Source organism: Nerophis lumbriciformis, linkage group LG10 (genome assembly GCF_033978685.3).
Source record: "Nerophis lumbriciformis linkage group LG10, RoL_Nlum_v2.1, whole genome shotgun sequence".
In the NCBI taxonomy this organism is placed as follows: domain Eukaryota; kingdom Metazoa; phylum Chordata; class Actinopteri; order Syngnathiformes; family Syngnathidae; genus Nerophis; species Nerophis lumbriciformis.
In genome coordinates, this window is record NC_084557.2 from 43,244,681 (window position 1) to 43,388,859 (window position 144,179).

Here is a 144,179-nt window from a genome sequence, read left to right on the forward strand (position 1 = left end):
CCTCTTTGGTCCGGAGGACACGACGTCCACAGTTTCCAAAAACAATTTGAAATGTGGACTCGTCAGACCACAGAACACTTTTCCACTTTGTATCAGTCCATCTTAGATGAGCTCAGGCCCAGCAAAGCCGACGGCGTTTCTGGGTGTTGTTGATAAACGGTTTTCGCCTTGCATAGGAGAGTTTTAACTTGCACTTACAGATGTAGCGACCAACTGTAGTTACTGACAGTGGGTTTCTGAAGTGTTCCTGAGCCCATGTGGTGATATCCTTTCCACACTGATGTTGCTTATTGATGCAGTACAGCCTGAGGGATCGAAGGTCACGGGCTTAGCTGCTTACGTGCAGTGATTTCTCCAGATTCTCTGAACCCTTTGATGATATTACGGACCGTAGATGGTGAAATCCCTAAATTCCTTGCAATAGCTGGTTGAGAAAGGCTTTTCTTAAACTGTTCAACAATTTGCTCACGCATTTGTTGACAAAGTGGTGACCCTCGCCCCATCCTTGTTTGTGAATGACTGAGCATTTCATGGAATCTATTTTTATACCCAATCATGGCACCCACCTGTTCCCAATTTGCCTGTTCACCAATTAAGTGTTTGATGAGCATTCCTCAACTTTATCATTATTTATTGCCACCTTTCCCAACTTCTTTGTCACGTGTTGCTGGCATCAAATTCTAAAGTTAATGACTATTTGCAAAAAAAATAAATGTTTATCAGTTTGAACATCAAATATGTTGTCTTAGTAGCATATTCAACTGAATATGGGTTGAAAACGATTCGCAAATCATTTTATTCCGTTTATATTTACATCTAACACAATTTCCCAACTCATATGGAAACGGGGTTTGTATAAAAACGAGATGAAAATGCTGACAGAAACAAAATCCAATCATATTTAATTTAGTCTTATTGATTAGGTGGGACAAGTACGGAATATATCCAATCACAGCTATATAGCTGCTACTTAAGAGGGGTGTGGGTTAGTTGTAAAGGACAGCCACTCAAATGATTTTCATTTTGAGATGAGGAAGTCGCGGCCAAAACCAGAACCAAAATATGTCGCTTTAACATGTTTCACATCCTAACAAGTGTACAACTTGGAGAAAATAAAGAGGACACATATTTAATTTTTACTGCAATGACGCCATCAGCAGGCGAGTCATCGATCGTGACATCTACACCACGGAAAAGGCTGTCCGTGCCCTCTTCAAATGAGGATGTTGTTGTTCTGGATAAGCTTGCCAGTTGTGTGGAATAGAGAGTTATTGTTAATCAGTTTGAAGTGCACAAATGCAGCGTGAAGAGGTTGGTGCATGCTTTCTTTTTTGCCTAATATACTTGCTTCTCTTCCATCTCATTTGTATTTGTTCGGGTCCCAATAAAGATGGCTTTCTAAATAAATGTATTTTTTTCCTCCCATTGATACACTACAAAATGTTCCGTTGTTTTACTTTGTGTAGCAAATAAACAGTCTCCTCTTCATTCTAGTTGTTGCTATATTTTTAGCAAACGGGATATGTTTCCGGGTTATATCCCGCGCGTTGAGACACGAAGGGTCCCTTGCGGCGGCACACACTCACTTGAGTGATCTGGTTTTCAATCGCATAATTTAGGTGTTTTAGTCCGTCTTTTCAAAAGCCAAACACGATCAGATTAAGGTGTTTCAATGGCTTGAAGGATGCTTCTTTTGAGCTGAAAAATCAGACTGATTTAATGCGTAGAAACGTAGCGTGACAAACGTACTTCTGAGGGCATTGTAGTAAGTGCTCTCAGCCATACTAGACCACAAGAAAGTGTGTTGAAAGTAGATTAAAATCATCATAAATTCAAGATGATTTTATTGATTTAGTATAACCTTGACTATTTTGATCAACAACTTTTATGGTTTATTCATTCTAAAATAAACATCAGTCAACACTATATACCAGTATTACACCATTTTATTAAAGGGGAACATTATCACAATTTCAGAAGGGTTAAAACCATTAAAAATCAGTTCCCAGTGGCTTATTTTATTTTTCGAAGTTTTTTTCAAAATTTTACCCATCACGCAATATCCCTAAAAAAAGCTTCAAAGTGCCTGATTTTAACCATCGTTATATACACCCGTCCATTTTCCTGTGACGTCACATAGTGATGCCAATACAAACAAACATGGCGCATAGAACAGCAAGCTATAGCGACATTAGCTCAGATTCAGACTCAGATTTCAGCGGTTTAAGCGATTCAACAGATTAGGCATGTATTGAAACGGATGGTTGTAGTGTGGAGGCAGGTAGCCAAAACGAAATTGAAGAAGAAACTGAAGCTATTGAGCCATATCGGTTTGAACCGTATGCAAGCGAAACCGACGAAAACGACACGACAGCCAGCGACACGGGAGAAAGCGGCGATCGCCTTCTAACCAACGATTGGTATGTGTTTGTTTGGCATTAAAGGAAACTAACAACTATGAACTAGGTTCTAGGTTTACAGCATATGAAATACATTTGGCAACAACATGCACTTTGAGAGTGCAGACAGCCCAATTTTCATCAATTAATATATTCTGTAGACATACCCTCATCTGCGCTCTTTTCCTGAAAGCTGATCTGTCCAGTTTTGGAGTTGATGTCAGCAGGCCAGGGAAGCTAGGGTCGATATTCTTCTCTTGATCATCTTCGGTGGCATAAGGGACGGTGTGAGCCAAGACATCCAGGGGGTTTAGCTCGCTCGTCTGCGGGAACAAACTGCCGCCATTGCTTGCCGTGCTACCGAGGTCCTTTGTCCCTGAATTGCTCACACACTCCGGCAGATTCAATGGGGGTCTGGCGGCAGATTTTTTTGACTTTATCGTTGGAAATGCATCTGCTTTGAGTGTCACAGGATATCCACACATTCTTGCCATCTCTGTCGTAGCATAGCTTTCGTCGGTAAAGTGTGCGGAACAAATGTCCAATTTCTTGCCACTTTCGCATCTTTGGGCCACTGGTGCAACTTGAATCCGTCCCTGTTCGTGTTGTTACACCCTCCGACAACACACCGAGGAGGCACGATGTCTCCAAGGTACGGAAAACAGTCGAAAAAACGGAAAATAACAGAGCTGATTTGACTCGGTGTTTGAGAAAATGGCGGATTGCTTCCCGATGTGACGCCACGTTGTGACGTCATCGCTCCGAGAGCGAATATTAGAAAGACGTTTATTTCGCCAAAATTCACCCATTTAGAGTTCGGAAATCGGTTAAAAAAATATATGGTCTTTTTTCTGCAACATCAAGGTATATATTGACGCTTACATAGGTCTGGTGATAATGTTCCCCTTTAATATGATCAAAATGAATAATACTCACAATTCATATTATGTCTTTGCAAATGTCTGAGATATATTGTTCATTAGAATGTTCTAGATTTTGCTTGTTAGCATTCTTTAGAATGGTGTAAAGGATTGCTTCATCTTGCTTTGTTCATCAAACTCACAGAATAAACAAAATAATAAAAGTTAAAGTTAAAGTACCACTGATAGTCACACACTCTTTACTAAAATTACTCTCTGCATATGACCCATCACCTTGTTCTACCCCCTGGGAGGTGAGGGGAACAGTGAGCAGCAGCGGTGTCCACACTCGGGAATCATTTTGGTGATTTAACGCCCAATTCCAACCCTTGGTGCTGAGATAATGGGTCCGATTTTTATAGTCTGTGGCAGTGCTTTTCAACCATTTTTCAGTGATGTACCCCCTGTTTAATTTTTTTTTATTCAAGTATCCCCTAATCTGAGCAAAGCATTTTTGGTTGAAAAAAAGAGATAAAGAAGTAAAATACAGCACTATGTCATCAGTTTCTGATTTATTAAATTGTATAACAGTGCAAAATATTGCTCATTTGTAGTGGTCTTTCTTGAACTATTTGGAAAAAAAGATAGGTTTTTATTTATATTTATAAAGGATTTTTTAATTGTTGCTATTTTTAGAATATTTAAAAAAAATCTCACGTACCCCTTAGCATACCTTCAAGTACCCCCAGGGGTACGCGTACCCCCATTTGAGAACCACTGATCCATGGTATGACAGGGTGTGGTATGAAATCACGACCTACCGATCTCAGGGCGGACACCCTAACCACAAGGCCACTGAGCAGGCTTTAATAATATAATAATATAATAATCAAACAGAATAATAAAACAAGCAATAGTGACTTTTTCCTCTTATATTTTTAACACATTTTTCTCTACTTCTCCCGCTAAACTATACCCATGTAGCGAATGAACATCCACTTAAACTCAAAATTTGGCCAGGACGTTAATAATTGTATATATCATATTTAGGCCTGTCAAAATTAATGAGTTAGCTCATGTGATTCGTCACAAATATATATTGCATTAATCATGTACATACAAATCATCATGCAATTTATTTTGACTGAACACACTTTTTTTTACGTTAAACACGATACTGTTTAGTGATCAGATCAATGCATGCATACATCAGTACGTCAGCCTGAAAGAACTTTAGAGAAAACTGTTACCAAATTACTGCTACCCAGTTTGAAATAAAATGTTTAAAAAACGTTCCTGCATGGCATTCTGACAATACAATTGCATTTGTGTACACATATTGGGGTATTTCCTTAAGATAATTTTAATTATGCATGTGAGTAATCACCTGTGATTAATCATGATTAATCCAAATTCCGAAATATGGTTACCGTATTTTTCGGACTATAAGTCGCAGTTTTTTTCATAGTTTGGCCGGGGCTGCGACTTATACTCAGGAGCGACTTATGTGTGAAATTATTAACACATTACCGTAAAATATCAAATATTATTATTTAGCTCATTCACGTAAGAGACTAGACGTATAAGATTTCATGGGATTTAGTGATTAGGAGTGACAGATTGTTTGGTAAACCTATAGCATGTTCTATATATTATAGTTATTTGAATGACTCTTACCATAATATGTTACGTTAACATACCAGGCACGTTCTCAGTTGGTTATTTATGGCTCATATAACGTACACTTATTCAGCCTGTTGTTCACTATTCTTTATTTATTTTAAATTGCCTTTCAAATGTCTATTCTTGGTGTTGGGTTTTATCAAATACATTTCCCCCCAAAATGCGACTTATATATGTTTTTTCCCTTCTTTATTATGCATTTTCGGCAGGTGCGACTTATACTCCGGTGCGACTTATACTCCGAAAAATACGGTAATCTGATTTTAAAAATAGCCCTAATTGTATTATATTTTTCAGGCAGGTTAATTGACAGGTGGGACACTTTGTGATTGGTTAGAACAGGTTAAAAAATGTTTTTGTTTTTGTTTTAGAGTCTATCTTGCTGCTGTCAAGACAAATTATGTACAGCAACTCTCAGTTGTTGCCACAGGAGATCCTCACTTGTTCGCCTGAAATATTAATGCATCCAGACGCAGGAAGCTTAATCAATATTAGCCAGGGCTCACACATGCATGCACAGATGCACACACTCTGACTGGATAAACCCTCGTTAATAATTCACGTGAGTTCAAACTCTGAACGTGTCAGCTTGAATACAAATGCTGTTGGCTTGAAAAATTACCTTGCTTAAAGGGGAACATTATCACAATTTCAGAAGGGTTAAAACCATTAAAAATCAGTTCCCAGTGGCTTATTTTATTTTTCGAAGTTCTTTTCAAAATTTTACCCATCACGCAATATCCCTAAAAAAAGCTTCAAAGTGCCTGATTTTAACCATCGTTATATACACCCGTCCATTTTCCTGTGACGTCACATAGTGATGCCAATACAAACAAACGTGGCGGATAGAACAGCAAGGTATAGCGACATTAGCTCGGATTCAGACTCGGATTTCAGCGACTTAAGCGAGTCAACAGATTACGCATGTATTGAAACGGATGGTTGTAGTGTGGAGGCAGGTAGCGAAAACGAAATTGAAGAAGAAACTGAAGCTATTGAGCCATATCGGTTTGAAACGTATGCAAGCGAAACCGACGAAAACGACACGACAGCCAGCGACACGGGAGAAAGCGAGGGCGAATTCGGCGATCGCCTTCTAACCAACGATTGGTATGTGTTTGTTTGGCATTAAAGGAAACTAACAACTATGAACTAGGTTTACAGCATATGAAATACATTTGGCAACAACATGCACTTTGAGAGTGCAGACAGCCCATTTCAGAACATATATTTTTCCACGATTTCAGCACTCAGGTTAACCATACCTAAATAGACACAAAATACTGCATTACACAAGACTACCCGAATGTACTCGAATGATTGAAAAAAATTAATGTTTTTATGCAAAATTATTGGTAAACACAGTTTATGTATAATAATGTATGTAAAACCACGAGTAATGAATAAAGTTTTCATCAATTAATATATTCTGTAGACATACCCTCATCCGCTCTCTTTTCCTGAAAGCTGATCTGTCCAGTTTTGGAGTTGATGTCAGCAGGCCAGGGAAGCGTTGTCCCTGAATAGCTCACACACTCCGGCAGATTCAATGGGGGTCTGGCGGCAGATTTCTTTGACTTTATCGTTGGAAATGCATCTGCTCTGAGTGTCGCAGGATATCCACACATTCTTGCCATCTCTGTCGTAGCATAGCTTTCGTCGGTAAAGTGTGCGGAACCAACGACTGACCATTTCGTCGGCTTTCCCCACACCCTCGTATTTTGAACAAATTTCGTCCAATTTCTTGCCACTTTCGCATCTTTGGGCCACTGGTGCAACTTGAATCCGTCCCTGTTCGTGTTGCTACACCCTCTGACAACACACCGACGAAAGTGAGTAAATGGCTTCCCGATGTGACGTCACGTTCCGAGAGCGAATAATAGAAAGGCGTTTAATTCGCCAAAATTCACCCATTTAGAGTTCGGAAATCGGTTAAAAAAATATATGGTCTTTTTTCTGCAACATCAAGGTATATATTGACGCTTACATAGGTCTGGTGATAATGTTCCCCTTTAAAAATTAGTTATTCGTCTTTCGTCGGCCTTGATTACTTCACTGATGTTCAGTGCTTTACATTTGTTGTTGCAATGACAGTGAAAAGTTGTAACACTGGGCTGGCTAAAAAAGCAACTAAAACGAGTGACAGCCAGGCAGTTTGTCAGTCTTGACAATAATTCACTCTGTAAGGTAACGCCTAATTGCTGATGCAAACATATGCAGCAAGGGGCTTAAATGGAATCCAGGGGCACAAACTGTCTCTTGAAATGATGGTGTCCAACCAGCTGAAGTACAGGTTTTTGGAGGTAAGTATAGTAGGGTGACGATAACTAACTAGACCTTGTTTTGCGGAAATTAGCCCACTTCAACCCATTTTCCCCCTTCTATCCTTGCCCTCATCACTCACAGTTGCCCTTTCACCTTCCTCTCGCTGCTCTCTCCATCATTCTTTCTCTACCCCTCCCCTGAGCAGGGTGCATGGATCATTGCCATAGAAACAGACAGCCATCACAGGTGGAGATAACAGGTAGTGCAGCGATGCATGACCCCCTTCGGACGTGCTGAATGCCAACGTTGTAGAATGAGAACTAGCAGAGCGTGCTCCCTCCTACAAAGTGGACCAGCACAGAGCAATTACGCTTAATGGGCTTCTCACAATAGCGTAACACCATACTAAACACAGAGCAAGGCATCGTTGAGTTATTGTGTCACTGGCTCCCCAGAATGTGGTTACTGTCTACATTTCTTGTGCATTTCTATTTAATTGCCCTCTATGGTCAGATCTGAAGCAGGTCAGGCCAGTCCGGTTCTTGTTAATACAAATACACACTGCAGGAACATTTTCTATGATGCAAAACTGCATTGACCACATTTCACTGCACTTTACTCACACACATAAAAAGCACGTACGGCCACATATCTCAATTGCAGACACTCCGTTTAATGCCGGTCTCTGAGGGATTCTGCAGCACCACGCTGCATTGCCACGTGGAGTGCTGAGACAAAAGCTTGACTTTATATGAGTCTGATGTCAAAGTGGCACATTTCTTTAAGTCAGAGGGAAGTTATTGGAATATCTTCCTGATGAATAGTAATGGGGAAATGCACAAGCTGATGAGAAGGAGGAAAGCGTAGTATAAAAGCAGCAATAATACGGAATTCTGGAGACTCACCATGAGCAAACACACAGCCGATTCAGGCACGAGCTGGACAGCCATGACCCAATTCTTCTGGTTAATTTCCTTAACGAGAACCCTCTTGCGTTCTTCTTTCTGTTCTGAATCTCCGCTCTCAGTCTAGATGAAGGGACTGGTGTCACCTCCTCCTCCTCTTCGTCCTCAGTCTGTCAGTAACTGAGTGCCGCAGACAGCCTGTGGTCTCCGGTTGTAACACCAGTCTCTGGAGAGTCTGTGGCTCTCCGTTGTCACTGCGACTCCTCAGGCTGATTGGAAGTGATTCCTCCTCCTTACAGCGCTTTGATGTGAGAGGAGGGCTGTATTTGCCCTCCCACATCCAAACACCTCCTTTTCACTTTTTAAAAGCACTCTCTGTAGACCCCCACCTCCTTTAGCTGACTGTAGATCTTCAAAACTCTCCCTTCCCTCCTAATGCTGCCTTCTGTCTCTTCACAACACAAAGCACACCAGAAAACGCACGTGGGCTTGCAGTCTCGCTTCTCTCTGATAGGATGTGCTATTCAGCTCGCTAGGCATTTTTTTTCACTCATGGATCTACTAGAAGAACGCTTGTGACAGAGGATAAATGATGGTGAACTGAGAAGGAGAGAGAGAAAGAGAGACAGCAGACCGCGCCTATCAAACCAGCTGCAAGGGAAGAAGATAGGTATATACGCTTCAGCTTGAGGACAGGTGAACACGTGACAGGGATGTGTAGTTGGTGTCACATCCACCAGCACCTGTGCGTGATTCGATTTTTCAGGGGAGATCAAGATGTGAATAATTTAAATAACTGTCAGTCTGGCTTTTGTGTCGCGTGAGCGCCAAGGCACAAGACAGATTGGGTGACAGCGTGATAAACGAATGTAATCATGCCACTGATGGCTGTTTGTACAATATTTTGCGTGCATGTCTAAATACAGTACAGAAATATAAAAGCTCACAAAAAGAAAAAGCATGTCCTAAATTCAGCAGTAGCTATACGTGTGGTTCAGTGGGCATGCCTAACCAAGACAGACCCAAGAATGATCAATGAATTGTGTACATGTAACAAATAATAAACCACATAACAGATTATTCAGAGCGCTTCACACTGAGCTTAATTAGGAATTGGAACCAAAAGTTAAGGCATACTTGCCAACTCTCCCGGATTTTCCGGGAGACTCCCGAAATTCAGCGCCTCTCCCGAAAACCTCCCGGGACAAATTTTCTCCCGAAAATCTCCCGAAATTCAGGCGGACCTGGAGGCCGCGCCCCCTCCAGCTCCATGCGGACCCTCCAGGTCCGCATGGAGCAATGTTGTTGTAATATATTGAGTTGGAGGCAATAAACAGGCGAGGTGATGAAGTACGTCTCTTTACTGTAGACTTCAGAACAGACTCACACACTTGACGTCAGGTGCGCAACACCACGTAAATCGTTGGCCAACCAAAAAGTAACCCCAGTACGCTATAGCCAACATTCACCAGGAGATGGCAACAGACAAACATAGACCACCCAAACAACCCAACCAAAAAATGCAGAAGCTCAATTAAAAACTGTACTTAAGCCCCATTCTTTTTTTATTTTTAGTACTGAACTCTTAACCCTCATTTGTAAACAATAACATGCTTATTATACAAACAGTATTTGTACATCTTTAACACAGATTTTTATACTGTCTTCAGAGATTCAGTTTTTTTGGTGGTACTCGAAACCTTTCTGGGTAACTGCGGATCACTGGTGGGGTTTTTTGTTGTGGGTGATCTGGGTTCTGATGATGGCAACTCAGCAGCCCTTGAATCTGGTTCAATGATGAGACTAGTTTGTGTCTGACTCACTGATGGTCCTGGTGATGGAACTGAAACAGCACTGTCCAGTTGTACTGATGAAACATTTTCTGCAACTGGTGGAGACTAGATAACTGGCAGTCTCTCCATGTTTTCTCGCCATGGTAACATGTGATCCACATGCACTGTGCGCTGTCCCTCTTTATATATATATACACAGGTAAAAGCCAGTAAATTAGAATATTTTGAAAAACTTGATTTATTTCAGTAATTGCATTCAAAAGGTGTAACTTGTACATTATATTTATTCATTGCACACAGACTGATGCATTCAAATGTTTATTTCATTTAATTTTGATGATTTGAAGTGGCAACAAATGAAAATCCAAAATTCCGTGTGTCACAAAATTAGAATATTACTTAAGGCTAATACAAAAAAGGGATTTTTAGAAATGTTGGCCAACTGAAAAGTATGAAAATGAAAAATATGAGCATGTACAATACTCAATACTTGGTTGGAGCTCCTTTTGCCTCAATTACTGCGTTAATGCGGCGTGGCATGGAGTCGATGAGTTTCTGGCACTGCTCAGGTGTTATGAGAGCCCAGGTTGCTCTGATAGTGGCCTTCAACTCTTCTGCGTTTTTGGGTCTGGCATTCTGCATCTTCCTTTTCACAATACCCCACAGATTTTCTATGGGGCTAAGGTCAGGGGAGTTGGCGGGCCAATTTAGAACAGAAATACCATGGCACGGGTAGATTTTGCGCTGTGTGCAGGCGCCAAGTCCTGTTGGAACTTGAAATCTCCATCTCCATAGAGCAGGTCAGCAGCAGGAAGCATGAAGTGCTCTAAAACTTGCTGGTAGACGGCTGCGTTGACCCTGGATCTCAGGAAACAGAGTGGACCGACACCAGCAGATGACATGGCACCTCAAACCATCACTGATGGTGGAAACTTTACACTAGACTTCAGGCAACGTGGATCCTGTGCCTCTCCTGTCTTCCTCCAGACTCTGGGACCTCGATTTCCAAAGAAAATGCAAAATTTGCATGGTTGGGTGATGGTTTGGGGTGCCATGTCATCTGCTGGTGTCGGTCCACTCTGTTTCCTGAGATCCAGGGTCAACGCAGCCGTCTACCAGCAAGTTTTAGAGCACTCCATGCTTCCTGCTGCTGACCTGCTCTATGGAGATGGAGATTTCAAGTTCCAACAGGACTTGGCGCCTGCACACAGCGCAAAATCTACCCGTGCCTGGTTTACGGACCATGGTATTTCTGTTCTAAATTGGCCCGCCAACTCCCCTGACCTTAGCCCCATAGCAAATCTGTGGGGTATTGTGAAAAGGAAGATGCAGAATGCCAGACCCAAAAACGCAGAAGAGTTGAAGGCCACTATCAGAGCAACCTGGGCTCTCATAACACCTGAGCAGTGCCAGAAACTCATCGACTCCATGCCACGCCGCATTAACGCAGTAATTGAGGCAAAAGGAGCTCCAACCTAGTATTGAGTATTGTACATGCTCATATTTTTCATTTTCATACTTTTCAGTTGGCCAACATTTCTAAAAATCCCTTTTTTGTATTAGCCTTAAGTAATATTCTAATTTTGTGACACACGGAATTTTGGATTTTCATTTGTTGCCACTTCAAATCATCAAAATTAAATGAAATAAACATTTGAATGCATCAGTCTGTGTGCAATGAATAAATATAATGTACAAGTTACACCTTTTGAATGCAATTACTGAAATAAATCAAGTTTTTCAAAATATTCTAATTTACTGGCTTTTACCTGTGTGTATATATATATATATATATATATATATATATATATATATATATATATATATATATATATATATATATATATATAAGAAAATACTTCACTTTCAGTGAATTCTAGCTATATATATATATATATATATATATATATATATATATATATATATATATATATATATATATATATATATATATATATATATATATATATGTGTATATATATATATATATATATATATATATATATATATATATATATATATATATATATATTTATTTATTTTATTATATATATATATACATATATATATATACAGTATATGCATGTATATATATATATATATATATATATATATATATGAAATACTTGACTTGGTGAATTCTAGCTGTAAATATACTCCTCCCCTCTTAGCCACGCCCCCGCCCCACCACCGCCAACGCCCCCCACCTCCCGAAATCGGAGGTCTCAAGGTTGGCAAGTATGAGTTAAGGTTGCGTGAGTTGCTAATTTTCACGGTAAAATGTGACAAACTATATTTTTGTTTGCCAAACAGGTGCCGCATTTTCCCGACTATAAGGCTTACTTAAAAAATGTTCTCAAAACCCGACAGTGCGCCTTATAACCCGGTGCGCCTAATGTAAGGAATACGTTTGGATGAAAGTACCCACCTCGAAGCAATTTTATTTGGTACATGGTGTAATGATAATTGTGACCAGTAGATGGCAGTCAAACATAAGCAATAAGGTAGGCTGCACCGTGTGATGTGCTTCAACATACGAATATTATTATGGTGCGTGCATAAGGTAAGACATTAACTTTTTCAAACCTTCTGGTACCTGCTGATCTGAATTTAGGATCTGCATAAATGCTGAAAAATTGTGCGCTTCCACCTTTGTAGTCCGTGGCGACGCCGTAGTCGATATCTTTTTCTCTCAATTAGGGCTGAAACGACGCGTCGACGTAGTCGACGTCATCGGTTACGTAAATACGTCGACGCCGTTTTTGTGCTTCGACGCGTCGCATATTTACGTCACACTACCGTCATGGCGGAGCGCAAAGCAGACGATGCGAGCGGTGCGAGCGAGGGGAAAAAAGCACGCCAAAAGTCGTCAAAAGTGTGGGAGTATTTCAATAAACGGCCTAAGAAGAAACGCTACTTTTACTCCGCTACTTTTATCTACATTCAGCTCGCTACTCGCTACTAATTTTTATCGATCTGTTAATGCACACTTTGTTTGTTTTGGTCTGTCAGACAGACCTTCAAAGTGCCTGCCTTACTGGTGACGTGTCACTCCGTTCCACCAATCAGATGCAGTCACTGGTGACGTTGGACCAATCAAACAGAGCCAGGCGGTCACATGACCTGACTTAAACAAGTTGAAAAACGTATTGGGGTGTTGCCATTTAGTGGTCAATTGTACGGAATATGTACTGTATTGTGTAATCTACTAATAAAAGTTTCAATCAATCAATCAAAAGTGTGAAGGAAAAAAGACTACTTTTTAACCAACCGTACATCCCGTCAAAAGCCTAAAGACTGACTGCACAGTTCCTGTCTTCACAATAAAAGTGCCGCTCCATCGCGCCGCGCTTTCAAAATAAGAGTCTCCGAAAGCCAGCGCAAACAAGCTAGCAAGCTACGGAGTTTGCCGCCAATTTATTTCTTGTAAAGTGTATAAAAACGAATATGGAAGATGGACAAATAAGATACCAAAAACCAACCACTTTCATGTGGTATTAGACAGAAAGGAGGAACTTTTTTTCTCCTCCATTTGAAAACGTGGACATTATAAGCAATACTGTCTGTTTACAATCAATGCAAGTCATCAGAATCAGGTAATACACCAACTTATATTCTTGTCTTCATGAAAGAAAGGAATCTATATGTGTTAAACATGCATGTATATTCATTAAAACACCTTTAACATGTAAACAAAAACGGCAAAATAAATAAATATAAATTATATACTGTATATATCAATGTATGTATATATATGTGTATATATATATATATATATATATATATATATATATATATATATATATATATATATATATGTATATATATGTGTGTGTGTGTGTGTGTGTGTGTGTATATGTATATATATATATATATATATATATATATATATATATATATATATATATATATATATATATATATATATATGTGTGTGTATGTTACTCATCAGTTACTCAGTACTTGAGTAGTTTTTTTCACAATATACTTTTTACTTTTACTCAAGTAAATATTTGGGTGACTACTCCTTACTTTTACTTGAGTAATAAATCAAATCTCTAAAGTAACAGTACTCTTACTTGAGTACAATTTCTGGCTACTCTACCCACCTCTGCTAATAATGTTGTTGTATGCACAACGGCTATAAACGAACATTTGAAAAGAAAACACCCGACAGCGTTCTTGCCATCACCATCAACTAGTCAATCGTCCGCGTGAGTATACGTTGTCATCATTACACAAAAACATGAATGTGTCATTTGTATCTGCGTTGTAAATTCATAAACTAAAACACTGTTTCGCTCTGAGAGGCGCGTTTGGCGTGCCTGTTCAGTGTTTACAAAGATGCGCTCCTCTTTAACGCTAACGTTAATTAGTTGTGCAAATACCTTTTACAACATTAACAGTTACATATACTATGTACAAACCAACAATCAACTTTCACTTTAATCATACTATCATTGTTGTGTTATTAAGCAAAATAAGCAATACTTTTACTTTTGTTGAAATGTTTACACTGTTACAGAATATTTCGTTTTGCACTTTTTTGTATTGGATGTTTATCTTTATTTTTGCACATTTTAGCAAATAAGCAATATTTTTACTTTTGAAATGCTTATACTATTGCAGAATATTAAGATTGCACTGGATGTTTACTTTTATATTTGCACATTAAAAAGCAAATAAGCTACTTTTAATTTTGTTAAATGTTAAAAGTTTTAAATGTTTACATTGTTACAGAATATTTTGTCATGTTGTTGTCAATGTTGACTGAGTGGCCATACTTTTTTTTTTTGTAAATAAAAGCCATGCCTTTTGAAAAAACTGGCCTACATTTATTTTTTCATCTTCATTTTAAATAAAAAAATAATCGGTAAAAGGAAAAATAATCTATAGATTAATCGAAAAAAATAATCTATAGATTAACCGATTAATCGAAAAAAATAATCTATAGATTAATCGATAGAAAAATAATCGTTAGCTGCAGCCTTACTCTCAATCTTCTTGTTATGTGGCATCCATCCTGCGCTGTTGCCATTTCTAATATAAAGTAGTGTAAAGTTCTTACTTATATCTGTCAGTAAATTCGCCATGAAAGCGCTAAAACATACCGGTGTAGTGAGTTTACATTATTCACCCAAGGAACTTTAATTATTAGAGTTCCGGTCGGATCGTTTGTCACGGGACACATTTCCGGTGTTGTTGTTTCCGGATGAGGCGATGCTGCTCCGTTATTGATTGAGGTAAAGTCTGAATGTCATTAGAACAGTTGGCTCCATCTTTTGATACTTCTTCCACTCCCATCCTTGCACGCTACACCGCTACAACAAAGATGACGGGGAGAAGACGCTGCCGAAGGTGAGCCACGTAAATAAGACCGCCCACAAAACGGCGCATCCTGAAATCCTGAAGCGACTGTCAGAAAGCGGTCTGCAGATGATGTGTAAAACATAATCTATACAACATTTTGACCAAAGAACCACCATTACATGGGATGTAGACCACAAAGAAGCGTTTTACATTTAGAAAAAAATAATAATAATATGACTACTTCAATGCGCCCTATAATTCGGTGCGCCTTATATATGAAAAAAGATCAGAAATAGACCTTTCATTGGCAGTGCGCCTTATAATCCGGTGGCCCCTAGGGTCCGGAAAATACGGTACACATATTCTTCACATGCAGTAACAGCAAAAGCCTTATAGGGCAAGGAACCACATTTGGTATCAATATTCATATATATGTATATGAATATCCATCCATCCATTTTCTACCGCTTATTCCCTTTGGGGTCGCGGGGGGCGCTGGAGCCTATCTCAGCTACAATCGGGCGGAAGGCAGGGTACACCCTGGACAAGTCGCCACCTCATCGCAGGGCCAACACAGATATACATATATATATATATATATATACCGGTATATATATAATGTATGTATATTCATATACATATATATGAATATTGATACCAAATGTGGTTCCTTGCCCTATATGTATATGTATATTCATATATGTTTATTTATTTTTTTAATTTTATTTCAGATGAGCAAAATTGCTTAGATTTCCACATTTTTATAGTGCAGGATATTTGCATACATAACATTCAAATGCTAAATTTGCATATTCATGCTTACAGTTAATTTGAGCCTAAAAACAAATCGGTCACGCTGTTTTTGTGTGAGGTTTCCCACAGCAAATCCCGCTTATGCTAAACTCTATATCAACTTTTCAGTTTTTCTAGGCCAAGCTATTTCCTGAATAAACTCTTCAAATGCCTGTGGGAGGAACTTATTGTATTCATGTTTTACTGACTGTGACTGCAGTGGCAAGAGTGACAGTAGATTTAAAGTTCATGTATGGTGTGTCTTAGGGATGTAATGATGAAAGGTAATAATAAATTAAATAAATAAATAAATTAAAATGATCAAAAAGCCATGATTGATAACTGCACCTTGATTAACTCAGACTTGCCGGCGCCAGCTCGCTAGCTTAAATGCTAACATGAAAACAAGAGACATTAACGTATTTCCCTGTTAAGAAACAACACACCAATCTAAACGTATACAAACACATTACTGTCTGAGCATTTAAGATAGTCAAATGTGTACATTGAATCTACAAACTGTGCCCTCTTACTGTTTCTCTATGAGATTGTTCTTTACTCAGAGGAAAATAGACAAAAGGTGTTTTTAAAGTACCATTAGAGTGGAAAAACAAGTTGACTTTACATGTTTCATTCTATCCATTAAACAATATCCAATTGTTTTTACAATCCGCAAAGTATGTGAAAATATTGTCTCAAAATCACAAAATACCACAAATTCAGTCAGCCATTTGGAATATTCCGCGCCGAACGTCTTCAGTGATTTCCGTAGATTGACGTCACTGGAGTAACACATCTGCACCATATTATCATACACTGGCAATACGCAAAAATTATAGAGATGTGTTGTTTATCATTCACAACCCTTGTATATGACATGAACACCTTTCTTTTTTTTTGATACATTCTAAATCGTAAATAAATAAATATATAAAAAGTCAGCTAACAATGAAGTCAATGGAGGCTCTCTATTTCGCTCACAAAACTCACTAAATAACCATCCAAAACCCACCAACAATACTCCTTATACATATTGTGACTACAGAGGTCTGGTAATATCGGACTGCCGATATTATCGGCCGATAAATGCTTTAAAATGTAATATCGGATATTATCGGTATCGGTTTCAAAAAGTAAAATGTATGACTTTTTAAAACGCCGCTGTACCGAGTGGTACACGGACGTAGGGAGAAGTACGGAGCGCCAATAAACCTTAAAGGCACTGCCTTTGTGTGCCGGTCCAATCACATAATATCTACGGCTTTTCACACACACACAAGTGAATGCAAGCATACTTGGTCAACAGCCATACAGGTCACGCTGAGGGTGGCCGTATAAACAACTTTAACACTGTTACAAATATGCGCCACACTGTGAACCCACACCGAACCAGAATGACAAACACATTTCGGGAGAACATCCGCACCGTAACACAACATAAACACAATAGAACAAATACCCAGAACACCTTGCAGCACTAACTCTTCCGGGACGCTACAATATACACCCCCCGCTATAGAAATGTAGTTTGTCTCTTTTATCCGATTATTAATTGAAGTACTAATCGACAGATTAATCGATTATCAAATTAATCGTTAGTTACAGCCCTAGTTCCTACCTCTACGTCAAGCGAGGACGTGTCTGGCAAGCTCATTATCTCTCAAAATGGCTCAGGAATCTCTGTGAGATTGATACCATTTTTAATCATATCTATTTACTGGCAAACTTTGGAAGTCTTTCAGTGTCATACATCAGATATATATTTGATATAAGCTGCAATATTGAGGCAACTTGTTTTTCCACTCTACTGGTACTTTAAGAACAGCCAGAAATAATAAATAATAATAATCAATTTTATTTGTTAGAGGCGGCGACTTGTCCAGGGATGTACCCCGCCTTCCGCCCGAATGCAGCTGAGATAGGCTCCAGCGACCCCGAAAGGGACAAGCGGTAGAAAATGGATGGATGAACACGGTTTTCATTTAAATAAATCTTCAAACTGCTCGCGCTGGCCGCGTCACGCCCACATGCCGGCAAGGCTGTGGGCGATCAGCAATCTGCACACTTGGAGCTGATGATCAGACCTGGCTGGCTTCATAAGCCTGCACAACCTGCCATCCCTCGCCGGAGTATAACCTTCTGTTGATGTCCCGTAAGCGATCATCGTACTTTATGCAATCTTGCTCTCTCTCTCTGTCTTTTTCTTCCCCGTCATTTTTGATTGTCTCGTGTCCTCTCTGTCGATCCAACTGCAGACCTCCGTTCCCGCGTTGACGTTGCTGTGTGTCTCGTCATTACTTGCCCCCCCGTTTCCCTGACTGCCTCTTGGATCTCGACCCCCTCTCGCATAGACATGGACCTCCTACGCCTCGCCATTCGGTCATCGGACTGCCTTCATGTCTTGTTCCTCCTCTTGAGTCAACACTTCTGGTAAACACTCAGCAATTAATTCCTACACATAGTCTTACACCATACACACTCTTGGATTTTGTCACACACCATTCTCTAGTTAATTTATTAGTATTGTTCATTATTTATTATATTGTCTATATATACATATAATAAATACATAGAGCAATATTGCCCCCTTGTGGTTCTGTGCTGTCACAACTCCCTCCTCCAACCATAACAGCCAGCCTTTAAATAGACCCCCCTTTTAGACCAGTTAATCTGCCGCCTGTTTTCTGGTTCAGGTTATTAGGTGAGCACAGATGACTCGCTAGCTGTTCAAAGTCGGGACCCAGGGTGGACCACTCATCTGTGCATCAGTTGGGGACGTCTCTGCGCTGCTGACCTGTCTCCACTCAAGATGATCTCCTGCTGGCCCCACTATGGACTGGACTCTCACACTATTAAACTAGATCCATTCGACGTCCCCACATCTGTGGTCCCCTCCAAGGTCTCTCAATGTGTCCCATTGGGTTGAGTTTTTTCTTGCCCTTATGTGGGATCTGAGCCGAGGATGATGTCGTGGCTTGTGCAGCCCTTTGTGATACTTGTGATTAAGGGCTGTATAAATAAACTTTGATTGATTGATTTACTGAATTACAAAACATGCAAAATAGTAGGTTTTTTTAACAGTGTCTATTTCTTCTAGTTATTTAAAAAAAAAATTGTCAAACAATTTCATTGTTTGTATAAGTACTTTTTGAGCATATTCATCAATACCGCGATAATAATAACCGTGATCATTTTGGTCACAATAACCGTGATATATAAATGTTAATTTGTTACATCCCCAGTGTGTCTACACATCTAAAGTCAGAATGCCTTTACAAAACATACAGGAACCTGAACGCCATAAAGAGTTGGCCAAAAAAGAAATGTTGCAGCATATGTTGCTATTGCAAATGACCCATATTATGCAAGGTGCCTCACCTTGCCACCAGGTGGCTTAACCATAAGACATTCAAAAACGAAGTAATACAATAAAATACGTTTTAATATTTCTCTTTTGGTCAATGCTTTCTATGTGATTTTGGTGCGATAATTTTCATGGTCAAAATCGCGGAAATTCCGTGTTTCCCGATCAAAATAACGCGGCAGACGAGAAGTGAGGCAGACAGAGGTAGTGCCTCCTGAGGCAGACACAGGTAGTGCCTCCTGAGGCAGACAGAGGTAGTTCCTCCTGAGGCAGTCACAGGTAGTGCCTCCTGAGGCAGACACAGGTAGTGCCTCCTGAGGCAGACAGAGGTAGTGCCTCCTGAGGCAGACAGAGGTAGTGCCTCCTGAGGCAGTCACAGGTAGTGCCTCCTGAGGCAGACACAGGTGGTAGTGCCTTCACGGCTACACACACAGTGTATTGAGCGTGTGCGTGCGAGGGGGCGGGGTGCTTATTGCCACGGGAAAAGGCAGGGCATGAGGCAGCAAATACCACTGCCTCAAATTAGGGGGTGATATATTGTCAACTTGCAGTTCAATGCCTCAGCAGTACTCTGACTCGCCACATGGGGAGAAGTGGGGGCTCTCAAGATAGCAGACACATGTCTCTCCAGCAAAAGCCAGCCTTTTTTCTTTTTTTTTTTAAACTGTATTTATGACAAACATGGCATTTCTATTACAGCAAGCCAGCGTTTGTGGGTGTTTTTTTGTCGGATGCAAAAATATTGTTTTTTTGCTTGTAATGAAATTGAATAATAATTCATATTGGCAGACACGTTCATTTAATTCAATTAAATGAACGTGTCTGCCAATATGGAGGATTATATACTGGATTTTTATACAAAATGAATGTGATCATACAAAGTACGTTTTCACAGAGGATACCTATTGCTCTGTTTATTGCAGTTGTGAGTGTTGCTGGGTCGGGTTTGGTTTTGGAATTGGATTGCATTGTTATGGTATTGCTGTGTATTGTTTTGTTGGATTAATTAATTTAAAAAAAAAAAAAAAAATTAAAAAAAATAAAAATAAAATAAAAATAATCGATTTTTTAAAAATGAGAATCAATTTTGAATCGCACAACGTGAAATTCGCGATTCGAATTCAAATCGATTTTCTCCCACACACCTACTCACAATACTTGATTTATTTTGTTAAAAAAAAACAACTTCATCAAATTCTTTTTGGACCCATTTATCATATCATCCAAAGACATGCACCTGGGGATAGGTTGATTGGCAACACTAAATTGGCCCTAGTGTGTGGATGTGAGTGTGAATGTTGTCTGTCTATCTGTGTTGGCCCTGCGATGAGATGGCGACTTGTCCAGGGTGTACTCCGCCTTCCGCCCGATTGTAGCTGAGATAGGCTCCAGCGCCCCCCGCGACCCCAAAAGGGAATAAGCGGTAGAAAATGGATGGATGGATGGATTATCATATCATAATATCATTATGATAAAGTTTTTATGAAAGCAAATAACTCCCTTCTTTTTCCTGTTACTCTAATGTGCAACGTAAATCAACAATGATTAAAGCCATACTTGCCAACCCTCCCGAATTTTCCGGGAGACTCCCGAAATTCAGCGCCTCTCCCGAAAATCTCCCGGGACAAATATTCTCCCGAAAATCTCCCGATTTTCAGCCGGAGCTGGAAGCCACGCCCCCTCCAGCTCCATGCGGACTTGAGTGAGGACAGCCTTTTTTCATGACGGGAGGACAACAGGGTGACAAGAACTAAATCATCCAGACTAGAGATAAATTGTATTTTTATGTTTATCTTACCTAAAAAATATATTTATTCATTTAAAAAAAAAAAAACTAAATACATTTTTACTATATTTTGCTAAAAACATCAAAATTAATTGTATTTTTATTTGTATTTTTTCGTGACTCCTTATTACATCCAGCCATAGAATTATACATTAAAATAAACATATTTGAAATAATTGATTTTAAATTATCATAATAATTCATTTAAAATTACCATATTTAATTATTAAAATAATTGCTTGTTTATCAACAACTTTAGCATTTTATTCATTACATTTTGAAACTATCAGAACCCAAGTTATGTTATATTCCTTAATATTTATTTATGCAAGTTTGAAGTATCAATTATCTAAACACAGTTTGTTTGCATATTTTCAGGATGTAGATATCTTATATATATATATATATATATATATATATATATATATATATATATATATATATATATATATATATACATACCTGCCAACTTTTGAAATCAGAAAAACCTAGTAGCCAGGGTCCAGGGACAGCAGGCCCCGGTAGGTCCAGGACAAAGTCCTGGTGGGGGGTTCAGGCTTCGCCCCCCGACGCAAAATGATTATTAGCATTCAGACAGGTTAAAATGTTGCTAAAACCATCACTTTTCTATCAGTCACAGTGACTTTTCAAAACAAAAATATTACAGCAAAAATCATATGGGTTGATTGACATGTTTATTCTGTAAGCTAACTTCAATAGTTTGAAATTATTTTGACAGTTAATGCCAGTTATCCTGTCAACCTTTCACAAGACTTCAATTTGTTAATTGAAAGTATAAACACTTTTTACAGTAAACAAATGGTAAAACAGTACTTAACAATTCCATTAAAAAAAAAATTGGTGTCATTATTAACTTTCTGTCCAAGCTTGTATAATCTACTGCCTTGTTCAATTGTATAAAATATTCTGTGCCTAAAATTCACATTTCTATCACAATTATCATACTGTAAACATGGTAAGCTAACTTCATTAAAATTAATAGTCCTGTCAATAGCATGGAATTACAATTCAAATGTAGTTTTTTTGTAAGCCTTTCAAAAGAATTCAAAATATGAAAAATTAATGAAAATTAATTTAAGCCATCAGACACTTGAAAAGTGGCACATCACATCTCTAATGTAATCATTTTAACTTTTCAACAGAAATAGCACTGCAAAAATATTAAGGACATACTTCTGTATTTTGGTAGTTATGCTGTCAACATTTAACAAGATTTCTTCAACTTGGACTTGAAAGCATAAATAGTATAAACACTTTTAACAGTATAACAGTACTAAACAATTCCAATAGATAACATTGGTGTCATTACCTTTTTGTGGCTAAAATCCAAATGTATTCTATCAGATTGATCATACTGCAAAAATGATATGGTAACTTTATAAGTTTACTTGAAGTGGCATAAAACACTGAAAGTGATTGTTCCTATAACCCCTTTGTTTCAAATGTTTTATGCCACTTCAAGTTGTCAAAGACGTGCTGTGAAATACAGCCGACAGGATTGCGCACCAAACACGAAGCAAGGCCAAAGTGCATGCATGGTGCAGGAGAACAAAGGACTTCTTTCATTTAAGGTTTGTGATAAACCATCAAACTCATTCGTTAAAAGGACTCTATAGTAATATAAAGCGAGTTTTTCTGGACATTATCATGCAAGAAAAGTTTATTTTTGGGACCGCGATCACCGCGTAATGATTTTTAAAGGTTGCATTACAAACATTTAACTGTCCCATGTGATCAGCCAGTGCGATTGGAAGTCCATGCTCAATTATTGCCTCCGTAAATAAAACTTCGGCATTTATCACATCCAAAGAATTTGTTTGGGCGACGAAAAACGTTGAAAGTTTTCCACTTGTATCGCTAGCAACGGCATTAAACTTGTGTTTTTTTGTCCCAACATGGTCTTTTACATCGCTAATTCCTCCGTGTCCGATCGAAAAATCTTGTCTGCACAAGGTGCAATTCTCGTAGTTTTCACCCTTTTTTTTTTTTTAATTAATGAAAAACCGTATTTTTTATCACTGCAACCGTAACCCGGAATAGGTTGATGAAAACCGTACGAATTACGGGAAAACCGGAGTAGTTGGCAGGTATGCCTCACTAATGCCTTGCATCGTCTATATTAGATATATAACAACGGGCGGGTGCGGGTGGATGGCGGGCGGGTGCAGGTCTGATCAAATGTTACATCGGGTGGATGGCGGATGGTTGACGACTTTCTGATGCGGTTGCGGATGAAATAATTGCCTATCCGCGCATCTCTAATATATATATATATATATATATGAAATACTTGACTTGGTGAATTCTAGCTGTCAATATACTCCTCCCCTCTTAACCACGCCCCCAACCACGCCCCGCCCCACCCCCCGACCACGCCCCCACGCCCCACCTCCCGAAATCGGAGGTCTCAAGGTTGGCAAGTATGATTAAAGCTGCACATATGAATTTAAGAAAGAAAAAAATAAGAGGGAAAAAAAACTCCAAAAGTATCTATGTCTCACCTTGTGTTTAGTTCACCGCACGTCACTGTAACTCTAGACCCAAAACAGGTCATTGGTCAGTTTTCATTAGGTTGATAGTTAACACTAAGCTATAATAAAGAGACACACACTTTCTGACTTTACCTGACTTCACCAGCAGATGGCACTGCAGTGCAGAGCACCAACACTTCGGCTGTTCCATTGAAGAGTTTGTTGTCCGTCGGTCCATTGCGATCCTAAAGTATCACAGAGTAAAGATGCATGTTTTATTTTAAACTTACTGAGATACATATGAATAATTATATGAGAAATAAGTGTGTAATTGTAGAATGTTTGTCACTCAGTGATCCAGCAAGGCAGCGGTGAGCGAGCAATTTTCCGCTTCTGTTTTTAATGTTTGTTAAACATGACAGAGTTGAACGCTACACAGTCATCAAACATGAGAGCATGACGATTTAAAATGAAATGACTGGTAAATATTTTACACGTATTTTGTCGTCATCATTACGATAATGATTCAATTTGATGGTTTTTGTCTTACCTGTAATGCAACGCAAAGTTACTCTTTTTCCTTGAAAGACCCCAAAGCTGCCCCCAGTGCCTGTGCAAAATGTATGTTGCGTTCATCTTCTACAGCATATTCTGTCAAAAACGAATATAAATATGATGTACTGTATACTTATGAATATAAATCGAGTATTTCAATAATGACTTTATATACCGAAGACTGCTAATGTAAGTCACATCAGGCACATGCACCAAAGCCTTGAACTTAGTTGAAGTGGCGTGTTTCCTTACAACAAACGATGTTTTTCAACCTTTTTTTGAAGCAAGGCACATTTTTTTCATTAAGAAATCCGGTGGAACACCACCAGCAGAAAATGTTAAAAAATGAAACTCCACCGGGTCGTTGTGCCTTATTTTGAGTTTGTTAGTGTGTGTAGTGCTTTAGTTCTTGTCTTGCGCTGTCATTTTGGTGGCTTTTCCTGTTTTGTTGGTGTTTTCCCATAGCAGTTTCATGTCTTCCTGTGACTGCTTTGTGTTAGCAAGCAAGGCTATTTACGTTGTTGCGATCCTTCTTTGTGTAGTCATTGTCGATTGTCATGTCATGTACGGATGTACTTTGTGGACGCCGTAAGTTTTTGCTGTCGTCCAGCATTTTGTTTCTGTTTAGAACTGCCAGTTCAGTTTTAGCCATTGTCTTTTCCTTTCCCTTTCCCTTTTGTTAATTTTTGGTTTAAACATTACATACCTTTTTACACTGCCTCCCGCTGTGGTCTGCATATTGGGATCAAAACAAACCATCCTCCTCTCACCCGACACACTTCGACTTTTACAAAGCAATTAACTACCTGCTGCCACCTACTGACATGGATGGAGTATTACGTGGTTACCCTGCCGAGTTTTACACAGCACAGACACTAAGCAACGGCACATTATTTGCAGATTATAATTATTGATTTGCAAAAAAATATTTTTGGGACCAATTAGGTGTAGTTGCATAATTTCCCATAATTTCAACCTTTTTTGAGCCAAAGCACAATTTTTTTTATTGAAAAAATCCGGAGGCACACCACCAGCAGAAAACACAGTAGTCGATATTGACGGTAAAAAGTAGTTCTCGCAATTGTTGGATATGAATTCAAACCATAACCAACTGTGCATCACAATAGCTCTTGTCTCAAAGTAGGTGTACTGTCATGACCTGTCACTTCACGCCGTGACTTATTTTAAGTTTGTTAGTCTTTTAGTTCTTGTCTTGCGCTCCTATTTTAGTTGCTTTTTCCTGTTTTGTTGGTGTTTTCCTGTGGTAGTTTCACGTCTTCCTTTGAGCGCTATTTCCCGCACCTGCTTTGTTTCAGCAATCAAGAATATCTAAATTGTGCGGACGCTATCCGTCTTTGTGGGGACATTGTTAATTGTCATGTCATGTTTGAATGTACATTGTGGACGCCGTCTTTGCTCCACAGTAAGTCTTTGCTGTCGTCCAGCATTCTGTTTTTGGTTACTTTGTGGTTTTAGTTTTGTTCTGCATAGCCTTCCCTAAGCTTCATTGTCTTTTCTTAGGGGCACTCACCTTTTGTTTATTTTTGGTTTAAACATTAGACACCTTTTTACCTGCACGCTGCCTCCCGCTGTTTCCGACATCTACAAACCCCGTTTCCATATGAGTTGGGAAATTGTGTTAGATGTAAATATAAACGGAATACAATGATTTGCAAATCATTTTCAACCCATATTCATGCACTACAAAGACAAGATATTTGATGTTCAAACTCATAAACTTTATTTTTTTTTGCAAATAATAATTAACTTAGAATTTCATGGCTGCAACACGTGCCAAAGTAGTTGGGAAAGGGCATGGTCACCACTGTGTTACATCACCTTTTCTTTTAACAATACTCAATAAACGAGTGGGAACTGAGGAAACTAATTGTTGAAGCTTTGAAGTGGAATTCTTTCCCATTCTTGTTTTATGTAGAGCTTCAGTCATTCAACTACGCTGTCGTATTTTACGCTTCATAATGCGCCACACATTTTCGATGGGCCAGGAAAGTACCTGCACTCTTTTTTTACGAAGCCACGCTGTTGTAACACGTGTTGAATGTGGCTTGGCATTGTCTTGCCTAAATAAGCAGGGGCCTCCATGAAAAAGACGGCGCTTAGATGGCAGCATATGTTGTTCCAAAACCTGTATGTACCTTTCAGCATTAATGGTGCCTTCTAAGTTACCCATGCCTTGGGCACTAATGCACCCCCATACCATCACAGATGCTGGCTTTTCAACTTTGCGTCGATAACAGTCTGGATGGTTCGCTTCCCCTTTGGTCCGGATGACACAATGTCGAATATTTCCAAAAATAATTTGAAATGTGGACTCGTCAGACCACAGAACACTTTTCCACTTTGCATGAGTCCATCTTAGATGATCTCGGGCCCAGAGAAGCCGGCGACGTTTCTGGATGTTGTTGATAAATGGCTTTCGCTTTGCATAGTAGAGCTTTAACTTGCACTTACAGATGTAGCGACCAACTGTATTTAGTGACAGTGGTTTTCTGAAGTGTTCCTGAGCCCATGTGGTGATATCCTTTAGAGATTGATGTCGGTTTTTGATACAGTGCCGTCTGAGGAATCGAAGGTCACGGTCATTCAATGTTGGTTTCCGGCCATGCCGCTTGCGTGGAGTGATTTCTCCAGATTCTCTGAACCTTTTGATGATATTATGGACCGTAGATGTTGAAATCCCTAAATTTCTTGCAATTGTACTTTGAGAAACGTTGTTCTTAAACTGTTTGACTATTTGCTCACGCAGTTGTGGACAAAGGGGTGTACCTCGCCCCATCTTTTCTTGTGAAAGACTGAGCATTTTTTGGGAAGCTGTTTTTATACCCAATCATGGCACCCACCTGTTCCCAATTAGCCTGCACACCTGTGGGATGTTCCAAATAAGTGTTTGATGAGCATTCCTCAACTTTATCAGTATTTATTGCCACCTTTCCCAACTTCTTTGTCACGTGTTGCTGGCATCAAATTCTAAAGTTAATGATTATTTGCAAAAAAAAAAAAAAAGTTTATCAGTTTGAACATCAAATATGTTGTCTTTGTAGCATATTCAACTGAATATGGGTTGAAAATGATTTGCAAATCATTGTATTCCGTTTATATTTACATCTAACACAATTTCCCAACTCATGGAAACGGGGTTTGTACAAAGCAATTAGTTACTGGTTGCCACCTACTGATATGGAAGAGTATTACACGGTTACTCTGCCGAGCTCTTGACAGCACAGACACTCAACAACGGCACATTATTTGCGGATTATAACTACTGGTTTGCAAAAAAATACTTTTAACCCAGCTAGGTGAAATTACATAATCTCCCAAGGCTCACCAGACTGTATTTCACAGCACACTGCACTAAGCTATATTGATGATGTTAGGTTGCTGTTTAGAATGTACAAACTATAATCTAACTTTAATACTGAACTCGTAAATTTTTATTTCAATAATCTGACGCACACATGGTGGAGTGAAATGATAATGTTATTATCATAAAGAGAGGGACGCCCGGCTTGTTTCTGTCAGTCACCAGGGGAGAGTGAGAGAGACTGGGTAAGAGGCTTTTCTGGTTCAGTCCCTGGGTAACTGTCACAAGCAGTCAGTCAGTCACCTGCAGATGATAGTATCAAGGGCACGCCGGGTAACATACGCGGTATGTATGCTCCTGCTTCTGTTATTGTTGACACACCATAGAGCAGGGGTGTCAAACTCATTTTAGATGGGCCACATGGAGAAAAATCTGGACTGGTAAAATCATGGCACAGTGATTTAAAAATAAAGATTAAGATTGTTTTCTTTGTTTAAAGTTCAAACAAGCACATTCTAAATTTGTACAAATCAGAATGTTTTTTTTACAATTAATCCATCCATCCATTTTCTACCGCTTATTCCCTTCGGGGTCGCGGGGGGCGCTGGAGCCTATCTCAGCTACAATCGGGCGGAAGGCGGGGTACACCCTGGACAAGTCGCCTAATAAATACTTTATTTGTCGTTATTTATATTTTTTTAATACATTATGTGATTATGTTGGAGTATAACTGTCATACTCAATATGACAGTTATTTAAACATAACTCCTAAACAAAACATGTCTAATAATGCCTTAAATCAGTGGTTCTTAACCTGGGTTCGATTGAACCCTCGGGGTTCGGTGAGTCGGCCTCAGGGGTTCGGCGGAGGTCAAAACACACCCGACTTATCGTGTAAATACAAACTTGTCCCTATCGGCGTATTACGGATACGGCAACAGCTGACTGATTTGCAGGTGTGTAATTTGTTGTGCGTTTATGCACTGTGTTGGTTTTGTTGTTTGAACAAAGTGATGTTCATGCACGGTTCATTTTATGCACCGAACATATTCACCATTAATTAGTTGCTTATTAACATGCAAATTAGTAACATATTGGCTCTTAACTAGTCATTATTAAGTACTTATTAATGCCTTATTCGGCATGGCCTTATTATAACCCTAACCCTCTAACCCTAACCAAATAGCTCTAAATTAAGTCTTTATTACTTAGAATATGTTCCCCTAGTGTCCAAATAACTCTAAATTAAGTCTTTGTTACCAACAACATATAACTTTGTCTTGAATTTGAAAAAAAAAAACATTTTATTTTTCACTAAAGAAGGGTTCGGTGAATGCGCATATGAAACTGGTGGGGTTCGGTACCTCCAACAAGGTTAAGAACCACTGCCTTAAATAATGTATCTTTGTGAGTTTTACTAGAAACATATGCTTTTGTAAGGTTTGCAAACACAAAAATGTGTTTGTTTTTTTACTCAATAAGACACTAATGTTCTTAGAATCCTGAGATTAATTTTCAATCCATCACATACTTGCCAACCCTCCCGGATTTTCCGGGAGACTCCCGAAATTCAGCGCCTTTCCCGAAAACCTCCCGGGACAAATTTTCTCCCGAAAATCTCCCGAAATTCAGGCGGACTCAGGTCCTCATGGACCTGAGTCCGCCTGAATAACCCACAACATAAAAAGCATACCTGCCCAATAACGTTATAACTGTAGAATGATGGAGGGCGAGTTCTTGGTTTCTTATGTGGGTTTATTGTTAGGCAGTTTCATTAACGTCCTTCCAGCGCGGCAACAACACACAACAACAGCAGTCACGTTTTTGTATACCGTAAAGCAGTTCATCTGCCGTAAACAGCAATGTTGTGACACTCTTAAACAGGACAATACTGCCATTTAGTGCATTTGATGAAAGCACTTTTGTGCGTGCCACACAGAATGCATCATCAGAGAGGGTGTTCAGCATGGTTAGAAAAATAGTGACAGAGAATAGAACAAGGATGGACAATTCAACCCTAAACTCAACAATGAGTAGATGAGTGTTATGTGTGTGTAAATGTGTGAATAAATGAACACTGAAATTCAAGTATTTATTTTATATATATATATATATATATATATATTTTGACGGAGCAGAAACGTGTGAACTCGTTGGGAGTTTCCTCCTCTCCCAGCTCGCCAGCCTCAATCTGAACCTTGGTATTTACCGTGATGACGGACTGGCAGTGTGTCGCGCCTCGCCAAGGAGCAGCGAGAATACCAAGAAGCGCATATGCCAAATTTTCAAAGAGAACGGCCTACGGATCACGATTGAAGCCAACAAGCAAACCGTCAACTTCCTTGACGTCACTTTCAACCTGAGAAATAACAGCTACCAACCATTCACGAAACCCAACACAACACTCCAATACGTGCACCATGACAGCAACCACCCACCCACCACCACGAAAAGAATACCTACCGGAATTAATAAAAGGCTATCGATGCTGTCATCTAGCAAAGCTGAATTTGACCAAGCAACCCCCCCGTACCAAAAAGCCCTTGATGAAAGCGGATACAATTTCACCCTCACCTATGAACCCACGCCAGGAAACCAACCGAAAAAGAACAGAAAACGAAACGACATCATCTGGTACAACCCCCATACAGCAAAAACGTCTGAACTAACATTAGACACAAATTCCTCAATCTGATTGACAAACACTTTCCCAAAGACAACACCCTAAGAAAAGTATTCAACAAGAACAACATTAAATTGAGCTACAGCTGTATGAACAATATACGACAAATCATCTCAAACCACAACAAAACAATTCCAAATGAGCCGTCGGCCCCCGGACAGAGCGACTCCAAAACCAACAAAGGTTGCAACTGTCGAAAGAAACCTGATTGCCCTCTCAACGGGGGGTGCTTACAAACATCAGTTGTCTACCAATCTAAGGTAACACGCAAGGACATTAACACATCCGACACATATGTAGGATTAACTGAGGGAGAGTTCAAAACCAGATGGAACAATCACAAGGCTTCTTTCAGGAACCAAAACCTGCGGAATACCACAGAACTCAGCAAACACATTTGGGACCTCAAAGACAATAATGTTGAATATTCAATAACATGGCAAATTCTTGCATCCAGCACACCTTACAATAGTGGTAATAAAAGATGCAACCTATGCTTGAAAGAAAAACTGTTTATTATTTACCGTCCAGACCTGTCATCCCTCAACAAGCGCAGCGAAATTGTAACAGCATGCCGCCACAGACGGAAACACCTCCTAGGTAACACATGAGCCAATCACCACGCCCCTACACCAGCCTGTACCCACCCACTCTGTGCCCTATATAATCCATGGTATGTGAATGCTCCCATTAAAATCTCCTGATGATTGAGGGAACCCCCCCTCATGAAACAGGCCTGTAGAGATGAAATAGTCTTGTGATTTTTTTCCCACACATACATATATTGCGCTCTACTACGGTATCGAGCACTATTTTTTGGATAACCTTATTAAGACATACATATATATATATATATATATATATATATATATAATAAAATACATATATATACGTGTATATATATATATATATATATATATATATATATATATATATATATATATAGCTAGAATTCACTGAACGTCAAGTATTTCTTATATATATATATATATATATAGCTAGAATTCACTGAACGTCAAGTATTTCTTATATATATATATATATATATATCTATGAAATACTTGACTTGGTGAATTCTAGCTGTAAATATACCCCTCCCCTTTTAGCCACGACCCCGTCTCACCCCGACCACGCCCACCCCCACCCACCTCCCGAAATCGGAGGTCTCAAGGTTGGCAAGTATGATCTATCAAGATAAAAAAATTATATCAAAATCCAATTACAGTATGTTATTTATGTAGTTTGATCATTTTCCTCGACTGATGTACGAACATCATGTGGTTTATTTTGTAAAGATACAAAGAATTGGTTTCGCGACATCCAGTGGACACATTTAGAACAGATGAAATTCAGGTTAATTTTTATACTTAGCAAACTCATTCCGCAGGCCAGATAAAACCTGATCCGGCCCTCGGGCCGTACATTTGACACCCCTGCCATAGAGGATAGATATATTTGGTAAGTTAAAGCAGAGGATTGTCAAACCACCCTGATTAACTTTTCCTTCAACTTTTGTCATACTTGCCAACCGTCCCGGATTTTCCGGGAGACTCCCGAAATTCAGCGCCTCTCCCGAAAACCTCCCGGGACAAATTTTATCCCGAAAATCTCCCGAAATTCAGGCGGAGCTGGAAGCCACGCCCCCTCCAGCTCCATGCGGACCTGAGTGACGTCAGGTGCGCAACATCACGTAAATCGTTGGCCAACCAAAAAGTAACCCCAGTACGCTATAGCCAACATTCACCAGGAGATGGCAACAGACAAACATAGGTCACTATTACGTTCCTCCCCTTTTAGAAATGTATAGAAGTTAATCAAAATAAATAAACAACCCAACCAAAAGATGCAGCAGCTCGATTAAAAAACTGTACTTAAGCCACATTCTTTTCTTTTTTTTTTTTAGTACTGAACTCTTAACCCTCATTTGTAAAAAAATAACATGCTTATTATACAAACAGTATTTGTACACCTTTAACACAGATTTGTATACTGTCTTCAGAGATTCAGTTTTTTTGGTGGTACTCGAAACCTTTCTGGGTACCTGCGAAAGGGTGTTCAGCATGGTTAGGACAATTCAACCCTTAACTCAACAATGAGTAGATGAGTGTTATGTGTGTGTATATGTGTAAATAAATGAACACTGAAATTCAAGTATTTCTTTTATTTATATATATATATATATATATATATATATATATATATATATATATATATATATATATATATATATATATATATATATATATATATATATATAAATAAAAATAAATATATATATAGCTAGAATTCACTGAAAGTCAAGTATTTCTTATATATATATATATATATATATATATATATATATATATATAAAATAAAATATATATATATATATATATATATAGCTAGAATTCACTGAAAGTCAAGTATTTCTTATATATATATATATATATATATATATATATATATATATATATATATATGAAATACTTGACTTGGTGAATTCTAGCTGTAAATATACTCCTCCCCTCTTAACCACGCCCCCGCCCCACCCCGACCACGTCCCCCACCTCCCGAAATCGGAGGTCTCAAGGTTGGCAAGTATGACTTTTGTGTTTGGGTATTTCGAAAAAAAAATATGTTAAAACATACTTTACTCACTTACAAAAAACAGGTCTGGCTTCTCCCTTCTTTCTACCTTCAAAGGGTCAAAACCTCCTACCAGCAGCTTTGTGGGACTTGACCTAGGTCTCATTCACAGATCCGTCTCCTTGAGCTTGGCAAAAACACGCACATTCACACCATGCTAATCCTCCGAGAGGTTCGAGTGTCTTCTTGACCCATCCTTCTCCCTCTCTCTCTCTCAGCCTCACTCCGCCCTACACACCCACCTCACTCCACCCCATCCTGTATTAACATTTCCAATCCTCTTTGAGGCAGAGTGACGTCTGCTACTGTCAGAAACAGAGTTAAGCTGCAGTAGAGACAGTGGTGAGAACCTTTGGCAGGAATAACCTATCGGAACAGTGCTGGTTTCCAGGGAGCCTCCAGGGAGGAGTGGTCTCTCTCACTTAAGAATTGACTCCCATCCCCAGCTGAAGCTCATACCGTAGGGACCGTAAGGTGAATAACATAACAAACTAAAAGTCTCCCCAACTGCTAGAAGCAATACAAGAATGACTGCTGAGAGACTGATGTGCTAGATTAGTGCTATGCTGCTTCTTGTGTTTGAAAATAATTTAATTGCCAATATTCTTCACTTTTGTAAGGATATTCCAGAGTAACTAAGAAATCAAGACTTGTTGAGTGGCATCTCCTTTTTGTTTGGGACAAGCTACAGAAACAGATGACAGGACAATATCAGCCAATGTCAGGTGTGTCTGAAAGGTTAGTGTGAACATGCACTCTAAGGGCTGGCATGGTTCTAATGGGCTTTTATCTCAACAGCAAACGTGGTGTGTGTATGTCTGTTGGGTGGTGCTGGGATCCACTTAGTGTGACAGTGCGACTCGCTGTGGGAGTGTGGAGTGTCAAGGCCCCTGCTGACCGTAAGCTGTAGCCCTGGATTTCCTGGAGATGGAAGGTCATAATTATGACCGCTTTGGGGAAGGGGAAAGGGAGAACTACCAGATTGACTACAGGAGGATCGTAGGGGACATGGAACCAGCAAGTCCCCATATGCCCAACAAGGATGGGGACCACCTTTATAGCACATATGTCCAACCAACGACGCATGGTCATGGGCATGAGACGGCTGCGCAACGGTATAGTGCGACACGTATCCAAGCTGGGTATGAACCAGAGAGGTTAGTGTCACTCACAGCATACATGTAAGGTTACAGTAGAACCAGAAAATCACTCCACAACTTGTTCAAATCAAAACACTTCACTACCAAGTCCAAGGTGTTTTCACTTTCTTACAAACCCCGTTTCCATATAAGTAAATATAAACGGAATACAATGATTTGCAAATCATTTTCAACCCATATTCAGTTGAATATGCTAAAAAGACAACATATTTGATGTTCAAACTGATAAACATTTTTTTTTTTTGCAAATAATCATTGACTTTAGAATTTGATGCCAGCAACACGTGACAAAGAAGTTGGGAAAGGTGGCAATAAATACTGATAAAGTTGAGGAATGCTCATCAAACACTTATTTGGAACATCCCACAGGTGTGCAGGCTAATTGGGAACAGGTGGGTGCCATGATTGGGTATAAAAACAGCTTCCCAAAAAATGCTCAGTCTTTCACAAGAAAGGATGGGGCGAGGTACACCCCTTTGTCCACAACTGCGTGAGCAAATAGTCAAACAGTTTAAGAACAACGTTTCTCAAAGTGCAATTGCAAGAAATTTAGGGATTCCAACATCTACGGTCCATAATATCATCAAAAGGTTCAGAGAATCTGGAGAAATCACTCCACGTAAGCGGCATGGCCGGAAACCAACATTGAATGACCGTGACCTTCGATCCCTCAGACGGCACGGTATCAAAAACCGACATCAATCTCTAAAGGATATCACCACAAGGGCTCAGGAACACTTCAGAAAACCACTGTCACTAAATACAGTTGGTCGCTACATCTGTAAGTGCAAGTTAAAGCTCTACTATGCAAAGCGAAAGCCATTTATCAACAACATCCAGAAACGTCGCCGGCTTCTCTGGGCCCGAGATCATCTAAGATGGACTCATGCAAACTGGAAAAGTGTTCTGTGGTCTGACGAGTCCACATTCCAAATTGTTTTTGGAAATATTCGACATTGTGTCATCCGGACCAAAGGGGAAGCGAACCATCGAGACTGTTATCGACGCAAAGTTCAAAAGCCAGCATCTGTGATGGTATGGGGGTGCATTAGTGCCCAAGACATAGGTAACTTACACATCTGTGAAGGCACCATTAATGCTGAAAGGTACATACAGGTTTTGGAACAACATATGCTGCCATCTAAGCGCCGTCTTTTTCATGGACGCCCCTGCTTATTTCAGCAAGACAATGAGCCACATTCAGCACGTGTTACAACAGCGTGGCTTCGTAAAAAAAGAGTGCAGGTACTTTCCTGGCCAGCCTGCAGTCCAGACCTGTCTCCCATCGAAAATGTGTGGCGCATTATGAAGCGTAAAATACGACAGCGGAGACCCCGGACTGTTGAACGACCGAAGCTCTACATAAAACAAGAATGGGAAAGAATTCCACTTTCAAAGCTTCAACAATTAGTTTCCTCAGTTCCCAATCGTATATTGAGTGTTGTTAAAAGAAAAGGTGATGTAACACAGTGGTGAACATACCCTTTCCCAACTACTTTGGCACGTGTTGCAGCCATGAAATTCTAAGTTAATTTGCAAAAAGAAAATAAAGTTTATGAGTTTGAACATCAAATATGTTGTCTTTGTAGTGCATTCAATTGAATATGGGTTGAAAAGGATTTGCAAATCGTTGTATTCCGTTTATATTTACATCTAACACAATTTCCCAACTCACATGGAAACGGGGTTTGTAGTTTCCCGTGCACATTTTCAAGTCCATTTATCACGTATTTAGACTTCCGCCCAAATCCTCTTAGTGACTGAGCTTGCTGTCTTAAAAGTGTAGACAGGGTTTTCCCTGACAAGGACGGATTCTTTTTGTCCGCACTTCCTGTGATGACACTGTCGTTTGCAGTGGGTCTGGCAAGAGCATGTGTGCAAGACAAAGGGCTTTTGTTTTCCTTCCCTAGAATGGCACTAAGTAGAGTGTATAGCTCTGCCAAGATGGAAACATTTCTAAAGACAGCTACTGCTTAGGGTGTCCTAATTTTCTCGAAGGACTGTAAATGACATATGTGGTACCCATGGCCGCCTTTATGGACGGGCTCGCCTGGGGTTTGAGGTTCTGGGGACCCCCAGAACATCCTCGGCCCCTTAAGTTAATGTGGCCCAGGTGGTACCCCTTATGGATTGTGGTAAGAATGCTTTGCATGCATGTAATACATACAGTCGTGGTCAACGGTTTACATACACTTGTAAAGAACATAATGTCAGGCTGTCTTGAGTTTCCAATCATTTCTACAACTCTTATTTTTGTGTTAGAGTGATTGGAGCACATACTTGTTGGTCACAAAAAACCTCCATGAATTTTGGTTCTTTTATGAATTTATTTTGGGTCTACTGAAAATGTGAGCAAATGTGCTGGGTCAAAAGTATACATACAGCAATGTTAATATTTGCTTACATGTCCCTTGGCAAGTTTCACTGCAATAAGGTGCTTTTGGTAGCCATCCACAAGCTTCTGGCAAACTTCTGGTTGAGTTTTTGACCATTCCTCTTGACCAAATTGGTGCAGTTCAGCTAAATGTGTTGGTTTTCTGACATGAACTTGTCTCTTCAGCATTGTCCACATGTTTAAGTCAGGACTTTGGGAAGGCCATTCCAAAACCTTAATTCTAGCCTGATTTAGCTATTCATTTACCACTTTAGACGTGTGTTTGGGGTCATTGTCCTGTTGGAACACCCAACTGCGCCCAAGACCCAACCTCCGAGCTGATGATTTTAGCTTGTCCTGAAGAATTTGGAGGTAATCCTCCTTTTTCATTGTCCCATTTACTCTCTGTAAAACACCAGTTCCATTGGCAGCAAAAAAGGCCCAGAGCATAATACTACCACCACCATGCTTGACGGTAGGGATGGTGATTAAAGGCCTCACCTTTTCTCTTCCTAACATATTGCTGGGTATTGTGGCCAAACAGCTCCATTTTTGTTTCATCTGACCACAGAACTTTCCTCCAGAAGGTCTGATCTTTGTCCATGTTACGCCAGAAAGCTCAGCACTCTAGACCAGTGTTTTTCAACCACTGTGCCGCGGCACACTAGTGTGCCGTGAGATACAGTCTGGTGTGCCGTGGGAGATTATCTAATTTCACCTATTTGGGTTAAAAATATTTTTTGCAAACCAGTAATTATAGTCTGCAAATGATGTGTTGTTGTTGACTGGTCAGTGCTGTCTAGAGCTCAACAGAGTAACTGTGTAATACTCTTCCATATCAGTAAGTGGCAGCAGGTAGATGTCGGAAACGGCGGGAGGCAGGGTGCAGGTAAAAAGGTATCTAATGCTTAAACCAAAACTAAACAAAAGGTGAGTGCCCCTAAGAAAAGGCATTGAAGCTTAGAGAAGGCTATGCAGAACAAAACTAAAACTGAACTGGCTACAAAGTAAACAAAAACCGAATGCTGGAGGACAGCAAAGACTTACTGTGGAGCAAAGACGGCGTCCACAATGTACATCCGAACATGACATGACAATCAATAATGTCCCTACAAAGAAGAATAAAAACAACTAAAATATTCTTGATTGCTAAAACAAAGTAGATGCGGGAAATATCGCTCAAAGGAAGACATGAAACTGCTACAGGAAAATACCAAAAAAAGAGAAAAAGTCATCAAAATAGGAGCGCAAGACAAGAAGTAAAACACTACACACAGGAAAACAGCAGAAAACTCAAAATAAGTCAGGGCGTGATGTGACAGGTGGTGACAGTACACCTACTTTGAGACAAGAGCTATATTGATGCATGCTTGGTTATGGTTTAAAGTCATATCCAACAATTGTGACAACGACCTTTTACTGTCAACTGAGTTTCGTTTTTTAATGATTTCTGCTGGTGGTGTGCCTCCGCATTTTTTCAACGCAAAAAAATGTGCCTTGGCTCAAAAAACGTTGAAAAACACTGGTCTAGACATTAACCAGAAGTAGGTCGGAGCTATGAGGGAGGACGACAGTTGTGGCGTTTGAGCAATAAATAGTTGATATACTGTTTAACGTTGCTGTTCCTGGTTCGTCTAAACCACAAAAAAAACATATGTTGTGATTAGCCAGTTGACGCGCACGTTTGAACGCCGCTCAGGGACATATTTGATTGACGAATCTGACACTGATCAGCCAAAATGTGCGGGGAAGCTGTGGGCATCGGACAAAAGCGGGGATTAGTTGACATACTTGCCAACATTGAGACCTCCGATTTCGGGAGGTGGGGGTGGAGGGTTGGGGGGGCCGTGGTCGAGGGTGGGGCTGGGGGCGTGGCTGGGGCGGGGGCGTGGTTGTGGGGCGTGGTTAAGAGGGGAGGAGTATATTTACAGCTAGAATTCACCAAGTCAAGTATTTTATATATATATATATATAAGAAATACTTGACTTTCAGTGAATTCTAGAGATATATATATATATATATATATATATATATATACATATATATATATATATATATATATATTTACATTTTCCTGAGGGAACTCTCCTGAAGGAATCAATAAAGTACTATCTATTTATATAAATAAAAGAAATACTTGAATTTCAATGTTCATTTATTTACACATTTACACACACATAACACTCATCTACTCATTGTTGAGTTAAGGGTTGAATTGTCCATCCTTGTTCTATTCTCTGTCATTATTTTTCTAACCATGCTGAACACCCTCTCTGATGATGCATTCTGCTTCGTCTCCTTGTTGTGTGCGCAGTTGTGCACTGCACTCTCTAAAAGCCTTAGATGTTATTGTCACATATGCATGTACAGTAGATGGCAGTATTGTCCTGTTTAAGAGTGTCACAACATTGCTGTTTACGGCAGACGAACTGCTTTACGGTAGAATAAAACATGACTGCTGTTGTTGTGTGTTGTTGCCGCGCTGGTAGGACGTCAATGAAACTGCCTAACCATAAACCCACATAAGAAACCAAGAACTCGCCCTCGATCATTCTACAGTATAACGTGATTGGGCAGGCATGCTGTTTATATTGTGGGAAAGCAGACGTGAAAACAGGCTGTCGACACGTCACTCAGGTCCGCATGGAGCTGGAGGGGGTGTGGCCTCCAGCTCCGGCCGAATTTCGGGAGAAAATTTGTCCCGGGAGGTTTTCGGGAGAGGCGCTGAATTTCGGGAGGGTTGGCAAGTATGTTAGTTGAGCTTGCGTGAATTGGTGCGATCATGGCGAATTCCTGAAGGGACTGAATCACCCTGAGCTAACACGTCACTTGTCACTCAACAGATGCCAACCTTTTAAAGGCACACACTCATAAAGTTACTCATATTACCGTACATGATGCACTCTGATCTCATGAAACATTTCTTCACGGTACGGCAACACATTTTATTCTCCTTGGTGAACAATTACATTTATTTAGGAGTCATTTATTTTTCGGGACAATAGCTAAGGACTGTTTGAGTGATTTGAGATGTGTGAGAGATTTCAAGTCAAGTGTGACTAATGGGGTCCAGCTTTTGGGTTAAATAGCAGTGCCGCCATGTTGTGTATTTTTCAGATAGGAAGACGAGCAACACAGTAGTGCACATTTTGACAGATGTTCACCCTATTTTGTGCAGTCCTTCAGAAATAGAAATACCGTATACACAGTCATGTGGTAGTTATCTCCTTTTCACTGTGCTCATGTATAATGTGTTTAATCTTCACTGCCTATGTTTGAGTTTCCAAGACTTGTCATTATTGAGGATAATCGCAATACTGACAGAGATTGACATGAGATACTGTAAACAATGGTAAACCCATTCCTTCATAATGGAGACCCAAATTCTCTCGTACAAAACAGTGGCCTCCGTACAGTTATATGTATCAGACATTACCTCCAGAATTTGAGAGTGGCCTTGCCAACAGTTCTAACCTCAACCCAACTGAACACTTGTTCGATTTGCTTGGACTTGCTGTTTTTACCAGAGTGAGAAGCTCAACCATGTTGGCAGACCTTTTACCTCGTGGTTGAGGAATGCATTTCAATCAACTAATCCTCATAAGTGTCAATAGAAACAGAATAATTAGCTTGTTGGACATACATTCGCGATCAAAAGTTTACATACACTTGTAAAGAGCATAATGTCATGGCTGGCTTGAGTTTCCAATCATTTCTACAACTCTTATTTAGGCCTTTAATCCCAGGAACACTATGCCCACCGTCAAGCATGGTGGTGGTAGTATTATGATCTGGGCCTGTTTTGCTGCCAATGGAACTGGTGCTTTAAATGGGACAATGAAAAAGGAGGATTACCTCTAAAATCATCAGCCCGGAGGTTGGGTCTTGGGCGCAGTTGGGTGTTCCAACAGGACAATGACCCCGAACACATGTCAAAAGTGGTAAAGGAATGGCTAAATCTGTCACGACTAGGACTGTGGCAGGGTTTGTTCTCCCGAGGTGCAAAAGATTTGGACCATACGTGGCGTGAAGGGGAGTACATGATTTATTTAAACACTATAACTACAAAAAAAAAAGGAAGCAAACAAAAGGTGCGCACAAGGATGGAAGTACAAAACTTGACTATAAACACAAAACTTGCACAAAGGCAGAAACTATGAACAATTAAACAAAACTTGCAAACTATGGCATGAATAAAGAAAACTTACTTGGACGAGAAACCGGCATGAAAAAAGAGCAGCAAGGGTCATAAGGGTGTGTGGAGAGTGTGCAGAAGCATAAATGTGAGATGTCGCCAGAAAGACAAACTGAAAACAATTAACTTAAATACTACAGACATGGGGCTTCACGGTGGCAGAGGGGTTAGTGCATCTGCCTCACAATACGAAGGTCCTGAGTAGTCTTGGGTTCAATCTCGGGCTCGGGATCTTTCTGTGTGGAGTTTGCATGTCCTCCCCGTGACTGCGTGGGTTCCCTCCGGGTACTCCGGCTTCCTCCCACTTCCAAAGACATGCACCTGGGGATAAGTTGATTGGCAACACTAAATTGGCCCTAGTGTGTGGATGTGAGTGTGAATGTTGTCTGTCTATCTGTGTTGGCCCTGCGATGAGGTGGCGACTTGTCCAGGGTGTACCCCGCCTCCCGCCCGATTGTAGCTGAGATAGGCTCCAGCGCCCCCCGCGACCCCAAAGGGAATAAGCGGTAGAAAATGGATGGATGGACTACAGACATGATTAACTAAAACAGGTGCGTGACTCAAAACGTGAAACAGGTGTGTGATGTGACAGGTGAAAACTAATGGGTTGCTATGGTGACAAACAAGAGTGCACAATGAGTCCAAACGTGGAACAGGTGAAACTAATGGGTAACCATGGAAACAAGACAAGGGAGTGAAAAGCCAGAAACTAAAGAGTCCAATAACTAAACAAAACAAAACATGACTAAAACAAAACATGATTACACAGACATGACAAAATCTGGCTACACTGCAAAAACTGAAATCTAAGTAACATTAAATATCTCAAATAAGGGTGATATTTGCTTATTTTCTGTCTGATAATATAATTCTTCTCACTAAGCAGATTTTATGTTAGTGTTTTACTTGTTTTAAGGATTTTGGTCCTAAATGATCTCAGTAAGACATTACAGCTTGTTGCTGAGATTTGATGACCTATATTGAGTAAAACATGCTTGAAACTAGAATATCAACTGTTGCAAAGCTGTGTCATCAACACTCACAAGTATAAAACTACTTTTTCAAAGTAATAATTTCTTATTTCAAGCATGAAAAAAAAATCATGACTTTGACACAATTGTGTCTCATAATTAAAACGGATGACGGCCAAATGGACTTTGCTGTTTTATATTCAATGAAACAATATAAATACGTACTCATATAGTAGTACAGTTGGCGCAGTACAGTAAACTGACAGTTAATATTTAAACATTTAACATGTGACATTTCTAACAATTTTGCACACAAATAGTTCATGCACATTCAGATAAATTCTTCAAAATTACAATAAAAATAAATAAATATATATATATTTATTTATATATATATATTTATTTATATATATATATATTTATATTCCTTGCGCACTAATTGACTGAAAGTGCGCGCACTTGGCACGATGATGTCATTTTATCGATGGGAAAATACAAGAAATGTAATGCCGAGGTCGTGCCAGCAATCGGAGGGTTGCTGGTTACTGGGGTTCAAATCCCCACCTTCTACCATCCTAGTCACGTCCGTTGTGTCCTTGGGCAAGACACTTCACCTTGCTCCTGATGGGTGCTGGTTAGCGCCTTGCATGGCAGCTCCCGCCATCAGTGTGTGAATGTGTGTGTGAATGGGTGAATGTGGAAATACTGTCAAAGCGCTTTGAGTACCTTGAAGGCAGAAAAGCGATATGCAAGTATAACCCATTTATTTATTTATTTACATCATTATGTCAAGATAATGGCACTAGCATTTACTTCATTTAAGAATATTTTTCAACATATTGAGAAAAAAAGTCTCATATTTGTTTTTTCTACCAAGAAAAGTGCACTTGTTATTAGTGAGAAAATACTTATTTTAAGGTATTTTTGGGTTCATTGTGGTCAGCTAATTTTACTTGTTTTGAAAAGTCTTGTCAAGCCAAATTTTCTTGTTCTATTGGCAGATAATTTTGCTTAGTTCAAGTAAAATGCCCCTAACTTTTTTTTTTTCTTCTTGTTTATGAACACTGACTTTTTGCAGTGTGGATTTAAGGTTTTAGAATGGCCTTCCCAAAGTCCTGACTTAAAGGTGTGGACAATGCTGAAGAAACAAGTCCATGTCAGAAAACCAACACATTTAGCTGAACTGCACCAATTTTGTCAAGAGGAGTGGTCAAAAATTCAAGCAGAAGCTTGTGGATGGCTACCAAAAGTGCCTTATTGCAGTGAAACTTGCCAAGGGACATGTAAGCAAATATTAACATTGCTGTATGTATACTTTTGACCCAGCACATTTGCTCACATTTTCAGTAGACCCATAATAAATTCATAAAAGAACCAAACTTCATGAATGTTTTTTGTGACCAACAAGTATGTGCTCCAATCACTCTATCACAAAAAAATAAGAGTTGTAGAAATGATTGGAAACTCAAGACAGCCATGACATCATGTTCTTTACAAGTGTATGTAAACTTTTGACCACGACTGAAGATAGTGAAGATTTGACACTTTGGCACTACTTACGCTGATTTTGTCACTAATTGTACAAAAGCATGCTTCTTACCATTGGCGTTGTTAAGCCTATTTTAAGGGGGGCTCAAGCCCCCCTAAAATGTTCTTAAGCCCCCCTAAATAATTTGGTGTTAAAAAAAAAAAAGAAATCTATTTTTTTATTTTATTAAATTTTTTTACAAATACATGCCGACATATTCATTATAAAGTGGCCCGAATATGAGTTTAAATAAATAATCATATAACCTGTCACTATTCACTCAGTTTCCCCTCACTTCATAGCGTAAGGTAGAGAGCCCCTTTAGTACGTCGGTATCCAATCCATTCCACTTGTTCATATAGAAAATGCCCACAGCACTCAAAATCCAGTTCGCATTTTCTCTGCGACCTTGCTCGCGGTCCTTGGACTTGTTCATATAGAAAATGCCCACATCACTCAAAATCCAGTCCGCATTTTCTCTGCGACCTTGCTTGCGGTCCTTGGACTTGTTCATATAGAAAATGCCCACATCACTCAAAATCCAGTCCACGTTTTCTCTGCGACCTTGCTTGCGGTCCTTGGACTTGTTCATATAGTGAATGCCCACATCACTCAAAATCCAGTTCGCGTTTTCTCTGCGACCTTGCTTGCGGTCCTTGGACATGTTAATATAGAAAATGCCCACATCACTCAAAATCCAGTCCGCATTTTCTCTGCGACCTTGCTTGCGGTCTTGCAATGTGTATGAAGCACATTAGCACACAGCACTGCAGACCAAGAACCTTATGTCTGCAATTGTAAATAATTTAGTTTTTAAGTTTTGTGTTTCTTGTAGAATCTATATAAAGTAATATACATTAGCCTATTGTTAAAATAATGAAAAAAACATCATTAAATATATTTGTTTTATTGTATTGTTACATTAATAGCTGTTGTATTATTATAGGATGGCTTGTTAAACATTTCATAGGATTTTCAGAGGGTGGAAAAACCAAGACATTTATTATAAAATGTAAAATGAATAAATACATAAAAAGAAAAACAATGGTTAAAAGCCATAGTCCCGGGGAGCATTTAATTTTGTCCCGTGCATTTTTTTTACCGTCCCCGGGACGACGGGACTACGTTAATCTCAAGCCCTGGAAGTTACATTTTATTGTTTGCATCATTTGTTTCAGCATTGCACTTTGAAGAAGGACCCTCAACTCTTTGACAGCTTTGGTTCTTTTTCAGATCAGCAGACGGACTCTAAGTCGTTCTTATTTACTGTATATATAAAAGTTTCTCATTTCTATTCAGACTTCCATATATATTTAATTTCCTTAACGGCTTGCCATAATATACAGGTAAAAGCCAGTAAATTAGAATATTTTGAAAAACTTGATTTATTTCAGTAATTGCATTCAAAAGGTGTAACTTGTACATTATATTTATTCATTGCACACAGACTGATGCATTCAAATGTTTATTTCATTTAATTTTGATGATTTGAAGTGGCAACAAATGAAAATCCAAAATTCCGTGTGTCACAAAATTAGAATATTACTTAAGGCTAATACAAAAAAGGGATTTTTAGAAATGTTGGCCAACTGAAAAGTATGAAAATGAAAAATATGAGCATGTACAATACTCAATACTTGGTTGGAGCTCCTTTTGCCTCAATTACTGCGTTAATGCGGCGTGGCATGGAGTCGATGAGTTTCTGGCACTGCTCAGGTGTTATGAGAGCCCAGGTTGCTCTGATAGTGGCCTTCAACTCTTCTGCGTTTTTGGGTCTGGCATTCTGCATCTTCCTTTTCACAATACCCCACAGATTTTCTATGGGGCTAAGGTCAGGGGAGGTGGCGGGCCAATTTAGAACAGAAATACCATGGTCCGTAAACCAGGCACGGGTAGATTTTGCGCTGTGTGCAGGCGCCAAGTCCTGTTGGAACTTGAAATCTCCATCTCCATAGAGCAGGTCAGCAGCAGGAAGCATGAAGTGCTCTAAAACTTGCTGGTAGACGGCTGCGTTGACCCTGGATCTCAGGAAACAGAGTGGACCGACACCAGCAGATGACATGGCACCCCAAACCATCACCCAACCATGCAAATTTTGCATTTCCTTTGGAAATCGAGGTCCCAGAGTCTGGAGGAAGACAGGAGAGGCACATGATCCACGTTGCCTGAAGTCTAGTGTAAAGTTTCCACCATCAGTGATGGTTTGGGGTGCCATGTCATCTGCTGGTGTCGGTCCACTCTGTTTCCTGAGATCCAGGGTCAACGCAGCCGTCTACCAGCAAGTTTTAGAGCACTTCATGCTTCCTGCTGCTGACCTGCTCTATGGAGATGGAGATTTCAAGTTCCAACAGGACTTGGCGCCTGCACACAGCGCAAAATCTACCCGTGCCTGGTTTACGGACCATGGTATTTCTGTTCTAAATTGGCCCGCCAACTCCCCTGACCTTAGCCCCATAGAAAATCTGTGGGGTATTGTGAAAAGGAAGATGCAGAATGCCAGACCCAAAAACGCAGAAGAGTTGAAGGCCACTATCAGAGCAACCTGGGCTCTCATAACACCTGAGCAGTGCCAGAAACTCGTCGACTCCATGCCACGCCGCATTAACGCAGTAATTGAGGCAAAAGGAGCTCCAACCAAGTATTGAGTATTGTACATGCTCATATTTTTCATTTTCATACTTTTCAGTTGGCCAACATTTCTAAAAATCCCTTTTTTGTATTAGCCTTAAGTAATATTCTAATTTTGTGACACACGGAATTTTGGATTTTCATTTGTTGCCACTTCAAATCATCAAAATTAAATGAAATAAACATTTGAATGCATCAGTCTGTGTGCAATGAATAAATATAATGTACAAGTTACACCTTTTGAATGCAATTACTGAAATAAATCAAGTTTTTCAAAATATTCTAATTTACTGGCTTTTACCTGTGTATATATATATATAAATATATTATATGCAAGCCAAATTATCCCGATCCAGATATTACTTTAATTCAAGTAATTAAGTAATATTTCCAGGGCTTGAATTTACAACGATTTTAGTCACATATGTGCCCAAAATGTAATCTGTGCAACTTCAAAATATTTGGGAACAAACAATTATTGTATTGTGAGCAAAAGTCGTGGCATTAGCCTCTATATTGTGAAGTAATAACATAGAGGCTAATGCCATGACTTTCACTGTGTTTCAGTATATCTTGAAGGATCATGCAAGTAATTGTTTCTCGTTGATGCTGTAAACAAAATGTCACTGTGCAAACCCATGTTTGTTGTTCTACTGAACACAGATTGAAAATAAACCCACTGAAATAATAATAATAACAATGAATAATTTCTAAGTCTTTGTTAGCCGTTTGGGAAGTTTTGTGCTCGTGCGCTACGTTCGCTCGCATCCTGTGCATCTCCTGGGGGCTAAGCCCCCCCTGTCCTTAAAAGCTAGTGACGCCCCTGCTTCTTACAAATGTGGCGGACTTACTTAGTCACGCATTCTGAACCCGTGTGTGTTTATACTTCAGCACGGCCGACTACCTGATCAGCGGAGGCACAGGCTACGTTCCTGAGGATGGCTTGACAGCGCAGCAGCTCTTTGCTATTGGCGATGGGCTCAGATACAAGTAAGATGCAGGTGTTGTAACCATGTACATACTAGTTATTTTACTGACTGGAGTTCTTATTAGTCACTCACTGAAGTGGAATTTCATTCACACGTGACTAAAGCGCATGTGCAGAATCTTGCACCCACTGCCCTGATTTAAATCACATGTCCCTCACATTTAATCAAATAGTATGCTAACGTTATTGACTAAATACAACTGTTGTGTCTTGGTCTTAATGAACCATGTGTCATTGCACTTATGCGTACAGTTACAGTAGCCTACTCTTTTTCTTTGGTTTTGTTGTAATTCGCTAACTACAAACCCTGTTTCCATATGAGTTGGGAAATTGTGTTAGATGTAAATATAAACGGAATACAATGATTTACAAATAATTTTCAAACCATATTCAGTTGAATATGCTACAAAGACAACATATTTGATGTTCAAACTGATAAACTTTTTTTTTTGTTGCAAATAATCATTAACTTTAGAATTTGATGCCAGCAACACGTGACAAAGAAGTTGGGAAAGGTGGCAATAAATACTGATAAAGTTGAGGAATGCTCATCAAACACTTATTTGGAACATCCCACAGGTGTGCAGGCTAATTGGGAACAGGTGGGTGCCATGATTGGGTATAAAAGTAGATTCCATGAAATGCTCAGTCATTCACAAACAAGGATGGGGCGAGGGTCACCAAATGCGTGAGCAAATTGTTGAACAGTTTAAGAAAAACCTTTCTCAACCAGCTATTGCAAGGAATTTAGGGATTTCACCATCTACAGTCCGTAATATCATCAAAGGGTTCAGAGAATCTGGAGAAATCACTGCACGTAAGCAGCTAAGCCCGTGACCTTCGATCCCTCAGGCTGTACTGCATCAACAAACGACATCAGTGTGTAAAGGATATCACCACATGGGCTCAGGAACACTTCAGAAACCCACTGTCAGTAACTACAGTTGGTCGCTACATCTGTAAGTGCAAGTTAAAACTCTCCTACACAAGGCGAAAACCGTTTATCAACAACACCCAGAAACGCCGTCGGCTTCGCTGGGCCTGAGCTCATCTAAGATGGACTGATACAAAGTGGAAAAGTGTTCTGTGGTCTGACGAGTCCATATTTCAGATTGTTTTTGGAAACTGTGGACGTCGTGTCCTCCGGACCAAAGAGGAAAAGAACCATCCGGATTGTTATAGGCGCAAAGTTGAAAAGTCAGCATCTGTGATGGTATGGGGGTGTATTAGTGCCCAAGACATGGGTAACTTACACATCTGTGAAGGCGCCATTAATGCTGAATGGTACATACAGGTTTTGGAGCAAAATATGTTGCCATCCAAGCAACGTTACCATGGACGCCCCTGCTTATTTCAGCAAGACAATGCCAAGCCACATTTTACATCAACGTGGCTTCATAGTAAAAGAGTGTGGGTACTAGACTGGCCTGCCTGTAGTCCAGACCTGTCTCCCATTGAAAATGTGTGGCGCATTATGAAGCCTAAAATACCATAACAGAGACCCCGGACTGTTGAACAACTTAAGCTGTACATCAAGCAAGAATGGGAAAGAATTCCACCTGAGAAGCTTCAAAAATGTGTCTCCTCAGTTCCCAAACGTTTACTGAGTGTTGTTAAAAGGAAAGGCCATGTAACACAGTGGTGAACATGCCCTTTCCCAACTACTTTGGCACGTGTTGCAGCCATGAAATTCTAAGTTAATTATTATTTGCAAAAAAAAATAAAGTTTATGAGTTTGAACATCAAATATCTTGTCTTTGTAGCACATTCAACTGAATATGGGTTGAAAATGATTTGCAAATCATTGTATTCCGTTTATATTTACATCTAACACAATTTCCCAAGTCATATGGAAACAGGGTTTGTAATACACAAAATGAGTTCCTATTAGGGATGTACCTATAAACAGTCTTAATGATAACCGCGGGAAAACTCCAGACGGTTAGTGATATCATTTTAAATAATAATTGTCATAAAACGTATTGACAACTGTGCGTTGATAAACTCAAAGACTGACTGGCGATAGCTCGCTAGCTTAGATGCTAACATGAAAACAAGAAACATTAACGTATTTCCCCTTTACTCCAATCTAAACTTTTATAAACACTTTGCTTCCTGAGCAACTAAACTATTTAATTGAGCACATTGAATTTAGAAGCTGTGCTTTCTTACACTGCAAAAAGTCAGTGTTCAAAAACAAGAAAAATAAAAAATGAAAAATTAGGGGTATTTTATTTGAACTAAGCAAAATTATCTGCCAATAGAACAAGAAAATTTGGCTTGTCAAGACTTTCCAAAACAAGTAAAATTAGCTAACTTCAATTAACCTAAACATACCTTAAAATAAGTATATTCTCACTTATAACAACTGTACTACTATATGAGTATGTATTTTCTATTGTTTCATTGAAAATAAAATAGCAAAGTCCATTTGGCTGTCATCTGTTTTAATTATGAGACACAATTGTGTCAAAGTCATGATTTTTTTTTACATGTTTGAAATAAGAAATTATTACTTTAAAAAAGTAGTTTTATACTTGTGAGTGTTGATGACACAGCTTTGCAACAGTTGATATTCTAGTTCCAAGCATGTTTTACTCAATATAGGTCATCAAATCTCAGCAACAAGCTGTAATATCTTACTGAGATCATTTAGGACCAAAACCCTTAAAACAAGTAAAACACTCTCACATTAAATCTGCTTAATGAGAAGAATTATCTTATCAGACAGAAAATAAGCAAATATCACCCTTATTTGAGATATTTAATCTTACTTAGATTTCAGTTTTTGCAGTGTAAAAACAGAGTGATCGTTCTTTACTCCGAGGAATACGAGACAGAGGTGTTTTTACGGAGTGTTCAAGGACCGCTGAACAGAGTCAGACGCCACAACACCGCCAGAAATGATAAATAATAAGAATAAAATGTTTTCCTTACTACTTTTCGTTTAAATACGTCTTAAAGTGCTTCAATACAAACCAATAAAAGCTTAGCCATTAAAACAGATAAAATACTCAGACTAAAACACTAACAGTGAAACACAAAATTATATACAAGTGTGTATATTTGTTTTACGTATTATTTAGTAAAAAACAGACTTTTTCCTCTGTGAAAATGTTGTGCATTTATTATATACCATACTTGCCAACCCTCCCGAATTTTCCGAGAGACTCCCGAAATTCAGTGCCTCTCCCGAAAACCTCCCGGGACAAATATTCTCCCGAAAATCTCCCGATTTTCAGCCGGACCTGAGTGAGGACAGCCTTTTTTCAGACGGGAGGACAACTGGGTGACAAGAAATAAATCATCCAGACTAGAGATAAATTGTATTATTTTGTCTATCTTACCTACAAATAAATATATTTATTAATTAAAAAAAAAAAAAAAACTAAATACATTTTTACTATATTTTGCTAAAAACATCAAAATTAATTGTATTTTTATTATATTTTTTCTGACTCCTTATTACATCCAGGCATTAGAATTATACATTAAAATAAACATATTTGAAATAATTAATTTTAAATTATCATAATAATTCATTTAAAATGACCATATTTAATTATTAAAATAATTGCTTGTTTATCAACAACTTTAGTATTTTATTCATTACATTTTGAAGCTCTCAGAAGCCAAGTTATGTTATATTCCTTAAGATTTATTTATGCAAGTTTGAAGTATCAATTATCTAAACACAGTTTTGTTTGCATATTTTCAGGATATATATATATATATATATATATATATATATATATATATATATATATATATATATATATATATATATATATATGAAATACTTGACTTGGTGAATTCTAGCTGTCAATATACTCCTCCCCTCTTAAACACGCCCTGCCCCTCCCCCGACCACGCCCCCACCCCCCAGCTCCCGAAATCGGAGGTCTCAAGGTTGGCAAGTAAGTTATATACATTCTACAAGGTGGTTGCATATTCCGATGCTTTGACAACGAGTTACTGTTTTTCAGGCGCTAATATCTCCTCCTTCCTGGTACAGCAGTAAAAGTGCCATTTATATACAAAAATGCCTGAAAAGCAAACGACTTCCAACTTGGAATCAGCTCTCTTCGTTCATTTAAAAGAGTTGTTCAAAAGACATGACTCGTTCGCAAATGTCACATCGCCAATAGGCACCGTTCCACTATAAATTGCATGATGAAGTGGGTGTGCCAGGTATTGTAAGTCAATAGTTTTGATCAGTTAGTTTTGGGGTCTATAACGTACGAAGACTTTTAATCAGAATTCCAATCACAGTTCTTTAGATCAGGCCCCGGAACCGTTGCTTTGCATGACTTTACACGACAGTTTTAGTAACAGTTGCACAATTAGTCACGTTACCCAGTTTTGTACAAACCCCGTTTCCATATGAGTTGGGAAATTGTGTTAGATGTAAATATAAACGGAATACAATGATTTAAAAATCCTTTTCAACCCATATTCAATTGAATGCACTACAACGACAAGATATTTGATGTTCAAACTCATAAACTTCATGGCTGCAACACGTGCCAAAGTAGTTGGGAAAGGGCATGTTCACCACTGTGTTACATCACCTTTCCTTTTAACAACACTCAGTAAACGTTTGGGAACTGAGGAGACACATTTTTTAAGCTTCTCAGGTGGAATTATTTCCCATTCTTGCTTGATGTACAGCTTAAGTTGTTCAACAGTCCGGGGGTCTCCGTTGTGGTATTTTAGGCTTCATAATGCGCCACACATTTTCAATGGGAGACAGGTCTGGACTACAGGCAGGCCAGTCTAGTACCCGCACTCTTTTACTATGAAGCCACGTTGATGTAACACGTGGCTTGGCATTGTCTTGCTGAAATAAGCAGGGGCGTCCATGGTAACGTTGCTTGGATGGCAACATATGTTGCTCCAAAACCTGTATGTACCTTTCAGCATTAATGGCGCCTTCAGAGATGTGTAAGTTACCCATGTCTTGGGCACTAATACACCCCCATACCATCACAGATGCTGGCCTTTACACTTTCCTATAACAATCCGGATGGTTCATTTCCTCTTTGGTCCGGAGGACAGGACGTCCACAGTTTCCAAAAACAATTTGAAATATGGACTCGTCAGACCACAGAACACTTTTCCACTTTGTATCAGTCCATCTTAGATGAGCTCAGGCCCAGCGAAGCCGACGGCGTTTCTGGGTGTTGTTGATAAACGGTTTTTGCCTTGCATAAGAGAGTTTTAACTTGCACTTAGAGATGTAGCGACCAACTGTAGTTACTGATAGTGGGTTTCTGAAGTGTTCCTGAGCCCATGTGGTGATATCCTTTACACACTGATGTCGCTTGTTGATGCAGTACAGCCTGAGGGATCGAAGGTCACGGGCTTAGCTGCTTACGTGCAGTGATTTCTCCAGATTCTCTGAACCCTTTGATGATATTACGGACCGTAGATGGTGAAATCCTTAAATTCCTTGCAATAGCTGGTTGAGAAAGGTTTTTCTTAAACTGTTCAACAATTTGTTCACGCATTTGTTGACAAAGTGGTGACCCTCGCCCCATCCTTGTTTGTGAATGACTGAGCATTTCATGGAATCTACTTTTATACCCAATCATGGCACCCACCTGTTCCCAATTTGCCTGTTCACCTGTGGGATGTTCCAAATAAGTGTTTGATGAGCATTCCTCAACTTTATCAGTATTTATTGCCACCTTTCCCAACTTCTTTGTCACGTGTTGCTGGCATCAAATTCTAAAGTTAATGATTATTTGCACAAAAACAAATGTTTTTATCAGTTTGAACATCAAATATGTTGTCTTTGTAGCATATTCAACTGAATATGGGTTGAAAATTATTTGCAAATCATTGTATTCCGTTTATATTTACATCTAACACAATTTCCCAACTCATATGGAAACGGGGTTTGTATTTCAATTTAGTTAGTTGTAGCAGTGATGAGTAAGTTAAGGAGTTAACTGAGACAAGTACGAGTATGTTTAGAATGACTCGCACATCCCTAGTAGCGTACATACTGTACATTTCACCAGAGTGGTAACATTTCCATGAACTGTTCGGGGGAAAAAAAGATCTGCATGGCTTTTATATGGAGGATTATTTCGAGTAATACTACTTTCGAGGATGACTGAGTGCAGCTATGGACATTAAAAGCTGTGTGAGTTTGCGTGAGATAATATTGTCACTGTAGTTTCCCTAATGGGGGATAAATGCAGGGTTTATCATTGCAGGAGGGATATAATTCCAAGCATTTCAGTGGCTTTAAAAATTAAATGATGATACATGTTTAGTTTAAAAATATATACGTTTTTTTTATGAAAACAAAAGCTAATATAATGACCATAATATTAGGCATATTTGCACAATCTAATAAGATCCAATACAAGTGCTTACTTAACCCAAAAAAATCAACCAATACACTGCAGAAAGAGTTGACTCTTTTTTGATTCTGAAAACAAGCAATATTCAACTTGCAATTCTTTAAATCAAGCATTTTAGGGATGTTGCAGAATCTTTAAACAAGATTTTCTCTGTGTGTAAACCAAAATATTTTATTTGAATCGTGTATATATATATATATATATATATATATATATATATATATATATATATATATATATATGTATATATATGTATATATATATATATATATCCAGCCATCCATCCATCCATGGATATATACAGTCTCGATCAAATGTTTACGTGCACTTGTAAAGAACATAATGTCATGGCTGATTACAATAATTTCTACAACTCTTATTTTTTTGTGATAGAGTGATTGGAGCACATACTTGTTGGTCACAAAAAACATTCATGTAGTTTGCTTCTTTTATGTATTTATTATGGGTCTACTGAAAATGTGAGCAAATGTGCTGGGTCAAAAGTATACATACAGCAATGTTAATATTTGCTTACATGTCCCTTGGCAAGTTTCACTGCAATAAGGCGCTTTTGGTAGCCATCCACAAGCTTCTGCTTGAATTTTTGACCACTACTCTTGACTAAATTGGTGCAGTTCAGCTAAATTTGTTGGTCTCTTCAGCATTGTCCACACGTTTAAGTCAGGACTTTGGGAAGGCCATTCTAAAACCTTAATTCTAGCCTGATTTAGCCATTCCTTTACCACTTTTGAGGTGTGTTTGGGGTCATTGTCCTGTTGGAACACCCAACTGCGCCCAAGACCCAACCTCCGGGCTGATGATTTTAGCTTGTCCTGAAGTATTTGGATGTAATCCTCGTTTTTTCCATTGTCCCATTTACTCTCTGTAAAGCACCAGTTCCATTGGCAGCAAAACAGGCCCAGAGCATAATACTACCACCACCATGCTTGACGGTAGGAATGGTGTTCCTGGGATTAAAGGCCTCATCTTTTCTCCTCCAAACATATTGCTGGGTATTGTGGCCAAACAGCTCAATTTTTGTTTCAGCTGACATCACGTGGACAAAGATAAGACCTTCTGGTGGAAAATTCTGTGGTCAGATGGAACAAAAATGTAGCTGTTTGGCCACAAAATGGGACAATAAAAAAGGAGGATTACCTCCAAATTCTTCAGGACAACCTAAAATCATCAGCCCGGAGGTTGGGTCTTGGGCGCAGTTGGGTGTTCCAACAGGATAATGACACCAAACACACGTCAAAAGTGGTAAAGGAATGGCTAAATCAGGCTAGAATGAAGGTTTTAGAATGGCCTTCCCAAAGTCCTGACTTAAACGTGTGGAGAATGCTGAAGAAACAAGTCCATGTCAGAAAACCAACACATTTAGCTGAACTGCACCAATTTTGTCAAGAGGAGTGGTCAAAAATTCAACCAGAAGCTTGTGGATGGCTACCAAAAGTGCCTTAGTGCAGTGAAACTTGCCAAGGGACATGTAAGCAAATATTAACATTGCTGTATGTATACTTTTGACCCAGCACATTTGCTCACATTTTCAGTAGACTCATAATAAATTCATAAAAGAACCAAACTTCATGAATGTTTTTTGTGACCAACAAGTATGTGCTCCAATCACTCTATCACAAAAAAATAAGAGTTGTAGAAATGATTGGAAACTCAAGACAGCCATGACATTATGTTCTTTACAAGTGTATGTAAACTTTTGATCGCGACTGTATATATATTTATATATATATATATATATATATATAAAATGTTACCATTTTTAAATGAAAATAGACAAACTATATAATGTAATGCTACAATTAAGATTATGATGTAAAGTCAACAACTAAAAATAAGTGAATAGATTTTAAAACTACAAACATTTTGGGAAATGACATTTTAAATCTTGGCAAATGGCAAATAGTTTGCGGTGTAAAGCATACTTGCCAACCCTCCCGAATTTTCCGGGAGACTCCCGAAATTCAGCGCCTCTCCCGAAAACCTCCCGGGACAAATATTCTCCCGAAAATCTCCCGATTTTCAGCCGGAGCTGGAAGCCACGCCCCCTCCAGCTCCATGCGGACCTGAGTGAGGACAGCCTTTTTTCATGACGGGAGGACAACAGGGTGACAAGAACTAAATCATACAGACTAGAGATAAATTGTATTATTATGTTTATCTTACCTAAAAATAAATATATTTATTATTAAAAAATAAAAAATAAACTAAATACATGTTTACTATATTTTGCTAAAAACATCAAAATTTATTGTATTTTTATTTGTATTTTTTCCTGACTCCTTATTACATCCAGCCATAGAATTATACATTAAAATAAACATATTTGAAATAATTGATTTTAAATTATCATAATAATTCATTTAAAATGACCATATTTAAATATTAAAATAATTGCTTTTTTATCAACAACTTTAGCATTTTATTCATTACATTTTGAAACTCTCAGAAGCCAAGTTATGTTATATTCCTTAATATTTATTTATGCAAGTTTGAAGTATCAATTATCTAAACACAGTTTTGTTTGCATATTTTCAGGATGTAGATATCTATATATATATATATATATATATATATATATATATATATATATATATATATATATATATATATATAAATGTATGAAATACTTGACTTGGTGAATTCTAGCTGTCAATATACTCCTCCCCTCTTAACCACGCCCCCAACCACGCCCCACCCCACCCCCAACCACGCCCCCACCCCCCACCTCCCGAAATCGGAGGTCCCAAGGTTGGCAAGTATGGTGTAAAGTGACAATTATTTTTGATTGACAAATAAGTATTATAAAAACAATATATTTATTAATGTGGTTTCAAAATTATTCTATCCAACTCTTGTCAAGCCAAACTGAACAATAAGACTATGAGGTGTATCAAAGTAAGTGTTCTAAAAAGCTTAAATGTGTGTCCAGTAGCTTTTATTTCCATGTGACAGAAAGTTTGTTTTCCCTTCCAGTGACTTCTTGATCCTGCCTGGGTTCATAGATTTTACTTGTGATGAAGTGGTGAGTATCATTTCACTTTTTTTTACAACTCTGTGCAAGGCTGTAGTCATTTATCCTCATCTAGTCCGGCTTTATTGCTCAGTGAGACGCTGTGTTGTTTATTTGACCCGCCTTGTTTTCATCTTTGCAAACTCTACTGGGACGTGGAATCGACTTCATGCGCAGGTCACATGGGTTCTTGCTGAGCGAGCAGGTGCTCGTAAATTGGTCACACCTGTGTCCTCCAATACTGAGCAAGAGAACTTGGCCTCTAATGATCGTGTGTTAGTGGTTAGGTTCTTTGTGTGGCCGCCTAAAAACAAAACTTGCATTTGGTTAACAAATGTGCAGCAAATGCAACACTGCAGAGATGGTGTTCTGTGGGAAAGGCTAAACGACCTAATCTACCAGCATTACACACCTTTGTTGAAATATATCACCTACTTTCACTGCAAAAAGTCAGTGTTCAAAAACAAGAAAAAAAATACAAAAATGAGGGGTATTTTACTTGAACTAAGTAAAATTATCTGCCAATAGAACAAGAAAATTTGGCTTGTCAAGACTTTCCAAAACAAGTAAAATTAGCTAACCTCAATGAACCCAAAAATACCTTAAAATAAAATAATTCTCACTAATAACAAGTGCACTTTTCTTGGTAGAAAAAAAGACACCTTTTTGCTCAATATCCATCCATCTTCTTCCGCTTATCCGAGGTCGGGTCGCGGGGGCAGCAGCCTAAGCAGGGAAGCCCAGACTTCCCTCTCCCCAGCCACTTCGTCCAGCTCCTCCCGGGGGATCCCGAGGCGTTCCCAGGCCAGCCGGGAGACATAGTCTTCCCAACGTGTCCTGGGTCTTCCCCGTGGCCTCCTACCGGTCGGACGTGCCATAAACACCTCCCGAGGGAGGCGATCGGGTGGCATCCTGACCAGATGCCCGAACCACCTCATCTGGCTCCTCTCCATGTGGAGGACCAGCGGCTTTACTTTGAGCTCCCCCCGGATGACAGAGCTTCTCACCCTATCTCTACGGGAGAGCCCCGCCACCCGGCGGAGGAAACTCATTTCGGCCGCTTGTACCCGTGATCTTGTCCTTTCGGTCATAACCCAAAGCTCATGACCATAGGTGAGGATGGGAACGTAGATCGACCGGTAAATTGAGAGCTTTGCCTTCCGGCTCAGCTCCTTCTTCACCACAACGGATCGATACAGCGTTCGCATTACTGAAGATGCCGCACCGATCCGCCTGTCGATCTCACGATCCACTCTTCCCTCACTCGTGAACAAGACTCCGAGGTACTTGAACTCCTCCACTTGGGGCAGGGTCTCCTCCCCAACCCGGAGATGGCACTCCACCCTTTTCCGGGCGAGAACCATGGACTCGGACTTGGAGGTGCTGATTGTCATCCCAGTCGCTTCACACTCGGCTGCGAACCGATCCAGCGAGAGCTGAAGATCCTGGCCAGATGAAGCCATCAGGACCACATCATCTGCAAAAAGCAGAGACCTAATCCTGCAGCCACCAAACCGGATCCCCTCAACGCCTTGACTGCGCCTAGAAATTCTGTCCATAAAAGTTATGAACAGAATCGGTGACAAAGGGCAGCTTTGGCGGAGTCCTACCCTCACTGGAAACATGTCCGACTGACTGCCGGCAATGCGGACCAAGCTCTGACACTGATCATACAGGGAGCGGACCGCCACAATAAGACAGTCCGATACCCCATACTCTCTGAGCACTCCCCACAGGACTTCCCGAGAGACACGGTCGAATGCCTTCTCCAAGTCCACAAAGCACATGTAGACTGGTTGGGCAAACTCCCATGCACCCTCAAGGACCCTGCCTTTTTACTCAATATGTAATAAATGAAGTAAATGCTAGTGCCATTATCTTGACATAATGATATGCGCTCGGCATTACATTTCTTGAAACCAGCAAACTTATACTAAAAACTAGTTTATTGTTCTTAATGGAAAGGGAACAAGGCAACCGCATGTTACTCTCGGGGTCTCCTAGCCCATACTTGCCAACCCTCCCGGATTTTCCGGGAGACTCCCGAAATTCAGCGCTTCTCCCGAAAACCTCCCGGGATTCAGGCGGACCTGAGTGACGTGTCGACAGCCTGTTTTCACGTCCGCTTTCCCACAATAAAACAGCATGCCTGCCCAATGACGTTATAACTGTAGAATGATGGAGGGCGAGTTCTTGGTTTCTTATGTGGGTTTATTGTTAGGCAGTTTCATTAACGTCCTCCCAGCGTGGCAACAACACACAACAACAGCAGTCACGTTTTCGTCTACCGTAAAGCAGTTCGTCTGCCGTAAACAGCAATGTTGTGACACTCTTAAACAGGGCAATACTGCCATCTACTGTACATGCATATGTGACAATAACATCTACGGCTTTTAGAGAGTGCAGTGCACAGCTGCGCACACAACAAGGAGACGAATCAGAATGCATCATCAGAGAGGGTGTTCAGCATGGTTAGAAAAATAGTGACAGAGAATAGAACAAGGATGGACAATTCAACCCTTAACTCAACAATGAGTAGATGAGTGTTATGTGTGTGTATATGTGTAAGTAAATGAACACTGAAATTCAAGTATTTCTCTTATTTATATATATATATATATATAATAAATATATATATTATATATATATATATATATATATATATATATATATATATATATATATATATATATATAGCTAGAATTCACTGAAAGTCAAGTATTTCTTATATATATATATATATATATATATATATATGAAATACTTGACTTGGTGAATTCTAGCTGTAAATATACTCCTCCCCTCTTAGCCACGCCCCCCAACCACGCCCCCCCCCCCATCTGTATCTGATTTTTAGGAACACTAATACAAAATCTCACAATAATGTCTGATTACAGACCGCCTTAAAAAAACGGAATGGAATTTAAGTTTTATTAATGAATGAGACACCCAGAATGTACATGAAAATAAAGAATGTGGGAGATTCACAAAATTAACTATGACCGATAAAACACTGAATATTGACAACATATGAACGTCACACCCCCTCTCCATCGACATATTTTACAATCAAGGAAAACACAACAAAAATGCAGCAAAGTATGAACGCGAAGGGTACAAAAAAAACCCACCTAAAATCTGATATACCTGATATATCACTAAGCTTTACAACTTTTCTACAAAAATCGCTCTGAAAACGCTCCCCAACCACACTGTTTGGTGCCTCATCTGAGCTGCTGTGACTACCGTATTTTCCTGACCATAGGACGCACCGGCGCACTGCCGATGAATGGTCTATTGAAAAAAAATCGTTTTTCATATATAAGGTTGTGGAGGGGGGCGTGGCCTGCGGGCCTGCAGCAAGCGGGATGTGCCAGGACCGGCCTCGAAATCAGCGACAGGTGCTTAGATGGCTCACCTGGGCCTGGTTATCTAATCACCTGTCGCTCTGTTATAAAGCAGCAGCCAGGAGGAGAGAGGTGGTGGAGTGGGAGTTGGAGCTGGAGGAGAGTTGGAGCGAGAGCGAGAGAGAAAAAGACAATTGCTGAAAAGCACTCGAGAGACTTGTTGAAAAATAAAACCGTATTGGAACCCTGAAACGGGCTATCATGTCGATGCTTGGTGGTCTGAAGAACCCACTGGGGGGGCAACCTCCACAAAGGTAAAGGCGCATCGGATTATAGGGCGCAATAAAGGAGTCATATTATATATATTTTTTTGTAAATTGAAAACACGTCCTTGTGGTCTACATAACATGTTATGGTGGTTCTTTGGTCAAAATGTTGCATAGATGACGTTTTACACATCATCTTCAAGCCGTTTTCTGACAGTCGCTTCCGGATGCGCCGTTTTGTGGGCCGTCTTCTCCCCGTCATCTTTGTTGTAGCGGTGTAGCGTGCAAGGACGGGAGTGGAAGACGTTTCAAAAGATGGAGCTAACTGTTTTAATGACAATCAGACTTTACTTCATTCAATAACGGAGCAGCATCCCCTCATCTGGAAACAACACCGTGAAAAAACGTCCGACCGGAACTCTAATAATTAAAGTTCCTTGGGTGAATAATGTAAACTCACTACACCGGTATGTTTTAGCGCTTTCATGGCGAGTTTACTGACAGATATAAGTAAGAACTTTACACTACTTTATATTAGAAATGGCAACAGCGGAGGATGAATGTCACATAACAAGAAGATAGAGAAAAAGAAGAAGCTTATCGACTACGGAGTCGCCACAGACTACAAAGACGGAAGCGCGCAATTTTTCAGGATTCATGCAGATCCCAAATACAGATCAGCAGGTACCAGAAGGTAAGAAAAGTTGCTTTTGCATAATATTGCAAAACAAAAACGCCAGATAATATGTCTTACCTTATACACACACCATAATAATACTTGCGTGTTGAAGCACATCACGCAGTGCAGCCTACACTTGTCTCTTATGTTTGACTGCCATCTACTGGTCACACTTATCATTACACCATGTACCAGATAAAATTGCTTCGAGGTGGGTAAGCTCAACCAAACCTATTCCGTACATTAGGCGCACCGTGTTTTAAGACGCACTGACTAGTTTTGAGAGAGGAAAAAAAAGGATTTTTAAGTGCGGCTTATAGTCCAGAAAATACGGTAGTATATAATGCAAAAGCGCAGATTCCAGTCATTGAAATACTTGGTATAGTTCAAGACTTACGGCCATTTGAAAACATCGCTGCACATCATAATGGCAGCTACAGTTTCCATCTTAAAGATAAAAAAAAATTCTTTGGGAATGTTCGGCGGGCCAGATTTAAAAGCTGAACGGGCCGAATGCGGCCCCCGGGCCTTAATTTGCCAAGGTCTGATCTATGTTATACTGTAATACAAACCCTGTTTCCATATGAATTGGGAAATTGTGTTAGATGTAAATATAAACGGAATGCAATGATTTGCAAATCCTTTTCAACCCATATTCAGTTAAATGCACTACAAAGACAACATATTTGATGTTCAAACTCATAAACTTTTTTTTTTTTTTACAAATAATATTTAACTTAGAATTTCATGGCTGCAACACGTGCCAAAGTAGTTGGGAAAGGGCATGTTCACCACTGTGTTACATGGCCTTTCCTTTTAACAACACTCAATAAACGTTTGGGAACTGAGGAGACACATTTTTTAAGCTTCTCAGGTGGAATTCTTTCCCATTATTGCTTGATGTACAGCTTTAGTTGTTCAACAGTCCGGGGGTCTCCGATGTGCTATTTTAGGCTTCATAATGCGCCACACATTTTCAATGGGAGACAGGTCTGGACTACAGGCAGGCCAGTCTAGTACCCGCACTCTTTTACTATGAAGCCACGTTGATGTAACACGTGGCTTGGCATTGTCTTGCTGAAATAAGCAGGGGCGTCCATGGTAACGTTGCTTGGATGGGAACATATGTTGCTCCAAAACCTGTATGTACCTTTCAGCATTAATGGCACCTTCACAGATGTGTAAGTTACCCATGTCTTGGGCACTAATACACCCTCCATACCATCACAGATGCTGGCTTTTCAACTTTGCGCCTATAACAATACGGACGGTTCTTTTCCTCTTTGGTCCGGAGGACACGACGTCCACAGTTTCCAAAAATAATTTGAAATGTGGACTCGTGAGACCACATAACACTTTTCCACTTTGTATCAGTCCATCTTAGATGAGCTCAGGCCCAGCGAAGCCGACGGCATTTCTGGGTGTTGTTGATAAACGGTTTTCGCCTTGCATAGGAGAGTTTTAACTTGCACTTACAGATGTAGTGACCAACTGTAGTTACTGACAGTGGGTTTCTGAAGTGTTCCTGAGCCCCTGTGGTGATATCCTTTACACACTGATGTCGCTTGTTGATGCAGTACAGCCTCAGGGAGCGAAGGTCACGGGCTTAGCTGCTTACATGCAGTGATTTCTCAAGATTCTCTGAACCCTTTGATGATATTACGGACCGTAGGTGGTGAAATCCCTAAATTCCTTGCAATAGTTGGTTGAGAAAGGTTTTTTTTAAACTGTTCAACAATTTGCTCACAAATTTGTTGACAAAGTGGTGACCCTCGCCCCATCCTTGTTTGTGAATGACTGAGCATTTCATGGAGTCTACTTTTATATCCAATCATGGCACCCACCTGTTCCCAATTAGCCTGCACACCTGTGGGATGTTCCAAATAAGTGTTTGATGAGCATTCCTCAACTTTATCAGTATTTATTGCCACCCTTCCCAACTTCTTTGTCACGTGTTGCTGGCATCAAATTCTAAAGTTAATGATTATTTGCAAAAAAAATTTTTTTTATCAGTTTGAACATCAAATATGTTGTCTTTGTAGTGCATTCAATTGAATATGGCTTGAAAATGATTTGCAAATCATTGTATTCCGTTTATATTTACATCTAACACAATTTCCCAACTCATATGGAAACAGGGTTTGTACATCTTTGCTAAGATGACTTGAAAATATGTTTCTACCACTGCTGTTTAAATGCTTTGCTTGCTTGCTCTTTTGTAGGATCTAACCTCTGCATTAACAAGAAAGATCACACTTAAGACACCTCTTATTTCTTCCCCCATGGATACAGTCACAGAGTCATCCATGGCCATCGCTATGGCAGTGAGTGCATCATTGGTTACCCACTTTGCCACTTGGAATCCTTTTTATCTTAAATATTATGATTTTTCTCTCCTGCCTGCGATTCAGTTGATGGGTGGGATTGGAATAATTCATCATAACTGTACTGCTGAGTTCCAGGCCAATGAGGTTCGCAAAGTCAAGGTAAGATAAGAAGTCATCGATGATAGTGAGGTGTCAAGAATGACGCTAAAAATGATGTTCACCTACACCAGGGGTCGGCAACCCGCGGCTCTGGAGCCGCATGCGGCTCTTTGATCACTCTGATGCGGCTCAGCTGCATACTTGCTGACCCCCCCATTTTCCCGGGAGATTTCCGGATTTCAGTGCCTCTCACCGGAATTAACATTCACAGATTTTCACCCTTACAACAATAATAAGGGCGTGCCATGATGGTACAGCATTTAGCGCCCCATACAATATGTATTAACACCTTGCCAGCCCAGCCTCTTGTTGTATGCATCTTCTGCTTGCACACCTAAGTAACAGCAAGGCATACTTGGTCAACAGCCACACAGGTTACACTGACGGTGGCGGTATAAAACAACTTTAACACTCTTACTAATAATGCGCCACACTTTGAACCAAAACCAAACAAGAATGACAAACACATTTCGGGAGAACATCTGCACCTTAACACAACATAAACACAACAGAACAAATACCCAGAATCCCATGCAGCCCTGACTCTTCCGGGCTACATTATACACCCCCTGCTACCACCAAACCCCGCCCCCACCCCAACCCTGCTCCCTCACACATCAACACCCCCCCCCCCCAAATTCTCCATGCGTCCCGGAAGAGTTAGGGCTGCATGGGATTCTGGGTATTTGTGCTGTTGTGTTTATGTTGTGTTACGGTGCAGATGTTCTCCCGAAATGTGTTTGTCATTCTTGTTTGGTGTGGGTTCACAGTGTGGCGCATTATTAGTAAGAGTGTTAAAGTTTTTTATACCGCCACCGTCAGTGTAACCTGTGTGGTTGTTGACCAAGTATGCCTTGCTGTCACTTACGTGTGCAAGCAGAAGTCCCTTAAAACGTATGGCCGGGCCGGCACGCTGGTTGTAATGGGCGCTAAATGCTGTACCATCACGGCACGTTCGAGAGAATAGTTGCCCTGAAATCCGTAGTCTGCCGGAAAAATCGGGAGGGTTGACTAGTATGACGCTGTCAAGCGCCATTCATATAAAACTTGCGGGCCGCACTAACATTTAATTTTCATATTAAGGTGCGGGCCGCGTGTCTGAGACCCTTAGTTTGTACATAGCACAAAGCAAAAAAAAAACTTTGAATGCAGCGTTATTACATTTTAAATTTCAAAAGATTTTTGTGGCTCCCATTGTTTTCTTTAATTTGTGAAACTGGTCAAAATGGCTCTTTGACTGGTAAAGGTTGCCGACCCCTGACCTACACAATGTTTTAAAAAAAAAAATTATTTAGGTGATCTAGACCAGTGGTTCTCAACCTTTTTTCAGTGATGTACCCCCTGTGAACATTTTTTTTAACTCAAGTACCCCCTAATCAGAGCAAAGCATTTTTGGTTGAAAAAAAGAGATAAAGAAGTAAAATACAGCACTATGTCATCAGTTTCTGATTTATTAAACTGTATAACAGTGCAAAAATATTGCTCATTTGTAGTGGTGTTTCTTGAACTATTTGGAAAAAAAGATATAAAAATAACTAAAAACTTGTTGAAAAATAAACAAGTGATTCAATTATAAATAAAGATTTCTACACGTAGAAGTAATCATCAACTTAAAGTGCCCTCTTTGGGGATTGTAATAGAGATCCATCTGGATTCATGAACTTAATTCTAAACATTTCTTCACAAAATATAAATCTTTAACATCAATATTTATGGAACATGTCCACAAAAAATCTAGCTGTCAACACTGAATATTGCATTGTTGCATTTCTTTTCACAGTTCTTTTTGACAGACATTTTAGTGAGAAACCTGAGCTTGTGCTTCACTGAGTTTATGAACTTACATTCATATTTTGTTGAAGTAATATTCAATAAATATATTTATAAAGGATTTTTGAATTGTTGCTATTTTTAGAATATTTAAAAAAAATCTCACGTACCCCTTGGCATACCTTCAAGCATATATGCCAACCCTCCCGAATTTTCCGGGAGACTCCCTGAAATTCAGCGCCTCTCCCGAAAACCTCCCAGGACAAATATTCTCCCGAAAATCTCCCGATTTTCAGCCGGAGCTGGAAGCCACGCCCCCTCCAGCTCCATGCGGACCTGAGTGAGGACAGCCTTTTTTCATGACGGGAGGACAACAGGGTGACAAGAACTAAATCATCCAGACTAGAGATAAATTGTATTATTATGTTTATTTTACCTAAAAATAAATATATTTATAAATTAAAAAGAAAAGAAAAAAACTAAATACATTTTTACTATATTTTGCTAAAAACATCAAAATTAATTGTATTTTTATTTGTATTTTTTCGTGACTCCTTATTACATCCAGCCATAGAATTATACATTAAAATAAACATATTTGAAATAATTGATTTTAAATTAGCATAATAATTCATTTAAAATGACCATATTTAATTATTAAAATAATTGCTTGTTTATCAACAACTTTAGCATTTTATTCATTACATTTTGAAACTCTCAGAAGCCAAGTTATGTTATATTCCTTAATATTTATTTATGCAAGTTTGAAGTATCAATTATCTAAACACAGTTTTGTTTGCATATTTTCAGGATGTAGATATATATATATATATATATATATATATATATATATATATATATATATATATATATATATATATGAAATACTTGACTTGGTGAATTCTAGCTGTCAATATACTCCTCCCCTCTTAACCACGCCCCGCCCCACCCCCGACCACGCCCCCACCCCCCACCTCCCGAAATCAGAGGTCTCAAGGTTGGCAAGTATGCCTTCAAGGGGTATGCGTACCCCCATTTGAGAACCACTGATCTAGACTATGAAAATAGAGGTATGAGACAAAAACATATCTGTACCTGTAGGTAAAACTTTTTAAGAATGTTCTCTCAAAAGACCTCCGCCAGGCCCTACCTACCAATTTAAAAGAAAGTCTTCAATCCAGACAGTGATCCGAATTATGACATTTCTGACATTTCCTGAAAATCCGTCCACAACTTTTTTGAGATATCGGTAGCGATTGAAGCCTCCTGTCTGCTGGCCCACTAGCATACACGCACACAGAAGCGTAAACGTAAAGTAACGTAGTAGGAATTTTCCGGATCAGGCCTGAAATATAATTACCGTATTTTTCGGACTATAAGTCGCAGTTTTTTTTCATAGTTTGGCGATTTATATATGTTTTTTTCCTTCTTTATTAAGCATTTTCGGCAGGTGCGACTTATACTCCGGTGCGACTTATACTCCGAAAAATACGGTAGTTGTTCCAGATTCAATTTTTAACTTTTCCTGAAAGTTTTATGCCGGTGCGACTTATACTCCGGTGCGACTTATACTCCGAAAAATACGGTACTAGGAAACATTTTGTTTTGTTTTTTCACTTTCAGCTTTCTCTTGTCGGGGGTTTCACAGCAAGTCCATAGCCTGAGGGCCATTCCACCAAATTTGTTTAATAAAACTCTCGTAATAAACTTAAATGTACAGAAAGTATTTCTTCAACTCTAAATCTGATAATACGCACATTGATTGAACTACTCAAAATGTGTATTGGTCTATCCCAGGCCGAAAATGCAGACCTTGTACAGTAAGTGGTGTTTCGTAATGTTTGTTGGCTCTCATAAAGTCTGCAGTGAGTATAAATCATTGATGTTGTTTAAAAAAACAAAAAGTTGTGATGCATTTTTGAAATTAACGTAAATATTGAATGTTATTTAGAATGCATCATCATGTCTTTCCTAATGATTGTAAACGATAGGCAAAATTCTAAAAAAAATAAATAAGAGCAGTTCCTCTTTAAGTACTCAGGAGGACTTGAGTATCAGCTGCCAGATCATGACATATGTTTTGGATCCACGCGCATTCGTCCACTCTCGCTTCGTCTCGTTCCTGGCACCTCTTCTCACCATCGAAACCAAATAAGATACTATGTGTGTGTATTTGCATAGTTAAAGGGGAACAGTATCACAATTTCAGCAGGGTTAAAACCATTAAAAATCAGTTCCCAGTGCCTTATTTTATTTTTCGAAGTTTTTTTTCAAAATTTCACCCATCACGCAATATCCCTAAAAAAAGCTTCAAAGTGCCTGATTTTAACCATCGTTATATACACCCGTCCATTTTCCTGTGACGTCACATAGTGATGCCAACACAAACAAACATGGCGGAAAGAACAGCAAGCTATAGCGACATTAGCTCGGATTCAGACTCGGATTTCAGCGGTTTAAGCGATTCAACAGATTACGCATGTATTGAAACGGATGGTTGTAGTGTGGAGGCAGGTAGCGAAAACGAAATTGAAGAAGAAACTGAAGCTATTGAGCCATATCGGTTTGAACCGTATGCAAGCAAAACCGACGAAAACGACACGACAGCCAGCGACACGGGAGAAAGCGAGGACGAATTCGGCGATCGCCTTCTAACCAACGATTGGTATGTGTTTGTTTGGCATTAAAGGAAACTAACAACTATGAACTAGGTTTACAGCATATGAAATACATTTGGCAACAACATGCACTTTGAGAGTGCAGACAGCCCAATTTTCATCAATTAATATATTCTGTAGACATACCTTCATCCGCGCTCTTTTCCTGAAAGCTGATCTGTCCAGTTTTGGAGTTGATGTCAGCAGGCCAGGGAATCTAGGGTCGATATTCTTCTCTTGATCATCTTTGGTGGCATAAGGGACGGTGTGAGCCAAGACATCCAGGGGGTTTAGCTCGCTCGTCTGCGGGAACAAACTGCCGCCATTGCTTGCCGTGCTACCGAGGTCCTTTGTCCCTGAATTGCTCACACACTCCGGCAGATTCAATGGGGGTCTGGCGGCAGATTTCTTCGACTTTATCGTTGGAAATGCATCTGCTTTGAGTGTCGCAGGATATCCACACATTCTTGCCATCTCTGTCGTAGCATAGCTTTCGTCGGTAAAGTGTGCGGAACAAACGTCCAATTTCTTGCCACTTTCGCATCTTTGGGCCACTGGTGCAACTTGAATCCGTCCCTGTTCGTGTTGTTACACCCTCCGACAACACACCGACGAGGCATGATGTCTCCAAGGTACGAAAAACAGTCGAAAAAACGGAAAATAACAGAGCTGATTTGACTCGGTGTTTGAGAAAATGGCGTATTGCTTCCCGATGTGACGTCACGTCGTCATCGCTCCGAGAGCGAATATTAAAAAGGCGTTTAATTCGCCAAAATTCACCCATTTAGAGTTCGGAAATCGGTTAAAAAAATATATGGTCTTTTTTCTGCAACATCAAGGTATATATTGACGCTTACATAGGTCTGGTGATAATGTTTCCCTTTAAAAACACTGGGTGTTCCTATTGTGTTTTTTTCCTTGAACATGACTCATTTAAATAACAGGACTGAAAAGTAACAGGAGTGAGTTTTAGCATAGACTTAGCAAATAAAATACATATTTCTGAGAGGATTTGAATGATTATATATAATGGTGAAGTTTAACTTGGGCAGCACGGTGGTACAGGGGTTAGTTCGGTACCTCACAATACGAAGGTCCTGGGTTCGATCCCCGGGCTCGGGGTCTTTCTGTATGGAGTTTGCATGTTCTCCCCGTGACTGCGTGGGTTCCCTCCACGTACTCCGGCTTCCTCCCACCGCCGAAGACATGCACCTGGGGATAGGTTGATTGGCAACACTAAAAATTGGCCCTAGTGTGTGAATGTGAGTGTGAATGTTGTCTGTCTATCTGTGTTGGCCCTGCGATGAGGTACGCAGCTGAGATAGGCTCCAGCGCCCCCTGTGACTCCAAAAGGGACAAACGGTAGAAAATGGATGGATAGAAGTTTAACTTTAGGAAGCAGGGACAGGCAACAGTATATACATTTTATTTCCATCCATCCATCCATCTTCTTCCGCTTATCCGAGGTCGGGTCGCGGGGGCAGCAGCCTAAGCAGGGAAGCCCAGACCTCCCTCTCCCCAGCCACTTCGTCCAGCTCCTCCCGAGGGATCCCAAGGCGTTCCCAGGCCAGCCGGGATATATACTTCCCAACGTGTCCTGGGTCTTCCCCGTGGCCTCCTACCAGTCGGACGTGCCCTAAACACCTCCCTAGGGAGGCGTTCGGGTGGCATCCTGACCAGATGCCCGAACCACCTCATCTGGCTCCTCTCAATGTGGAGGAGCAGCGGCTTTACTTTGAGCTCCCCCCGGATGACAGAGCTTCTCACCCTATCTCTAAGGGAGAGCCCCGCCACCCGGCGGAGGAAACTCATTTCGGCCGCTTGTACCCGTGATCTTGTCCTTTCGGTCATGACCCAAAGCTCATGACCATAGGTGAGGATGGGAACGTAGATCGACCGGTAAATCGAGAGCTTTGCCTTCCGGCTCAGCTCCTTCTTCACCACAACAGATCGATACAGCGTCCGCATTACTGAAGACGCCGCACCGATCCGCCTGTCGATCTCACGATCCACTCTTCCTTCACTCGTGAACAAGACTCCGAGGTACTTGAACTCCTCCACTTGGGGCAAGATCTTCTCCCCAACCCGGAGATGGCACTCCACCCTTTTCCGGGCGAGAACCATGGACTCGGACTTGGAGGTGCTGATTCCCATCCCAGTCGCTTCACACTCGGCTGCGAACCGATCCAGTGAGAGCTGAAGATCTTGGCCAGATGAAGCCATCAGGACCACATCATCTGCAAAAAGAAGAGACCTAATCCTGCAGCCACCAAACCAGTTTATTTCCTTGGGACTCAAATAACACTGATTCGGTGGATTTATCCATGAATAGTTTTGGCGTAGTTTTTACATCGGATGCCATTCCCGACACAACCAAGGCCAGGAATTGAACCCATAAAAGGCAGAACTGTGTACCAATGCACCACAATGGATAATTTATATTATTTGATGGTATAGTAACAAGTAGTTGAGTGCACCTACATGTTTCTTAACATTTCAAACAATTTTCAAGACTTTCTGAAAAGCAAACCTCATACGTTTGTGCATTTTTTTTTTGTTCATGTCAGAAATTTGAGCAGGGTTTCATCACAGACCCGGTGGTAATGAGCCCTCGGCACACGGTAGGAGACGTGTTTGAGGCTAAGATACGCCACGGTTTCTCAGGAATCCCCGTTACGGAGACTGGCAAGATGGGCAGCAAGCTTGTCGGCATTGTTACCTCCAGAGACATTGACTTCTTGTCTGAGAAGGACCATGACAGACCCCTCGAGGAGGTGTGTATGTGCAGTCAATCAAAGAAATACTCACGTGTAAGACTCCATTTGACCCTTTTCCATAGGCAATGACAAAAAGAGAGGATTTAGTGGTTGCACCTGCTGGTGTCACACTAAAAGAGGCAAATGACATTCTCCAACGTAGCAAAAAAGGTACATTTGAGGTATGGTCGAGGAACAATGATCCACACTTGAATCCAAAAATCTTCTTCTCCTTTTATAGGTAAACTTCCAATTGTCAATGACAGTGACGAGCTGGTTGCCATCATTGCCAGGACCGACTTGAAGAAGAACAGAGACTACCCTCTGGCTTCCAAAGATTCCCGCAAACAGCTGCTTTGCGGAGCTGCAATCGGCACCAGGGACGACGACAAATACAGACTGGACCTCCTCATGCAGGCTGGAGTAGATGTCGTGGTCCTGGTGGGTTTGGTTTGACAGCATTATTGTTAAGCTCAACTTTATGGACAAACACTAACTGCCTGAACAGGAAATTAAAATAAATCAGATATTTTTGTAAACAATGCTTTCAATTGCGCGCTCCAGTTATATAGAGAAAATTGGACCACTGTAAACACGTTGGCAGCTGCTTGCATTGACATTTCACCTTCCATCGATCCATCTTCAACCGCTTATCCGGAATCGGGTCGCGGGAACAACAGCTCTAGCAGAGACCCCCAGACTTCCCTCTCCAGAGCAACATTAGCAACTTCCTCCTGGGGAATCCCGAAGCGTTCCCAGGCCAGACAGGAGATGTAATCCCCCCCATCTGGTCCTTGGCCTGCCACGGGGTCTCCTCTCAGTGGGACGCGCAACGAGGACCTCACTAGGGAGACGCTCGTGAGGCATCCGCACGAGATGCCCGGACCACCTATGCTGGCTCCTTTCCAAGCGAAGGAGCAGCGGCTGACTGAACTTCTCACCCTATCTCTAAGGGAGATTCCAGCCACCCTTCTGAGGAAACTCATTTCGGCCGCTTGTATCCGCGATCTTATTCTTTCGGTCTTGACCCACACTTCATGACCATAGGTGAGAGTAGGAATGTAGATACTGTAGCTCGGTAGACCGAGAGCTTTGCCTTCTGGCTCAGCTCTCGTTTCGTCACAACAGTGCGGCAGAGAGACTGCAATACTGCCCCAGCTGCTCCGATTCTCCGGCTGATTTCTTTCTCAATCTTTCCCTCACTCGTGAACAAGACCCCGATATACTTAAACTCCTCCACTTGGGACAGAGTCTCGTTCTCTACCTGGACTGTACAAAGCACCGGTTTCCTGCTGAGAACCATGGCCTCTGATTTGGAGATGCTGATCCTCATTCTAGCCGCTGAACCGATCCAGTAAGAGCTGAAGGTCACGAACCAATGGTGCCATCAGGACCACATCATCTGCAAACAGCAAACCTTTAGCCCCCCGAGACGTATACCCTCTCCACCATGGTCACGACTCTGCCTAGAAATCCTGTCCAAGAAAATGACAAACACTTGAGTCCAAACTTGTGATTCATTTAACTGGGGCGTTCTTCAAGGCACCCCTTTAAGTCCTCTACTTTTTGGCAGTTAAACATTTGTTTTCATAATGTGATTTATCAAAGCTATGACTAAGGTGTTTCTGTAGCTTGTTTCTTTTGGATACAGTCAGTACTCATTTGTTTCAATTCTTTAGTTATACTAGTGGTGTTCCTCATGGTTCCATTTTAGGTCCTCTCTTTTTCATCATTTCATCAACCGGTGGCCCACAAGTTTAGTTAAAAAAAAACGTGTACATTTTTGGAGTAGTTTCTTAAAAACACTAATGTGCTGTCATAGAGTTGATCAAAGGGAGAATCTCCAGCCCCCCAGTCCTTAGGTTTCTGGAAATGTGTCCCCTAAACCAATTTATATGTACAGTATATACCTTTTATAGGGTATAGGCTTTTTGTGTGTGTATTTTCAAACTTATGTGACCAAAATAGAATCAATTTGTACAAATTGTTTTTGTACTTAACTAACAATTTACTGGGCTGAATTCACAGAGTTAAATTAAACTGTTATGGTTGAACATAATGTAACCATTGACTTATTCACAGAGTTAAACTATTATGGTTGAACATAATGTAACCATTGACTTATTCACAGAGTTAAACTGTTATGGTTGAACATAATGTAACCATTGACTTATTCACAGAGTTAAACTGTTATGGTTGAACATAATGTAACCATTGACTTATTCACAGAGTTAAACTATTATGGTTGAACAAAATGTAACCATTGACTTATTCACAGAGTTAAACTGTTATGGTTGAACATAATGTAACCATTGACTTATTCACAGAGTTAAACTGTTATGGTTGAACATAATGTAACCATTGACTTATTCACAGAGTTAAACTGTTATGGTTGAACATAATGTAACCATTGACTTATTCACAGAGTTAAACTGTTATGGTTGAACATAATGTAACCATTGACTTATTGACAGAGTTAAACTGTTATGGTTGAACATAATGTAACCATTGACTTATTCACAAAGTTAAACTGTTATGGTTGAACATGATGTAACCATTGACTTATTCACAGAGCAGTAATTTAAACTTGTTCAGCGCTGACAGTGACTTCTTATTCATCATCTCATTTTCACTAGGACTCCACCCAGGGAAACTCTGTGTATCAAATCAACATGATAAACTACATTAAACAGAAATATCCTGAACTGCAAGTGGTTGGAGGAAATGGTGAGCTTTTTTTTTTACTGTGGAATCTCGTTTACGGAACATATTGTTTTGAGTATTTAGTTAAAAAAGTTTGTCCATGTCTTGTTGTCCCTCTAGTTGTGACAGCTGCTCAGGCTCAAAACCTCATTGATGCAGGTGTTGATGCCCTCAGAGTCGGCATGGGCTGTGGTTCGATCTGCATCACCCAGGAAGGTAAAGTGTCTTGTAAAGGTGTCTGTTTGCCTGCAATTGTTTTTAATGTGTACAGCGGTGGTAGTGGGGGTGTATTTTGTAGCGTCCTGGAAGAGTTAGTGCTGCAAAGGGTTCTGGGTATTTGTTCTGTTGTGTTTATGTTGTGTTACGGTGCGGATGTTCTCCCGAAATGTGTTTGTCATTCTTGTTTGGTGTGGATTCACAGTGTGGCGTATATTTGTAACAGTGTTAAAGTTGTTTATACGGCCACCCTCAGTGTAGCATGTATCGCTGTTGATCAAGTGTGGGTTGCATTCACGTGTGTGTGCATACAGAAGCCGCACATATCTTGTGACTGGGCCGGCACGTTGTTAGAATGGATGAAAAGCGGCCATGACGACAGCTTGTAGAGGACGTTAAAGGCAGTGCCTTTAAGGCACGCCCCCAAACTGTGGTCCGGGTGGACTACGAGATATAATGACTGATGAACACGTTCGTTCGATAATGAAGGTTGCCTCAGCTCAAAGCCTGAGCCCCGTCATTAATGAACTAGCATCCAACGTTCCCTCTAAGGTGCGCGCTTGCGCAATCGCGCACTGCTCAAGCGTCCTCTGCGCACAGCAAATATATGCCGCGCACCAAATCAAACCCATCTGAATTCTAAACAAAATAAACACATTTATTCTGTATAATTTTGCAATGCAACTCTGAGTGACAGTGACAACAAGCGGCCCTAACGGTGTTCGTCAACACCGTACAATTGAACACCCTTCAATTATTGTAACGTCTATCGAGATGCTTCGAGGACAGGAATTATATCGATCACTTTATTGAGCAAAACTGTTTATATTCGGCCATAACCACACCAAAAACACGAGTAAAAAATTTCTATCTCGAAAAACTAGTCATTTTCTGCCGTACAAAGCAGGTCAAAACCAACTTGTCATCTGTCACCAACACGCATACCACTAAGCCACTGGTGCGTTTATGGCCACACAAAAAGTCGGACAACTCAAACACCACACAAAGTTACACTATGACTCCTCAGTCATACGTGTGCTTATTCTACTGTCAGTTATTATTAATGTTAATTTATTGATATTAATCATGGAATGCTGTTACTAGAGAAAGTTACAGAAATGCACACTTCATCCTATGCTTACATTTCATTGTGCAACATGAGGATGTTTAAGGGGAACTAAATGTGATCTCTGAAAGGGGTACAAATGATTTCCAAAGCAGGACCCCCACCCAGACATACTGTACAATACTAATCCATAGCTTATGAAAAACAAGATTTCTTATATTTTCATTACAAGTGGGCCAAATCACTAATATTACAAAATAATCTCATGAAAATGACTCCTCTCATTTGAGTGTTATTATAAAAGATTGGTTTGAGACAGGTGTGCTGCTGGTATTGCATACTTGCCAACCTTGAGACCTCCGATTTCGGGAGGTGGGGGGTGGGGGGCGTAGTCGGGGGTGGGGCGGGACTTGGTTGGGGCGGGGGGCGTGGTTGGGGGCGTGGTTAAGGGGGGAGGAGTATATTTACAGCTAGAATTCACCAACTTGAGTATTTCATATACAGGTAAAAGCCAGTAAATTAGAATATTTTGAAAAACTTGATTTATTTCAGTAATTGCATTCAAAAGGTGTAACTTGTACATTATATTTATTCATTGCACACAGACTGATGCATTCAAATGTTTATTTCATTTAATTTTGATGATTTGAAGTGGCAACAAATGAAATCCAAAATTCCGTGTGTCACAAAATTAGAATATTACTTAAGGCTAATACAAAAAAGGGATTTTTAGAAATGTTGGCCAACTGAAAAGTATGAAAATGAAAAATATGAGCATGTACAATACTCAATACTTTGTTGGAGCTCCTTTTGCCTCAATTACTGCGTTAATGCGGCGTGGCATGGAGTCGATGAGTTTCTGGCACTGCTCAGGTGTTATGAGAGCCCAGGTTGCTCTGATAGTGGCCTTCAACTCTTCTGCGTTTTTGGGTCTGGCATTCTGCATCTTCCTTTTCACAATACCCCACAGATTTTCTATGGAGCTAAGGTCAGGGGAGTTGGCGGGCCAATTTAGAAAAGAAATACCATGGTCCGTAAACCAGGCACGGGTAGATTTTGCGCTGTGTGCAGGCGCCAAGTCCTGTTGGAACTTGAAATCTCCATCTCCATAGAGTAGGTCAGCAGCAGGAAGCATGAAGTGCTCTAAAACTTGCTGGTAGACGGCTGCGTTGACCCTGGATCTCAGGAAACAGAGTGGACCGACACCAGCTGGACTGCTGCTGAGTGGTCCAAAGTCATGTTTTCTGACGAAAGCAAATTTTGCATTTCCTTTGGAAATCGAGGTCCCAGAGTCTGGAGGAAGACAGGAGAGGCACAGGATCCACGTTGCCTGAAGTCTAGTGTAAAGTTTCCACCATCAGTGATGGTTTGGGGTGCCATGTCATCTGCTGGTGTCGGTCCACTCTGTTTCCGCATTAACGCAGTAATTGAGGCAAAAGGAGCTCCAACCAAGTATTGAGTATTGTACATGCTCATATTTTTCATTTTCATACTTTTCAGTTGGCCAACATTTCTAAAAATCCCTTTTTTGTATTAGCCTTAAGTAATATTCTAATTTTGTGACACACGGAATTTTGGATTTTCATTTGTTGCCACTTCAAATCATCAAAATTAAATGAAATAAACATTTGAATGCATCAGTCTGTGTGCAATGAATAAATATAATGTACAAGTTACACCTTTTGAATGCAATTACTGAAATAAATCAAGTTTTTCAAAATATTCTAATTTACTGGCTTTTACCTGTGTGTGTGTGTATATATATATATATATATATATATATATATATATATATATATATATATAATATATATATATGTATGAAATACTTGACTTTCAGTGAATTCTAGCTATATATATATTTATTTATTTTATTATATATATAAATAAAAGAAATACTTGAATTTCAGTGTTCATTTATTTACACATATACACACACATAACACTCATCTACTCATTGTTGTACTTGAAAGTACAATGCAATACAATTCCAGTGCAATGGCACCTATCAAATACACAGTAATGAAAACACAGTTGTTCTACTAACTGTACTGTGTGTTATGAGAGTAGCGTATGTGTGTGTGTGGCCCTTTAATAGGTGACAGCATGTGAGGTGAGTGACGTCAGTGAGTGTGTGGGCGAGAGAAGAGAGGGAGCGGTAGCTGAGTGCGGGAGGGACGAGTTGGTTTTGTGTTGGATTGGCTGTGTGCAAGCAATCAATAAAGCAAGATTTGCAACTAATCGCTGGACTCATCATTCACCCTAAAGACCCACTGCCGGGTAAGGTGAAGGGTGTTGCCCCGAGCATACATCGGCCCTGGAGAAGTGTCTCCCCTGCGCTCTTAGACTATGGTCTTGTTCTTCTGCTTCATCTCCTTGTGTGCGCACACTGGACTCAGGTCCGCATGGAGCTGGAGGGGGCGTGGCCTCCAGCTCCGGCTGAATTCCGGGAGTTTTTCGGGAGAAAATTTCTTCCGGGAGGTTTTCGGGAGAGGCGCTGAATTTCGGGAGTCTCCCGGAAAATCCGGGAGGGTTGGCAAGTATGTGGTATTGCCACGTGTGATGTTGCTCACATGTGCTCCACTGAATGCTCAGGGAGTTTTTGTGTTTGCTCACACACATGAACAATTAGAGGGAACATTGCTAGCATCCAAGAAAAGATTAGATCAGTGTGTTGCAAACTGAGCAGTTTAAAGTCCTGAATGGTTGGTTTATTCATTGTTATTTTATTTTCAAATTTATTAGCCTGTGGAAAAAGTTAATGTTGATATTTACCTCAGAAGGCTGCAAATAGAAAAGAGGCATTCAATTTTTATTTAAATTGTATTTGATATGCCATTGATATTTTTTAATTATTATTATTATTATGTGAAACTCGATTTTGCATGTCATATAAGCCTTGCTTGTTCATTATTCAATGCACAACTTGTTTGGGTCCCTATTAAAAGGTTAATTTGTTCAACCTTAGCCCGTGGCTTTGTTCAGTTTTAAATTTTGGCCCACTCTGTATTTGAGTTTGACACCCCTGGACTAACCACTAGACCGCCATCAGAGTCCAAATCGTAATTACGAGCTTGTGTGACAATGTTGACATGATCGACCTATCAGCTGCTACCTCGATTCCTTGCTCGTCAAAATGTACACTTTGACAGCCAATTTAGAGCCGGGAATAGCAAAAACGACACGAAAAGAAGCTTGGTTCCACCCCCGTTTTCTTTGGGAGGATTATGAGTCATTCTTCATCTAAATGGTAATATATGAACATTCGAGCAGTCGGCATCCTAGTGACAGCAGACCTTGTACAGTAAGTGATGTTTTATAATGTTTGTTGGCTCTCATAAAGTCTGCAGTGAGTAGAAATCATTGATGTTTTTAAAAAATATCATTAAAAATGCATTTTTTAAATTAACATAAATATTTCATGTTATTTAGAATGCATGTCTTTCATAATGATTGTAAACGATAGGCAACATTCCAAAAAAAGAGCAGTTCCTCTTTAAGTAGTCAGGAGGACTTGCTCATCAGCTGCCAGATCATAACACATGTGTTTTGGATCCACGCACATTCGTCCACTCTCCCTTCGTCTCGTTCCTGGCACCTCTTCTCACCATCGAAACCAAATAAGATACTATGTGTGTATTTGCAAAGATAAAAACACTGGGTGTTCCTATTGTGTTTTTTCCTAGAACAGATTGAAGTGAATAGAAACTGAGACTCCCTATGCATTCCACTCTGCTCTAAGGTGGAAAATATTTCCCTAAAAGCTGTCAGAAATAACAAATTAACCTGTGAACGATCACAAAAAAAATATTGCATTAATCATGTGCACACGCAGAATATGCACACAATTTATTTTGACAGTACTTTCGCTTTTACCTTAACAGCAGTCTGTCAGCTGAAAGGCAGCGTGGGTGGTCTACGGTCAATGATCCGGTCAAGGCACACGCCAGTGCAAAGAGGAGTGTTGACGACTCCGACAGGTTTCCTCTGTGGCAAAAGTCACTTCAAGATACACCCCGACTGGACTTGAGCAAATAATGGTTGAAAAATAACAGCGTGTAGTTCTACTCCACTTGTTTGCTTTGGTCTTAGCACGACACCGATGACTGACGTAGTGTCAAGGCACATTTTTTGCGTTGAGAATATCTGGAGGCACACCACCAGCAGAAATCATTAAAAAAAAGAAACTCAGTTGACAGTAAAAAGTCGTTGTCGCAATTGTTGGATATGACTTTAAACCATAACCAACTATGTATCAATATAGCTCTTGTCTCAAAGTAGGTGTACTGTCACCACCTGTCACATCACGCCATTTTTTGCTGTTTTCCTGCGTGTAATGTTTTGGTTCTTGTCTTGCGCTCCTATTTTGGTGGCTTTTTCTCTTTTTTGGTATTTTCCTGTAGCAGTTTCATGTCTTCCTTTGAGCGATATTTCCCGCATCTACTTTGTTTTAGCAATCAAGAATATTTCAGTTGTTTTTATCCTTCTTTGTGGGGACATTGTTGATTGTCATGTCATGTTCGGATGTACATTGTAGACGCCGTCTTTGCTCCACAGTAAGTCTTTGCTGTCGTCCAGCATTCTGTTTTTGTTTACTTTGTAGCCAGTTCAGTTTTAGTTTCGTTCTGCGTAGCCTTCCCTAAGCTTCAATGTCTTTTCTTAGGGGCACTCAACTTTTGTTTATTTTTGGTTCAAGCATTAGATACTTTTTTACCTTCACACTGCCTCCCGCTGTTTCCCACATCTACAAAGCAATTAGCTACCGGCTGCCACCTACTGATATAGAAGAGTATTACACGGTTACTCTGCCGAGCTCTAGACAGCACCGACACTCAACAACAACACATCATTTGCAGACTATAATTACTGGTTTGCAAAAAATTGTTTTAACACAAATAGGTGAAATTAGATCATCTCCCACAGCACACTAGTGTGCTGCGGCACAGTGGTTGAAAAACACTGGCTTAGCATGCTTGCTGTATATACATTTTTTGAAAATAATACTTTTCATTTCTATTTGAAAAATGTTGAAGACATTATTTAACATTTTCGTGTAATTGTCATTTGTCACAGGATAATTTATGTTGTATTTTGTTTATTACTACAGTATAATTTTTATTACAGTTATTTTCAAAACAAAATATTTTTTTCTGGTACCCCATGAAGGTTGTGGGTCTCTTAAGACCTCAATGTTCTTTGTATACTAGTGGTTTTTTTTTGTAAACTACAAACCCCGTTTCCATATGAGTTGGGAAATTGTGTTAGATGTAAATATAAACGGAATACAATGATTTGCAAATCCTTTTCAACCCATATTCAGTTGAATATGCTACAAAGACAAGATATTTGATGTTCAAACTCATAAACTTTATTTTTTTTTTGCAAATAATCATTAACTTAGAATTTCATGGCTGCAACACGTGCCAAAGTAGTTGGGAAAGGGCATGTTCACCACTGTGTTACATGGCCTTTCCTTTTAACAACACTCAGTAAACGTTTGGGAACTGAGGAGACACATTTTTGAAGCTTCTCAGGTGGAATTCTTTCCCATTCTTGCTTGATGTACAGCTTAAGTTGTTCAACAGTCCGGGGGTCTCTGCTGTGGTATTTTAGGCTTCATAATGCGTCACACATTTTCAATGGGAGACAGGTCTGGACTACAGGCAGGCCAGTCTAGTACCCGCACTCTTTTACTATGAAGCCACGTTGATGTAACACGTGGCTTGGCATTGTCTTGCTGAAATAAGCAGGGGCGTCCATGGTAACGTCGCTTGGAATGCAACATACAGTATGTTGCTCCAAAACCTGTATGTACCTTTCAGCATTATCTTCACAGATGTGTAAGTTACCCATGTCTTGGGCACTAATACACCCCCATACCATCACAGATGCTGGTTTTTCAATTTTGCGCCTATAACAATCCGGATGGATCTTTTCCTCTTTGGTCCGGAGGACACGACGTCCAAAGTTTCCAAAAACAATTTGAAATGTGGACTCGTCAGACCACAGAACACTTTTCCACTTTGTATCAGTCCATCTTAGATGAGCTCAGGCCCAGCGAAGCCGACGGCGTTTCTGGGTGTTGTTGATAAACGGTTTTCGCCTTGCATAGGAGAGTTTTAACTTGCACTTACAGATGTAGCGACCAACTTTAGTTACTGACAGTGGGTTTCTGAAGTGTTCCTGAGCCCATGTGGTGATATCCTTTACACACTGATGTCGCTTGTTGAGGCAGTACAGCCTGAGGGATCGAAGGTCACGGGCTTAGCTGCTTGCGTGCAGTGATTTCTCCAGATTCTCTGAACCCTTTGATGATATTACGCACCGTAGATGGTGAAATCCCTAAATTCCTTGCAATAGCTGGTTGAGAAAGGTTTTTCTTAAACCGTTCCACAATTTGCTCACGCATTTGTTGACAAAGTGGTGACCCTCGCCCCATCCTTGTTTGTGAATGACTGAGCATTTCAGGGAATCTACTTTTATACCCAATCATGGCACCCACCTGTTCCCAATTAGCCTGCACACCTGTGGGATGTTCCAAATAAGTGTTTGATGAGCATTCCTCAACTTTATCAGTATTTATTGCCACCTTTCCCAACTTCTTTGTCACGTGTTGCTGGCATCAAATTCTAAAGTTAATGATTATTTGCAAAAAAAAAGAATGCTTATCAGTTTGAACATCAAATATGTTGTCTTTGTAGCATATTCAACTGAATATGGGTTGAAAATGAATCATTGTATTCCGTTTATATTTACATCTAACACAATTTCCCAACTCATATGGAAACGGGGTTTGTAAACAAAGTTGATGCCAATCAACTTGTTTGCTATCCTTTTATCCAAATGAGAAACAATAAGAGAATTGATAAACAACCAAACTGTTAAGTGGAATCGGAATGGTAAAAATCTTCTCAGTTCCCATCCCTACAAGGAGTAACTTTATTTAGATTGTGTAAGAACATTTGCGCAAGATGGGTTAAAAAAACAAATTGCTAATTGCTCATAAGTCAAGCGCTGGCGGCATGCCTTCTCGTCGACTGCAAGGATGTCCGTTTAACGATTGAAGTAAACGTGCAATTACAGTAAAACATTTTAAATGACATTCTGACAATAAAATCGCATTTGTGTCCGAATATTGGGGTCTGTTTTTTATTTTATAATATAAATATACAGTACAGGCCAAAAGTTTGGACACACCTTCTCATTTCAATGCGTTTTCTTTATTTTCATGACTATTTACATTGTAGATTGTCACTGAAGGCATCAAAACTATGACACCTGTGAAGTGAGAACCATTTCAGGTGACTACCTCTTGAAGCTCATTGAGAGAATGCCAAGAGTGTGCAATGAGATTCAATCAATCAATCAATCAATCAATTCCTTTATTGTCATTGTCATATTAACACTTAAGTCATACATGAACAACGAGATTTTGTTTGAGCTTTGTCCAGCGGCATAGAAACTGCATTGAAGTGCAGGTTGACAATAGTTTACATTTTAGCATTGTCAGGAAGATGGCGAATAGAGGGACGTGGGGGTGGGAACAGTTAGATGTCTGATGGGTGTTACGTTGATGTTGCAGCAATGCAATGTCCAGAGCACAATTATTGAGGTGGTGAAGAGTGAGGTAATAAGATGGTCCGGGGCAGCAAAGAGGCGGGCTGTTCATTTAGCAGTCTCACAGCCTGGGGATACAGACTGTGAGACATTCTGGTGGTACTGGCGCAAATCGATCTATACCTCCTTCCATAGGGTAGCAGGTTGAAGAGGCCATGTGCTGGGTGGTATCTGTCCTTCAGGATGTTGTGTACTCGCTTTACGCAGCGAGTTGTGTACATGGCACTCATCTCCGGGAGTATCGTCCTTGTAATTTTCCCCGCCGCTTTAACCACTCGCTGGAGGGTCGCAGATCTTCAAGATGCAACCTTTTAATCAAATCTGAATAATAGGATATTGAGACTGATTTGGTGGATTTAAAGATTCCCTTTTTATTTATAAATGAAATTGTAAATGGGTTTTGGTGGGTGGATTTTGAAATGTATTGTACTCCATCCATCCATCCATCTTCTTCCGCTTATCCGAGGTCGGGTCGCGGGGGCAGCAGCCTAAGCAGGGAAGCCCAGACTTCCCTCTCCCCAGCCACTTCGTCCAGCTCCTCCCGGGGGATCCCGAGGCGTTCCCAGGCCAGCCGGGAGACATAGTCTTCCCAACGTGTCCTGGGTCTTCCTCGTGGCCTCCTACCGGTCGGACGTGCCCTAAACACCTCCTTAGGGAGGCGCTCGGGTGGCATCCTGACCAGATGCCCGAACCACCTCATCTGGCTCCTCTCGATGTGGAGGAGCAGCGGCTTTACTTTGAGCTCCCCCCGGATGACAGAGCTTCTCACCCTATCTCTAAGGGAGAGCCCCGCCACCCGGCGGAGGAAACTCATTTCGGCCGCTTGTACCCGTGATCTTGTCCTTTCGGTCATAACCCAAAGCTCATGACCATAGGTGAGGATGGGAACGTAGATCGACCGGTAAATTGAGAGCTTTGCCTTCCGGCTCAGCTCCTTCTTCACCACAACAGATCGATACAGCGTCCGCATTACTGAAGACGCCGCACCGATCCGCCTGTCGATCTCACGATCCACTCTTCCCTCACTCGTGAACAAGACTCCGAGGTACTTGAACTCCTCCACTTGGGGCAAGATCTCCTCCCCAACCCGGAGATGGCACTCCACCCTTTTCCGGGCGAGAACCATGGACTCGGACTTGGAGGTGCTGATTCTCATCCCAGTCGCTTCACACTCAGCTGCGAACCGATCCAGTGAGAGCTGAAGATCCTGGCCAGATGAAGCCATCAGGACCAAATCATCTGCAAAAAGCAGAGACCTAATCCTGCAGCCACCAAACCGGATCCCCTCAACGTCTTGACTGCGCCTAGAAATTCTGTCCATAAAAGTTATGAACAGAATCGGTGACAAAGGGCAGCCTTGGCGGAGTCCAACCCTCACCGGAAACGTGTCCGACTTACTGCCGGCAATGCGAACCAAGCTCTGACACTGATCATACAGGGAGCGGACCGCCACAATCAGACAGTCCGAAACCCCATACTCTCTGAGCACTCCCCACAGGACTTCCCGAGGGACACGGTCGAATGCCTTCTCCAAGTCCACAAAGCACATGTAGACTGGTTGGGCAAACTCCCATGCACCCTCAAGGACCCTGCCGAGAGTATAGAGCTGGTCCACAGTTCCACGACCAGGACGAAAACCACTCTGTTCCTCCTGAATCCGAGGTTCGACTATCCGGCGTAGCCTCCTCTCCAGTACACCTGAATAGACCTTACCGGGAAGGCTGAGGAGTGTGATCCCACGATAGTTAGAACACACCCTCCGGTTCCCCTTTTTAAAAAGAGGAACCACCACCCCGGTCTGCCAATCCAGAGGTACTGCCCCCGATGTCCACGCGATGCTGCAGAGTCTTGTCAACCAAGACAGCCCTACAGCATCCAGAGCCTTAAGGAACTCCGGGCGAACTCATCCAACCCCGGGGCCTTGCCACCGAGGAGCTTTTTAACTACCTCAGCAACCTCAGCCCCAGAAATAGGAGAGCCCACCACAGATTCCCCAGGCACTGCTTCCTCATAGGAAGACGTGTTGGTGGGATTGAGGAGGTCTTCGAAGTATTCCCTCCACCGATCCACAACTTCCGCAGTCGAGGTCAGCAGAACACCATCCGCACCATACACGGTGTTGGTAGTGCACTGCTTCCCCTTCCTGAGGTGGCGGATGGTGGTCCAGAATCGCTTCGAAGCCGTCCGGAAGTCGTTTTCCATGGCTTCCCCGAACTCCTCCCATGTCCGAGTTTTTGCCTCCGCGACCGCTGAAGCCGCACACCGCTTGGCCTGTCGGTACCTGTCCGCTGCCTCAGGAGTCCCATGAGCCAAAAGAACCCGATAGGACTCCTTCTTCAGCTTGACGGCATCCCTCACCGCCGGTGTCCACCAACGGGTTCTAGGATTACCGCCACGACAAGCACCAACTACCTTGCGGCCACAGCTCCAATCAGCCGCCTCGACAATAGAGGTGCGGAACATGGTCCACTCGGACTCAATGTCCAGCACCTCCCTCGTGACATGTTCAAAGTTCTTCCGGAGGTGGGAATTGAAACTCTCTCTGACAGGAGACTCTGCCAGACGTTCCCAGCAAACCCTCACAATGCGTTTGGGCCTGCCAGGTCTGTCCGGCATTTTCCCCCACCATCGCAGCCAACTCACCACCAGGTGGTGATCGGTAGAAAGCTCCGCCCCTCTCTTCACCCGAGTGTCCAAAACATGAGGCCGCAAATCCGATGACACAACTACAAAGTCGATCATAGAACTGCGGCCTAGGGTGTCCTGGTGCCAAGTGCACATATGGACACCCTTATGCTTGAACATGGTGTTCGTTATGGACAATCCGTGACGGGCACAAAAGTCCAATAACAAAACACCACTTGGGTTCAGATCCGGGCGGCCATTCTTCCCAATCACGCCTCTCCAGGTTTCACTGTCGTTGCCAATATGAGCGTTGAAGTCCCCCAGTAGAACGAGGGAATCACCCGGGGGAGCACTCTCAAGTACTCCCTTGAGTGAATCCAAAAAGGGTGGGTACTCTGAGCTGCTGTTTGGCGCGTAAGCGCAAACAACAGTCAGGACCCTTCCCCCCACCCGAAGGCGGAGGGAAGCTACCCTCTCGTCCACCGGGTTGAACTCCAACATGCAGGCTCTGAGCCGGGGGGCAACAAGAATTGCCACCCCAGCCCGTCGCCTCTCACTGCTGGCAACGCCAGAGTGGAAGAGAGTCCAGCCCCTCTCGAGAGAACTGGTTCCGGAGCCCTTGCTGTGCGTCGAGGTGAGTCCGACTATATCCAACCGGAACTTTTCTACCTCGCGCACTAGCTCAGGCTCCTTCCCCCCCAGCGAGGTGACATTCCACGTCCCAAGAGCTAGCTTCTGTAGCCGAGGATCGGACCGCCAAGTGCCCTGCCTTCGGCTACCGCCCAGCTCACATTGCACCCGACCTCTATGGCCCCTGCTATGGGTGGTGAGCCCATTGGAGGGGGGACCCACGTTGCCTCTTCGGGCTGTGCCCGGCCGGGCCCCATGGGGACAGGCCCGGCCACCAGGCGCTCGCCATCGTGCCCCAACTCCGGGCCTGGCTCCGGAGGGGGGCCCCGGTGACCCGCGTCCGGGCGAGGGAAATCTGAGTCTCGGTTCTTGCATTTCCATAGAAGTCTTCGAGCTGCTCTTTGTCTGATCCCTCACCTAGGACCTGTTTGTCTTGGGAGACCCTACCAGGGGGCATGGAAGCCCCCGGACAACATAGCTCCTAGGATCATTGGGACACGCAAACTCCTCTACCACGGTAAGGTGGCAGCTCAGAGAGGAGCTGCCACCTCCTTGTACTGTATTTTGTATATTATATGATGATGTACATTTTAACTGTGGGTCCCTGTCCATAAGCTGTGTGCTTCTCGGAATGACTTTTTTGCAGAACGGACTCTGATATTAACAAAATAAACAGTAATGAAATACAAAACTATGTCTATGTCGAAGCAATTCTGGACCACCATCCGCCGCCTCAGGAAGGGGAAGCAGTGCACTATCAACACCGTGTATGGTGAGGATGGTGTTCTGCTGACCTCGACTGCGGATGTTGTGGATCGGTGGAGGGAATACTTCGAAGACCTCCTCAATCCCACCAACACGTCTTCCTATGAGGAAGCAGTGCCTTGGGAGTCTGTGGTGGGCTCTCCTATTTCTGGGGCTGAGGTTGCTGAGGTAGTTAAAAAGCTCCTCGGTGGCAAGGCCCCGGGGGTGGATGAGACCCGCCCGGAGTTCCTTAAGGCTCTGGATGCTGTGGGGCTGTCTTGGTTGACAAGACTCTGCAGCATCGCGTGGACATCGGGGACGGTACCGCTGGATTGGCAGACCGGGGTGGTGGTTCCTCTCTTTAAGAAGGGGAACCGGAGGGTGTGTTCTAACTATCGTGGGATCACACTCCTCAACCTTCCCGGTAAGGTCTATTCAGGTGTACTGGAGAGGAGGCTACGCCGGATAGTCGAACCTCGGATTCAGGAGGAACAGTGTGGTTTTCGTCCTGGTCGTGGAACTGTGGACCAGCTCTATACTCTCAGCAGGGTCCTTGAGGGTGCATGGGAGTTTGCCCAACCAGTCTACATGTGTTTTGTGGACTTAGAGAAGGCATTCGACCGTGTCCCTCGGGAAGTCCTGTGGGGAGTGCTCAGAGAGTATGGGGTATCGGACTGTCTGATTGTGGCAGTCCGCTCCCTGTATGCTCAGTGCCAGAGCTTGGTCCGCATTGCCGGCAGTAAGTCGGACACGTTTCCAGTGAGGGTTGGACTCCGCCAAGGCTGCCCTTTGTCACCGATTCTGTTCATAACTTTTATGGACAGAATTTCTAGGCGCAGTCAAGGCGTTGAGGGGATCTGGTTTGGTGGCTGCAGGATTAGGTCTCTGCTTTTTGCAGATGATATGGTCCTGATGGCTTCATCTGGCCAGGATCTTCAGCTCTCACTGGATCGGTTCGCAGCCGAGTGTGAAGCGACTGGGATGAGAATCAGCACCTCCAAGTCCGAGTCCATGGTTCTCGCTCGGAAAAGGGTGGAGTGCCATCTCCGGGTTGGGGAGGAGATCTTGCCCCAAGTGGAGGAGTTCAAGTACCTCGGAGTCTTGTTCACGAGTGAGGGAATAGTGGATCGTGAGATCGACAGGCGGATCGGTGCGGCATCTTCAGTAATGCGGACACTGTATCGATCCGTTGTGGTGAAGAAGGAGCTGAGCCAGAAGGCAAAGTTCTCAATTTACCGGTCGATCTACGTTCCCATCCTCACCTATGGTCATGAGCTTTGGGTTATGACCGAAAGGACAAGATCACGGGTATAAGCGGCCGAAATGAGTTTCCTCCGCCGGGTGGCGGGGCTCTCCCTTAGAGATAGGGTGAGAAGCTCTGCCATCCGGGGGGAGCTCAAAGTAAAGCCGCTGCTCCTCCACATCGAGAGGAGCCAGATGAGGTGGTTCGGGCATCTGGTCAGGATGCCACCCAAACGCCTCCCTAGGGAGGTGTTTAGGGCACGTCCGACGGGTAGGAGGCCGCGGGGAAGACCCAGGACACGTTGGGAAGACTATGTCTCCCGGCTGGCCTGGGAACGCCTCGGGGTCCCACAGGAAGAGCTGGACGAAGTGGCTGGGGAGAGGGAAGTCTGGGCTTCCCTGCTTAGGCTGCTGCCTAAGAAGATGGATGGATAGATGGATGGAAAACTATGTCTGTCTGTAAATAAATAAAACATAAAAAATAAATAAATGAGAGTGTGCAAAGCAGTAATCAGAGCAAAGGGTGGCTATTTTAAAGAAACTAGAATATAAAACATGTTTTCAGTTATTTCACCTTTATTTGTTAAGTACATAACTCCACATGTGTTCATTCATAGTTGTGATGTGACAATTTACAATGTAAATAGTCATGGAAATAAAGAAAATGCATTGAATGAGAAGGTGTGTCCAAACTTTTGGCCTGTACTGTATATGATTGGTTAATTCATTGATAATTACTCATGATTTATCCAAATTTTTTTAATTAATCATATGACTGCATTACTTTTTAAACATCTGTCCATTGTTTGTACAACGGTGGCCAAACAGCTCAATTTTTGTTTCATCTGACATCACATGGACAAAGATAAAACCTTCTGGAGGAAAGTTCTGTGGTCAGATGAAACAAAAATGGAGCTGTTTGGCCACAATACCCAGCAATATGTTTGGAGGAGAAAAGGTGAGGCCTTTAATCCCAGAAACACCAGGCCTACCATCAAGCATGGTGGTGGTAGTATTATGCTCTGGGCCTGTTTTGCTGCCAATGGAACTGGTGCTTTACAGAGAGTAAATGGGACAATGAAAAAGGAGGATTACCTCCAAATTCTTCAGGACAAGCTAAAATCATCAGCCCGGAGGTTGGGTCTTGGGTGCAGTTGGGTGTTCCAACAGGACAATGACCCCAAACACACATCAAAAGTGGTAAAGGAATGGCTGAATCATTCTAGAATTAAGGTTTTAGAATAATTATGTATATATTCTCACACTAACTTTAGAATGCTTAAAGTCCGTTGCTTTGGTTATTAGCTATTGTGCTCAAGTTAGACTTTTCTAATCTATGCAAGGACAAAACTTCTTGTCTGAGGGGGTGGCCTCAGCCACAGATGTTATCTTTGTTTGAGCCCGCTAACAGCCAAGGACTTCAAGGACCTCAAGGAAGATAAGATGACAGCACGCAGACGAAGCAGAGACTTCAAGGACCTCAACGAAGATAAGATGACAACACGCAGACGAAGCGGGGACAAGGCGAAATCACAAGGCCCCCAGCACATTCCGTCACGTACTGTGCGTCCTGGACCTGCTTTGCATAATATATGTGACCACTCCTGTTGTTGACTATGGAACTCTGAATAAAAAGAGGGACGCTGGAGCTGAACCTTAGAGCGTAGGGTGAGACTGTGACTAAGTGTGCAGGTCCATGCGTTCTCCTCATGAGCTAAATTGAACTCTGTCTCTGCATGATTCCTTGCTACATGTCTGATTAACAGATGTCATTAGTGTTTGAACCTGACATAAGGTTTAAGAATGACCTTCCCAGAGTATGTATACTTTTGACCCAGCAGATTTGCTCACATTTTCAGTAGACCCATAATAAATTCATAAAAGAAGCAAACTTCATGAATGTTTTTTGTGACCAACAAGTATGTGCTCCAATCACTCTATCACAAACAAATAAGAGTTGTAGAAAGTATTGAAAACTTAAGACAGCCATGACATTATGTTCTTTACAAGTGTATGTACACTTTTGACCATGACTGTATATATATATATATATATTATCATTTTTGACCAAAGTTGGACTTTTTGTTCTTGCGCCCCAGTGATGGCATGTGGACGACCACAAGGTACATCAGTATACAAGGTGGCCGAATACGCTCGCCGCTTCGGAGTGCCCGTAATTGCTGACGGAGGCATTCAGACTGTTGGACACGTGGTCAAAGCGCTGGCTCTGGGAGCGTCCACAGGTACGACAGAAAGAAACGACCTCATTACCACACTGCAAAAACTGAAATCTAAGTAAGATGAAATATCTCAAATAAGGGTGATGTTTGCTTATTTTCTGTCTGATAAGATCATTCTTCTCACTAAGCAGATTTTATGTTAGAGTGTTTTACTTGTTTTAAGTGTTTTGGTTCTAAATGATCTCAGTAAGATATTACAGCTTGTTGCTGAGATTTGATGACCTATATTGAGTAAAACATGCTTGAAACTAGAATAGCAACTGTTGCAAAGCTGTGTCATCAACACTCACAAGTATAAAACTACTTTTCTTATTTCAAGCATGAAAAAAAAAACATGACTTTGACACAATTGTGTCTAATAATTAAAACAAATGACAGCCAAATGGACTTTGCTGTTTTATTTTCAATGAAACAATAGAAAATGCGTACTCATATAGTAGTACAGTTGGCACAGTACAGTAAACTGACCATTTAAACATTTAACATGTGACATTTCTAACAATTTTGAACAGAAATAGTTCATGCACTTTCAGGTAAATTCCTCAAAATTACAATCAAAACAATTTTGGCCGGGAGCCGGGCTGTATATATGCACACTAATTGACTGAAAGAGCACGCACTTGGCGCGATGATGTCATGTTACCCATGGAAAAATACATTTTTAGACAATATGATTTGCCTGAGCGGCTAGGAGACCCCGAGAGTAACAAGCGGTTGCCTTGTTGCCTTTCCATTAAAGGCCTACTGAAATGCGATTTTCTTATTTAAACGGGGATAGCAGGTCCATTCTATGTGTCATACTTGATCATTTCGCGATATTGCCATATTTTTGCTGAAAGGATTTAGTAGAAAACATCGATGATAAAGTTTGCCACTTTTGGTCGCTGATAAAAAAGCCTTACCTGTACCGGAAGTAGCAGACGAGTAGCGTGACGTCACAGGTTGTGGAGCTCCTCACATCTGCACATTGTTTACAATCATGGCCACCAGCAGCGAGAGCGATTCGGACCGAGAAAGCGACGATTCCTCCATTAATTTGAGCGAGGATGAAAGATTCGTGGATGAGGAAAGTGAGAGTGAAGGACTAGAGGGCAGTGGGAGCGATTCAGATAGGGAAGATGCTGTGAGAGGCGGGTGGGACCTGATATATAAAACAGTAAATAAACACAAGACATATATATACTCTATTAGCCACAACACAACCAGGCCTATATTTAATATGCCACAAATGAATCCCGCATAACAAACACCTCCCCCCTCCCGTCCATATAACCCGCCAATACAACTCAAACACCTGCACAACACACTCAATCCCACAGCCCAAAGTACCGTTCACCTCCCCAAAGTTCATACAGTACATATATTTCCCCAAAGTCCCCAAAGTTACGTACGTGACATGCACATAGCGGCACGCACGTACGGGCAAGCGATCAAATGTTTGGAAGCCGCAGCTGCATGCGTACTCACGGTACCGCGTCTGCGCATCCAACTCAAAGTCCTCCTGGTAAGAGTCTCTGTTGACCCAGTTCTCCACAGGCCAATGGTAAAGCTTGACTGTCATCTTTTGGGAATGTAAACAATGAAACACCGGCTGTTTTTGTGTTGCTGCAGTCGGCCGCAATACACCGCTTCCCACCTACAGCTTTCTTCTTTGCTGTCTCCATTGTTCATTGAACAAATTGCAAAAGATTCACCAACACAGATGTCCAGAATACTGTGGAATTTTGCGATGAAAACAGACGACTTAATAGCTGGCCACCATGCTGTCCCAGAATGTCCTCTACAATCCGTGCCGTCACGCGCAGGCGTCATCATACCGAGACGTTTTCAGCAGGATATTTCGCGCAAAATTTAAAATTGCACTTTAGTAAGCTAACCCGGTCGTATTGGCATGTGTTGCAATGTTAAGATTTCATCATTGATATATAAACTATCAGACTGCGTGGTTGGTAGTAGTGGGTTTCAGTAGGCCTTTAAGAACAATAAACTAGTTTTTAGTATAAGTTTGCTGGTTTCAAGAAATGTAATGCCGAGCGCATATCATTATGTCAAGATAATGGCACTAGCATTTACTTAACTAATATTTTTCAACATATTGAGCAAAAAAGGTCTCTTTTTTTTTCTACCAAGAAAAGTGCACTTGTTATTAGTGAGAATATACTTATTTGAAGGTATTTCTGGCTTCATTGAGGTTAGCTCAATTTACTTGTTTTGGAAAGTCTTGACAAGCCAAATGTTCTTGTTCTATTGGCAGATCATTTTACTTAGTTCAAATAAAATACTCCTCATTTTTCTATTTTTTTTTCTCTTGTTTTTGAACACTTTTTGCAGAGCATAGCGGCCTGCAACAAAATATCTGCCTTTGCAAATATAATGCAGATTCGATTTGAAATGTCCGACAGGTTTGTTAATGTGGTTTGTAGTTTCTCTTTTTCTCCATTTCTTCTGTTTTCTCTGCTCAGTGATGATGGGCTCGCTGCTCGCCGCCACCACCGAGGCTCCAGGGGAATATTTCTTCTCCGATGGGGTGCGTTTGAAAAAGTATAGAGGAATGGGCTCCTTGGATGCCAAAGAGGAAAACAACAGCCAGAAACGCTACTACAGGTGGGGGACCAGGAACCTATGTTGCATATTTTTCTTGAAACGCAGTCATATTGATGTACAAAACCCCAAACCAGTGAAGTTGTGTAAATGGTAAATAAAAACAAAATACAATGATTTGCAAATCCTTTTCAACTTATATTCAATTGAATAGACTGCGAAGACAATATACTGGAATTGAGAAACTGTGTTATTTTTTGCAAATATTAGCTCATTTGGAATTTGATGCCTGCAAAATGTTTAAAAAAAGCTGGCACAAGTGGCAAAAAAGACTGAGAAAGTTGAGGAATGCTCATCAAACACTTATTTGGAACATCCCACAGGTGAACAGGCTAATTGGGAACAGGTGGGTGCCATGATTGGGTATAAAAAGCAGCTTCCATGAAATGCTCAAGTCATTCACAAACAAGGATGGGGCGAGGGTCACCACTTTGTGAACAAATATTTAAGAACAACGTTTCTCAACCAGCTATTGCAAGGAATTTAGGGATTTCACCATCTACGGTCTGTAATATCATCAAAAGGTTCAGAGAATCTGCCAAAATCACTGCACGTAAGCGGCTAAGCCCATGACCTTCGATCCCAGAAGGCGGTACTGCAACAAAAAGCGACATCAGTGTGTAAAGGATATCACCACATGGGCTCAGGAACACTGCAGAAAACCACTGTCAGTAACTACGGTTAGTCACTACATCTGTAAGTGCAAGTTAACTATGCAAAGCAGTGACGTGCAGTCACTAGAGCAGTGGTTCTCAAACTTTTTTTGTCATCCCCCACTTTGGACAAGGGGGAGTTTTCAAGCCCCACCTGCCCCCATCGCCACAACAGAACGCTAATGCCAAGCTTAACATTTTCAAATTTATTGAACATCAAGTAACATCAAGTTGTATACATTCAAACTCAATAACATAAAATAACATCAAGTTCAATAATGAATAAAATAACTGTGCAGCTGTGGTATAACTTGCATCAAGTTCAATAAGAAATAAAATAACTTGCATAAAGTTCAATAATAAATAAAACAAAAGTGTTATAACTTGCATCAAGTTCAATAATAAATCAAATACAAGTGTTATAACTTGCATCAAGTTCAATAATAAATCAAATAAAAGTGTTATAACTTGCATCAAGTTCAATAATAAATCAAATAAAAGTGTTATAACTTGCATCAAGTTCAATAATAAATCAAAAAAAGTGTTATAAGTTGCATCAAGTTCAATAATAAATCAAATAAAAGTGTTATAACTTGCATCAAGTTCAATAATAAATCAAATAAAAGTGTTATAACTTGCATCTAGTTCAATAATAAATCAAATAACTTGCATCAAGTTCAATAATAAATAAAATAAAAGTGCCACTTTGCAATCTTTGCAAAAAAAAGAGGAGCTATGCATTTGGCAAGACAGGGCAAGTGACAGCACTTTGCCCCGGGAGAGCCACTTTGATTCACTGTGAAACAGCACGGCCGTATGATCAGCTCCCATTTCCTCACACAGTGCAGAGAACAGTCACGCTTTCAGTGGTCGTGTTTTGATCAAATGTACCGCGCTCACAACATGTTAAAACCTCATTGAGTTCGGGGCTGAGCTGCCATGACGCGAGTGCTTCCCGGTGAATGACACAGAGTGTCCAATGCGCATTTGGCGCAACCCTCTTTATTAAAGCCTACAGCCTGTTTCTTGACCCTGCCATGGTCTGTGCGCCATCAGAGCAAAAGCCCACACAGTTTTCCCATTTAGGTCGTGTTCTTTGAGGAAACTGTCCATTATCTTGAACAGCTCATCAGCAGTGGCTCTATTTTTTATGTATTTGCAAAACAGCAAATCCTCGCACAGTGACTCGCCATTCACAAAGCGGACGTATGCGATGAACAGGCAGTCTTTATTGCTGTCAGTAGCTTCGTCCACTTGTAAAGCAAAACGACTTTCTTTTAATTTGTCTACGAGTTGTTCCTCAAGATCACTTGCAATGTCGCATATACGTCTCGCCACTGCGTCGTTTGACAGTGGGACAGCTTTTAATTTTGCTGCGCTTGTCTCGTCAAATTTGTTCCGCTTAGCCCCGCCCCCATTAGTTACTGTTGCTATGTCTGTCAAACTTTCGCTCCTCCAGAAATTTAAAGCCTACAGGAAAAATAAGTAATTTACATTTATTTATATAGCAGATTTCACAGACAGAATCACAAAGTGATTTACAGTGTGTATAGAAAATGAAAGCATAGTAAAAAAAAAAATCTTAAGAATATAATTAAAAAAAAAAAATTAAAGTGAAATTTCCTCCCGTTCCTCGCGCCCCACCTGTCATGTCTCTATTCCCCACCAGTGGGGCGCGCCCCACACTTTGAGAAACGCTGCACTAGAGGCAGGTGAGGCGGGGCCTCACCTGCCATCATGGAAAGAAAAAAAATGTAAAAAGAAAAAAATGTAATTAAATTGTTATATGTATGCAGTGATTATACTATAAAGTTATTTTCCATTTAACTTCACCAGTTTTAGATTATTTTTATTCAAAATCGCTGAATTTTCACATTTGCCGTTCAAATACTGAGAAGAGACGGTGCGGTGAACAGCAGCCAGTCGAGGCACGTCACTCTGCCTCAACATAGACGGACTCGGCTAACTGCTGGCCTGCTGTGCAGTGAGACCGTATTGCTATATGAATTATATTATACATTTCCATAGTTTAGTTAGCTGAGGTATATAATGTACAGTGTATTTTGTCAACAACTGTATGTGTGTAACGTATTTCTTGTGCTGAGCGATCATAAAACGGCTGCAAAAGACGCACTGGCTGAGGTTCGCCTCCTGCACCCCCGCTGTAGAATTGTTATATCAACTAAAGCCCACACTTAAACTTTCCACGTGCAAGATTGAATCTATTTTAAAAAGTTATTTCATAAGAAGCCAAAAAGTGCAAAAACAATAATGTTCGTGTTGGAGGAGTTGTGAATGACTGCAGGGCCACAACATTAGGTACAGGTGTATCTAATTCACAACTCCTTCAACACGAACATTATTGTTTTTGCACTTTTTGGCTTCTTATTAAATAACTTTTGTAACCTATTTTTATGGGCTTTCCTATTTGTGATGTTAAGTTCCTGTTATGCGCTGTTATACAGTATATGCCTTGAGCTCTTATTTTGAAGGCGCCAAGAGCGGAAGTGATGACATGTTGTAGTGGAGCGGAGGTTTTTGAAAGAAGGTAAATAAAGTGGTCCTCGTGTAAACTGGAGCCTCCGTGTTTGTTATTTTGTAGTTTCATACAGTATAGGCGACATTTATAAACCCTCGGTTACACTTTTTTAAATAGATTCAATCTTGCACGTGGAAAGTTTAAGTGAGGGCTTTAGTTGATATAACACACCCGTCAGGGGGTTCATTAATCCAGCACAACAGCGGCGAATGGACTTTATTTATAAGTAAAGGTAAGACCATAATAAAAAAATTTTAATTAAATGTGCTTTTTTGTGTGCTACAGTTTGTATGTGTAAAGTTAAAGTTAAGTTAAAGTAGCAATGATTGTCACACACACACTAGGTGTAATGAAATTTGTCCTCTGCATTTGACCCATCCCCTTGTTCACCCCCTGGGAGGTGAGGGGAGCAGTGGGCAGCAGCGGTGCCGCGCCCGGGAATAATTTTTGGTGATTTAACCCCCAATTCCAACCCTTGATGCTGAGTGCCAAGCAGGGAAGAATGCTGGTATGAGCTTTTAAACATAACCCGTTAACTGCTGCCAATCAAATGGTGAATAAGATACTCTTTAGGGTTCATATGTTTGTAAATCTGACTGTGATGAAGTCAGTGCCTCACCAGTCATGAACCTCACCGCACGTCACTGATGCAAAGCCAAAGCCATTTATCAACAACACCCAGAAACGCTGCCGGCTTCGCTGGGCCCGAGCTAAGATGGACTGATGCAAAGTGGAAAGGTGTTCTGAGGTCTGACGAGTCCACATTTCAAATAGTTTTTGGAAATTGTGGACCAAAGAGGAAAAGAACCATCCGGACTGTTGTTGGCATATAGTTGAAAAGCCAGCATCTGTGATGGTATGGGGGTGTATTAGTGCCCAAGACATGGGTAACTTACACATCTGTGAAGGCGCCATTAATGCTGGAAGGTACATACAGGTTTTGGAGCAACATATGTTGCTATCCAAGCAACGTTATCATGGACTCATGGACGCCCCTGCTTATTTCAGCAAGACAATGCCAAGCCATGTGTTACAACAGCGTGGCTTCATAGTAAAAGAGTGCAAGTACTCGACTGGCCTGCCTGTAGTCCAGACCTGTCTCTCATTGAAAATGTGTGGCGCATTATGAAGCCTAAAATACCACAACGGAGACCCCCGGACTGTTGAACAACTTAAGCTGTACATCAAGCAAGAATGTGAAAGAATTCCACCTGAGAAGCTTCAAAAATGTGTCTCCTCAGTTCCCAAACGTTTACTGAGTGTTGTTAAAAGGAAAGGCCATGTAACACAGTGGTAAAAATGCTCCTGTGCCAACTTTTTTGCAATGTGTTGCTGCCATTAAATTCTAAGTTAATGATTATTTACAAAAACAAAATGAAGTTTCTCAGTTGGAACATTAAATATCTTGTCTTTGCAGTCTATTCAATTGAATATAAGATGAAGAGGATTTTTATTCAACGTGCCAACTTCACTGGTTTTGGGTTTTGTACATGCATGGTCTCTCTGTATTATTGTCTTCTTGTGAACAGTGAGGGAGACAAGGTGAAGGTGGCCCAGGGTGTATCAGGGTCAGTACAAGACAAGGGATCCATCCACAAGTTTGTCCCTTACCTCATTGCTGGCATTCAACATGGCTGTCAGGACATTGGAGCCAAGAGTTTGTCCATTCTACGGTAAGTGCATGTGTGAGTGTGTGAAGTCAAAGGATGTCCTCTCTCTTACTCTCTATAATGTTTTTTAATTCCAATGCACAATAAGCAATATATTGATCATCAATAATTCTAGCAGTTAGCGGTAGATACAGCAAATCAAGCAGAGAAACAGTAAAATATCAATGAATGAGGAGTTACATAATTCGTCTTTAGTAAACATAGACTCTATAACATATTTTTCGGACCATAGGGCGCACCGGATTATAAGGCGCACTGCCGATGAGCGGGTCTATTCAGGTCTATTTTCATACAAAAGGTGCACCGGTTTATAAGGCGCATTAAAGGAGTCATATTATGATTTTTTTTTAGAGATGTCCGATATTGTCCAACTTTTAATTACCGATTCCGATATCAACCGATACCGATATATACAGTCGTGGAATGAACACGTTATTATGCCTAATTTTGTTGTGATGCATTAAACGTTAAAGGTTTTCCAAAATAAATCAACTCAAGTTATGTGGGGAAAAAAATGCCAACATGGCACTGCCATATTTATTATTGAAGTCACAAAGTGCATTATTTTTTTTAACATGCCTCAAAACAGCAGCTTGGAATTTGGGACATGCTCTCCCTGAGAGAGCATGAGGAGGTTGAGGTGGGTGGTAGGGCTAGCGGGGGGTGTATATTGTAGTGTCCCGGAAGAGTTAGTGCTGCAAGGGTTTCTGAGTATTTGTTCTGTTCTCCCGAAATGTGTTTGTCATTCTTGTTTGGTGTATGTTCACAGCGTGGCTCATATTTGTAACAGTGTTAAAGTTGTTTATGCGGCCACCCTCAGTGTGACCTGTATGGCTGTTGACCAAGTATGAATTGCATTCACTTGTGTGTGTGAAAAGCCGTAGATATTATGTGACTGGGCCGGCACGCAAAGGCAGTGCCTTTAAGGTTTATTGGCGCTCTGTACTTCTCCCTACGTCCGTGTACACAGCTGCGTTTTTTAAAAAGTCAAAAATTTGACTTTTTGAAACCGATACCGATAATTTCCGATATTACATTTTGAAGCATTTATCGGCCGATAATATCGTCAGTCCGATATTATCGTAAATCTCTAACAATAAGCAATGTATTGAACATCAAAAATTAAATGTTTGATGATCACTATCACTATGAATGAGGAGTTACATAATTCATCTTTAGTAAACATAGAATCCATACCGTATTTTCCGGACCATAGGGCGCACCGGATTAAAAGGCGCACTGCCGATGAGCATACTTGCCAACCTTGAGACCGCCGAATTCGGGAGATGGGGCGGGGTTTGGTGGTATATTGTAGCCCGGAAGAGTTAGGGCTGCAAGGAATTCTGGGTATTTGTTCTGTCGTGTTTATGTTGTGTTACGGTGCGGATGTTCTCCCGAAATGTGTTTGTCATTCTTGTTTGGTGTGGGTTCACAGTGTGGCGCATATTTGTAACAGTGTTAAAGTTGTTTATGCGGCCACCCTCAGTGTGACCTGTATGGCTGTTGACCAAGTATGCCTTGCATTCACTAATGTGTGTGTAGAAGCCGCATACATTATGTGACTGGGCCGGCACGCTGTTTGAATGGAGGAAAAGCGGACGTGATGACAGGTTGTAGAGTACGCTAAAGGCAGTGCCTTTAAGGCACGCCCCCAATATTGTTGTCCGGGTGGAAATCAGGAGAAATTCGGGAGAATGGTTGGCCCGGGAGATTCTCGGGATGGGCACTGAAATTCGGGAGTCTCCCGGGAAAATCGTGTTTTACCGGATATGTACTGCTCCGTACAGCTGCGTTTTAAAAAGTCATTAATTTTGCTTTTTGAAACCGATATTGATCATTTCCAATATTACATTTTAAAGCATTTATCGACCGATAATATCGGCAGATATCAGGTTGGAATTTCTTGCTTTATCAACGGGGATGGGACCATCAGTTGTTGTTTTTTGTGTGAATGAGAAGGTGTGTCCAAACCTGTCCTTAGACTTAGACTTAGACTTAGGCAAACTTTATTGATCCACAAGGGAAAATGTTCCACACAGTAGCTCAGTTACAAAGGATGGAAAGGATCATGCAGGTATAAAGTAGACTAAAAATGTACCATAGTAGCAATATAAAATATATCATATATGTAATATTTACATATGATATATACAGTATATAATATATACTGATACACTATGTTGCCAAAAGTATTTGGTCACCCATCCAAATGATGAGAATCAGGTGTCCACAGGTGTATAAAATCAAGCACTTAAGCATGGAGACTATTTCTACAAACATTTGTGAAAGAATGGTGTAAAACCGGTTGCCACTGGACCCGAGAGCAGTGGAAACGCGTTTTCTGGACTGATGAATCACGCTTTTCCATCTGGCAATCTGATGGACCAGTCTGGGTTTGGAGGTTGCCAGGAGAACGCTACATTTCGGACTGTATTGTGCCGAATGTGAAATTTGGTGGAGGAGGAATTATGGTGTGGGGTTGTTTTTCAAGAATTGGGTTTGGCCCCTTAGTTCCAGTGAAGTGAACTTTGAATGCTCCAGGATACCAAAACATTTTGGACAATTCCACACTCCCAACCTTGTGGGGACAGTTTGGAGCGGGCCCCTTCCTCTTCCAACATGACTGTGCACCAGTGCACAAAGCAAGGTCCATAAAGACATGGATGACAGAGTCTGGTGTGGATGAACTTGACTGGCCTGCACAGAGTCCTGACCTTAACCCGATAGAACACCTTTTGGGGTGAATTAGAACAGAGACTGAGAGCCAGGCCTTCTCGATCAACGTCACCAATGCGCTTTTGGAAGAATGGTGGAAAATTCCTATAAACATACTCCGCATCCTTGTGGACAGCCTTCCCAGAAGAGTTGAAGCTGTAATAGCTGCGAAAGGTGGACCCACATCATATTGAACAATATGGGTTAGGAATGGGATGGCACTTCAAGTTCATATGTGAGTCAAGGCAGGTGGTCAAATACTTTTGGCAATATAGTGTGTATTAAATTATATTTGTATATAATATATACAATATATAACAAATCCCAATTACAATGTACAATATTACAGTATACGTAACAGCTGCAGCAAAAAAAAAGGGCAGCATAAAATAGAGCAGAAAATATACATTATAATAGTACTGTGTTTATTTACTATTTATTTTTTTGAGTTCAGTCTCTGCCTTAAAAGCAAATACACTGCAAAAATTCAGTGTTCAAAAACAAGAAAAAATAATACAAAAATGAGGGGTATTTTATTTGAACTAAGCAAAATTATCTGCCAATAGAACAAGAAAGTTTGGCTTGTCAAGACTTTCCAAAACAAGTCAAATTAGCTAACTTCAATGAACCCAAAAATACCTTAAAATAAGTATATTCTCACTAATAACAAGTGCACTTTTCTTGGTAGAAAAAAAAGAGACCTTTTTGCTCAATATGTTGAAAAATATTCATAAATGAAGTAAATGCTAGTGCCATTATCTTGACATAATGATATGCGCTCGGCATTACATTTCTTGAAACCAGCAATCTTATACTAAAAACTAGTTTATTGTTCTTAATGGAAAGGCAACAAGGCAACTGCTTGTTACTCTCGGGGTCTCCTAGCCGCTCAGGCAAATCATATTGTCTAAAAATGCATTTTTCCATGGATAACATGACATCATCGCGCCAAGTGCGTGCTCTTTCAGTCAATTAGTGCGCATATACAGGTAAAAGCCAGTAAATTAGAATATTTTGAAAAACTTGATTTATTTCAGTAATTGCATTCAAAAGGTGTAACTTGTACATTATATTTATTCATTGCACACAGACTGATGCATTCAAATGTTTATTTCATTTAATTTTGATGATTTGAAGTGGCAACAAATGAAAATCCAAAATTCCGTGTGTCACAAAATTAGAATATTACTTAAGGCTAATACAAAAAAGGGATTTTTAGAAATGTTGGCCAACTGAAAAGTATGAAAATGAAAAATATGAGCATGTACAATACTCAATACTTGGTTGGAGCTCCTTTTGCCTCAATTACTGCGTTAATGCGGCGTGGCATGGAGTCGATGAGTTTCTGGCACTGCTCAGGTGTTATGAGAGCCCAGGTTGCTCTGATAGTGGCCTTCAACTCTTCTGCGTTTTTGGGTCTGGCATTCTGCATCTTCCTTTTCACAATACCCCACGGATTTTCTATGGGGCTAAGGTCAGGGGAGTTGGCGGGCCAATTTAGAACAGAAATACCATGGTCCGTAAACCAGGCACGGGTAGATTTTGCACTGTGTGCAGGCGCCAAGTCCTGTTGGAACTTGAAATCTCCATCTCCATAGAGCAGGTCAGCAGCAGGAAGCATGAAGTGCTCTAAAACTTGCTGGTAGACGGCTGCGTTGACCCTGGATCTCAGGAAACAGAGTGGACCGACACCAGCAGATGACATGGCACCCCAAACCATCACTGATGGTGGAAACTTTACATTAGACTTCAGGCAACGTGGATCCTGTGCCTCTCCTGTCTTCCTCCAGACTCTGGGACCTCGATTTCCAAAGGAAATGCAAAATTTGCATGGTTGGGTGATGGTTTGGGGTGCCATGTCATCTGCTGGTGTCGGTCCACTCTGTTTCCTGAGATCCAGGGTCAACGCAGCCGTCTACCAGCAAGTTTTAGAGCACTTCATGCTTCCTGCTGCTGACCTGCTCTATGGAGATGGAGATTTCAAGTTCCAACAGGACTTGGCGCCTGCACACAGCGCAAAATCTACCCGTGCCTGGTTTACGGACCATGGTATTTCTGTTCTAAATTGGCCCGCCAACTCCCCTGACCTTAGCCCCATAGAAAATCTGTGGGGTATTGTGAAAAGGAAGATGCAGAATGCCAGACCCAAAAACGCAGAAGAGTTGAAGGCCACTATCAGAGCAACCTGGGCTCTCATAACACCTGAGCAGTGCCAGAAACTCATCGACTCCATGCCACGCCGCATTAACGCAGTAATTGAGGCAAAAGGAGCTCCAACCAAGTATTGAGTATTGTACATGCTCATATTTTTCATTTTCATACTTTTCAGTTGGCCAACATTTCTAAAAATCCCTTTTTTGTATTAGCCTTAAGTAATATTCTAATTTTGTGACACACGGAATTTTGGATTTTCATTTGTTGCCACTTCAAATCATCAAAATTAAATGAAATATACATTTGAATGCATCAGTCTGTGTGCAATGAATAAATATAATGTACAAGTTACACCTTTTGAATGCAATTACTGAAATAAATCAAGTTTTTCAAAATATTCTAATTTACTGGCTTTTACCTGTATACAGCCCGGCCCCCGGACAACATTTTTTTAAGTGTAGTTTTGAGGAATTTATCTGAATGTGCATGAACTATTTCTGTTCAAAATTGTTAGTTTACTGTACTGTGCCAACTGTACTACTATATGAGTACGTGTTTTCTATTGTTTCATTGAAAATAAAACAGCAAAGTCCATTTGGCTGTCATCTGTTTTAATTATGACACACAATTGTGCAATGTTCCCTCTAAGGTGCGCGCCTGTGCAACTGTACAGAATCTATGCCACGCACAAAATCAAAAAAATAAATAAGCACATAATTTTCGACACGACACGGACACGACAGAGAAAACAGTTTTCGTCATCATTGTTCAAATATTGTAACGTCTGTCGAGACGCTTTGAGGACATGAATTCCATCCATCACTTTACTGAGCAAAACTCTTTATTGTCGGCCATAAACACATCACCAAAACATTAGTTAAAAAAAAAAGATATCTAGCAAAACTGGTCATTTCAAACCAGACCAAAAGCAACTTTGTTGTATCAACAGCAGCCGCTTGCTCTTTCTCACTTGCGCCAACACATGCACATATGGCACTTAGCCAGTGATGCGTTTACAGCCACACAAAAAGTCGGACAACTCCAACACCACACATAAAGTGTCATTCCAGGTCGTTACACTATGATTTACCAATCAAATGTGTGCTTATTCAAGTGTCATTTATTAGGAATCTTCATTTATAAATATTAATCATGAAATGCTGTTAGTATATTAAATAAATACTAATAAAGATATATTTTTTACAAACAGGAAGTTGCAGGAATGTACACATGATCCCCCTGCTTACATCTCATTGTGCAACATGTGAATGTTTTAATGGGAACTAAATGCAATGTCTGAAAGGGGTACACATTATTTCCAAAGCAGGACCTCCACCCAGACAAACAATACAAGTACACAGTTCATGAAAAACAATATTTTTTGTTATTGTCATTGTAAGTGGGCCTAAACACTTATATTAGAAATGGAAATGACTGCTGTCATTTGATTATAATAATAAGAGAATGTTGTCTGTCTATCTGTGTTGGCCCTGCGATGAGATGGGGACTTGTCCAGGGTGTACCCCGTCTTCCGCCCGAATGCAGCTGAGATAGGCTCCAGCGAACCCCCGCGACCCCGAAAGGGACAAGCGGTAGAAAACGGATGGATGGATGGAGGTTGAATTTGTTATTTAGTCAGGTTTGGGACTGCTGGTGTAGCCACAGTGTGCACGTCTGATGTTGCTCACATGGGCTCCACTGAATGCTCAGAGAGTTTTTGCGTTCGCTCACACACATGAAAAATTAGAGGGAACATTGCAATTGTGTCAAAATCATGATTTTTTTTTTTTTTCGTGCTTGAAATTAGAAATTAGTTTTATACTTGTGAGTGTTGATGACACAGCTTTGCAATAGTTGATATTCTAGTTTCAAGCATGTTTTACTCAATATAGGTCATCAAATCTCAGCAACAAGCTGTAATATCTTACTGAGATCATTTAGGACCTATTAAAACAAGTAAAACACTCTAACATAAAATATGCTTAGTGAGATTAATTATCTTATCGGACAGAAAATAAGCAAATATCACCCTTATTTGAGATATTTCATCTTACTTAGATGTCAGTTTTTGCAGTGTATGCATTCAAAAATGCCAAGACAGCACCATCTGTTGGACGTAGTGAGGTACTACAATGTAGAACTGCCACTTGCTCCTCAGTGACCTTCTTGTCACAGGTCAATGATGTATTGCGGAGAGCTGAAGTTTGAGAAGAGAACCATGTCTGCTCAGATGGAAGGCGGCGTCCATGGCCTCCACTCGTAAGTTTTAATGCCCTCTTCTGCACATTTTCTCCTTTTCTCATGACATGTGTTCTGTCTCTAGTTGAGTGGTGAATCGGTGCTATTTTTAACATAACATGATCTGTCCCTTTGCTTATTTGCCTTGCATCAAACTTGTTTTTTCTCTCTTCCTCTTCTCGCTCATGCTATCATGTTAGATATTCTTTTGTACCATGTAAGTACGCACATACTGGCATTTCTCCATCTTCTCCCACTCGTTGTTAGCTGTAGTTCCATGGTGCCATGTCGTCGTCACCACACTAAAAATGTACATTTTTGGCGTCTGTCCTTTACGTTTGTAGTTATGAGAAGCGGCTTTACTGAGGCGGGAGGAAAAGGAAACGCCCGATCAGGACCCGACGTGCCCACCCCGGCACTGCTGAGCAGACACGTGACTCACACGTGACCAAAATGCTGAAATGTTCATGTTTTATATGACATCATCCATGATCAATACAGTCGATCCTCGCTACTCCTGGTGGGGGTTCCACTGTGAATAATTGAGACGCCAAAAATAATGTTTCCATTTGACACATGGCTCGCTTCATCCCCTCCAAACCCTCTTGCGAGCCTGATGTTGACATTCCCCCATCATTTTGGATCAACATTTTTTATATATATAAAAAAAAATGTATTATTAGTTGAAATTCAGCTCCAGAACCCAGCATGTCTCTCTTCAATCGCCACTGTTTGTTCACGACAAAGGAAAGCTAATAAGTACAGTCCAGGTTGAAGCCTAAGACCCTTATTATGTATGTATAGGTAGAATATGATAGGGTAGTAAATACTTATATTTATTGTACAATAGGGAAATGTGGTTGCAGGGCAGTTTCAAAATGTCCACAAAAAAAATATCATGTATGTATGTATGTATGTATATGTATATATATATATATATATAATTAGGGCTGCAACATCTAATCGATTAAATCGATTAAAATCGATTATAAAAATAGTTGGCGATTAATTTAGTCATCGATTCGTTGGATCTATGCTATGCGCATGCGCAGAGGCAATTTGTTTATTTAAAAAAAAAAATTAAATTTTTTTATAAACCTTTATTCATAAACTGCAACATGTACAAACAGCTTAGACACAATAATCAAAATAAGTATGGTGCCAGTATACTGGGTTTTTTTTTCAACAAAATACTGGAAAGGATAGAAATGTAGTTTGTCTCTTTTATCCGATTTATTTTATATATATATATATATATATATATATATATATATATATATATATATATATATATACATATATTAATCGATTAATCAAAGTAATAATCGACAGATTAATCGATGATCAAATTAATTGTTAGTTGCATATATATATATATATATATATATATATATATATATATATATATATATATATATATATATATATATATATATATATATATAATTAGGGCTGCAACAACTAATCGATTAAATCGATTATAAAAATAGTTGGTGATTAATTTAGTCATCGATTCGTTAGATATATGCTGTGCTATGCGCAGAGGCAATTTGTTTATTTTTAAAAAAAATATTTTTTTATTTCTTTTTTTTATAAACCTTTATTTATAAACTGCGACATGTACAAACAGCTGAGAAACAATAATCAAAATAAGTATGGTGCCAGGATGCTGGGTTTTTTTTCCAATAAAATACTGGAAAGGATAGAAATGTAGTTTGTCTCTTTTATGCGATTATTAATCGATTAATCAAAGTAATAATCGACGGATTAATCGATTATTAAATTAATCGTTAGTTGTATATATATATATATATACATTATATATATACATTATATATATATATATATATATATATATATATATATATATATATATATATATAAAATTAGGGTTGCAACAACTAATCGATTCAATCGATTAAAATCGATTAGAAAAATAGTTGGTGATTAATTTAGTCATCGATTCGTTAGATCTATGCTATGCGCATGCGCAGAGGCAATTTGTTTATTTAAAAAAAAAAAATATTATTTCTTTTTTTTATAAACCTTTATTTATAAACTGCGACATGTACAAACAGCTGAGAAACAATAATCAATATAGGTATAGTGCCAGTATGCTGGTTTAAAAAAAAAAAAAAAATACTGGAAAGGGTAGAAATGTAGTTTGTCTCTTTTATCCGATTATTAATCGATTAATTGAAGTAATAATCGACAGATTAATCGATTATCAAATTAATCGTTATTTGCATATATCCATCCATCCATCTTCTTCCGCTTATCCGAGGTCGGGTCGCGGTGGCAGCAGCTTAAGCAGGGAAGCCCAGACTTCCCTCTCCCCAGCCACTTCGTCCAGCTCCTCCCGGGGGATCCCGAGGTGTTCCCAGGCCAGCCGGAAGACATAGTCTTCCCAACGTGTCCTGGGTCTTCCTCGTGGCCTCCTACCGGTCGGACGTGCCCTAAACACCTCCCTAGGGAGGCGCTCGGGTGGCATCCTGACCAGATGCCCGAACCACCTCATCTGGCTCCTCTCGATGTGGAGGAGCAGCGGCTTTACTTTGAGCTCCCCCCGGATGACAGAGCTTCTCACCCTATCTCTAAGGGAGAGCCCCGCCACCCGGCGGAGGAAACTCATTTCGGCCGCTTGTACCCGTGATCTTGTCCTTTCGGTCATAACCCAAAGCTCATGACCATAGGTGAGGATGGGAACGTAGATCGACCGGTAAATTGAGAGCTTTGCCTTCCGGCTCAGCTCCTTCTTCACCACAACGGATCGATACAGCGTCCGCATTACTGAAGACGCCGCACCGATCCGCCTGTCGATCTCACCATCCACTCTTCCCTCACTCGTGAACAAGACTCCGAGGTACTTGAACTCCTCCACTTGGGGCAAGATCTCCTCCCCAACCCGGAGATGGCACTCCACCCTTTTCCGGGCGAGAACCATGGACTCGGACTTGGAGGTGCTGATTCTCATCCCAGTCGCTTCACACTCAGCTGCGAACCGATCCAGTGAGAGCTGAAGATCCTGGCCAGATGAAGCCATCAGGACTACATCATCTGCAAAAAGCAGAGACCCAGTCCTGCAGCCATCAAACCAGATCCCCTCAACGCCTTGACTGCGCCTAGAAATTCTGTCCATAAAAGTTATGAACAGAATCGGTGACAAAGGGCAGCCTTGGCGGAGTCCAACCCTCACCGGAAACGTGTCCGACTTACTGCAGGCAATGCGAACCAAGCTCTGACACTGATCATACAGGGAGCGGACCGCCACAATCATACAGTCCGAAACCCCATACTCTCTGAGCACTCCCCACAGGACTTCCCGAGGGACACGGTCGAATGCCTTCTCCAAGTCCACAAAGCACATGTAGACTGGTTGGGCAAACTCCCATGCACCCTCAAGGACCCTGCCGAGAGTATAGAGCTGGTCCACAGTTCCACGACCAGGACGAAAACCACACTGTTCCTCCTGAATCCGAGGTTCGACTATCCGACGTAGCCTCCTCTCCAGTACACCTGAATAGACCTTACCGGGAAGGCTGAGGAGTGTGATCCCACGATAGTTAGAACACACCCTCCGGTTCCCCTTTTTAAAGAGAGGAACCACCACCCCGGTCTGCCAATCCAAAGGTACTGCCCCCGATGTCCACGCGATGCTGCAGAGTCTTGTCAACCAAGACAGCCCCACAGTATCCAGAGCCTTAAGGAACTCCGGGCGGCTCTCATCCACCCCTGGGGCCTTGCCACCGAGGAGCTTTTTAACTACCTCAGCAACCTCAGCCCCAGAAATAGGAGAGCCCACCACAGACTCCCCAGGCACTGCTTCCTCATAGGAAGACGTGTTGGTGGGATTGAGGAGGTCTTCGAAGTATTCCCGCTTCCGCAGTCGAGGTCAGCAGAACACCATCCGCACCACGGTGTTGGTAGTGCACTGCTTCCCCTTCCTGAGGCGGCGGATGGTGGTCCAGAATCGCTTCGAAGCCGTCCGGAAGTCGTTTTCCATGGCTTCCCCGAACTCCTCCCATGTCCGAGTTTTTGCCTCCGCGACCGCTGAAGCCGCACACTGCTTGGCCCGTCGGTACCCGTCCGCTGCCTCAGGAGTCCCATGAGCCAAAAGAACCCGATAGGACTCCTTCTTCAGCTTGACGGCATCCCTCACCGCCGGTGTCCACCAACGGGTTCTAGGATTACCGCCACGACAGGCACCAACTACCTTGCAGCCACAGCTCCAATCAGCCGCCTCGACAATAGAGGTGCGGAACATGGTCCACTCGGACTCAATGTCCAGCACCTCCCTCGTGACATGTTCAAAGTTCTTCCGGAGGTGGGAATTGAAACTCTCTCTGACAGGAGACTCTGCCAGACGTTCCCAGCAAACCCTCACAATGCGTTTGGGCCTGCCAGGTTTGTCCGGCATCCTCCCCCACCATCGCAGCCAACTCACCACCAAGTGGTGATCGGTAGAAAGCTCCGCCCCTCTCTTCACCCGAGTGTCCAAAACATGAGGCCGCAAATCCGATGACACAACTACAAAGTCGATCATGGAACTGCGGCCTAGGGTGTCCTGGTGCCAAGTGCACATATGGATACCCTTATGCTTGAACATGGTGTTCGTTATGGACAATCCGTGACGGGCACAAAAGTCCAATAACAAAACACCACTCGGGTTCAGATCCGGGCGGCCATTCTTCTTAATCACGCCTCTCCAGGTTTCACTGTTGTTGCCGATATGAGCGTTGAAGTCCCCCAGTAGAACGAGGGAATCACCCGGGGGAGCACCCTCAAGTACTCCCTCGAGTGAATCCAAAAAGGGTGGGTACTCTGAGCTGCCGCTTGGCGCGTAAGCGCAAACAACAGTCAGGACCCGTCCCCCCACCCGAAGGCGGAGGGAAGCTACCCTCTCGTCCACCGGGTTGAACTCCAACATGCAGGCTCTGAGCCGGGGGGAAACAAGAATTGCCACCCTAGCCCGTCGCCTCTCACTGCCAGCAACGCCAGAGTGGAAGAGAGTCCAGCCCCTCTCGAGAGAACTGGTTCCGGAGCCCTTGCTGTGCGTCGAGGTGAGTCCGACTATATCCAGCCGGAACGTCTCTACCTCGCGCACTAGCTCAGGCTCTTTCCCCCCCAGCGAGGTGACGTTCCACGTCCCAAGAGCTAGCTTCTGTAGCCGAGGATCAGACCGCCAAGTGCCCTGCCTTCGGCTGCCGCCCAGCTCACATTGCACCCGACCTCTATGGCCCCTGCTATGGCTGGCGAGCCCATTGGAGGGGGGACCCACGTTGCCTCTTCGGGCTGTGCCCGGCCGGGCCCCATGGGGACAGGCCCGGCCACCAGGCGCTCGCCATCGTGCCCCAACTCCGGGCCTGGCTCCGGAGGGGGGCCCCGGTGACCCGCGTCCGGGCGAGGGAAATCTGAGTCTCGGTTCTTGCATTTCCATAGAAGTCTTCGAGCTGCTCTTTGTCCGATCCCTCACCTAGGACCTGTTTGTCTTGGGAGACCCTACCAGGGGGCATGGAAGCCCCCGGACAACATAGCTCCTAGGATCATTGGGACACGCAAACTCCTCTACCACGGTAAGGTGGCAGCTCAGAGAGGAGTAGTTGCATATATATATATATATATATATATATATATATTTTTTTTTTAAATAAACAAATTGCCTCTGCGCATCCGCATAGCATAGATCTAACGAATCGATGACTAAATTAATCGCCAACTATTTTTATAATCGATTTAATTGATTAGTTGTTGCAGCCCTAATTACATATATATATAGTTGCATATATATATATATATATAATTAGGGCTGCAACAACTAATCGATTAAATCGATTATAAAAATAGTTGGCGATTAATTTAGTCATCGATTCGTTAGATCTATGCTATGCGGATGCGCAGAGGCAATTTGTTTATTTAAAAAAAAAAAAAAATTTATTTCTTTTTTTTATAAACCTTTATTTATAAACTGCGACATGTACAAACAGCTGAGAAACCCATCCATCCATCCATCTTCTTCCGCTTATCCGAGGTCGGGTCGCGGGGGCAGCAGCCTAAGCAGGGAAGCCCAGACTTCCCTCTCCCCAGCCACTTCGTCCAGCTCCTCCCGGGGGATCCCGAGGCGTTCCCAGGCCAGCCGGGAGAGATAGTCTTCCCAACGTGTCCTGGGTCTTCCTCGTGGCCTCCTACCGGTCGGACATGCCCTAAACACCTCCTTAGGGAGGCGCTCGGGTGGCATCCTGACCAGATGCCCGAACCACCTCATCTGGCTCCTCTCAATGTGGAGGAGCAGCGGCTTTACTTTGAGCTCCCCCCTGATGACAGAGCTTCTCACCCTATCTCTAAGGGAGAGCCCCGCCACCCGGCGGAGGAAACTCATTTCGGCCGCTTGTACCCGTGATCTTGTCCTTTCGGTCATAACCCAAAGCTCATGACCATAGGTGAGGATGGGAACGTAAATCGACCGGTAAATTGAGAGCTTTGCCTTCCGGCTCAGCTCCTTCTTCACCACAACGGATCGATACAGCGTCCGCATTACTGAAGACGCCGCACCGATCCGCCTGTCGATCTCACGATCCACTCTTCCCTCACTCGTGAACAAGACTCCGAGGTACTTGAACTCCTCCACTTGGGGCAAGATCTCCTCCCCAACCCGGAGATGGCACTCCACCCTTTTCCGGGCGAGAACCATGGACTCGGACTTGGAGGTGCTGATTCTCATCCCAGTCGCTTCACACTCAGCTGCGAACCGATCCAGTGAGAGCTGAAGATCCTGGCCAGATGAAGCCATCAGGACCAAATCATCTGCAAAAATAAGCAGAGACCTAATCCTGCAGCCACCAAACCGGATCCCCTCAACGCCTTGACTGCGCCTAGAAATTCTGTCCATAAAAGTTATGAACAGAATCGGTGACAAAGGGCAGCCTTGGCGGAGTCCAACCCTCACCGGAAACGTGTCCGACTTACTGCCAGCAATGCGAACCAAGCTCTGACACTGATCATACAGGGAGCGGACCGCCACAATCAGACAGTCCGAAACCCCATACTCTCTGAGCACTCCCCACAGGACTTCCCGAGGGACACGGTCGAATGGCTTCTCCAAGTCCACAAAGCACATGTAGACTGGTTGGGCAAACTCCCATGCACCCTCAAGGACCCTGCCGAGAGTATAGAGCTGGTCCACAGTTCCACGACCAGGACGAAAACCACACTGTTCCTCCTGAATCCGAGGTTCGACTATCCGGCGTAGCCTCCTCTCCAGTACACCTGAATAGACCTTACCGGGAAGGCTGAGGAGTGTGATCCCACGATAGTTAGAACACACCCTCCGGTTCCCCTTTTTAAAGAGAGGAACCACCACCCCGGTCTGCCAATCCAGAGGTACTGCCCCCGATGTCCACACGATGCTGCAGAGTCTTGTCAACCAAGACAGCCCTACAGCATCCAGAGCCTTAAGGAACTCCGGGCGGATCTCATCCACCCCCGGGGCCTTGTCACCGAGGAGCTTTTTAACTACCTCAGCAACCTCAGCCCCAGAAATAGGAGAGCCCACCACAGATTCCCCAGGCACTGCTTCCTCATAGGAAGACGTGTTGGTGGGATTGAGGAGGTCTTCGAAGTATTCCCTCCACCGATCCACAACTTCCGCAGTCGAGGTCAGCAGAACACCATCCGCACCATACACGGTGTTGGTAGTGCACTGCTTCCCCTTCCTGAGGCGGCGGATGGTGGTCCAGAATCGCTTCGAAGCCGTCCGGAAGTCGTTGTCCATGGCTTCCCCGAACTCCTCCCATGTCCGAGTTTTTGCCTCCGCGACCGCTGAAGCCGCACACCGCTTGGCCTGTCGGTACCTGTCCGCTGCCTCAGGAGTCCCATGAGCCAAAAGAACCCGATAGGACTCCTTCTTCAGCTTGACGGCATCCCTCACCGCCGGTGTCCACCAACGGGTTCTAGGATTACCGCCACGACAGGCACCAACTACCTTGCGGCCACAGCTCCAATCAGCCGCCTCGACAATAGAGGTGCGGAACATGGTCCACTCGGACTCAATGTCCAGCACCTCCCTCGTGACATGTTCAAAGTTCTTCCGGAGGTGGGAATTGAAACTCTCTCTGACAGGAGACTCTGCCAGACGTTCCCAGCAAACCCTCACAATGCGTTTGGGCCTGCCAGGTCTGTCCGGCATCCTCCCCCACCATCGCAGCCAACTCACCACCAGGTGGTGATCGGTAGAAAGCTCCGCCCCTCTCTTCACCCGAGTGTCCAAAACATGAGGCCGCAAATCCGATGACACAACTACAAAGTCGATCATAGAACTGCGGCCTAGGGTGTCCTGGTGCCAAGTGCACATATGGACACCCTTATGCTTGAACATGGTGTTCGTTATGGACAATCCGTGACGGGCACAAAAGTCCAATAACAAAACACCACTTGGGTTCAGATCCGGGCGGCCATTCTTCCCAATCACGCCTCTCCAGGTTTCACTGTCGTTGCCAATATGAGCGTTGAAGTCCCCCAGTAGAACGAGGGAATCACCCGGGGGAGCACTCTCAAGTACTCCCTCGAGTGAATCCAAAAAGGGTGGGTACTCTGAGCTGCTGTTTGGCGCGTAAGCGCAAACAACAGTCAGGACCCGTCCCCCCACCCGAAGGCGGAGGGAAGCTACCCTCTCGTCCACCGGGTTGAACTCCAACATGCAGGCTCTGAGCCGGGGGGCAACAAGAATTGCCACCCCAGCCCGTCGCCTCTCACTGCTGGCAACGCCAGAGTGGAAGAGAGTCCAGCCCCTCTCGAGAGAACTGGTTCCAGAGCCCTTGCTGTGCGTCGAGGTGAGTCCGACTATATCCAACCGGAACTTCTCTACCTCGCGCACTAGCTCAGGCTCCTTCCCCCCCAGCGAGGTGACGTTCCACGTCCCAAGAGCTAGCTTCTGTAGCCGAGGATCGGACCGCCAAGTGCCCTGCCTTCGGCTACCGCCCAGCTCACATTGCACCCGACCTCTATGGCCCCTGCTATGGGTGGTGAGCCCATTGGAGGGGGGACCCACGTTGCCTCTTCGGGCTGTGCCCGGCCGGGCCCCATGGGGACAGGCCCGGCCACCAGGCGCTCGCCATCGTGCCCCAACTCCGGGTCTGGCTCCGGAGGGGGGCCCCGGTGACCCGCGTCCGGGCGAGGGAAATCTGAGTCTCGGTTCTTGCATTTCCATAGAAGTCTTCGAGCTGCTCTTTGTCTGATCCCTCACCTAGGACCTGTTTGTCTTGGGAGACCCTACCAGGGGGCATGGAAGCCCCCGGACAACATAGCTCCTAGGATCATTGGGACACGCAAACTCCTCTACCACGTTAAGGTGGCAGCTCAGAGAGGAGCAGCTGAGAAACAATAATCAAAATAAGTATGGTGCCAGTATACTGTTTTCTCCTCCAACAAAATACTGGAAAGGATAGAAATGTAGTTTGTCTCTTTTATCCGGTTATTAATTGATTAATCGAAGTAATAATCGACAGATTAATCGATGATCAAATTAATCGTTAGTTGTATATATATATATATATATATATATATATATATATATATATATATATATATATATATATATATATATATATATATATATATATATATATATATATATATATATATATATATAATTAGGGCTGCAACAACTAATCGATTCAATCGATTAAAATCGATTTTAAAAATAGTTGGCGATTAATTTAGTCATCGATTCGTTAGATCTATGCTATGCACATGCGCAGAGGCTATATGTTTTTAAAACAATTTCTTTTTTTATAAACCTTTATTTATAAACTGCGACATGTACAAACAGTTGAGAAACAATAATCAAAATAAATATGGTGCCAGTATGCTGTTTTTTTCCCAATAAAATACTGGAAAGGATAGAAATGTAGTTAGTCTCTTTTATCCGATTATTAATCGATTAATCAAAGTAATAATCGACAGATTAATCGATTATCAAATTAATCGTTAGTTGCATATATATATATACTGTATGTATATATATATATATATATATATATATATATATATATATATATATATATATATATATATATATATATAATTAGGGCTGCAACAACTAATCGATTAAATCGATTATAAAAATAGTTGGCGATTAATTTAGTCATCGATTTGTTAGATCTATGCTATGCGCAGAGGCTATTTGTTTATTTTTTTTTAAATAATTTTTTATTTCTTTTTTTTTTATAAACCTTTATTTATAAACTGCGACATGTACAAACAGCTGAGAAACAATAATCAAAATAAGTATAGTGCCAGTATGCTGGGTTTTTTTCCCCCAATAAATACTGGAAAGGATAGAAATGTAGTTTGTCTCTTTTATCCGATTATTAATCGATTAATTGAAGTAATAATCGACAGATTAATCGATTATCAAATTAATCGTTAGTTGCATATATATATATATATATATATATATATATATATATATATATATATATATATATACATATATATATAAAATTAGGGCTGCAACGACTAATCGATTATAAAAATAGTTGGCGATTAATTTAGTCATTGATTCGTTAGATCTATGCTATGCGCATGTGCAGAGGCTGATTTTTTTTTTTAAATAATTTTTTATTTCTTTTTTTTATAAACCTTTATTTATAAACTGCGACATGTACAAACAGCTGAGAAACAATAATCAAAATAAGTATGGTGCCAGGATGCTGTTTTTTTTCAATAAAATACTGGAAAGGATAGAAATGTAGTTTGTCTCTTTTATCCGATTATTAATCAATTAATCAAAGTAATAATCGACAGATTCATCGATTATCAAATTAATTGTTAGTTGCGGCCTTAATATATATATATATATATATATATATATATATATATATATATATATATATATATATATATATATATATATATATATATATATATATATATATACATATATATATATATATTAGGGGTGTGGGAAAAAATTGATTGGAATTCAAATCGCCATTCTCACGTTGTACGATTCAGTATCGATTGTCATTTTTCAAAAATCTTTTTTTTTTTTTTTTTTTTGGTAGTTTTTTTAAATTACCGTATTTTTTGGAGTATAAGTCGCTCCGGAGTATAAGTCAAACCGGCCAAAAATGCATAATAAAGAACGAAAAAAACATATAAGTCGCACTGGAGTATAAGTCGCATTGTTTAGGGAAATGTATTTGATAAAAGCCAACACCAAGAATAGACATTTGAAAGGCAATTTAAAATAAATAAAGAATAGTGAACAACAGGCTGAATAAGTGTACGTTATATGAGGCATAAATAACCAACTGAGAACGTGCCTGGTATGTTAACGTAACATATTATGGTAAGAGTCATTCAAATAACTATAACATATAGAACATGCTATACGTTTACCAAACAATCTGTCACTCCTAATCGCTAAATCCCATGAAATCTTATACGTCTAGTCTCTTACGTGAATGAGATAAATAATATTATTTGATATTTTACGCTAATGTGTTAATCATTTCACACATAAGTCGCTCCTGAATATAAGTCGCACCCCCGGCCAAACTATGAAAAAAACTGCGACTTATAGTCCGAAAAATACGGTAATCAATCCAACCAAACAATATTATCAACAACAGTATCAATATTAGTAACAATTTCAACATAGCAGTGATTAAAAATCCCTCATGAACATTATCATTAGACATTTATAAAAATAAAAATAAATGAACAATAGTGTCACAGTCGCATCTCATAAGCTTGACAACACACTGTGTCCAATATTTTCACAAAGATAAAATAAGTCGTATTTTTGGTTCATTTTATAGTTCAAACAAATTTACATTATTGCAATCAGTTGATAAAACATTGTCCTTTACAATTATAAAAGCTTTTTACAAAAAAAATCTACTACTCTGCTTGCATGTCAGCAGACTGGGGTAGATCCTGCTGAAATCCTATGTATTGAATGAATAGAGAATCCTTTTGAATCGGTAAAATATTGTTTTTGAATCGAGAATCGAGTTGAATCGAAAAAAATCGATTTTGAATCGAATCGTGACCCCATGAATCGATATTGAATCGAATCGTGGGACACCCAAAGATTCGCAGCCCTAATATATATATATATATATATATATATATATATATATATATATATATATATATATATATATGTATAGCAGTGACGTGCGGTGAGGTTGATGGCTGGTGAGCCACTGACTTCATCACAGTCAGATTTACAAACATATGAACCCTAAAGAGTATCTTATTCACCATTTGATTGGCAGCAGTTAACGGGTTATGTTTAAAAGCTCATACCAGCATTCTTCCCTGCTTGGCACTCAGCATCAAAGGTTGGAATTGGGGGTTAAATCACCAAAAATTATTCCCGGGCACGGCGCCGCTGCTGCCCACTGCTGCCCACTGCTCCCCTCACCTCCCAGGGGGTGATCAAGGGGATGGGTCAAATGCAGAGGACAAATTTCACCACACCTAGTGTGTGTGTGACAATCATTGGTACTTTAACTTAACTTTAACTTTACACATACAAACTGTAGCACACAAAAAAGCACATTTAATAAAAAAAACGTTATTATGGTCTTACCTTTACTTATAAATAAAGTCCATTCGCCGCTGTTGTGCTGGATTAATGAACCCCCTGACGGGTGTGTTTTATCAACTAAAGTCCTCACTTAAACTTTCCACGTGCAAGATTGAATCTATTTAAAAAAGTGTAACTGAGGGTTTATAAATGTCGCCTATACTGTATGAAACTACAAAATAACAAACACGGAGGCTCCAGTTTACACGAGGACCACTTTATTTACTTTCTTTCAAAAACCTCCGCTCCACTACAACATGTCATCACTTCCGCTCTTGGCGCCTTCAAAATAAGAGCTCAAGGCATATACTGTATAACAGCGCATAACAGGAACTTAACATCACAAATAGGAAAGCCCATAAAAATAGGTCACAAAAGTTATTTAATAAGAAGCCAAAAAGTACAAAAACAATAATGTTCATGTTGGAGGAGTTGTGAATTAGATACACCTGCACTCTGCAGGTGTACCTAACGTTGTGGCCCTGCAGTCATTCACAACTCCTCCAACACCAACATTATTGTTTTTGCACTTTTTGGCTTCTTATGAAATAACTTTTTTAAATAGATTCAATCTTGCACGTGGAAAGTTTAAGTGTGGGCTTTAGTTGATATAACAATTCTACGGCGGGGGTGCAGGAGGCGGGGCTACTGGAGCCTCAGCCAGTGCGTCTTTTGCAGCTGTTTTATGATCACTCAGCACAAGAAATAAGTTACACACATACAGTTGTTGACAAAATACACTGTACATTATATACCTCAGCTAACTAAACTATGGAAATGTATAATATAATTCACATAGCAATACAGTCTCACTGCACAGCAGACCAGCAGTTAGCAGAGTCCGTCCATGTTGAGGCACTGAGTGACGTGCCTCAACTGGCTGCTGTTCACCGCACCGTCTCTTCTCAGTATTTGAACGGAAAATGTGAAACTTCAGCGATTTTGAATAAAAATAATCTAAAACTGGTGAAGTTAAATGGAAAATAACTTTATAGTATAATCACTGCATACATATAACAATTTATTACATTTTTTTCTTTTTACATTTTTCTTCTTTCCATGATGGCAGGTGAGGCGGGGCCTCACCTGCCTTTAGTGACTGCACGTCACTGATATATATATATATATATATATATATATATATATATATATATATATATATATATATATATATATATATATATATATATGTATATTTATGTATCTACACATTTGCAGGGTCGAATGTTCAATGGTGAATACGTGGAGATCCACTGCACATCATACCATACTTTGACATGTTTATGAACAGTATTATTTTGCCATAGTGAAGGAATGCACTACATGGAATATTTTTGGCTCATTTTGGAGGAGTTTATCTAATTGCCCCCAGTGCGCCTTTGTTATATTTTCCTTGGTTGGAAAGAAAGGCAGTAACATTTTGTTTTCACTGTGTTTTATTTTATCACAAGCATCACAAAAATGTAATTTTATGGAAAAATGTTGATTTTTTTTTTTTTTGGAGGGGTTTGTGCAAGGGATGGGGAACGTGAAGCTATGTTGGAGGAGAACTTACAAGACGTATGTTCTACTCCAGTACATTTGCATTCATTAGCTTCATACTCCACTGCCTATAGTGCAAATTCATTGTCATGTTCTCCAAATGGTAAGTATGTACAGTATTAGTATGTGGTCTCACTCAGGATATTGTGATGAACACAGTGAAGGAACAAAGAATGAACCTGTACAAATATGTAATATAATCTCAAATATAACTGATGTCGTGAAGGAGCTATTGTGTACACCTTTTATTGGAATTAAACAGAAGACACTGATTGACAATATCTTTGTTTCATTATCAACTAAAGTACGATGGCGCTTTGGATTTACCGTATTTTCCGGACCATAGGGCGCACCGGATTATAAGGCGTGTGTAATGTTCTATATTTTCAATGGAACATTTAAAATTGTTGTGTTGTTTACTTGATTCTACAGAGCCCCTAAAGCAGGGGTGTCAAACTCAAATACAGAGTGGGCCATAATTTAAAACTGGTTGAACAAATTAACCTTTTAATAGGGACCCAAACAAGTTTTGCATTGAATATTGAACAAGCAAGGCTTATATAACTTTATAGTGACATGCAAAATCGAGTTTCAAATAATAATAATAAAAAAATATCAATGGCATATCAAATACAATTTAAATAAACATTTAATGCCTCTTTTCTATTTGCAGCCTTCTGAGGTAAATATCAACATTAACTTTTTCCACAGGCTAATACATTTGAAAATAAAATAACAATGAATAAACCAACCATTCAGGACTTTAAACTGCTCAGTTTGCAACACACTGATCTAATCTGATGTGCCCAAGCCAGATACCTGCCATCTTTTCTTGGATGCTAGTTCATTAATGTCGGGGCTCAGGCTTTGAGCTGAGGCAACCTTCATTATCGAACGAAGGTGTTCATCAGTCATTATATCTCGTCCACCCGGACCACGGCACACGAGAAACTTTCTAGTGCGCACAAGATAGTTTCTCGTGTATCTCGTGCGCACGAGATATATGTCTAAAAAAAAAAAAAAAAGTATACATTTTTAAAAACATTTTTTTATACCTTTATAAAAAGTTTCTCGATAGTTTCTCCTGCGCACGAGATACATGTCTAAAAAAAAAAAAAAATTTAATTAAATTCCCCCATGTCCCTTTAGGGCAGGGGTCCACAAACTACGGCCCGCAGGCCGGATCCGGTCCCCTGGCATCCAAAATCCGGCCCACAAGTCAAAAAAAAGTTTTTTTTTAATTTTTTTAGTTTTTTTTATTTATTTATTTATTTATTTTATCTTTCCTTTCTAATCAATTTTCTACCACTTGTTACTCTTGGTGTCTCCTAGCCGCTCAGGCTAATCATATTGTCTAAAAATGAATTTTCCCATCGATAATGTGACAATGTTAAATGTTGATGAACATCAATGTTAATTGATGTTAAATGACAAAACGGATTATAAAGACAATGTATGTATTTATATATACATATATATATATATATATATATATATATATATATATATATATATATATATATATATATATATATATATATATATATATAGTCAAAAAGTTTGGGGACCCCTGCTTTAGGGGCTCCGTATGATTCATATTGCAGTCTACACGTATCTCTTATGTGTGACTGCCGTCATATTGCAGTGTACACGTATCTCTTATGTGTGACTGCCATCTACTGGTCACACTTATCATTTCAACATGTACCAAATAAAATAGCTTCAAGGTCGGTAAGCACAACCAAAATGATTCCGTACATTAGGTGCACCGTCGAGTTTTGAGAAAATGAAAGGATTTCAAGTGCGCATTATAGTCTGAAAAATACGGTAATTGGCAATTGCTTTTAACACAATGGGGGAGGAGGCGTTCAATTTCAGCATGATATCTTAATCTTATACACACCTTAAACACACTATTATGGCTCCAAAGGCAGAAAAATGCAGGGCCGACCTTATCCCTTCATTTAAGTGGTGCTTTTTAGACAAAATGGGGACGGCATGGCGTTGTTGGGAGAGCAACCTGAGGGTTCCTGGTTCAATCCCCGCCTTCTACCAACCTCGCCACGTCCGTTATGTCCTTGAGCAAGACACTTCACCCTTGCTCCTGATGGGTCATGGTTAGGGCCTTGTATGGCAGCTCCCACCATCAGTGTGTGAATGTGTGTATGAATGGGTGAATGTGGAAATAGTACCTTGAAGGTAGAAAAGCGCTATACAAGTATAACCCATATACCATTTACAAAACGGCAACTTTGAAAAGAAGGTTTTACCGGCAACACCCATTGGACTTAACAAGCTTTGTACTTCCCCACAATAATTAGTAGCATAATTACAGTGACGCTGTAAATCTCATATTTATTATATTAACATTACATTACAAATCCATTACTTATTGCAAAAATTCTCCACATGTATGCAAGTTATTATTTTCTGTGTTAAATAAATCATCTAATCTCTCTCAATCTGTTCTGTGTGCAATTTACAATGACGATGCTACAGTATAGTTACAAATCAATGGTGTCACTGCAAACACTAAAAGCATCAATTTGCCTGCACACATTGACAAACTCTGCTTGGGCAGCCATATCCCATTCCAGCTGTTTGCTCTCACTCAGTCTTTTAGTCCCTGCCAGTCGTGCGCATCCCACGCTGTCTTTGGAAGCGACGCTCAAAGTTCGGTAACGTCTGTGATAAGACAAGTGAGGGATGGCGCGTGGAAGGCTGTTCTGCGCCATGTGCTGCCCTCTGTTGGCCCAGGAATTGGATCGCGGCTTTACTGTCTCTTTGGGTTTACTGCACAGACCCAAAGTTGATCCAGAGACACTCCCTTTCCAGTCAAACTGCTCTTGTGATGTTGGTGGTTTGTTGTTGAGGGACTTAAGTAAAACTTGAGGCTGGGTAGGTTGAGTTTTATCTTGAACCAAATATCCACAGGAAGAGGTTCTGTAAAGAGAACCTTCCAATGAGGCAGAGCCTTGTTTTGTTGTACCTTGCTTGGGAGATTCCAGTGAATGGCTGGAGGAACTAGAAAAGAGTCTTTGCAAACCGAAAATACTGTGAGTGAATAGGGAGTCACTGAACAAAGCCTGGTCAATGCTGCGAGATAAATCTATAGGAGATGGAGGCTGTAGGTCCCCGGTAGAGTCAGCTCCGAGACCAAGACTTATCTGGGAAGATAGCTGGAATTCCAGTGCATTTTTAGGCTTGTGAAGTGGACTTGTGTGTTTGTGTGGAAAAGCAGCTTGGTTTTGGTGAGGCTTTGAGACACAACCAAATCCATTTCTTCGAGGATCCACCATGGAGGTTAAAGGAAGAACTTCTGACTGTCCCCTTGTGGTGACATCATACACTACCATATTTTCTGGTTGGTCTTGTGACAAGGAAAGCACAGGAGAATGTGCACTACCTGGTGAGGGCAGGGTGGTACCTCGAGAGGGGGAGCCGCCGGACAGTCGGGACCAAGATCCTGGTCTGGGGTGGTTCTTGAAGGACTTGGTGTGACAAAACAAAGGATGCGTGCCAATGAGAGACAAACCGAGGCACACTCCAGCCTCACATAGCCGACATCCCACCTGATAGCCCCACCAAGGCCAGGGTCGGAAACCGTAGCTTTCCACCCCGCCCAGACCCAGGGCGTGTAAAAATCCATAAAGTTGTAGACCTCCACAACCTAACAAACACAAGGCGGCTCCGACTCCAGCTCCTGCCGCCCTACCCCAATCATCCACTTTGGCAAAGGGGCAACTTGTGGGTTGAATCATCTCAGGAGATACTCCACACTCCCCATTGTCATTCAGTCTATAGACGTGTTTTGTGTCAACTTGTATTAGACAGTAAAAGATCACGTAAGAGCACGAGAGGAAGAGTGTGAGGCACACAAACACACCGAGAGGGAACAGAAGAATGATAGTGGGGAGGCTAGGGTAGAGCTGAAGAAGGCCAACACAGCCCAGAGAAACCCCAAAGTGCATCAAGGTTAAAGACAGTAACAAGCAAGGTTTGGGTAGGGCAGAGAGTGAGGGGGAGATGGCGAGTGAAAGGGAAAGACGCTTGCGTGAACGCAGGGAAAGAATAAAGAAGGCCAGAGAGAACGCGGATGTCAAACAAGGGAAGGGAAGTTGAGAGAGCAGAAGAGAGCTTAGAGGTGGAAGATGATCTTGGTGACCGTAGGCATCATAAATCAAACAGAAAGCCTGAATTCCTGCGAATCCTAGGAGGAACAAGTGCAGGAGGGTGAAGTACGGGATTCCAGAAGGACACCGGCAAGGCAGTCCTAACAAGCAGACCACAGAGATCAGGCCGAATACCGCAAAGACCGACCCAAGACCATAGATGTGGGCTTCCCAAGCAAATCCCCATGCGGCCAAGGCTGAGTTCCAATCTGAGTACAGAGGCACAAAAAGGGCAGCGCTGTGAGCCAGAGCGGGACCCATCGAGTCACTGGGTGTGAAACCATCAAGGTAGATGGGGGTCCATGTTGGGGAGGTTGTTCCCCAGGGTTTGACTGATGTGTTGTTGCTGTTGTCGTCTGTCTGGGGAGGGTCATTAGCCTTTGGGACTTTCTTGTCATCATCAGCATCTGTTGAGGCATCTGTCAAACAACAAGAAAATACAATTTCAGCTAACAATACGTGTCAAAGGAACACTAAACTAGGTGTTGTGTCTGTCCTCCAAGATTTACCACAACCGAAATGAAGAGAATATTGATCAAATATGACGAGACAAGCTAACGGCGATCCTGAATTATTATTCCTCTTCTGGCAGTCAGGTACCAGGTACGCCTGGTCTAAGGGATGATGCCAGTCAACAAATCGTTAACGGAACAATAGTAAAATATGACTACAGTGGAACTCGCAGTGCAGACGTGCCTAGGCTAAATAATCCGAAACAAAAATGTTTGTCTGGTTCATGGATTTTAAAAGTCCTGTGTGTCATGATAAAAGTGTAATACAAACCCAGTTTCCATATGAGTTGGGAAATTGTGTTGGATGTAAATATAAACGGAATACAATGATTTGCAAATCCTTTTCAACCCCTCTTTTAACAACACTCAATAAACGATTGGGAACTGAGGAAACTAATTGTTGAAGCTTTGAAAGTGGAATTCTTTCCCATTCTTGTTTTATGTAGAGCTTCAGTCCGGGGTCTGCGCTGTCGTGTTTTACGCTTCATAATGCGCCACACATTTTCGATGGGAGACAGGTCTGGACTGCAGGCGGGCCAGGAAAGTACCCGCACTCTTTTTTTTACGAAGCCACGCTGTTGTAACACGTGCTGAATGTGGCTTGGCATTGTCTTGCTGAAATAAGCAGGGGCGTCCATGAAAAAGACGACGCTTAAATGGCAGCATATGTTGTTCCAAAACATGTATGTACCTTTCAGCATTAACGGTGCCTTCACAGATGTGTAAGTTACCCATGTTTTGGCTACTAATGCACCCCCATACCATCACAGATGCTGGCTTTTGAATTTTGCGTCGATAACAGTCTGGATGGTTCGCTTCCCCTTTGGTCCGGATGACACGATGTCGAATATTTCCAAAAACAATTTGAAATGTGCACTCGTCAGACCACAGAACACTTTTCCACTTTGCATGAGTCCATCTTAGATGATCTCGGGCCCAGAGAAGCCGGCGGCGTTTCTGGATGTTGTTGATAAATGGCTTTCGCTTTGCCTAGTAGAGCTTTAAATTGCACTTACAGATGTAGCGACCAACTGTATTTAGTGACAGTGGTTTTCTGAAGTGTTCCTGAGCCCATGTGGTGATATCCTTTAGAGATTGATGTCGGTTTTTGATACAGTGCCGTCTGAGGGATCGAAGGTCACGGTCTTTCAATGTTGGTTTACGTGGAGTGATTTCTCCAGATTCTCTGAACCTTTTGATGATATTATGGACCGTAGATGTTGAAATCCCAAAATTTCTTGCAATTGCACTTTGAGAAACGTTGTTCTTAAACTGTTCGACTATTTGCTCACGCAGTTGTGGACAAAGGGGTGTACCTCGCCCCATCCTTTCTTGTGAAAGACTGAGCATTTTTTGGGAAGCTGTTTTTTATACCCAATCATGGCACCCACCTGTTCCCAGTTAGCCTGCACACCTGTGGGATGTTCCAAATAAGAGTTTGATGAGCATTCCTCAACTTTATCAGTATTTATTGCCACCTTTCCCGACTTCTTCGTCACGTGTTGCTGGCATCAAATTCTAAAGTTAATGTTTATCAGTTTGAACATCAAATATGTTGTCTTTGTAGCATATTCAACTGAATATGGGTTGAAATGATTTGCAAATCATTGTATTCCGTTTATATTTACATCTAACACAATCTCCCAACTCATATGGAAACAGGGTTTGTAGTTACTACCATTCATTGCGAGCAGTTTTTGTCTCACTTACTTGACAGACTGTAACCAAAAGTGAAGTCTAAAAGGTTTTGTGTGGACTGTTTCAGCGGTGTTTGCATCATCGTAGCCTCGTCAACTAACTAAGCAACCAAGGAGACGCTCCGATCAAAAACCAGGTCTTGATAGAGGTATTACGTGTGAAACATAGACAAGACGAGGACCTTCAGGGTTGGTCTTACTGTCACTGTAGTGACGAGTCGTGCAGAGGAAGTGGAGTATATGAAGGTAATCCATTATGAAAGACAACAGGCTTGTAGCAGGAACTGTAACTGGGTCATACAGAGTGGGGAGCAAGTCACAAGCGAAATGCCAATTATTGACTTCACTGCTGCTCCCATTTTGCTTGGCTGTTGATAAGCATAGACTGAATGTGTTGTGTAGAGTCACTGAGAACACGGTTAAGTGTTAAGGATTGTGATTGTGCAGCTCATGCATAATGAAACCATGCTCCGATTTAGTGGCTATAAATGGCACGCGTCCTAGTTCTTCATTATAATTTGATTATTTTCACGCTCCGACAACACCAATAGGTGCTCTTCTTAGGAGCGCTCATCAAAAACATGGAAAATCCCCTTGCGATAAAAGGATTAACACAGTTGTGTTAGCGCACCAATCCTTGCTGATACAACACCGTCATGTACAAGTCAGTATTTGTACCGTTTACTGTCATTTCTTATGTCTAGGACTACATAATCTAATGCAATTCATTTAATGTCCATTAATATGCACTTTCAGTGCAAGTGAACATGAACATCAAAGCCAGCATCATTCAGTTTTAAAACTCATAGTTTTCTACACTAAAATTAATCTATTATTCAACTTAAACGTATTCTTCTTTTCCAGATTTCGGCGCGCTCTACCTTCCACATTTTTCACCCGATTCAAACCGTTCCAACTTCAAACTGTTCAGCCTATTCAGGAATTGCGGGCTTTCCCCTTGACAAATTCAAAAAATTCCCAGATTTCCCAGATTTACCGGTTTTCCGGGACATTTTCCCATTCAAAATTAATTGGCCATTTTTTAAACTTTCACCAATTCCACATTTTTCAATCTATTCAAACCATTCCACCTTCAACACATTTCTCCATTCTGGAAATTCCATCCATCTTCTTCCGCTTATCCGAGGTCGGGTCGTGGGGGCAGCAGCTTAAGCAGGGAAGCCCAGACTTCCCTCTCCCCAGCCACTTCGTCCAGCTCCTCCCGGGGGATCCCGAGGCGTTCCCAGGCCAGCCGGGAGACATAGTCTTCCCAACGTGTCCTGGGTCTTCCCCGTGGCCTCCTACCGGTCGGACGTGCCCGAAATACCTCCCGAGGGAGGCGTTCGGGTGGCATCCTGACCAGATGCCCGAACCACCTCATCTGGCTCCTCTCCATGTGGAGGAGCAGCGGCTTTACTTTGAGCTCCCCCCGGATGACAGAGCTTCTCACCCTATCTCTAAGGGAGAGCCCCGCCACCCGGCGGAGGAAACTCATTTCGGCCGCTTGTACCCGTGATCTTGTCCTTTCGGTCATGACCCAAAGCTCATGACCATAGGTGAGGATGGGAACGTAGATCGACCGGTAAATTGAGAGCTTTGTCTTCCGGCTCAGCTCCTTCTTCACCACAACGAATCGATACAGCGTTCGCATTACTGAAGACGCCGCACCGATCCGCCTGTCGATCTCACGATCCACTCTTCCCTCACTCGTGAACAAGACTCCAAGGTACTTGAACTCCTCCACTTGGGGCAAGATCTCCTCCCCAACCCGGAGATGGCACTCCACCCTTTTCCGGGCGAGAACCATGGACTCGGATTTGGAGGTGCTGATTCCCATCCCAGTCGCTTCACACTCGACTGCGAACCGATCCAGTGAGAGCTGAAGATCTTGGCCAGATGAAGCCATCAGGACCACATCATCTGCAAAAAGCAGAGACCTAATCCTGCAGCCACCAAACCAGATACCCTCAACGCCCTGACTGCGCCTAGAAATTCTGTCCATAAAGGTTATGAACAGAATCGGTGACAAAGGGCAGCCTTGGCGGAGTCCAACCCTCACTGGAAACGGGTCCGACTTACTGCCGGCAATGCGGACCAAGCTACAGGGAGCGAACCGCCACAATAAGACAGTCCGTTACCCCATACTCTCTGAGCACTCCCCACAGGACTTCCCGGGGTACACGGTCGAATGCCTTCTCCAAGTCCACAAAGCACATGTAGACTGGTTGGGCAAACTCCCATGCACCCTCAAGGACCCTGCCGAGAGTATAGAGCTGGTCCACAGTTCCACGACCAGGACGAAAACCACACTGTTCCTCCTGAATCCGAGGTTCGACTATCCGGCGTAGCCTCCTCTCCAGTACACCTGAATAGACCTTCCCGGGAAGGCTGGAAATTCAAACTATCATTTTTCCAAGTAAAAAAAAAAATCCAGACATTTCCAGAATTCCTGCTTTTCCAAAGCCCTATTTCCACCCTTTTTTCTGGCGACGACTCCTTCCACATTTTTTAACGCATTTCAACCGTTCCACCATCAAAACATTCCTTTTAATCAGGACAAAAAACGAAGTTGTTTTTTGAACTGGAAAAATTCCCGGTTTTCCCGAAATTCCAGGAATTACGTAACACCATTCCTCAATTCAACATGTTACTGCTTCAAAATTTCTCAACCGATTTGAAAAATTTCAACACCAACCATTCAAGTTTGTTTTTTTACCATTAAAAAAAAAAAATCCCGCTTTTCCCGCAATTCCCAATTTTTCTGAAATTCCCATTGAAATCAATGGGACATTTTCCACATTTTTCATCTGATTCAAACTGTTATAAATATTCAGCCTGTTCAGGAATTATGTGCACTACTTCAACAATTCTAAAAAAAAAAATCCCGGATTTCCCATAATTCTTCTTTTTTTTTTTTGCATTTTCCCCATTCAAAATGAATTGGCCATTTTTCAAACTTCTACAATTCCCACATTCTTCAACCGATTCAAACCATTCCACCTTCAACACATTCAACTCATCCTCGACATTCTAACTTCCAATTTTTCCACATTCAACAAATTTCCAGGAATTCCCATTTTTTGATAACCTATTTCCACCCTTCTTAAGTTCGACTACTCCTTTCACATTTTTCAACCCATTTCAACCGTTCCACCGTCAAAACACTACTCATATTCAGGACAAAAAGCAAGTTGGTTAAGGAACTAGAAAAGTTACCGGTTTTCCCGAAATTCCAGGAATTTCTCAATTAAAAGCTGTTACTACTTCCACATTTCTTGACCGATTTAAACAATTCCAACACCAACCAATTCAGCTCATTCAGGACATTCATGCTCCTAATCATTTTCAAAAAATCCCGCTTTTCCCAAAATTCCCAAATTTCCAGGAAGTTTCTATTGAATTGAATGGGACATTTTTACGAATTGCACAATTCCCACATTTTTCAACCTATTCAAACCATTCCAACATTACCACATTCCACTCATCCTGGACATTCAAACTAACACTTTCCCAAGTTCCAAACCAAATTCTGGTTTCCCTGGAAATTCAAACTCTTCAACATTTGAACCATTCCAACATTCAAACTATTTCAGCGTTTAAACGATTTCAACATTCAAACCATTTCTACATTCATCCTACGTTCCATTAGCATTTGAGTTCAGCGTTAGCTTTTCAACATTCAAACCATTCCAACATTCAAACTATTCTTACATTCATACTACATTCTGTCAGCATTTCACTTCAACTTCAGCTTTTGGAGAATTCACACGTAATTCCTTCAGGAATTGCTTCTTCTAGTATTATTATAGAGTTTTTGTTTTTGAATGAGTATAGCAGCAGGATACATTTAGTTTAGCCACACCAGGCTCGCCTCATATTTTAACACTCATTTTTGTCAAAAAACAGATTGGCTATAGTTTATTCAAGTTGTACATCTGGCTGTTTGGAAATTTAGCCTCAGGATTTCAAATCGTTTACCAATTTCAGTAGAAATTGCTTGAATTCTGAAAAGCAGAACTGAAATGCTAACAGTCAGCATGCTAGCCCGATAGCTTTAGGTAACAAAAAAATGCTACTTGTGGGTTTGGAGCTACAAAAGCTAGCATGCTATTTTTAGCATACTAATATTTTAGCGTTGGCATGCTAGCATATGACTTACAATCGGAAGAATCATTTGACTTTGGAATGGTTTGGATCGGTTGGGAAATGTGGACGTTTATTGCCCATTTCTTTCAAGAGGGAAAATGTCCGGGGAAATGTGGAATTCCTGGAAGTGTGGCAATGTAGTTAAGTGAAAAATGGTAATGATCATTTTAAGAGTCAAATGGTATGAATCGGATAAAAAAAATATGAGAGAAGAAGGCGGACAAAAAAATGGAGCGAAATAATAATTGTAATACTTTTTGTGCGAATTACCGTTAAAATGATAAATCATAGTAACATTTTCCAACAATTAGTATTACCGGTTAAAATTTTTATGATCAAAAACATGATCGATTTACACGCTTTGAAAAACTCACAGTGGTAACTTTTATTTCCTGGAGAAGCAGCTACTGCGTTAATTACTAGCTAGCTTAAATGCTAACATAAATACATTATTAATATATTAAAAGTTAAAGTTAAAGTACCAATGATTGTCACACACACACTAGGTGTGGCGAAATTATTAATACATCTACCCAATGCAGATGATAAACATATAAAATAACAATAATATGAATTCTGAAAAGCAGAACTGAAATGCTAACAGTCAGCATGCTAGACATATAGCATCAGGTTACAAAAAAATGCTACCATGGAAAATGGGGAATTCCTGGAAGTGTGGCAATGTAGTTAAGTGAAAAATGGTAATCAACATTTTAAGAGTCAAATGGTATGAATCGGATAAAAAAATAGGAGAGAAGAAGGCGGACAAAAAATGGAGTGGAATAATTATTGTAATACTTTTTGTGTGAATTAGTGATGTAAAGTTACCGTTAAAATTATAAATAATTTTCCAACAATTATTATCGGTTCGAATTTTGATTATCAATAACATGATCGATTAACGCGCTTTGAAAAACTCACGGTGGTAACTTTTATTTCCTGGAGAAGCAGCTACTGCGTTAATTGCTAGCTAGCTTTAATGCTAACATAAATACATTATTAATATATCAAAAGATAAAGTTAAAGTACCAATGATTGTCACACACACACTAGGTGTGGCAAAATTATTAATATATCTACCCAATGCAGATGATAAACATATAAAATAACAATAATATGAATTCTGAAAAGCAGAACTGAAATGCTAACAGTCAGCATGCTAGCCTTATAGCATCAGGTAACAAAAAAATGCTACTATGAAAAATGTGGAATTCCTGGAAGTATGGCAATGTCGTTAAGTGAAAAATGGTAATCAACATTTTAAGAGTCAAATGGTATGAATCGGACTAAAAAATATGAGAGAAGAAGGCGGACAAAAAATGGAGTGGAATAATTATTGTAATACTTTTTGTGTGAATTAGCGATGTAAAGTTACCGTTAAAATGATAAATAATTTTCCAACAATTATTATCAGTTCGAATTTTGATGATCAAAAACATGATCGATTAACGCGCTTTGAAAAACTCACCGTTGTAACTTTTATTTCCTGGAGAAGCAGCTACTGCGTTAATTGCTAGCTATCTTAAATGCTAACATGAATACAGATGATAAACATACAAAAAGAACCATAATATGAATTCTGAAAAGCAGTACTGAAATGCTAACAGTCAACATGCTAGCCTTATAGCATCAGGTAACAAAAAAATGCTACCCGTGGGTGCGTGCTTGCAAAATGAGCTCCAAAAGCTAGCATGCTAATATGTTAGCGTTGGCATGCTAGAAAAGGACTTGCATTCGGAATAATTATTTGACTTTGGAATGGTTTGAATCGGTTGGGAAATGTGGACGTTCATTGCCCATTTCTTTCAAATGAGAAACATTTTCTGGAAAATGTGGAAGTCCCGGAAGTGTGGCAATGGTATGAATCGGATAAAAAAAATATGAGAGAAGAAGGCGGACAAAAAAAAATGGAGCGAATTAGCGATTTAAGGTTACCGTTAAAATAATAAATCTTACCGGTTCAAATTTTGATGATCAAAAACGTGATCGATTAACGAACTTTGAAAAACTCACGGTGGTAACGTTTATTTCCCGGAGAAGCCGCTACTGCGTTGATTGCTAGCTATTTACCATGAACTGATTAACGTGGACCCCGACTTAAACAAGTTGAAAAACTTATTGGGGTGTTACCATTTAGTGGTCAATTGTACGGAATATGTACTGTACTGTGCAATCTACTAATAAAAGTCTCAATCAATCAATCAATCAATCAATCAGCTTAAATGCTAACATGAATACATTAACATAGCTCCCCAATACAAATGATCAACATATAAAATAACAATAATATGAATTTTAGAAAAACGCAGAACAATAGTTAATGTTTCTTCTGCCAATAAAGTATATTATTGGTTGAAGTATTTCAGTACTTTTTGAGCACATTCAACAGTATCGTGATAATAATGATAAGCGAATACATTTGGTCACAATAACCCCGACTTTGTGAATTCATTTTATTGCATGAATAACACAACTAAAGACACACTGGTGACTTATCATTAGGCTTAATCCAATCAAGATCAAACAAATGTGCCATATTAGTTCAGTAAAACAGGTTTACCCCTTTCTGTCTCCACGTTAGATCCCCTGATCGGAACTACATCCTCTATACCGTCCTTTGTTGTGACAGTCGGTCTCCTCCTGGTGGTTCCGGTGCTCTTGTCAGATCTAGTGTTGGCTGTAAAACCCTCAGTTGGACCATTTGGCGAAGCTGGACCGGAATGAACCTGCCTGTCAGGTGGTTGGTCCCAGCTCTGTTGTCCTCCAGGCTTTGTGGGATACAGCACGGATTCATTCGCAGTCAGAGAAAGTCTTCCAGGAGAAGAAGCTATGGGTTGAGTGAGTTCTCCGCTACTTTCTGTTGGCCTATATTCCCCCTGCTGATCATCTCCCCAACCGGAGGAGCGTGGAAGCATGTTTTCCTCAGGAACCGAACCCCATCCGAGAGTTCCGTCAGCCGGTTTCTCCTGGGCATGTTCCCCGGTTAGGACTGGGACGTGCAAAGAGAGAAGCCACCAGAAAAAGAGCTGGTAAAGGGTCCGTGGGAAAAGCATGGTGAAGACTTGCGGGGGGAATTTCCTTAATCACATCTTGGACTGGGTTTTAGGGTGATCTTTACACGCCTGGGAAAGAACGGGGGATTGAGACGAGGACAATAATGCAAGAGCGATTACAGACACTGCTTGATATGTATGTCGCCTGTCACGTTTCAGCGCTCTCACCTCATCAGCAGCTCGCTCTGCTGCAGATTCTGCGAACATGTCGAACGCTCCATCGCCGCTCTCTGACTGCGTAGTGTCTACACGCTCTTGTGTCGCTCCCTCCCCTCTCTTGCCAGCGTACACATGGGACAGACCCCCACCTCCTCCTCGTGCACAGTGTGGGGCTATACCCACTGACAGTGCACGGTCAGCGGTTTATTATCAACACATGTTTGAGCTTGGTTTTGTTTTTACAAGTGTATGTCATGCTAACGGGTCGCCATGTCCAAAAGACCGCTTCAACAAAAGGAGTCTTATGTTTAAAAATAGAAACATCTCAATCGACACCAAACTCAGAGTCCTGAAAACGTACGTGTGGTCTGTCCTACTTTACAGCTGTCAATGCTGGACTTGAAACAATCAACTGAGAACATTTGAGGCAACTGAAATGTGGTTCTTCAGAAAAATACTCCGCATATCACGGACTTAAAAGTAAAGTCCATCCATCCATCCATCCATTTTCTACCGCTTGTCTCTTACGAGGTTGCAGGGGGTGCTGGAGCCTCTCTCAGCTGCATTCGGACGGATTGCCTAACCCTAACCCTAACTCTGGGGGCCAATTTAGTGTTGCCAATCAACCTATCCCCAGGTGCATGTCTTTGGAGGTAGGAGGAAGCCGGAGTACCCGGAGGGAACCCACGCAGTCACAGGGAGAACATGCAAACTCCATACAGAAAGATCCCCGAGCCCAGGATCGAACCGAGGTATTGTGAGGCACATGTACTAACCCCTGTTTCACCGTGCTGCCCGAAAAAGGAAAGTCATGAAGAGGTATTACCAGTGGCCAGCAAGGCCTGGTTGTCTTTAATACATGAGGGGTGTGGTTCTAGACCTGCTCCGTGACGCCAGGACTAACTGAAAACAAGATTGCAGCAATGTGGCCCTCAGTGAAAACAAGTCTGACATCACTGTTGTGCTGTATATGAAGTAGTGTTGTCTCCGCTAACGATACCAAAATGTATTTTGATACTTTTCGGTACTTTTCAATACTTTTCTAAATAAAGGGGACCACAAAAAATGGCATTATTGGCTTTATTTTAACAACAAATCTTCGGGTACATTAAACATATGTTTATTATTGCAATTTTGTCCTTAAAGGGGAACATTATCACAATTACAGAAGGGTTAAAACCATTAAAAATCAGTTCCCAGTGGCTTATTTTATTTTTCGAAGTTTTTTTCAAAATTTTACCCATCACGCAATATCCCTAAAAAAAAGCTTCAAAGTGCCTGATTTTAACCATCGTTATATACACCCGTCCATTTTCCTGTGACGTCACATAGTGATGCCAATACAAACAAACATGGCGCATAGAACAGCAAGGTATAGCGACATTAGCTCGGATTCAGACTCGGATTTCAGCGGCTTAAGCGATTCAACAGATTACGCATGTATTGAAACGGATGGCTGTAGTGTGGAGGCAGGTAGCGAAAACAAAACTGAAGAAGAAACTGAAGCTATTGAGCCATATCGGTTTGAACCGTATGCGAGCGAAACCGACGAAAACGACACGACAGCCAGCGACACGGGAGAAAGCGAGGACGAATTCGGCGATCGCCTTCTAACCAACGATTGGTATGTGTTTGTTTGGCATTAAAGGAAACTAACAACTATGAACTAGGTTTACAGCATATGAAATACATTTGGCAACAACATGCACTTTGAGAGTGCAGACAGCCCAATTTTCATCAATTAATATATTCTGTAGACATACACTCATCCGCGCTCTTTTCCTGAAAGCTGATCTGTCCAGTTTTGGAGTTGATGTCAGCAGGCCAGGGAAGCTAGGGTCGATATTCTTCTCTTGATCATCTTCGGTGGCATAAGGGACGGTGTGAGCCAAGACATCCAGGGGGTTTAGCTCGCTCGTCTGCGGGAACAAACTGCTGCCATTGCTTGCCGTGCTACCGAGGTCCTTTGTCCCTGAATGGCTCACACACTCCGGCAGATTCAATGGGGGTCTGGCGGCAGATTTCTTTGACTTTATCGTTGGAAATGCATCTGCTTTGAGTGTCGCAGGATATCCACACATTCTTGCCATCTCTGTCGTAGCATAGCTTTCGTCGGTAAAGTGTGCAGAACAAACGTCCGATTTCTTGCCACTTTCGCATCTTTGGGCCACTGGTGCAACTTGAGTCCGTCCCTGTTCGTGTTGTTACACCCTCCGACAACACACCGACGAGGCACGATGTCTCCAAGGTACGGAAAACAGTCGAAAAAACGGAAAATAACAGAGCTGATTTGACTCGGTGTTTGAGAAAATGGCGTATTGCTTCCCGACGTTGTGACGTCATCGCTCCGAGAGCGAATAATAGAAAGGCGTTTAATTCGCCAAAATTCACCCATTTAGAGTCCGGAAATCGGTTAAAAAAATATATGGTCTTTTTTCTGCAACATCAAGGTATATATTGACGCTTACATAGGTCTGGTGATAATATTCCCCTTTAAATAAAATAGTGAACATACTAGACAACTTGTCTTTTAGTAGTAAGTAAACAAACAAAGACTCCTAATTAGTCTGCTGACGTATGCAGTAACATATTGTGTCATTTATCTACCTATTATTTTGTCAACATTATGAGGGACAAGCTGTATGAATTGATTCTTAGTCTACTTGTTCATTTACTGTTAATATACTCTTTTAACATGTTCTAGCTACACTTCTGTTAAAATGTGTCAATCACTTATTCTTCTGTTGTTGGATACTTAGTTTTGGATGATACCACAAATTTAGGTATCGATCCAAAACCAAGTAGTTACAGGATCATACATTGTGTCACGAGGGGGTTTTGCGGCTCACTGCGGGGTCGTTCTCCCTGGAATGCAGAACGGACAACTCCGGACGACAGCGTGAGGTAGGAGATGATTTTAATCTTCTCAAGAAATCTTGGCAGGGCATGAGGTAAACAAATATAAACTATGGCGTGGAAGAAACACGAAACTGTGGCATGAAACAAACAGCATAAACTATGGCGTGGAACAAACAGGAGACTGTGGCATGAAACAAACAGCATAAACTATGGCGTGGAACAAACAGGAAACTGTGGCATGAAACAAACAGCATAAGCTATGGTGTGGAACAAACACAAAACTGTGGCATGAAACAAACAGCATAAACTATGGCGTGGAACAAACACAAAACTGTGGCATGAAACAAACAGCATAAACTATGGCGTGGCACAAACACGAAACTGTGGCATGGAACAAACAGCATAAACTATGGCGTGGAACAAACACGAAACTGTGGCATGAAACAAACAGCATAAACTATGGCTTGGAACAAACACGAAACTGTGGCATGAAACAAACAGCATAAACTATGGCGTGGAACAAACACGAAACTGTGGCATGAAACAAACAGCATAAATTATGGCGTGGAACAAACACAAAACTGTGGCATGAAACAAACAGCATAAACTATGGCGTGGAACAAACAGGAAACTGTGGCATGAAACAAACAGCATAAGCTATGGTGTGGAACAAACACAAAACTGTGGCATGAAACAAACAGCATAAACTATGGCGTGGAACAAACACGAAACTGTGGCATGAAACAAACAGCATAAACTATGGCGTGGCACGAACACGAAACTGTGGCATGAAACAAACAGCATAAACTATGGCTTGGAACAAACACGAAACTGTGGCATGAAACAAACAGCATAAACTATGGTGTGGAACAAATACGAAACTGTGGCATGAAACAAACAGCATAAACTATGGCGTGGAACAAACACGAAACTGTGGCATGAAACAAACAGCATAAACTATGGTGTGGAACAAACACGAAACTGTGGCATGAAACAAACAGCATAAACTATGGCGTGGAACAAACACGAAACTGTGGCATGAAACAAACAGCATAAACTATGGCGTGGCACAAACACGAAACTGTGGCATGAAAAAAACAGCATAAACTATGGCGTGGAACAAACACGGAACTGTGGCATGAAACAAACAGCATAAACTATGGCGTGGAACAAACACGAAACTGTGGAATGAAACAAACAGCATAAACTATGGCTTGGAACAAACACGAAACTGTGGCATGAAACAAACAGCATAAACTATGGCATGGAACAAACAGGAAACTGTGGCATGAAACAAACAGCATAAGCTATGGTGTGGAACAAACACAAAACTGTGGCATGAAACAAACAGCATAAACTATGGCGTGGAACAAACACGAAACTGTGGCATGAAACAAACAGCATAAACTATGGCGTGGCACAAACACGAAACTGTGGCATGAAAAAAACAGCATAAACTATGGCGTGGAACAAACACGGAACTGTGGCATGAAACAAACAGCATAAACTATGGCGTGGAACAAACACGAAACTGTGGAATGAAACAAACAGCATAAACTATGGCTTGGAACAAACACGAAACTGTGGCATGAAACAAACAGCATAAACTATGGCGTGGAACAAACACGAAACTGGGGAATGAAACAAACAGCATAAACTATGGCTTGGAACAAACACGAAACTGTGGCATGAAACAAACAGCATAAACTATGGCGTGGAACAAACAGGAAACTGTGGCATGAAACAAACAGCATAAGCTATGGTGTGGAACAAACACAAAACTGTGGCATTAAACAAACAGCATAAACTATGGCGTGGAACAAACACGAAACTGTGGCATGAAACAAACAGCATAAACTATGGCGTGGCACAAACACGAAACTGTGGCATGAAAAAAACAGCATAAACTATGGCGTGGAACAAACACGGAACTGTGGCATGAAACAAACAGCATAAACTATGGCGTGGAACAAACACGAAACTGTGGAATGAAACAAACAGCATAAACTATGGCTTGGAACAAACACGAAACTGTGGCATGAAACAAACAGCATAAACTATGGTGTGGAACAAATACGAAACTGTGGCATGAAACAAACAGCATAAACTATGGCGTGGAACAAACACGAAACTGTGGCATGAAACAAACAGCATAAACTATGGTGTGGAACAAACACGAAACTGTGGCATGAAACAAACAGCATAAACTATGGCGTGGAACAAACACGAAACTGTGGCATGAAACAAACAGCATAAACTATGGCGTGGAACAAACAGGAAACTGTGGCATGAAACAAACAGCATAAGCTATGGTGTGGAACGAACACAAAACTGTGGCATGAAACAAACAGCATAAGCTATGGCGTGGAACAAACACGAAACTGTGGCATGAAACAAACAGCATAAACTATGACTTGTAACAAACACGAAACTGTGGCATGAAACAAACAGCATAAGCTATGGTGTGGAACAAACACGAAACTGTGGCATGAAACAAACAGCATAAACTATGGCTTGGAACAAACACGAAACTGTGGCATGAAACAAACTGCATAAACTATGGCGTGGAACAAACACAAAACTGTGGCATGAAACAAACAGCATAAACTATGGCGTGGAACAAACACGAAACTGTGGCATGAAACAAACAACATAAGCTATGGTGTGGAACAAACACAAAACTGTGGCATGAAACAAACAGCATAAGCTATGGTGTGGAACAAACACAAAACTGTGGCATGAAACAAACAGCATAAACTATGGTGTGGAACAAACATGAAACTGTGGCATGAAACAAACAGCATAAACTATGGCGTGGAACATAGCATCAGGTAACAAAAAAATGCTACCCGTGGGTGCGTGCCTGCAAAATGAGCTACAAAAGCTACCATGCTAATATGTTAGCGTTGGCATGCTAAAAAATGACTTGCATTCGGAATAATTATTTGACTTTGGAATGGTTTGAATCGGTTGGGAAAAACTGTGGCATGAAACAAACAGCATAAACTATGGCGTGGAACAAACAGGAAACTGTGGCATGAAACAAACAGCATAAACTATGGCGTGGAACAAACACGAAACTGTGGCATGAAACAAACAGCATAAACTATGGCGTGGAACAAACACGAAACTGTGGCATGGAACAAACAGCATAAACTATGGCGTGGAACAAACACGAAACTGTGGCATGAAACAAACAGCATAAACTATGGCGTGGAACAAACACGAAACTGTGGCATGAAATAAACACGTGGACACGGCATGAATCGAACAACTAGCATAAACTTGGAACCGGACATGAAAACGAGCAATAACGCCAGGCCGACTGACTGGCAAAAGCAGGCTTAAATAGTGCCTCTGATTAGGCACAGGTGAGCGTCCCGAACACCAGAGGCAGGTGAACACGATAAGCTGCCATGGCAACCAAACCAAACTCAGAAGTGTCACAAACAGGAACTAAAAGAGTCCAAAACTAACAGAAAATAACAAAAACATGATCCGCACCACATTGGTCATATTCAAAGTCTTCATGTGTCCAGGGACATATTTCCTGAGTTTATAAACATAATACGATGTTATTTTTAAACGAAAAAAGATTTTGTGATGCTAAAAAATATCGATGTAATCATAGTAGTATCGACTAGATATGCTACTGTACTTGGTATCATTACAGTGGATGTCAGGTGTAGACCTACCCATGGCGTTTGTTTACATTGTGACGCCGGTGATCTATTGTATCCTCCTACGGTGTGTAGTGAAGCATGTTTAGCTATTCCTCGTCCTGCGGTGATAATGATGCTTGTAAGAAACGTACTTTATTTTTCACCATGGAGACGAGGATTAGTGATTTAAAAGTAGCTAAAACACTGCTTTAAAGCACCTCTTCCTGAGGGTGTTTCAGTGTTATAACTTCACCTTTATCTTTACTTTTTAGCATACTTGCCAACCTTGAGACCTCCGATTTCGGGAAATGGGGGGTGGGGGCGTGGTCGGGGGTGGGGCAGGGCGTGGTTAGGGGCGTGGTTAAGAGGGGAGGAGTATATTGACAGCTAGAATTCACCAAGTATTTCATACATATATATATATATATATATATATATATATATATATATATATATATATATATATATATATATATATATATATATATATACATATATATATATATATATATATATATATATACATATATATATATATATATATATATATATATATATGTATGTATATATATCTCTACATCCTGAAAATATGCAAACAAAACTGTGTTTAGATAATTGATATTTCAAACTTGCATAAATAAATATTAAGGAATATAACATAACTTGGCTTCTGAGAGCTTCAAAATGTAATGAATAAAATGCTAAAGTTGTTGATAAACAAGCAATTATTTTAATAATTAAATATGATCATTTTAAATGAATTATTATGATAATTTAAAAATTAATTATTTCAAATATGTTTATTTTAATGTATAATTCTAATGCCTGGATGTAATAAGGAGTCAGAAAAATACAAATAAAAATACAATTAATTTTGATGTTTTTAGCAAAATATAGTAAAAATGTATTTCGTTTTTTTTTTTTTTAATTAATAAATATATTTATTTTTAGGTAAGATAAACATAATAATACAATTTATCTCTCGTCTGGATGATTTATTTCTTGTCACCCTGTTGTCCTCCCGTTGTGAAAAAAGGCTGTCCTGACTCAGGTCCGCATGGAGCTGGAGGGGGCGTGGCCTCCAGCTCTGGCTGAAAATCGGGAAATTTTCGGGAGAATATTTGTCCCGGGAGGTTTTCGGGAGAGGCGCTGAATTTCGGGAGTCTCCCGGAAAATTCGGGAGGGTTGGCAAGTATGCTTTTTAGGCCAAAATGCGTCCGTTCTCCCTTTTCTGTCTACACACTGTGTCTGCTTGTAAGTACTCTGTGTGTGTGCGCTGCCGAACATGCTCCTCTGCTCGTATAACTGGCAATGTCACCACGTGACGACGACGGGGTGGCGGGGGACCGGTACTTTTGAGAGGCGGTATAGTACCAAATATGATTCATTAGTATCGCAATACTATACCAACACCGGTGTGCCGTACAACCCTAATATGAAGAATGCAGACATTCCTATGCAATAGGAGCTGTAGCTGTAGCCAATAAGTGGCTCAATACCTGCCATTGAATACAAGTTACAGCTTATGCTAAAGTGGCATACACAATATTCATCATGTATGACCGTGTGGGTGAGAGCATGCTCAATACTAATGATTTAACCATCATTACATAACACTAGTAGTGCCGTACTGTATCCTAAAGAGATTGATTGTTGCAAGTGATTGTCTTGATTTTAATTGCATTTTCTCATTCATTCAGGGGGGAAAACCACTGGCCTCATGGCCTCATTCAATTCCCTCCTTTCCTTCTGAAATAGACACTGATCCACATCGGTTACACATCATCCCCTCCCACTGGTCAGCTGATGTACCATAACGATTGTAAACATCCTAAACCCACTGACCCCAGAATGCAGGTAGCAGGCAAATCGAAGGTAAAAAAATACAATCATGTGTGCTTACGGACTGTATCCCTGCAGACTGTATTGATCTATATCGATATATAATGTAGGAACCAGGATATTAATAACAGAAAGAAAAAACCCTGTTGTGCGAATGAGTGTGAATGAGTGTAAATGGGGGAGGGAGGTTTTTTGGGTTGGTGCACTAATTGTAAGTGTATCTTGTGTTTTTTATGTTGTTTTAATAAAAAAATAAAAAAACATGTGTTATATATATATATATATATATATATATTGATTTATTTTTTGTTAGTTTGTTTGTTTTTTGTTTTTTGTTTTTTTATTCTTGTGCGGCCCGGTACCAATCGATCAATGGACCGGTACCGGATGGTACTGTAATAGACTGTATTTATATTATTCACATGTGAATAATGCTGTATAATAGACTGTATTTATATTATTCACATGTGAATAATGCTGTATAATAGACTGTATTTATATTATTCACATGTGAATAATGCTGTATAATAGACTGTATTTATATTATTCACATGTGAAAAATGCTGTATAATAGACTGCATTTATATTATTCACATGTGAATAATGCTGTATAATAGACTGTATTTATATTATTCACATGTGAATAATGCTGCATAATAGACTGCATTTATATTGTTCACATGTGAACAATATAATAGACTGTATAATAGACTGTATTTAAATTATTCACATGTGAATAATGCTGTATAATAGATTGTATTTATGTTATTCACATGTGAATAATGCTGTATAATAGACTGTATTTATATTATTCACATGTGAATAATGCTGTATAATAGACTGTATTTATGTTATTCACATGTGAATAATGCTGTATAATAGACTGTATTTATTTTATTCACATGTGAATAATGCTGTATAATAGATTGTATTTATATTATTCACATGTGAATAATGCTGTATAATAGACTGTATTTATATTATTCACTTGTGAATAATGCTGTATAATAGACTGTATTTATGTTATTCACATGTGAATAATGCTGTATAATAGACTGTATTTATATTATTCACATGTGAATAATGCTGTATAATAGACTGTATTTATATTATTCACATGTGAATAATGCTGTATAATAGACTGTATTTATATTATTCACATGTAAATAATGCTGTATATATCCACTATGGACAGGACTCCCACACTAGTATGTTAGATCCACTATGGACTGAACTCTCACTATTATGTTAGACCCACAATGGACTGGACTCTCACTATTATGTTGGATCCACTATGGACTGGACTCTCACTATTATGTTAGACCCACAATGGACTGGACTCTCACTATTATGTTCGATCCACTATGGACTGGACTCTCACTATTATGTTAGACCCACAATGGACTGGACTCTCACTATTATGTTAGATCCACTATGGACTGGACTCTCACTATTATGTTGGACCCACTATGGACTGGACTCTCACTATTATGTTAGATCCACTATGGACTGGACTCTCACTATTATGTTAGATCCACTATGGACTGGACTCTCACACTATTATGTTAGATCCACTATGAACTGGACTCTCACTATTATGTTAGATCCACTATAGACTGGACCCTCACTATTATGTTAGACCCACTATGGACTGGACTCTCACTATTATGTTAGATCCACTATGGACTGGACTCTCATTATTATGTTAGATCCACTATGGACTGGACTCTCACACTATTATGTTAGATCCACTATGAACTGGACTCTCACACTATTATGTTCGATCCACTATGGACTGGACTCTCACACTATTATGTTTGATCCACTATGAACTGGACTCTCACTATTATGTTAGATCCACTATGGACTGGACTCTCACACTAGTATGTTAGATCCACTATGGACTGGACTCTCACTATTATGTTAGATCCACTATAGACTGGACTCTCACTATTATGTTAGACCCACTATGGACTGGACTCTCACTATTATGTTAGATCCACTATGGACTGGACTCTCACTATTATGTTAGATCCACTGTGGACTGGATTCTAACTATTATGTTAGACCCACTATGGACTGGACTCTCACAATATTATGTTAAATCCACTATGGACTGGACTTTCACAATATTATGTTAGATCCACTATGGACTGGACTTTCACAATATTATGTTAGATCCACTATAGACTGGACTCTCACACTGTTATGTTAGACCCACTATGAACTGGACTCTCTCACTATTATGTTAGATCCACTATGGACTGGACTCTCACTGTTATGTTAGATCCACTATGGACTGGACTCTCACTATTATGTTAGATCCACTATGGACTGGATTTACACACTATTATGTTAGATCCACTATGAACTGGACTCTCACTATTATGTTAGATCCACTATGGACTGGACTCTCACTATTATGTTAGATCCACTATGGACTGGACTTTCACAATATTATGTTAGATCCACTATGGACTGGACTCTCACACTATTATGTTAGATCCACTATGGACTGGACTTTCATAATATTATGCCAAATCCACTATGGACTGGACTCTCACTATTATGACAAATCCACTATGGACTGGACACTCACTATTATGTTAGATCCACTATGGACTGGACTCTCACACTATTATGTTCGATCCACTATGGACTAGACTCTCACAATATTATGTTAGATCCACTATGGACTGGACTCTCACACTATTATGTTAGATCCACTATGAACTGGACTCTCACTATTATGTTAGATCCACTATGGACTGGACTCTCACTATTATGTTAGATCCACTATGGACTGGATTCTAACTATTATGTTAGACCCACTATGGACTGGAGTCTCACAATATTATGTTAGATCCACTATGGACTGGACTCTCACAATATTATGTTAGATCCACTATGGACTGGACCCTCACTATTATGTTAGACCCACTATGGACTGGACTCTCACTATTATGTTAGACCCACTATGGACTGGACTCTCACTATTATGTTAGATCCACTATGGACTGGACTCTCACTATTATGTTAGATCCACTATGGACTGGACTCTCACACTAGTATGTTAGATCCACTATGGACTGGACTCTCACTATTATGTTAGATCCACTATAGACTGGACCCTCACTATTATGTTAGACCCACTATGGACTGGACTCTCACTATTATGTTAGATCCACTATGGACTGGACTCTCACTATTATGTTAGATCCACGATGGACTGGACTCTCACACTAGTATGTTAGATCCACTATGGACTGGACTCTCACTATTATGTTAGATCCACTATAGACTGGACCCTCACTATTATGTTAGACCCACTATGGACTGGACTCTCACTATTATGTTAGATCCACTATGGACTGGACTCTCACTATTATGTTAGATCCACTATGGACTGGACTCTCACTATTATGTTAGATCCACTATGGACTGGACTCTCACTATTATGTTAGATCCACTATAGACTGGACTCTCACTATTATGTTAGACCCACTATGGACTGGACTCTCACAATATTATGTTAGATCCTCTATGGACTGGACTTTCACAATATTGTGTTAGATCCACAATGGACTGGACTTTCACAATATTATGTTAGATCCACTATGGACTGAACTCTCACACTATTATGTTAGATCCACAATGAACTAGACTCTCTCACTATTATGTTAGATCCACTATGGACTGGACTCTCACTGTTATGTTAGACCCACTTTGGACTGGACTCTCACAATATTATGTTAGATCCACTATGGACTGGACTTTCACAATATTATGTTAGATCCACTATGGACTGGACTTTCACAATACTATGTTAGATCCACTATGGACTGGACTTTCACAATATTATGTTAGATCCAGTATAGACTGAACTCTCACACTATTATGTTAGATCCACAATGAACTAGACTCTCTCACTATTATGTTGGATCCACTATGGACTGGACTCTCACTGTTATGTTAGATCCACTATGGACTGGACTCTCACTATTATGTTAGATCCACTATGGACTGGACTCTCACTATTATGTTAGATCCACTATGGACTGGACTCTCACACTATTATGTTAGATCCACTATGGACTGGACTCTCACACTATTATGTTAGGTCCACTATAGACTGGACTCTCACACTATTATGTTAGATCCACTATGGACTGGACTCTCACTATTATGTTAGATCCACTATGGACTGGATTCTAACTATTATGTTAGACCCACTATGGA

The 144,179-nt window shown here is 41.0% G+C and overlaps 3 protein-coding genes across 6 annotated transcripts in view; 1 reads left to right on the top strand and 2 right to left on the bottom strand.

Moving 5' to 3' along the window:
- The window catches only part of frmd4a (FERM domain containing 4A), a 458,149-nt gene extending 449,646 nt beyond the window's left edge, over positions 1-8,503 (bottom strand). Inside the window, exon 1 of the mRNA XM_072913963.1 lies at positions 8,113-8,503. Coding sequence (XP_072770064.1) covers positions 8,113-8,157 — 45 coding nt within the window. The 5' untranslated portion in view covers positions 8,158-8,503. The remainder of the gene's footprint in view (positions 1-8,112) is intronic.
- Positions 8,504-32,826: 24,323 nt separating this feature from the next.
- On the top strand, positions 32,827-104,868 carry impdh1a (IMP (inosine 5'-monophosphate) dehydrogenase 1a). Of its 2 annotated transcripts, XM_061969561.1 has the most exons (18): positions 32,827-33,311; positions 33,458-33,575; positions 33,636-33,994; positions 46,586-46,684; positions 56,051-56,099; positions 62,602-62,703; positions 62,791-62,865; positions 69,860-70,066; positions 70,132-70,219; positions 70,290-70,489; positions 72,685-72,775; positions 72,872-72,967; positions 88,991-89,134; positions 91,594-91,735; positions 96,454-96,597; positions 103,639-103,722; positions 103,902-103,918; positions 104,046-104,868. In XM_061969561.1, the coding sequence occupies exons 3-18, from the start codon at positions 33,765-33,767 to the stop codon at positions 104,147-104,149; spliced, it is 1,872 nt and encodes a 623-aa protein (XP_061825545.1). In that variant the 5' UTR covers positions 32,827-33,311; positions 33,458-33,575; positions 33,636-33,764; the 3' UTR covers positions 104,150-104,868. The 2 variants fall into 2 exon arrangements, with proteins under 2 accessions (XP_061825545.1, XP_061825546.1); XM_061969562.1 differs by lacking the exon at positions 103,902-103,918.
- A 14,656-nt stretch (positions 104,869-119,524) lies between these two features.
- prrt4a (proline rich transmembrane protein 4a) lies at positions 119,525-131,645 on the bottom strand. Of its 3 annotated transcripts, none has more exons than XM_061969560.1 (3): positions 131,587-131,645; positions 130,977-131,487; positions 119,525-122,429 (listed from the first exon to the last, which is right to left on the bottom strand). In XM_061969560.1, exons 2-3 carry the CDS (start codon positions 131,416-131,418, stop codon positions 120,343-120,345), a joined length of 2,529 nt encoding a protein of 842 aa, XP_061825544.1. In that variant the 5' UTR covers positions 131,419-131,487; positions 131,587-131,645; the 3' UTR covers positions 119,525-120,342. The 3 variants fall into 3 exon arrangements, with proteins under 3 accessions (XP_061825544.1, XP_061825542.1, XP_061825543.1); XM_061969558.1 differs by having other exon boundaries at positions 130,926-131,487; XM_061969559.1 differs by lacking the exon at positions 131,587-131,645 and having other exon boundaries at positions 130,926-131,574.
- Between the last annotated feature and the right edge of the window lie 12,534 nt (positions 131,646-144,179).

Excerpts from the sequence above, each read along its gene's own strand:
- impdh1a (XM_061969561.1), top strand. The coding sequence starts at position 33,765 with ATGGAAGGTCATAATTATGACCGCTTTGGGGAAGGGGAAAGGGAGAAC. Across the intron at positions 46,685-56,050 it reads GGCGATGGGCTCAGATACAA|TGACTTCTTGATCCTGCCTG; the intron begins GTAAGATGCAGG and ends TTTCCCTTCCAG. Across the intron at positions 62,704-62,790 it reads CCATGGCCATCGCTATGGCA|TTGATGGGTGGGATTGGAAT; the intron begins GTGAGTGCATCA and ends CCTGCGATTCAG.
- prrt4a (XM_061969558.1), bottom strand. The coding sequence starts at position 131,418 with ATGCTTTTCCCACGGACCCTTTACCAGCTCTTTTTCTGGTGGCTTCTC. Across the intron at positions 122,430-130,925 it reads TAACGTGGAGACAGAAAGGG|ATGCCTCAACAGATGCTGAT; the intron begins GTAAACCTGTTT and ends GTTGTTTGACAG.